Source organism: Cupressus sempervirens, chromosome 5 (genome assembly GCF_028749045.1).
Source record: "Cupressus sempervirens isolate cs-2001-9-10 chromosome 5, ASM2874904v1, whole genome shotgun sequence".
Lineage (NCBI taxonomy): Eukaryota > Viridiplantae > Streptophyta > Pinopsida > Cupressales > Cupressaceae > Cupressus > Cupressus sempervirens.
In genome coordinates, this window is record NC_143122.1 from 917,893,922 (window position 1) to 918,038,100 (window position 144,179).

At 31.4% G+C, this 144,179-nt stretch overlaps 7 protein-coding genes across 7 annotated transcripts; all 7 read left to right on the top strand.

The window, feature by feature from the left end:
- Window positions 1–36,247: 36,247 nt before the first annotated feature.
- Window positions 36,248–38,749, top strand: LOC149558897 (L-type lectin-domain containing receptor kinase IX.1-like). Its single transcript, XM_089831092.1, has 4 exons — window positions 36,248–36,338; window positions 37,210–37,576; window positions 37,681–38,076; window positions 38,164–38,749. Exons 1-4 carry the CDS (start codon window positions 36,248–36,250, stop codon window positions 38,747–38,749), a joined length of 1,440 nt encoding a protein of 479 aa, XP_089687218.1.
- A 3,997-nt stretch (window positions 38,750–42,746) lies between these two features.
- LOC149558898 (L-type lectin-domain containing receptor kinase IX.1-like) lies at window positions 42,747–53,711 on the top strand. Its single transcript, XM_089831093.1, has 3 exons — window positions 42,747–42,904; window positions 43,239–43,340; window positions 52,094–53,711. The coding sequence occupies exons 1-3, from the start codon at window positions 42,747–42,749 to the stop codon at window positions 53,709–53,711; spliced, it is 1,878 nt and encodes a 625-aa protein (XP_089687219.1).
- An 11,226-nt stretch (window positions 53,712–64,937) lies between these two features.
- On the top strand, window positions 64,938–70,268 carry LOC149558899 (L-type lectin-domain containing receptor kinase S.4-like). Its single transcript, XM_089831094.1, has 6 exons — window positions 64,938–65,044; window positions 65,154–65,540; window positions 65,628–66,121; window positions 66,197–66,393; window positions 66,511–66,582; window positions 70,173–70,268. Exons 1-6 carry the CDS (start codon window positions 64,938–64,940, stop codon window positions 70,266–70,268), a joined length of 1,353 nt encoding a protein of 450 aa, XP_089687220.1.
- Window positions 70,269–76,265: 5,997 nt separating this feature from the next.
- Window positions 76,266–77,795, top strand: LOC149558900 (L-type lectin-domain containing receptor kinase IX.1-like). Its single transcript, XM_089831095.1, has one exon. It carries the CDS (start codon window positions 76,266–76,268, stop codon window positions 77,793–77,795), a length of 1,530 nt encoding a protein of 509 aa, XP_089687221.1.
- A 3,606-nt stretch (window positions 77,796–81,401) lies between these two features.
- LOC149558901 (L-type lectin-domain containing receptor kinase IX.1-like) lies at window positions 81,402–90,069 on the top strand. The gene is made up of 4 exons (XM_089831096.1): window positions 81,402–81,529; window positions 86,337–86,459; window positions 88,741–89,688; window positions 89,760–90,069. Exons 1-4 carry the CDS (start codon window positions 81,402–81,404, stop codon window positions 90,067–90,069), a joined length of 1,509 nt encoding a protein of 502 aa, XP_089687222.1.
- Window positions 90,070–90,087: 18 nt separating this feature from the next.
- LOC149558902 (L-type lectin-domain containing receptor kinase IX.2-like) lies at window positions 90,088–99,150 on the top strand. Its single transcript, XM_089831097.1, has 5 exons — window positions 90,088–90,284; window positions 97,692–97,974; window positions 98,084–98,254; window positions 98,376–98,965; window positions 99,060–99,150. Exons 1-5 carry the CDS (start codon window positions 90,088–90,090, stop codon window positions 99,148–99,150), a joined length of 1,332 nt encoding a protein of 443 aa, XP_089687223.1.
- A 38,926-nt stretch (window positions 99,151–138,076) lies between these two features.
- On the top strand, window positions 138,077–139,946 carry LOC149558903 (L-type lectin-domain containing receptor kinase IX.1-like). Its single transcript, XM_089831098.1, has 2 exons — window positions 138,077–139,286; window positions 139,336–139,946. Exons 1-2 carry the CDS (start codon window positions 138,077–138,079, stop codon window positions 139,944–139,946), a joined length of 1,821 nt encoding a protein of 606 aa, XP_089687224.1.
- Window positions 139,947–144,179: the final 4,233 nt, after the last annotated feature.

Below are 144,179 nucleotides of genomic sequence, written 5' to 3' on the forward strand. Positions count from 1 at the left end.
CTTTGAGGTCATCATATAACAATGCAAAAAAATGTCTAAATTTTCTCAACAAATCTATTAGATATTTCCTCATTGTAGGAGATAAGGTCTTACTAATGTATACCTTCTTTTGAGATTTAGTAGTGCCAAGATTGATATCTTCAAGCTCCTATGGCTCCTTGTCTTTGGTATCTAAATGCACTCTATCATGATTATCAAAGACACTTTCAAGCACTACAAATCCTTTGGGTACCTTGTTTGTCTTTAACAATAGGATTTCTTGACCAAAGATGGTTTTCTTTCCATCTACTATTTCTACCAAAGCACTACAATCTCATTCCTAGCCATGATACTTATCCTTATTAAGCATAAAATTCAAGATATCTTTATTATCTTTGAATACTTGCCAATTTTCTACCTTGTTAGGGATAGAAGGCCTATATTTCATCTCATTTGTAGATACACCAACAAATGACACATCATTAGGCTTGAATACTAGATTAGCTAGAAATTTGGCCATCTTGTTGCTACTTCTGTCCATCCAAGAAATACCAAAGGTGTCAAATGCTTATATTTGCCTATACTGTTCAAGCCTTTTGTTCTTAGAAGCATATGTATCCCTAACTTGAGACACAAATAGCTCTAAATCACCAATAACATGAAATTTTTTTAATCCATGATTAGTTTCCACTTCTAATCCTAGTAAAAGTGCCTCATACTTTGCAATGCTATTAGTGCATGCAAAATCTTGAGTAATTGAATACCTAAATTTATTCCTATCTAGAGATATAAATAGTATGCCAACTCCTAATACTTCCTTAGAACATGCTCCATCAAAATAAATATTCCATAAATTCTATTAGTCCAAACAATTGGTTACCTCTTATGGAATTAGTGGGGGTGGTTTCTCAATTTCTTGAATGACAAGGTCAGCTCTAAATGCATTAATCTAGTAACTAGGAAACATGAAGCATCCTTATCAACACTATCTTCAAATATGTAAGTGACCCTTGGTTCTCTATCAATTTTAATATCTTTATCTTCTATATAAAAAGTAGCATAGGACAAGTCACACTACAAAATACCTGCCATTCCAACACTCCATTTTCTAGAGAGTAGCCTTCCATAATTGGGAGGAGTATCAACTACAAGGACTATCATGGTCATTTCAACATTAGGGTAAGTAGCTAGTCTAAAAGGTAAGGCATTGATTGTATCTCTAATAGACACTTCTCTAAAATTCATTTCTCTACACCTTCCATGTTTGGTATCTACTTCTAAACCAAGGGATTCCATAAATTTGAAAGGCATAATAGTGTTTAATGAGCTCCTGAGTCAATCATGCAATTTTTTAAAGTTCCATAATTTATGACCAAACTAAGAAAGAAAGGATCAATGTCTTATGGGTAGGCTATAGATGAATTCTCCAAATACATCTGGGGTATTTGAGACACAACCCCTTTATCCTCTTTATCCTTCATTACAAGTGGTATATGTTGTACTACTAATGATTCTTGTTGAACAACACTATTACTTCCTATCCCACCCAACCAAGATGAAGCCTTATTTTTATGTTCCTCTATTCTAAACATTTTAGATAAGTGAACTTTGACTATAATTTGAGACAACATAGAAGTCATATTAATAGGATCATACATAGAAGTTTTAGGAAAATGACCTTTGATTGTTTTCTCTTGAGAAACAGATTGCTTCACTTTCTTTGTGACATTAGGGATTGACTTATTTTCTTGTAAATGAGCCTTGACTATTTCAACTCCTTAAAACTACACCTTTTTCTTTGGCTCCCACTTCTTGATTTTACTATCTTTGATTTTTACAACCACTAGATCTTCTTTCTTATTTGACCATCATCTACTTTATGAGTAGTATCCTTAATGAAAACACTAGATGGCTTACCTAAAACATTGTTGAGAGTTCTATTTCTCAGATTATAAGTGCTATAAACCTGAGCTATCATCTCAATAGTAACCTTTTCAATCTCTTCTTTGGATGGTTTTCTCAATTTTATGGGATCCAAACTTGACAATGTATTGTATACCTTGTGATCATCCTAATATTCATAATCTACAAATACTTTCTAATGGTGTAATTGATAGGCATTTCTTTGATTTACAACATCATATTTAGATTCTTCTAAATTAAATTCCTCACCATCATCACATAGGTTTATCATATTACAACCTACATCCTCATGGTTTTCATCCTCCTCTCCCTCTTCATTTTGTTCTTGTTGATTTGTAGAGAAAGACCGAGCCAATGCACAATAAGAAAGGGAATGAGGGGACTAACATACAATACACTAAGGCACATCATCTATCATATTTATAGAATTTTTTTGCAGAGGATCTTGTGTACCTTTGTCCTTAGTGTCTTAAGTGGGATTGGAGATTGGTTTTCCATCCTTCCACTATGTGGTATAAGGTTAGTTTTGTATCCTAGGATGCCTATTGTAATCACTATTAAATTGAGGTTTATCACCAGTAGTTTTCTTATTGGTTTGATTTTATGATGGACTCAAATTCTTAAGAAGATTCAGAACTTGATCCATTGTATCCTTTTTAGGCTTCTCACCTATAGTAGGCCTCTCACCCTCTTTCTTATTCCTAGGATTAAACAATTTTGGGTCATCCCTTCTTCCCTATTTACTAGAGGCTTTTAAGTTATTTTCAATATTTACAACCATCTTATAATCCTCTCTCAGTGTTCTAGGATCCTTTTCCCTTAAAGTATATACCATCTTAATGTCAAAAGCATTAAACTAATTTTTTAGGCATACATCTTCACTAATTCTCATTACTTTGAATAACTTATACATCCCCTTCTAAAATCTCACATAAAAATCAAATGTGGAATCATTTGGGATCTTTTTAAAGTTGTCACCATATTTTTCTTTGAAACTATTTTCTAAGTCATTCCATGAGGCTACACTACCATCTGGAAACCTTTAGAACCAATCCCTAGCATCTTCATTCAAGGAGTGTACAAATAGCTTCATTGTTACATCCTCTTGCTCTACCTCATAGTCATTGAGCATATCTATAAATTTTCTTAGGTGCTCTTCACCAGTCAAAAAATTGTTACCTAAAAAATTAGTAACCTTGTTAGATTGTATACCTCAGATTGTAAGTGCTATGAACCTAAGTTATCATCTTAGTAGTGATCTTACCAATCTCTTCTTTGGATGGTGTTCTCAAGTTTATGGGATCCACACCTGAAAATGTATTGTATACCTTTTCATCATCCTGATCATCATCATCTGGGAACACTTTCTAATGGTGTAATTGATAGGTATATCTTTGATTTACAACATCATATTTAGATTCTTCTAAATCAGATTCCTCACCATCATCACATAGGTTTATCATATTACAAGCTACATCCTCGTGGTTTTCTTCCTCCTCTCCCTCCTCATTTTGTTCTTGTTAATTTGTAGAGAAATACTGAGCCAATGCACAATAAGTAGGGGAATGAGGGGACTGGCATACAATACACTAAGGCACATCATCTATCATATTTATAGAATTTATTTGTAGAGGATATTTTGACTAGTGAAGAGCACCTAAGAAAATTTATATATATGCTCAATGACTATGAGGTAGAGCATGAGGATGTAGCAATGAAGTTATTTCTAATTTTTTAGGTAACTTGAGCAAAATTGTTACCTGAAAAAATGATATTTTCTTATATTTCTCCATATAAATGGATCTTCTCTTGAATCTCATAACATTTGAAGTACTCAGTCATGCAACTTGGTTTTGGATAAGGATTTGAGGCTATTGTACCTATTGAGTAACAAGTATTTGACTACCTACAGTAGAGGTTGGATAGTTAATAAAGGTCCACAAGTAAGAATAGATGGTACAATTTGTGAGGATTGGTTTGACCAAGATGCTAAGGAAAAATTAGACTTGATAAACTATATTTTTCTTCTACTCTCACTAGCCTAGGCTTCATTCTCAACCTTCTCAAGCTCTTTAGTGAAATTCTCTCTCTCCCTTCTAGCATTTTCTAAATCCAAGTCAAGCTTAGACATGACAAGGTATGTAGATTTACTAGGAGGAACTTGGGGCTCACTTATTTGTACCCCTACCACCTTCTATTTTCCTTTATCAGGATCCTTTGTAGTTAAGTCTAAAATATTAGGTTCAATAGGCCTATAAGGCTGGACTTGTGAGATAATAGGACCCTCCTTATCTTTAAGAAGGCTCTCTTTCTCTTGGACTTTGGATTTTAAAACATCAACATCTCGAAAAACATTTGAGTACAATTTAGAAGATTTCTCTTCTAGTCTTTTATTTTTATCTTGCAAGGAGGCCATTCTCCTAAGAAGGTTGTCCCTCTCAATGAATTTATTCAAGGTAAGTTAACCTTTTTCTTTCTCTAAATGTATGTGTTTGGCCTCTTCTTCTACAACCCTTTTCCTAAGAGCTTCTAGTTCTGAAAATAAATCTTTTGGATCCATAGAAGTGGCTTCTAAATCTACTAGGTCATCTAGATCTATGAGATTTCTTTCCTCATATGGACCCTACCTAGGACTAAATCTAGTATTCATATCACTCTGATATCCCAACCTATGGTTGATTTCATTCACCATATCTGGTCTACAAGGAATATCCCCTAAAGAAGATATATTCTTATCATGACAAACTCTCTTTTCTTGAAATGGGGTGGTGAATGTTTCTACCAACAATATAGTATTTTAGATTCAACATGTAAAGAAGATGATCCTCTTTCTACCATAGGTTGGTATTGTGAATGAGTTGATACGCTAGCCCTAGGCTTCCAATTAGGATTAGAATCTATTTTATTTTTGTTTTGGTTCTTTCTACCCCCAGGAGGTTATTCTATGTATAATGGTATTTCAGGGTTAGCCTTTCTAAATTCTTAGGTATTTTTTCTTATCTACCACTGGTAAAGAATTTTTTTTAAAAATTTATAGCACTAGCTAAAAAAAAATTTGACTTGAGTCACCACCCTATAAAGGAAAATTATTTTAAAATGACCTTTTAGATTGAAAAATATTACGAGAAAACTTTGAAGAATGACTATGATAGAGAGTGTCAATCAAAAGATTTTGAACACTGCACACTAAGAAATATAAGTTTACTCTAAAGACAAGGTAATGGACTAATAATAGTAAAAACTATAGCTCAGATGACAACATTCTTTACACAAGTCCCTAGTGGAGTCTCCATTGTCTCAGTTTTTTTTGGACTACCAAGTTGCTCTAAACCCAATACCAGGATACATAAGATTAAAAAAAAACTAAGGATTAGCTAGATCTCATATTCAATAGGATTAGTCTTAGCTTTGGATCAACTTCGCTAAAGTATGCAAAACTCTCTACACTCTAGGATTTGTAGTGCGAAGGCCAGTGCACCTTAGGGATACAAATATGATTGGTTGTTTTGATATAATCTTCATATACTTGCTAACTAACAATTCTTCTTTTAGACCTATCCCATAGAGTAGATATTGGTCAATATTCTTCTTAGATTTGCAATAAAACTCCTTCATTACAATAGCTGGTTATAACAAAAAGAAAAGGCATCACAAATAAGTGTTGACTAGGAATTTGAGTTCTTCATTACATAAATGGAAAATTGGATTTTTATTGATATATAAATTGTGAAATCATATAAATCATCAACTTGCAACTAAATTAAATGAGCAATGCCTTATCCATTGTTATAAAGAGTCAAAACCAATAACTTTAGATCAATTTAACTGAATAGCAATTAAATTTGTCAACAATTAATTTTGAATTTCATACTTATGATATCCTTCACATATATCTAAAACCCTATCAATTATTGAAAGCAATTACTTAACCCTTTGAATTAAAAGTAATCAATAAAGAGATATGCAATTCATCCAAACTACATTAAACTGAAAGAACTTTATTCATTTCAATCCCAATATTATAGATCTCTAAGAATGGAGACAAAACTCAAAGATACAGATATGTAGAACTTACTTTCATATTAATTCTCCTTGAAAAATATATAGTATTTATATAAACTCAAAGCATAACTCAAGACTTGACAAGCTTAATCATTCAATATTTACTATATCTTCAAATTTATAAGATCGAATATATTCATATAATTGACAAAAATTGGACCAACTATGAATAACATGAAACACTAAAAAGTCTATAGACTTCAGACCTCTACTCCACATCTTGGAAATCCTTATATAAGAGGATTGCTACAAGCTTTATATGGGAGGAGGACACATGTCAAAACTATAATGGAAAGAAAAGGGTGGCATGACATGCCAAGAAAGTTACAATAAAAATATTCTTCAACATTTGAACCAAAAAAGGAAGGTAGTTGAAAAGTCAACAAGTAATCTTTGATGTATTACTTCTAGGTAGATTGTGTGATAATTTTTCCATCAACATTTTCGATCACACTCATCACATTGATCACGTGAGATCTTATCATCATCCCATCTCTCACAACACCCAACCCAACACATTTCACCACTCATGGGAGCCTTCACACATCCAAGACTGGGAGAGTAAATTAGTCATTATGTAATGCCCTGCCAAGGGATCCAAAGAATTAATCTAAATTTGCCAAAAAAAAAAAAAATTAAAACATGAAAGATAAACCATTCACAACTTATACATAGTAACAGAAGCAATAGAAACAATTCGAATAAAAGTAAACATAACATACATAACAAGTTACATTCTTTAAAGATCTCTTAATGTTGAATCACATCTAAATTAACCATTCATCTAACATCACATCCTCATGAAATAAAAATGATACATCCAATGTTCATAAACAATATACAAGTGTCCTTTTAGTAATTACATTTTAGATTGCTCAATCATCCACTGCACATGTTACAAGGTATGAAAAGCTTGAAAGAATAAAGCATCCATGTAAATAAAGTAGATCATCATCCAATATTAATCCATGATGTAATTAAAGTAAATGAAACCACATGTCATACATGATACATCATCATCATAAAGATATAAACATCCATCATAAAAGATAACCATATATCACAAACATAATTAACTAAGTGCATGGTTCCACCCAACCGTAAATAGCATCATTAGACCATCATGGATCCTAGCCATCCCTCCGTGCGTAACATTCCAGAGTACCGAAGAGATCATCGGTATTATCATAGTAGGAATGTCACTCCTAAAAACATCTTACTAACATGCAAAGTAAAGCATAATAAATCATCAACTAACATATGCAAATCATCAATGTAAGGAACATACCAACAAATACATCCATCACAAGGTATATCATCTATCATAATGATCTAAGAACAGAATAAAGATAAATACCAACCAAGAATGCTCCAGCCACGGTGTCTATGGATGGATCTCAAATGATAAGAGTGGAAAAATACACTACCACCCGACCACATGGAACCTAAGTGGTCCACTCCCACCGTGCTGAGGAGATAATCTCAAGTCCCAAACAGGATATCAATTCACAAAGCAAAAATCTCTATAAGTCCAAGAATCCTAAAAGTACACTACTCAAGGGTTCCATCACACAAAATCGACATCTAATTCCTAGAGGCACACAATGACATGTAGGAAACCTACTATGCAAGTGGGAAAGTGTCATCACATTTATCACGTACAAGTTACCTTGGCAGTTAGCTAAACTCCATGGGTCCATACTGATCTCATGCAGCCACTAGTATCCTCTCATACTGATGAGGCATACTACGGAATGCAAGGTCACAACCATGCATTCTCACTACTCCCATCCTAGCCTTTACAAGCGCTCAAGGCATGGGCAAGAACTAAAACAATTATCTTTTTAGGTTCATTTAATCCCTATTTAGTGTGTAAATGTTATCACTTATTAACCAAACTTACAATGAGTTACCCTGGCAGCCACTTAGGGCCCCGACCCCCATTGCAAGTCACTTCCTGACACTACAAGTATATTACCTACCCTAAGCTCATGGAATCATAAATCTCAAAATCACAAAAGATATTCCATAATAAAATCATCAAATAACCATGATAAAAGCATCAAATATGCATAATAATAATCATCAAATCACCAAGATAAGAATCATCAAATCTCCATGAGCATCTAAAAAAGCATCCATAGAAAATCATGACCACAACAGTTCTCTATTGGCAACTGAAGGCATCACTGATAATCATAAGTATCCATTGGTTCTCAATAACCAAAATATATCTCAAAATAAATCATCATATCCATTGGTTCTCAACAAGCAACCAAGGATATCTCAAAATCATACTGATCGAAGACTCCAAAATGGTTGAGTCAAAACATGTCACAACATGACATCATCAAGAAATAAATCCACATTTCAGTCTCATCATGGCAACTAGAAAGTAATCCAAGGATAACTGATCGATGACTCAAAAATGATTAGCTCAGGTGTCTCATACACATACATCTTAGCTTCACACATGAAGACTGATGAACAATAACAATCAGTAAATACAAACATTTCATAGAGCATAAGATCACATTACCATGGTTGAGCTTATAAAGATCGAGACCAAATAAGATCAACATGCCATCATATCTCATAACCCCCGAGCCTCTGGTAACAACCTAGGACTGGTCAACACTAGTCAACCCAAAACCTAAAACAAGAAGCATATAGAATACACGATGCAAACACATGTTTTGGTTTACTAAATTCACATAGTTGAATAATGTGTAGGGGTTTCCAGTTTTCTGTTTGCAAGTATACTTTCAAGTGTGTAAGTTTCATCATTTTTCCTACAAGTCAACCCATTTGTTCTTCGAAACCATTATCCTAAGAATAACTTTAGGATAATTATTTACTCATTACATCATTTGCTTTATTTTCTAAGATCCATAGTACTAATTGGATAACTCTTCCTTAATGTCACTTCTACATTTCAACATAATCAAAAGATCATTATTCATTCATAAAAGAACCAATTATCAATCTTCGAATAAGAAGATTATAACTTTATTAAAATGATCAATTAAATCAACCAATTAACATAGGTACACCATCCATGACCTATTAACATCTAATATTTTTCAATTAAATATTACTAAGTCTCACCATTAAAACATCTAAGGTTATTAATCAAGTCGTGAGAGTACGACTTATCAACTTTGATGTAAATACTTCACAACTTTGCTAGAGGAATCGATATTAGCATATCAATTAAAACTCTATTACATAACTTGATTATTAATTAAATCTAATTAACTCTAATTAATTTAATTAATAATTACATATCCAAGGTAACGTTCCAATTACTATAAGTTGACTAATAACTAACTATAATTTTGTAAGTAAAAAGTCAACTATAATTCAGTACACAAATAATCATATTCATAGTTCAATAATAACTTGTTAATATTTAATAACAAGCTATATTGAGAATCTTATTAATAAATCTATAATGACCACATTCGTCATTCTTTTAGTGAATACTAATATTCTATTGATAAATTCGTATTATCATTAATCTTTTCAAATAAGACTCTATCGCACAACTTAATTATTAATATCATAGTTATAATATCAACTCAATGAATATCAATTGATCAATTATACTTCAAATCCAAAATCAATATCTTTTACAAAACTTCATTCATAAAATAATCTTCACTAGATTAGCTCTAATTGAATTAATTGATAACTATTTAAACCATTATTTATTAATAGTTTGCTAGTCCTTACAAACATTAATAAATAATAAACTCCTCAAACTATAAATACTCGATCTATAGAACCTTTACATAAAACTTCATTGGCTAACTCTAATCACCATTAAGGTATATCAATAGGTTATTTAATTAACCATTAACATAATAATTCAACCTTAATCCAATATCATTTAGAGTCTCCAAATTTAAATCAACATGATATAAATTATCATCTCACAATTATTTAATCAATATTAAAATCAACCATTAGACTCCATTTTCTAATTGTTCTAATAATATTTTGTCTATATAAATGTTGTTTGAAAAAGATCCCTATCACAAACCAATAAGATTTATTGTAGATTTTAACATGAATAATCTCCAAATTCTAAACATTATCATCTTCATTAATCACAATTTCATTCATGATAACATGAATTCATTTCCATTGTATTTTTCCCCCCTTAATTTGATCTCAACCAAATTCTTATTACTATACTTCAATTATTAACTAATCTCAATTAGATTGAACTTAATTGAATCAATTAATAATTATATAAACTTATCTATACTATCTTTCATTAATAACTTAACAATTATTAATAAATAATAATTCACTAATAATTTTAATGTTCAATTATAATGATTGATATTCGAACCAATCAATGAATAACAACTAAATCATTAATATCTCTTTTCTTTTAATTTTCTCTCACTTAAAAATTCATTTACTTAAATTGACTAATAATTAATTACACTTCTTCTAACTAATCTTAATTAAATTTGATTTAATTAGATTAGATAATAAATCATATAAAACTAATGCATAAAAATAAAATTCTAATAAGGGAAGATTACAATAATATCTTTAATTCATTCCATGCTTTGATATATTATTTTTGTGAAGTTTAAGCATAAAGAACTCTTGGTTATGGGAAATGGAGAAATATCTGTCCTTGAATAAAATAGTCTCATTACGACGGCCATATCTTTCTAATGAACCATTGGATCGGGCTGAAATTCAAATATGTTGGAGAGGACCAAGTTGCACCAATTCTGACTAGAGCGTTCAAAAAAATATGATCACGATAAAAAGTTATGAATGACTGAGTTCGGGTCTATCCAAGGGGTAGCGATAGGGGAGTTTGTGATGAGTTAAGAATTTCCTCTTAAAATAATTGTTCTCTAAATTTATCTAATAATTTCTCTAATAGGTTTGACTATAGTTTTAGGAACCATTTTCAAATCTATTCAATTTGATTCTAAATCGAATCCAAACCCAAATTAGATCTAATCTCTTCCTTAATTGGATCTAGGGCTTTCTATTGTTTTCTTCTCAACCAAATAGCATATCTAGATTCCAATTTCAAAATTGTAAATCCAATCACAGAGAATATTCAAACACATATAGTAGACACGATGAAGACAAGAAGAGAAAGAGTGCAAATAAATTATGTAATTATCACGAGTGCACCTGGACATTGATGTTAATTTTCCATGCCTCAGAAGTCCATAGAAAGTTCCTTCCTTCTTCTCATACGCAATTCCTTCAAAATCCAAGCCAACCGAAATTCCCACTTGACTAGAAGAGCTAGAAGGAGCATAGAAGCAAGTAGAAAACCAATGAGCATGTAAAAGCATATGAGCTTCTCAAATTCATGTAAACTTGAAGCTTGAAGCTTCCATTTTAGCTTGTAGCTTGTAGCTTCCATTTAAGCTTTCCCAAACACACTAGGAGAGCCTCTATTTAAAGGCCTCTAAGATGCATCTAGAGTGTCTCTAGAAACAACTAGAAGATAAGCATGACAACCAAGCATGAGTCTTCTCCAACCTTCTAGATGAGTCTTAAGGTTGTAGACACCATGTGCTCAAAATAATATGCTAACTCCTAAGTGTAGACAACTAGTGCATTCTTAGAGTGCAAACTCCTGTGTTGTCTACATGACAACTCTCGAGACTACACAAACTCCCATGTGAGAAAATATTAAAATAATGCACGATAATTAATATAATATTTACTTTTACTCTTTTCAATTTAATCTATTTATTTATTAAATCTCATGCACTAACTTTAATATCTCCACTTTTCAATCTTAATATATTTATATTTTAATCACATGAGATTTAGAATCTTTTAATAATTTAAAATATATTTTCCACTTTTAAATTTCATTTTCCAAAACTTAATTGCTAAAATATTTATTAGCTTTAATAATAATATTATTTAGTCATTTATTTAAAAATGAGCTCCAAATATATTATTATTAAAATAAATATTGTCACATTCCAAACTTAAACTTTTAACTTTTTATTTTCAAATTTAATTATTTTATTTAATTAATTTCTCAACTAATTAAATAAAATAAATATTAAAATACCATATTAATTTTCCATTAAATTAAACTATTAATTAAATATTTTAATTAGGCTTAATTAATAGAAAATACATCAAAGACTCATAAGGTAAAAATATGAAAACCCATCATAGCCAAAATACATACAAAATCAAACCAAGGATTTAAATCACGAATTATGTCATCTGACGCATTCAAAGGGTACTCAACTCGGATACTTGTCCTAATTTTTCAATTAGAACAAATGGCTTAAAGGGTTGGGATTTGGACAATTCTCTATCCAAGCGTCATCATATTTCAATCTTGATCACCACATAATTAAAATAAGTATCTCCCCTCTCTTATCATTGAGATAATGTGATAGGGTACGCTCATCCTCGAAATTCAAGGAAGTCGATACCTGGTACCTGTAACCTGCATAAAAACCATGCATGTACAAACATAATATATACTAAACTAAACAGGCAATGGCAAAAAGTGGTGCATCATGTAGATCCCGACTAGCAGGTGACTACGACTCCCTTCCTTAACCACATCAGACACACCATACAAAAGCAAACACGCAAAGAAAACACACACACCATACACATGCAAGTATGGGGTAAGTATCCATAAGAAAACACATATGATAATAAATCATCTTACTAATCATCATTAATAACTGCAAATACTGAAAATAATCATCATGCATACATGAAATGTAAAGTACCAAGTAATCTCATCACATAATAAACTGAATCCATAGCACAATATCTGATAATCTCAAAACAATGCTGCTAACCATCAACATAAAACTAGCCCTAAAAGAGTTTAAAAATGATAACAAAATGCAAACCAAGGGTAGGCACTACACATTAATATCTCTAATGCCCCATTAAGAACCAAAGCTTTTAATTTTCTAAAACTTGGTCTCGATTTTGCTATTTCTCCAAAGAGCATTCCCCATATAGATTTTCTCATTGAAATTGAGAATCTATTTTGCTCTATTCCTCCAGATGTTGCAGAAGAAGTCCAACAAGACTATGTTGTGGCTTTGAGGTAGGCCAAACCTCCTTAGAAACAAAATTCCTAGTTTGAAACAAGCAACATTTATTGAATTTCTTAAGAAGAAAGATCTCGTGATTACACGGGCAGACAAAGGGAATGCCACAGTCATCATGAACCATCAAGACTACGTATCCAAAATGTTGCTCCTCTTCTTAGATAATTGCACTTGCAAAATCCTTTCATGTAACCCGTGCTCCAAAATTTTAAAGAAGGTCAAGACAACAATTTCATACATGTCTTTTGACAATGAGACCAAAAAGTGTCTCATCCCTTCAAAAGAAATAACCCCTTGCATTTATAGTGCACTGAAAATTCATAAAATTGGGGTTCCTCATAGACCCATTGTTGACACCATTGGATCCCCCACTTATTCTCTTGCCTCATTTCTTGCTAAACTTATTGTGCCATTAGTCGAACACACTCCTTCATACATTAAGGACTCATCCCATTTCATTGATTTCATCAAGGATAACACACTTGCTGATTCCAACCTCCTTGTGAGTTTTGATGTTGTCTCCCGCTTTATGAAAGTTTTGATCCAAGATTCCCTAGAGATTTTTAAACAAAAGACTAATGAATAAATCACAACATTAATCGAATTGTGCCTCAGATCCACTTTTTTCTCATTCCAAGACATCATCTATGAACAAGTCGATGGGGTTGCCATGGGATCACCTCTTTCTCCCATTATTGCAAATCTATACATGGAAAATTTTGAAGATATCACACTCTATTCTTTTCCCCTCAAACCTAGATGGTAGAAAAGATATGTAGACGAAAAAAACATCTATTGGCCCCATGGCCTAGAAAAAATCAAAGATTTCCTTACCCATCTCAACAGCATCGCTCTGTGCATTTCCTTCATACTTGAGATTGAGTTGGACAACCAACTCCCTTTTCTCAACATCATACTCATCAAAATATGTGATGGATCCATAGGTCATTAAGTCTTTCAAAAATCCACCCACATAGATATTTACCTCCATTCATCCTCACACCACCACCCTAGTAAAAAATTTGGTGTTCTAAAGATGCTAACCTTGAGAGCCTTTTGCATCTACTATGATGAGCACATAGACCTTGAGCTCACACATCTTCACAATATCTTCCAAATGTATGGGTACTCAAGTAGAAAAATCCTCAAGGCAATCAAAGACACAAAAATACTTATCCTCTCTCGATCCAAACTCCCCAAAATACCTTATGCTCATAGGGTCTCATTGCCCTTTAGCAATGGGATCTCCCACAAGATTTTTGAAATCCTATCCAACAAGGGCATTCATAGCACTTTCAAACCCTTCTCTTTGGTTAAATATCGTATCCACTCTCTAAAAGACCCTAAAGACCTCCTTATGGAATTGGGAGTCTATAAGATTGAATTTTCTTGTGATGTTCCTTATATAGGAGAAATAGGATGTGCCATCAAGACTCAATTAAAAGAACATGGGATTGACATAAAACACAATAGAGCTGCCAAGTCAGCCCTAGCGGAGCACACCTCAACCACAAAACACCACATTTTCTTAGAGAATGCTCAAGTCATATGTAAAGAAGATAATTTCTTTAGGCAAAAAATTAAAGAGGCCATTGCAATTGGCAACCACCTATGGAACCTTAATCAAGATGAAGGGTTCATTCTTAGCCATTGTTGGCAACCCTTATTATCCTCTATTAGGTCACCCCTGAGGCTCTCTCTCTCTCTCTCTCTCTCTCTCTCTCAGCATTGTCTCTCCACTGCTCTCTCTCCATCCTAACATTCCTACCCTCACCTCCGCCTCCCCCTCTCTTCGTTTCTAGTTTTATTTTTATTTTATTTTTATTATTTATATTTTTTCTCTTTCTTTCATATACATTTGCATATTGTATGTGTATCCTATTCTTTGTCTTCCTTTGTACATATATTTAGATGCATAGACATTTATTTACTATTTCATATATATATATATATATATATATATATATATATATAACCTATAGATTAAAATTAAATAAATATCGACACACACACACACACACATGTTGACATTTATTTACATTTGTAGATACTCATTCTCATATATACATACATTCAACAAATAGATATTAACTAAATGAATATAAAGATAAATATGTAAATAAAAACTATATATATAGTTGTAGTTACACTTTTTTCTTCACTTTCATTTTCATTTAATTTAATTTTGTATGTGTGTGTGTGTGTGTGTTTGCTTAATTTCTTTATCACATTTATTTAAAAACCTTTCATTATTTTTAGCATCACTGTATTTCTTTAGCACTTTTATCTAATACCCTTCATTATATATTTTTTGACATTAATATTATATATATATATATATATATATATATATATATATATATATATATATATATATATATATATATATATATATATATATATATATATTAGCACTTTATTTTTACTTTTATTTTATGTCATAGATATAAAATAATAATATTATTATTATCATTAATTAATTTATATTTTCAATTATTTTTATTTTATTATATATATATATGTATATATATATATATACACACACATATATATATGTATGTATGTATGTATGTATATATATATATATATATATATTTGTCTTTTTAATTATCCATCATCACATCATTTTAGATAATAACACACACACACCATTCATGCTATTTTTATATTTATTTTATTTTCATGAGTAAGTTTGTGTCCTTACTCTTGCTTAGTTATTCTGATGGTTTGATTTTTCTTTCCATTTTTCTCCCTGTACCTTTGATCCTTCCTTGATTCACCTTGCTACCAAACCTCAAAACTCTCCTTGATTGGTGCGCATTGTAACAACCCCAAATCACTTTTCCCCACCCTGCCTTTTTATCCACTCTTCTTGTATGGTTGATTATCTTGTTTAGCACTATTGCTATTCTCTTTCATTTATGTGGTAAAGTAATTAACAAAATTTAGTTGTGGGTAAAAGGATTGAAAATATTGTTCACCCCCCCCCCCCCCCCCCCATATCATCTATTACTAACAATTGGTATTAGAGGTTGGTTATTTAGAAGAGGCTTAACAACTTGAATAAGATCCCCATGGATATGGAACAATTAAAGAAGAAACTTGAAGGAGCACTTGGATAGATCAACCTCCTTACTGATGAAAGAGATGGCCTTAAAGATAGATACAGGGATGCAAAAGCCTACATTGGTGAATTAAAGGACAAAATAGATGACTTGAAGCAAAAAGAATCAAGTAAGAAAACCAACGATGATGATATTGAAGTTCTGAAGAAAGAAAATGAGATCCTAAAATATGAGTTAAAGATATTTGAACTTAAGTTGATTCTTAAGAAAAATGGAGGAAATAATGACTTTGAAATTAAAGCTAAAAATGTAGATCTGAGATCCCAGTTAAGCAAGGTAACATCTAAATTGGAATCTTTTAAGTTGGAGCATGCAAAATTAGAGAAATAAAACACTATTGTGAAAGATGAGTTGGTACAAACCAAACAACAACTTGATAAATTATATACTATCAGTGAAAAGATTGAAGAACAAATATGTGCACAAAGATCCAGTTATGAAGAGATTGGACTTGGATTCTTTCTTGGACAATCTATCAAGAAATCTATTGTGAGAAAAGAATCTGACACTCTTGAAGCCAATAAGGATATAAGCAAGATAGATCATACATCTAAGGACAAAGAGAATGTTACTCATTCTAAGAAAGCTAAAGAATCTAATTATGAAATGGACAACAAAAGAAAGGAATCTTATGCCTAGTGTGATGAACCTAAAGACACTAAAGTCAATTGCAAAGATAAGTCCTTCAAACCTATTTCAAAATTTTATTGCCATAATTGTCATGGATATGGTCATTATGTAGTAGATTGTAAGAAACCTAAATTTGATAGTAATAATGCAAATAGTAGGATATATAGGAACACTAACCATGTCGGAAATAGAAGATCTCATGACAATGAAAGTGGAGAAAGAAGAAAAATTGTTTTCTACAAATTCAACAATCTTGGACATATTTCAAGGAATTGTAGAGCACCTGACAACTAGAAAAATGAATAGAAAAATGTACTTGTATGTTAGTTATGCAATAACTTTTGACACACAGTGAAATTTTGTAGAATAGATAGAAGAGACCTAAATAGGAACTAGAATTATAGAAGGAACAATAGAAGAAATGATATGAATGAGCAGACAAATGAATTAAAGGAATCATTTATAAAGGCAAAGGAACTAGGAAGCTCTCATGCAGTCATAGAAGATGTACCTGACAAGACAATGAAGTCACTTATTGTTTGTGACTCCTCTTACTAAAATTAAGCATTCTCAATGAAACAAAGTATAAATTATTGATAACTGATGTTAGAGAAAGTATCAAAGGTTATGTAGTTGATAGCATGTAGTAGATATTGAGAGAAGTCTATAGTGAAGTGTGCATTGCCTAATTAGATAAGGATAAGGATATGAAAGAAGAATAACCTCTCTGTTGTACAAAGATAATATACTAAACTAGTGGTAGACATGTGTGAAGTATAGATTGTGAAAGATTTAAAGGACACAAATTGATTTGCATACATCATTTGTTTGTGCAAAGTTTGAGTGCAAGATCAAGTCAAAATTTGAAGAATTAAAGAGGCCTACAATTATGCAAAGTCACCAAAAACCCTAATGCATCAAGTTGAGGTATTTTCTAAATTATTGAACATAATCTTTTAGAAATGGCAAGACAATAAGTTTTTAATGTTTGAAATAGACCTAGATAAAATTTCAATAAACACACATTTGTTTCTTTACTTGATGACCCTGTTGGAGCATTCTTGCAAGTTCTGGAAAATATCCTTCACATTGAGGATATAAGAAGTTATATCCATTGCAAGGTTGAAAGCATAGGTGATATGGAAATATATAAGGAATTAGATAAGATGTACAAAAATGATTTGTCACTGAAACCTGAATATGGTTATCTAGAACAACTTAACCTAGTTAAGCATATGTTCTACATGGACTTCGATAATCATGAATGGACATAGATAATTCTAAGTAGAATATATGATTATTTTTTATGGTTGGGAGGATCTATCATATGTATTGATATTGATCTAGTTCACATGGTCATAGGTCTAAGTAATGAAGGAAGTAATCTAGTGAATATCAAGAATGTGGGCAAGATAGTCAAGAAAAATCTCAACACATGTTTTGATGGCAGAAACATGAAGGTCAATAGCATTGAAGATGAAGGAGTAAGTTTGATTTGTAAAATCTTGGGATACAAATTTAATCATGGATCTAGGATAGATTTAGTCCCTACAAGATTTCTTCATGCAACCTATCTTGGAGTAAGAGGTGAAGATGTTAATTTATGTGACATTATTTGAACATAATTATTGGATAATATATCAAGAATCAAGAAATATATGAGCATAGCCTTTAGGTTCGAATTCCTATTAACTCACATATTCTTCTATGCATCTAAGAAGTTTCCTAGAATCATGAATTGGGATAGAAGTGAGTGCACAATGTAGTTAATCACTCGTGCATATAGATCAAGATATGAAGCAATTAGAGACAATGATATTGAAAGAATAATGAAGTCTTTCCAAGAAAAAATGAAGAAAAGATATAGGATACCTCCTGCACTAGTAGAAAAATACAAGGATGAATTGTGTTTTATGGTTGAAATAGATTTCACTTGTATGGAAGTTGTAGTCCCTTGAGTAAAGTTCATTGAACTTTTTGGATATGAGATGAGTGAGGGATTAATTGAAGGGTATGCACAAATAGTCCTTCACTTAGAAGTTTATTTTGAATGTCCTAGATAGGAGACATATTTTGAGAAATTGAGAGAAGTCAAAACTAGTCAAATAATAAAGGACTCTAAGAAAAAGGTGGAAAAGGTGATTGATTCTATATTAAAAGAATCAAGAATGACAAGAAAATAATTTGATGAGGTGAAAGGGATAGCTATGGAAATGAAAGATAGTGGTCAAACTGAGCTATTGACCCCTACACCCATTGTAGTGGTAGGACCTACTAAAGAAGGCCCAAACAAGTATGCAAGCACCTATTCTGCCATATGTAGCAGTTGTGCAACAACAACCACAAAAGAATCCGGTAAAAATTGAGGAAGCACTTGCATCCAAAAAGTCTACAAGACTTGAAAGGACTAAAAGCCCTCCTAAGAAGAGAGTCAAGTAGACTACAGGTGGTCCAATCAAGAAGAGAAGAACCTTGCAAATTAGTTCTCCTGAATCTGAGGAAAAAACTAGTGATAGACAACTAGAGCTAGCTGATCAAGAAGCAAAGACATCAGTAGGATGCAAAGCATGGAAACCCAAGGTAGAGAATCTAAAATTGCAAATTATTAATGATAACAATTTTGTGAAACTAAATAAATACTATGATTTGTACAATAATATGGATAGAAGATAGTTAGAGAATGTTGTAGTTAGAAATATGATTCTTAAATGTAAGAGGTTTGACAGTATAATAGGTTAGATACCTAAAGATTTGTATAGTATATTAAGAAATAGAAAAACTAGAGCATTAGAGGAATGCAAGAAAATAAGAATTAATACATGGTGAGAAAGCTATACATTGTAAATAATGAGGAAGAAATAACATAAATTTGAAAGGTATAGCACTATTGTTGAGACACAAAAAGAGATCCATTCTCCTCATGGGAAAAAAATTATGAAGAAGTGAACATCGAAACTAAAAAAGCTATAGTCTCATACATGTACACTATGCCTAAGAAGAGTGCACAACTAGAAAAGAAAAGCCCAATGATAGAAAAGAGTGTGCAGCTAGAGAAGGAAAACACTATGATAGAGAAAAGTGCACAAACAAAAAAGGCAAGCCCTATGCCTAAAGGATATGGCAAATGTGCAAAGATATAAGAAGCTAGTCCTACATCATGTAGTCCTCCTCAAAGTTTTGAACAACTAGAAACAATTCCTAGTTCAAGTGATTCAACACATATAACCATTGGTAGTGAATCTATGCAAGTAGATAACACAAATGTGATAGTTGACTGAAATGAGAACCCATTCAAAGATTTTGGTACCAACATTATTTGCAATATTGTGGACTATAGTAGCTTCGATGAATAATCAGATTAGGAGCCTAAGAAAGAAGATGCATGTTCTAAGAAGAAAGTTGATCCCAACATTGAAGCAACTACCTCAAGTGTACGCTTGAAAACAACAATAGTAACACCCTTCACACCATCTACTCAAGAAATAGCAATAGTAGTTCAATTAGATGAAGAAGATAAAACAAACAATCTCATATCGTCTTTATGTAAACTTCTTGAGAAAAGGTAATCAGTCAAGTCCTTTGAGAAGACTTTGAATTCAATTTTGGATAGAATGGAGAACGTAGTAAGCCCTGTTGACACCCCTGTAGATATTCAATAGTGCATAAAAATTTTGTGCAAAGCTTTTGATAATGAATTTACAACACTTTCTAATGTGGTTTCAATTCAAGCACAAATAGAGCATGATGGTAAACTTCTTAATATCATATGTAATAATATGAGGAATGACATAGAAACTTTGAATATATGTATTAAGGCATTGAGACAATGCATAGAAGAAGGAAAATAGGCTTATGCTAAGTGCAACTTGGCATATATTCATCTTCAAGAATTTGATGATCAAATCAAAGAAAAGGTAACTAAACTTTAGATGCTCATTGAAAACTTTCTAAAGTAGATTTAGAAGATAGATACCATTGAGAAAAAAATGCAAACACTTCATGATAGCATAAGGAATATGCAAGTACAAAAAGAGAAAGCTCTCAAGAGATTCACTCTCCTAAGAGAACACTTGTTCCCACAAGTAACATTGTTGGAGAGCCAGTCAGAGGAATGCTTGTCAGTAAAATCTTCATATGATAAGTTTGTGGCTATAGACTTGAATGTAGCGAAGTTAGCTACATATGATTTATGTGTGTTAATCAGTGTATCTAATGCACTAAAAGAAACTTGGAAGAAACACTTTGCATAGTTGAAAACCAACTTCAATAACTACTTTTCCAAGTTTTGATGCAGCTACCAGATTTTGACAGACTTTTCTTTTTGTGATACCTTTGTCATTGATGTGAAAGGGGGAGATATATGGAAAATTATAATTTTGAAGGGGGAGAAATAAGTTGTAATAAAAGATATAAGGGATGTAATCCTCTTAAAACATGAATATAATATACTTACTATGTTATGGTTATTTGTTTTGTTTGGTATGAAAGGACTTAGCCAATTTTCCCAGAATATTGCCATCAATACCAAAGGGGGAGATTGTTGTAAATATGTTCAATAAATAAAATAAGGTAAGTAACATGGTTTTCATTTATGGAAACATATTTTTTTTGTAGATTAGTCATGTTCATTTGTGAAGGAAAATTGTCTAAATATCAAACAACATCACAACAGGATGATAGATTTGATGATAACAGAATATTCCCATAGAATATTCTCTTATGTAGTTAAATAGGGATGCATGAAATCATATTGATGATGTATACCTATGCACATGTTTGTATGATCAACCAAGTCCAAGTTATGAAGGAATTAGTAATGTAGTGATGATACAATGCAAAATAGAGCAATCAGCAGAATGTGTTAAACGACTTGATTTATTGTTTTGAATTACCATTTCTTAATGATCTCACTCTAAGGATGTTATGAGAGTCAACTAAGGAGTAATTTACCAATATTTTTGGTATAAGTAAATGACTCTTTGAGAAGTGAGAGAGAAGTGTGAAAAAAGTGGAATCAATGATTGCAAACTTAATATGATCTTATGAAATGAGAGTAAAAAGTGAATAGAATATTATGACATATGATGTGAAGCATTACTATGGAAGATATGATGTAGATTGATATGTGCATAGTCACTCTTGTATGAAGAATTGTTAGTTAGAAGATTTTTGAAGTACAATAAATATCTCAGTATTGTATGTATACTAATTTCTTGAAGATCTTATTATATAGTTGCATGTTAGGGAAGTGGGCTCTTCTTGCACACATTTGTATATGATCTACCAACTCCTAACACAGTTGAGGCTTTTAACAAGGCCTAGTCTCCTAATAGGGACTCAAGACACTATAATGCTTCATAGACTCCTAACAGGGTCAATATCCTTAATTGGATGCTTTATATAGTGAATCATCTTGTGGGTTTCATCCCAACTAGGGTTTTCCCTTGGCTAAGGTTTCCCTAATTAACAAAACATAGTGTTATGAATTCTCTTCTTGTATGGTTTATTATTATTTTTCACACCATTTTTATTCTCTTTCATGTATGTGGTAAAGTAATTAACAAAATTCTATTGTGGGTAAAAGGATTGGAAATGCTGATTCAACACCCCCCGCCCCCCCCAACCCCACCCTCAGTATCATCTATTTCTAACAAGTTCTTTATTTCAAACCTAATTAGCATCTTGTAAAGAAAAATATAAAGTATGGGCGTGTTGGGATATATCTTTAAGAGTTTCAACTCTATGGCCTATCATACTACTCAGGATAGTTGTCCTTACCTCATTACCCTGTAGTGTAGGTGGAGCATCAATGTTCATTCTTCTAGGATCTGTATCATCTGAATCCAAATCATTTATCTATGTAGTTGTATCTATTGTGACCATGGATGGTTGTTCCTAGATACTCTATTCTCTACTTTTTTTAGTAGTATCCAGTTGTTCTGCATTAGATAGTTGATCTTTGAGAGATGCAACTTTAGCTTCCATCCCTTGAACTTTAGCCTCAAGCACTTCAAATTTTTCCTTGTACATAAGGCTATTCTTGCTCCACTTTTTCTTCATTCATAAATGAGAAATGCTTCATGGCCTTGGAGATTTTTATACCAAAGTTACCCTATAAGGTCCATACAATCATGTTGCCTTGTTTTGTGCTTTGCACATCCACTAGTTTGGGCTTGTTCAATATAGGAGCCATGCTCTGTACTACTAGTGCTTTGATATCAATCTTGAAACTTGATCCTATTTGCAGTCCACTAGAACCATATTCCTCATATGATATGGCATTTTCTTGTCTCCTAATTTGGTCAAGCATAAATGCTTGTTCCAAATCCCAACCATGCATTATTAGCATTCCACTTCTTTGCATGAAATCTCTTACCTCCTCAAGAGTCATCACTTCACTCTCTAGATCATAGGCATGCAAATTTTCAACCAATTCTTGCTTCTTCTCATCAAACTCCCCAAGTTTCATCTTTTATACCAGTCTACTTTGTTTGATCTTTTATAGAAATATCTTAAACTCAGTTGAATTGATGAACTCATCATCTTCAATAAATTTTCAGGCTTGGATGATCCTATCATCCAACCTTACTAATACTAATTCCAAGTTAGTTAGTGTATTTTATATTGCATTAATTCTATCTTCTAAATAGCAATATCTTAGGTCAACAAAGTATTGACTCTTACAAAGCAAGATTTGTAGAGTTCTTTGTTTTACTTTCTCATGAATGTGTACAAACTTCTACCTTTTATTACCCTTTTGTGATGTATGATGCCTCAATACATAGGATCATCTTCTTTAATCTCCAGGGTTACATTAGGTTTAGGGTTGTCAAGTTTCACTCTTTCTTCTTCTCCAAGTGGCTCTACTACCTTTTGTGCTATAATCTTAGCATGGTTGGCAACCATCTTCCTTATCCTCTGTGGGTAAGGGACATCCATGTAAAAACCTTTGAATTTTGGGTTCATTCTCTTCAATTCCATTTCTAATCTTAGAACATCATCAAATTTTAACTGTTTATCAGTTGCCTCCCCCTTAGCAACAATGTTTGGAATGAGGTCCTCATGGGGCAATTCCTTGGTATTCAACAATAGATAGTTTCTTATTTCTTTGAGGGTGTTCCTCATCCAATTATTAGAGTCATACATTCTATAAGGGCCAATTCATAAATTATAATGGTGGAGGAAAGAATTTATTTGGTCTAAGGTTTCTTTTCCAATTGAAAAGTCTCCTACTTGAAAGCACCTACATAAAAATGTGTCCCTATGTACCTTAAGTCCTAGGTACTCCCTATTCACCATGAATAACTGCCACATGAATTCAATGATGGCTAGTATAGGAGGAATGAATTAGGGAAATATATGGGGTGGTTGATGACAACCATATACTCTCATAATGAAAAGAGTTAGAAATAGGAAAACATCCCCCCAATTGTGATCTACCCTTTTATTCACAGGGAGTAGGGCTAGTCTCAAAAAACTCTTCAATATCTCAGGTGCCCTTAAGTAAACTAGGTCTAACAGTTTTATTATAATAGTACCAAAATTATTGAAAAATGAGACAAAGTTAGAGTAGTGATAGTAACTATCCCATACCCATGTCCACAATTGAACTAGAAAATCTCCATTTGCATTAAATGCTTGATCAATGAAATCTGGGCTTATGTACTCCATGTTCTTGTATAGGATCAGGTGCACCTATAATGAGTAATGATGGAACATGAAATTTCCCATTTCTCCACTCTGTGCTCATCCAATATTATCTTCATTTTCTCTAAAATGTACTCTACATAGTCATATTCTCCACCATGGTAGAAGTCTTGTACATTTCTAGCAATATTGAATTGGGCTCCATATACCATGTCAGTTCCATGTATTCCAACTACCTTATGGACACCATACACTATTTTCACAAAATAGTTCTCGAATTTGTCCAAAGGCATCTTCTTCTCCACCTTCTTATAGTAATCACCCACTTTCTTGATGTCCATGGGGATATGTTCTAGCATAAAATTCCTTATGTAATCCTTGTTTCAAATTTCTCTTATAGGTCAACCAAGTCTATTGGCTTGCTCATAACATCTTCCAATCCAAATGTTTCGATGAAAGAGACATGATCCAATGTGCATAAAATGGTTCGATCCCACCTATGGAATGATCTAGTGGCCATATTGTATGATTTGATTATGTCCTTTACCAAATCAATATCCACAAATACTTCTGGAAAGATAAGATTTTCCAAACTCCTTTTCCATGGGTTACAGAGAAGGATCTTTTTTGTTCTATTATGATTAGAAATATATGAATAGTTCATAACCAATGACTCTAGGGCATGTAGCATCTCTAAAAAATGTTTAAGGGTCTCTAAAATCATGTTTATTTGTAAAAATAACATTGGAGGATTTTGGGAACAACTTAATCCATTTTTCAACAAACCATTTAGGTTTCTTCTACCTAGTTTTTCCTCATTTGGAAGTTGAAGTGTTAATGTTATAATTCTATTGGATAATTATATTATATATACGAGATATATAATATATGACAAATATTATATATGGAATAATTAACTTATATTAAGAGTGATATATATATATATATATATATAGTTTTATAACAATTATAATATATTGAGGGTATATTACTTGTGTTATAACTATAATTAATGTAAGTTAATATGTTAAAGAGACATGCCTATTTATTTCACATATATATTCATTCATATAGTAACTTGGAAAACACATAAAAATCCACAAGTGCTATTGCAAGTTACAAATCCTATTTCACTAACATGGTATCAGAGCAGGTGACTCCCAAGCTTGTTAGTAATAAAGGAATTTGGCATGAGAAATCTTTGAAGCTATGATCCCACCCTCCAACTAGTGTTGTGGTGTATAACCTCTAAAAATATAGTTACATGAATTGAGATTACTACATATTGTTTATATGAGATTCAAAGGAAAATTCAATTTCCCTCTCTTTGTGGATTCCCCTGAAGACATGCATTTGAAATGTACATCTAGTAAATATTTATGGAAGGACTACTCAAACCCAATAAAATATGAAAGAAACCAAAGAATCTAATTTGATTATTATAAGGAGAAGCGATAATTATTTGATAAGGAACATTACCTAAAAAGGAAAGAAAAGTGTCTATGAAAGAGTTACCCCAAAAGAGATGGAACATTCATTGTTGATACAATCTACGTAGGTGATAACTATTAGCCCTCTATTGTTCTGCACAAACCATTACCAATATATTATTTGACCTCAACTTTGGTGGAGGCTTGCAGGTGAGGATCTTGTGTGGTGTCCACTTCATTGTGTGGGAATCTTTTAAAGGAGTTAGACTATGACAATGAAGATGAAATCTATTCATAAAATGTTTGACACTAATAATGACTATGTCAAGTATACTAGTGCATGCTACAAAATGAGACTGTGTGATAAGGAACTGAGATATTATTGTTAATATCTTTATTTTATGTAAGAAACACCTCTCCCCATGAACACTTATATAGAGGAGAAATAGAGAAAGTTTTGGTTTGGATCGATGCCATTTGATTTGAAAGCAATATGAAATTCCTATTTGTAGGGTATGTGATAAATTTTGCAATCATAAAGAGTGCTTAGTCATCCATGGTAATTATAATGGATTCTTTACTGTGATTTAAGAATACACAAAAGGATTTAACATGGTTGCAACTTCAAGTCCACATGATGAGGCAATATGAGGAAATATATTGATAGAGGAGAAGTCAAATATGAATTGAGTGTTGGAAGTGAGATTCAATTTTCTTCATAGATCAGTGATCCTTAACAAAATATTCCATGCCAACCAAAACCTAAACCTAATATCAAAGAATTTGGAGAGCTTATGGGAGGTAAGTACAAAGACCTACAAAAACTCTCTATTTCACAAGGGAAGATATTTTTACCTTCCTATTACATGAAATGGAAAGTGAAGGTAAGTGTGATTATTTAATTGAAAGAGTATCAATTCAAATATTTTTTTTATAATTTTACTTGATGTTAATGATAATATTAATTGGAACAAAATTCTAATAATATTATTAGGTATATGAAATAATTCATTATGGTCAATATTGAATATAGATGTTATTTCATATAATAAGAATAAGTTAATTATATTGGTTGCGATAGTGGTGAAATTATTTGTTTCATATATTCAAGAGTGGAGTCTAATAACAAATGTTATTAACGTAAGAGGATAACTTGATGTGCAAAAATCTCTTAAGAATATAGGTGATTATAGATTTGGAAATTGATCACCTTAGAAACTAATGTGTTAAAATATAGAATAAAAATATATAATTAGAAGATTTAATGTTTATATGCATATATGTTCAAAGTATATATTTTGGATTTATTTCTATATTTTACTGGAACGGTCTTCTATTATTTGAGTATTTTATTAGCCTCTCTCTTATTATTTTATGTATTATAAGAGCTATGCATCTTGATCCTTTTCTTTATAAATGCTCATGTAGGAAAAAGAGGGAGTGACATTTAATTAGAGACAACCTTGAATGAGAGGGAGTAGATACGATTTAGTTAAACTTTGGTGATTTTGATCATATATATATATATATGTTCATGGTCGTAGCAACTTCATCAAGTACTAAAATGGTTTAATCTCCATTAGAATTCATTGGTTTATCAATGTGGTGTTTGCTTTGGAAATTCTATTGTGATCATGTTGTGATCTCTTCAAGGGTGTTTTTTTTCATACTCATTGTGACTAACTAGTTTTTCTTAAAACCTACATCGACCCCTTATTATCAAGAAATTTTATCATTAAATTGATAAGCTTCATTAGAATCACATGACTTAGAGGAGAACTTGGGGTTTTTACTCTTCATGGCTATTATAGATATAAATAAGAAGGAGTTGATGTATTTGGCAGAATGACTTTGATGTCTAGATGGTGTGCATATTAATAATGATTTTCTTTCTTTGAAATGGAGAAAGAAATGATGGTAAACAATAATTATTTGATACATGGGCATGGGACACATTGCGAAAGCCATACCAATGTGGCTTGTGTTACAAGGAGATAGGTTGTGTGTCTATATATATGCAATGTTGTTGCCATACTTATATGTTCAATAATATAAGAGTGGGAATCCAACATTGTAAGGAGGAATGATAACCAATGTTCTATTAATGATAACCAATGTTCTATTTCCATTTGAACCATCTTTATATGGGAATAGAAAAGACATACTCAAATTGTTACATGGAGGCATTTCCTGATTTGATGCATATGGACCTTAATTGGAGCAACTTATATTATTATTACAGATAAGTATTTATTATCCTCAGGTATTTCATGTATCTACTCATTGTAGTCTCTCTCTTATTTTGTATTTCTATAATTACTATAAAGAGCTATTTGCCTTGATCTTTTCCTTTGCCTCTGAGGATGTTTTGGCAAGGAAAGAAGATTGGTACATTAGGCATGCTACCAATTATTGTGTAGATGCAATCTTATGATAGTAGCTTCAAAGAAGCTATGATTTAGGATTCAAAAATCATTTGATGATTAGGATGGATAATGTGAGTTTCTTGAAGCATATATCCTTGATGATTGAAATTATGAGAGGGAGTCTGACAATTCATTAGAGGCAATCTTGGAGAAAGAGAAGGAGCAAAAAATAAAAATGCTTCAATAAAACTTTTCATGATATTGGTTCAAAAGGAGTAGACCTTGTTGATGGATTCAACACTAGTCAAAAACTATAATAGCTAAAGAACTATGATTCATGGGATAAAGTCTCATGTATGTAGGCTGGAAGGTTTTATGCTATAAGGATACCCATTGAACTAGGGAAGCATGACATGACTTGCTTCTAAGAGGTTAGAAGGATGATAATAGATTCAGAGGAAGTTTGACACTTCATCAAAGAGAACCTTGTGCTAAGAGGTCAAAAAATTTGATATCAAACTATGAGGGAGACACATTATTCTCTGATATGTTTTATGATGAATGTTATGACAACACCACATGATAGTATTTTTGGATACTTCATGTGAATTTTTGATGTCATACATGTATGAACCTATCCCTTGTGTACATAATGAAGAAGTGACGACTTCTAAATGATTATCACTTGTATTAGGAGAAGTTGTTGTAAAGTGACATCCTTACAATAACTTGTGGCATGATTCATTTTGTGAAATTGTTTCATGTAAAGGCTTTATCTTATAGATCAACTACTAGGTGGTTGATATCATTAATTTGATTATCTGCACGGTGCTTGTATAGATATATTTTTGGTGCTTGGTGTATATCTTGCCTTGATATTTTGATAGGCCATTACCACATTGAGTACTTGGTGGATATCATTTAGTTGATATTCTGATAGGCCATTACTTAGAGTATTTGGTGAATGTCATTTGATTGATATTCTGATAGGCCAATGCTCATGTTACCAACTATGATATCAAATAGTAATTGGTGAATATCATATGTTGATATTTTGATAGGCCAATACTTACATGATATCATATTCTAGAAATCTTCTGATCAAAGATTTCCTATATGTATTAGTTTTTGAAATATTAGCTATGGTGTAGTATCTATGTGTTTTATCCTTTTCATTAAGAGGGAGTGTTAATGTTATAATTCCATTAGATAAATTATATTATATATATGAGATATATAATATATGACAAATATTATATATGGAATAATTAACTTATATTAAGAGTGATATATATTGTTTTATAAAAATTATAATATATTGAGTGTATATTACTTTTTTTATAACTATAATTAATGTAAGTTAATATGTTAAAGAGACATGTCTCTTCAAGAGACATGCCTTTTTATTTCACACATATATATTCATTCATATAGTAACTTGGAGAACACATAAAAATCCACAAGTGCTATTACAAGTTACAAATCCTATTTCACTAACATGAAGTTTATGCAACTTCCATGTTTTAGGTTTGAATCTCTTCTAATTCTTTGTCAAACATCTATAAAGTAGACTATAAGACTAGAAAACCCTGCAACAAGCTCTAAAAACAATAATTTGTTCACATTGAAAACTCTACGATTGCTGGAAATCTCTTCTCTTTGCAAAAGGTAATGAATTACTAGCTTACAGAATGTTTCTATGCTGTGCATACTTTCATCAAAATTCTTTGTGCATTGATATTATGCATGCTCAAGCTTTAAATTTAGTGTTGTTTGTTACCTCAAATGGAGTGTCCACATAACTATCCATCCCAAGAACTTTGGTACCTTAATCAAACTTCATTTTTCATGGGCGTTCTATCATTCTCCAACTCAAAAAAGGAAAGTTCACTTTTTCAGGTCAAACTAGGGTTTGTGATCTTATGAAAAACTCTAACATTTAATCCCTTTGTATCATCTTAAGTGGGTAACTTTGGCTTTATGATCTCATGATCCTTTGACTTAAAATCCTTGTCACATTATCATAAGATTTGAAAATAGCCTTCATGATCCTATGATAAATCATTTACCATGTCATCAAAAGATATGAACTAGCATGTTTCTCAAAATGTGATGAAATGTACTTAGCCCCCCCTTGATTTATCATTTTGATCTATGCGATCTTACAATCACTTCATTATCATGCCATTAGACACATCATACTTTTCTCCTACAATCTTATCATCAAAATGTTTTGTATCTTTGGAGGTCTCTTTGAAAACCTTTAAGATGTCTCGATCTCCTATTTATCATAAGATCATAACTATTCATAACCTTTTCACTTCAGATCCATTACAATCTTACAACCCACACATTATCACATGGTTGAGAGTCTCCATTTTTTCTTTTACGATCGCCTGAATGCTAGCTTGTTGTAACATCTCACAACTTAACTCCAAACTCCTTTTGTGAGACACTTAAGATAATACAACACAAGGGTAATCATAAGATTGGAAGCTTCATTTTGAACACCTACAATACTACGACCATATATCACATTGTAAGATCTTAACCCTCAACATTTTCTTTCATGAACCTTTGGTAACTCTTATATCATAACATTGGCAGAGGGAAATCTTAAGATCATCACTAGATGCCTAAACCCCAATTGTAGGATCATATCACATGATTTAAAGATACCATACAATCTTTCACTTGAAACAAAACCTAGGGTAAAGGAGAAAAATGATTGTGGATTTTATAAATTCTTTCCATGAGAAGGGTAAAGACACAACCTTAGGATATTAAAATATTCCACTAGGGCAAGATTTTCAACACTAGGCTAGGGAAAACCCTAACTAGGTTATATTTTTTCTGGAAATTGATAACAAATAAAGTATAAACCCTATCAATGCAACATAATTCAAAGTTTTTTCACAATAAATTTCAAATTTTTGGCTTAGTGAAAATAGGGGCTATCATTGTGCAGACATCTATCTTTTGATTCCTCTATCTTTGCAGAATATGTTGAACTTATTAGAAATTAATTTTCCATGTCTATTAGATCTCAAATACTTTAGACTCTTCCTTGTCTCCTTTTCAACTCTGGCCAAATACCACTTAAACAACTAAAAGGTTTCAAATTTTTCTTTAAGAAACATCACATTCATCTTTCTAGAGCAGTCATCAACAAATAGAATAAAATATTCATCTCCATAGTAGCTTTGAACTCCAATAGGTCCACATAAGTCAGTATGAACTAATTCCAAAATTTCATTAGATGAATATGTTTTTCTCTTGAAACTAGACTTTGTCATTATTCCTAATTGACATTTTTTGCACATAGCATTGTTAGGTTTCTTCAGTTTTGGAAAACTTCTTATTCTTTTCATTTTACTAATGCTAACCAAATTGTCAAAATTCACATGACATAACCTCTTGTGCCATAACCAAATATCTTCATATTTTGCAAACAAACATGTATCATTAGATAAATCTAGGTAGAACAAGTTACTTCTTGTTTGATCACCACTTCCAATCAGTTTGCCACTAGGATCAAATATTTTGTCCTTTCTATGATGAAATTCAACTTTGTAACCTAATTTATACTAGTGTGAAACACTCAACAGATTATAGTTAAGTCCTTCAACCCAATAAACATTGTCACATTTGATTTTATCAATTAGTTGAATTTTCCCTTTATCTTTCACAAGACATGGAACATCATTACCAAATTTAAGACAACCACCCTTGTATGGTCCAATGTCCTCAAATTTACTTCTATAATCAATCATGTGATTAGAGAAATCACTATAAATTATCCACCTACCAATTTTATTCACATAAGAGATTAAAATAATTTTCTCATCTTCATCAAATTATTCTTTTATAGCAACATAGATTACCTCTTCATCATTACTTTTAGATTCACTATCAGTTTCTTCTTCAACAATATAACAATATTTCTTACCTTTTTCCTTGTAGTCCTTGTTCTTCTTGAAGTATTAGTAATCTCTTCTTCCTTTGTATTTTCTCGCCTTTCTTTCATTCATGTCCTCTCTGTTAAGACACCTTGCAGCACTAAGACCAACCTTGTTGCATTAAAAATATATTATGGGAAGTTTACCTTTGTATTTTCCTTTGCCTCTTCCAAATCTCCTAGCTATCAGTGCCTCAAGTTCATCAAGTTCATCATCAGAGGTATCATTGCCATTTTTCACATGCTTTCCCTTTCCTTTCTTGCTAAGAACCAGTTGTGATTTTAAAGAAGATTTAATAGTAGCAGAAGCGTAACTATCAAAATTTGAATCTCAAAAGAAGTAAACCTACCAATTACACATTCTTGGGTTAGGTCATTACCTAGTGTACATCTTAGTTCTTGTATTGTAGAAACCCTAATAGCATAAATAGGAAGTAGAGTTCTCAATACCTTGCTAATTATTGTTTTATCTTCAATCTTTCATTTAGCTCCTTTAATAGTATTGAAAAATTCTTTAATTTGTGTGCAATACTGCATTATGTTCTCACCTTTTGTCATTCTCATTTCATCAAACTTACCTCTTAGACATTCTGATTTGGCTCGCAAGACATTATCGTATCCTCCTTAGGTGGTCTTCAATTTTTCCCAAATTTCCTTTGAATTATTGCATTCCTTTAGGTCATCAAAATCAACATAGCTTAGGGATGAAACAATCTCCAACATTGACTGATTATGTTGTTTCTTTCCTTTCATTTGTTGAGCAATCAGAGGGACTGTTTCTATGTCCACATATGTACCGTCCAAAAAATCCAAAGCAACATCACCAATACTAGCTATATGTAGCCTCATCAACTTATTCCATGTAGGAAAATTTTCTTTGTTCAAATTTGGTATGTCTCTTTTGTATTCCATGATCTTTAGCTCTGGATATTGTTAAACTTCTCTCTACAAGTACTAAAGCTCTAACACCAATTGTTAGAATATTTAAAATAATTAAGAGTTTGGGTCGGGGGGGGGGGGGGGGGTTGCTATACTCTTAATATTGGTTATATAGGGTTATGAATTGTCAACTTGTGGTTATCTTAGTCCTTAATTAATTCATGTGTCATCATTATTATATTATTATTTAGGTAGGTAGGTAAGCCTAGGTGTTATATAGGGTTGTGTTTATTTAGCCTAAGTATAATTAGGTATATATAGGAGGTTGTGAGTCTTATTTCAAGAACATATTGTGAAGTGTGTTCTCAATGGAGATATTTGGAGCTTTCCCCCTCAAAAATGGCCTATTACTCTCAATTATTATCAAGTATTTGTATAATATTTCATATTATCTCTTCCATTGTACAAGTTATTTAATTACAAGTGGTATCAGAGCATGATCTTGGCACCATAGAGGCAAGATTTTTTGTCAACATTGGAGGCAATTTTGGGAAGAGCATAACTTTTAGATTTTAGAAAAAATTTAAAATATTTTTAAATGGTTTTTCAAGACCATATTAAATAATATATAGTACAATTTTAGAGGAATTGGAGAAAATTTTAGCAAATTATTGCAGAATTACTATTTCTATACAACTTATTGAGATCTACATATCTTTCACATCCTGTCAAATTGAAGTATAATTTGTATTGAGTTTTTTAATACATAGTAGAGGAGCCTATATTTCAAGTCTTGGAGAAATTGAAGCAAAAATAAGAAATTTATTACAAAATTAGGAAAATTCACTGTCAAGGCAAAAAATTCACAATTTTTTTGGATTTGTTCTGAGTAAGCGTATCTTGGCCTTAGTAAGTTACAGTTAAAAAGAAGTTTTGGAGAATTTACATTTCATTTGTGTGATTTATTTCAAAAATATTGGCTTCCATCATGATGGGGCCTCCAAAAAGAGGCAAAAAGAATGCTACCATATTGGGGAAATCCTCTAATAATGATTGGGAAACAATAGAGGATAGTAATCCCAATGATGAAAAATGTAAGCTCAAGTAAGAGCTTAAGAGAGATATTTGTGACCTATGAGGAGATGTATCAGATATATAAATCATGTTAAGCACCTATATGAATAAAACAAGGAAGGAGTTCTCAAGAAATCAAGATGAAACATTTGAGTCAACTAAAAATGATAGAAATTTTAATACTATTATGGGATCCAAGAATTTTTTTCCAAAGGTGGATATGTGCAAGTTTGATGGTAAGGATCCCCTAACATTGATAAACCAAATGGAGATTTGTTTTGAAGTACATCAAACCTTATATTGACAAAAGGTCACAATCACTTCCTTATATATAAAACAAAATCAAGTCATTCGGTATCCTTGGCTTTGTACTCATCAGTGGAAAATGAGTCTCACTATATCATTGTCAATTGCTATAGAAGAACTCCAAGCACAATATAGCAATAATGTGATAGACAACTTCTTTAGCCATCTTGCTAAGCTACAAAAAATAAGATCAATTAAGGATTATATTCAAAAATTCCAAAATATATCCTTAAGAGTGGAGACAATTATAGATGAGAACTTGAATGATTTATTAGTGGTAGTATAACAAATCACATTCAATATGAGGTACACATGTTTAGTCCTATCTGAAGAAACGAGTCTTTTATATTGGCATCTAGAGTAGAGGAGAAGTTCTTGATTCCTAGAAAGAAATGGGCTAATGTGACAAGAGAAAAGGGATTCTCAACAACTTCTCTTTCTCAACCTACTAGGTTGAATCCAAAAAAAATTGAGGAGAAAAGAGAAAAAGTGTTGTATTTAAATTGTGATAGCAAATACAGTCAATGACATAAATGTAGTGAAAATAAATTGTTGTATATTGAAGGTCCAAGTGAGGAAGAAGAGGATCAACCCATATTAGAGGAGGATAAGGAGTTAGGTGAGGAATCACATGATTCTCAAAAAATCATTTCTTATCATGCAATTTTAGGTTTTACTGCACTACAAACTCTCAAGGTAGTGGGTTTCTTAAAGAAGAAAAAAGTAACAGTGTTGATTGACTTAAGTAGTATGTGGTGATGAAAAATACTTGTCATGCCTGTGTTTACTTCCAAATTAGGTGTACGTGTCTATGAGGTCAATTTTAGCTAAAATATTTCTCTGTTGTTGTATGTGCATACCCATTTCCAAAGCCTCAAGTCAGCACATGTAGAGAACATACTTGTAAAGGTTTTTTAATTAGAGTTTAGTTTTTTAAAAACTATCAAAAGCTTTAGCCTTTTAAGAAACATTTGAAACCATGTATTAAAGTTTTACAATTAAAACAAGTTTAAGTTCCATCTAATTTGTTTCAACATCTATGTGATGAGCATGCAATCTTGAGTGCAAGATGTAAAGCTACCAGAGCCTATCACCATCTATCCACATGCAAGTCTCAAGTCATCATCAATGTTCCTACTCATTGAATCAGTCTGCCTTGCTCCCTTCTTGTATCTCTTATTTGTAAAACCTTAGACTATTATTTTTCCTTATTTTAGAAGGTACTAGCTCAATGGATGAGCCCCTGCATTACAAGCAAGGGATGGTTGTTCAAGTCCATCATGCCTTAACATGAATTAATTAATTACATTGCAATATATATATATATATATATATATATATATATATATATATAGAACTTATTATTTTCATACCATCTTTTCTCTAACTATTTTCAAGAAGAAAATAAGCGAGATTAAAGACATTTCTATAAAGAAAAAATTAAAATCATCTCTAAGACACAATAATAGTGTTGTTCCTTATTGTCTTTCTAAGACACTCACTTAAAAAAAATACTTAAGACAATACACAACTCTTTTTTTGTCTCCATTTACAACAATTTACTCAAAAATTATCTCCAATATTATCTTAAAACCACCCTTCATGTTGTAGTGATCACCCAATTTCCTAATCCTTAAAAAAAAAATCATCTTCCATTTTGATCAAAAGAGAGGGACCTCAGCTCCTTTAATTGCTTTTGTTTTCTAGGAAATTCCGGATCATAATATTAGAGAAAACAAACTCACGATGTTATACGGAAAATTGGACGTTTATGATATCCGGCATTTTGTGGGCCATGCCTATTCGCCTTGAAAAGACTAAACTTGCAGAACGTTGCAACAAGAACCGCCGAGAATTTCAACGTATTCGATGTGTTTCTTTAGTAATGCCCAAAGGCATTCCACAACAAATTCTGTAGCGGATGACATCAAAAATATTTCTCCTGCAAGTTCTTCATGATATGTCAACGTCAACGAAGACCTTGATGCGTTTCGTCGAAGTTTCATCGTGACTAGCAATTTCCTAGGGCTTATCCGTCACAAAACAATAATGAAATTTAACGCAACACGAAGAGGCCTATCTGTTCGTTGGTAGGCCAAAATGGAATCACCCGACCAACAGCAAGAAATGCTTAACTTCTATGTGTTTTCTAGGAAATGCCGAATCATAAAATCAGTTAGTTATCTAAAGAGAACAAACTAACGAGGCATTTAACATTTTGTATAAACAACTCCACTTATATGCTATCCACCGTCTTGTGCACCATGCCTGCCTGCCTTCATAAACACTGAAATGGAATATCAAACGAGAAGCCCATGTATTTCACAATTAGTTTGTACTTGGTTAGAATATCCTTAAGGATTTCCACCAAGAATTATACGTTGCTTGATATCAAAAAGAGTTTTCTTGGGCTCTGATCCCTACGTCCATGAAGAGCTCGATGAAACCTGTGGGCCATCGAAGGTCCATCCCGACTAACGAATTGGCAGGTCCTAATCCTGTAAGATAATAATGAAGAGAGAAGCCTATGTGTTCGTTCCTATCTCGAAATGGAATCGGCTGAACAATTGCAATAGCCTTCTTCCTATGAAAGGCACTACAAAATATAATTGCTAACAAATTACCCTCAGAGACCCTCTAAATCACATATTAGGATGGCTAAATTCACTCACCCTACACGGGCCTTCCTTTTCTTAACTTGTGTTGCTCTTTTCATATTATCATCGCATGCAGGAAACGTTACTTTTAGCTTCCCTCCTCTTATAGGTATAGAAAGGAAAAATGATGCCACATATCAAGAGAGTAATCAAGGAGCCCTGCAGCTTACACGAAATGAAGCATCAGGGAACCTTAAGAGCAGTTCTGGCTTGGCGTATTATACTGATCGTATCCCGTTATGGAATAGGTCTACTGCGGCTCTGGCCAATTTTTCAACTTACTTTCAATTCAATATTGATCTCAACAATGAAATATATGATAAACATGGAGATGGACTTGCGCTCTTGATGGCACCATTCGAGCTGGAACCACCAGAGGACGCTTATGGTGGATTTCTTGCCTTTTTAATGAGGAAAGCTTTAAACAATCATCTTATCAGATGGTTGCTATGGAGTTTGATACATACAACAACGATTACAATCCTAATGACAATCATGTTGAGATCGACGTCAATAGCATTTTCTCAAAGTTCATTTTTCCGCTCAGTACATCCAATCTATTTAATTGCTCTAGACACCAAAATCTCACAAACGCAACATGGGATGCCTGGGTGGTTTATGACGGTATAGAAAAGGTTCTGCACTTCTTTCTCTGGTATAATTCTTCTAAACCCAAAATCCCTCTATTTAACCACACAATAGATCTGAGCAACTGTCTACCAAAGTACATCAAGATTGGCTTCTCGGCTGCCATTGGAGAGTACACAGAGACACACACCGTAAAAGTTTGGAATTTTACTTCTAAATATTCGTGGGAAGTCAGACCTACTGGTGAGTTACTTAGAAATGGCAATGCAAACAGATTTTCTGTGAAAGTTTATTTGATATGTGTGTTCTTCGTTGTTGTGGTCCTATGTGGCTTCATAGTTGTTTGCTGGTGGCAGTATTTTAGAAAAAGGGGAAGAGAAGGTAAGGCTAGCGAAGAGAGAGATCCAAAGCTGGACGAATAATGTTCTCATGGCTCCCAAAGCTTTTCCTATGCCGAGCTCAGTGTCGCGATAGGAAATTTTTGCGAGAAAGAAAAGCTTGGACAAGGCGGCTTCGGCAGCGTTTACAAAGGAATCCTGCCCGGCACCGGGGAGGCGCTGGCTGTGAAAAGAATAGCTCAAAGATCGAGACAAGGAAGAAAGGAGTATGTCTCCGAAGTTCAAACAATCAGCAGGTTGAGACACCGTAATCTTGTGCGGCTTTTAGGATGGTGCTACGAAAAGGGAGAGTTACTTCTGTTCTATGAGTACTTGCCAAATGGGATTCTGGATAAACACATTTTTGGGGAAGAGGAGGATACGCTGGATTGGAGCCGAAGATATAGTATCGCCTGTGACATTGCCTTTGCTCTTGTTTATCTCCACGAAGAGTGGGACCAGCGTGTCGTTCATCGAGACGTGAAGGCAAGCAACGTAATGTTGGATTCTGATTTCAATGCCAAGTTGGGTGATTTTGGTTTGGCGAGACTGATGGAACGTGACCAGGAGGCTTCCCATATGACCATGGTGGTAGGCACGCGATGTTGCTCCAGAGTGCTACATAACAGGGAAAACCAGTCCAAAAGCTGACGTGTACAGCTTTCGGGCAGTTACACTAGAAATTGCCTACAGAAGGCAGCCGATTGATCACAGCCTTGAAGAACACAATTTTTTCCCTTTTCTTGTCAACATCTATTGCATACTGGACCTTCTGATGTACGGACCACTTTCATTCATAGATAGCATTCCTAAAAAATATAACACATCTGTGGCATTTTCAAGCTATCCAGTTGTTGTCGAAACTGCATTTGGGATCTATAGAAATTATCCTTAAGAAATACAGTTGGGTTTTGTATATTTTCTCTGGTGCCTTGTCCACCTAAATTTATCCTATTTTTTCTTGTCGGATGAGGTGTTTCAAGATCAGGAACACGCTCTCTTGTTCTTGAATTTTCATTCTGGTGACTCATTTCCACAAATACAGGTAATGCTTGATTGTACCTCTCACTTGATTCAAAATCAACTTCATGTCTCCCTTTTGTTTCAAAATGAGATACTTCATCAGATGTTCGTTCATGAGTAATTCTATCCCTATTTTGTAATTCCAATTCTTGTATTAGCAAATCCTGCCCTTCTTCTATCATATTTTAGTCGTTGGACTTCATTTTTCATTCTTCTTTCTTCTCCTCTTTCAGCTTGTGTCATGTGTTCTTGTCATCATCTACAATACTCTCTTTGGTATTCTCTCTGGTATGCTCTTTGTTGCTCCATTTGGTATTGTCTTCTTTCTTCATCCGATTGGAAATTCATACTTGATTTATTCATTTCTATGAAATAAATTTGTAACCAAACAATGAAAAAATAGTAGATTTAGTAAATTATTTTTTAAAAAATTGGTTTAAAATATCACATTAATTTAGTGGCATTGCACTTTAGATAAGATAGATATTTATTCATTTCTAATTAATAGTTTAACAATTCACAAATACATATAGGAGGAACTTTTTTGTGTAGATAAGATCTACAAATATACTAAATACCAAATAGTCTTGTATGTATAATACTAAATTTATTTAAGACAAAGGAAAAATAACATACGTTCATCAAAATTGGTAAGTCGAACAGACAAATTAATAAAAAAAATTGATAATGTCAAATAATATGACTCCTAGATTTCATTATAGTGATGCAAAAACATGTGGAATTCATCAATGACGAAAAGGTTATTTTCGCCATCCATGTGCTCTTCATCATAGCAAATGTCTTTCATAAATTCAAAGAACCCAAATGATTTCTTCCATGCATCATGAATTTCCTTTGTATATTGTCCCATCTGCAAGATTTGAGAATCTTGGACACCTCGAACATGAAAGCTCGCATTATGAATTTCATCTGTAATTTTTTCACAAGACTCAGAAATGATTGTTCCCAATCTAGCCAAATAAGTTTGAACAATTTGGCTTCATTGCACCAAGTCATTTGGAAGAAGTGGGCTTGTGATACTGTTCTCAGAATTATTTTGTTGAGCATCCATAGTTAATTTTTTTCTGATATCTATAATGTAAGGATAAAAAATGGTCAGTATCAAAATGACAAGAATCAACCTATGCATATATAGCAATAAATTGGTATTTGAAAGAGAAGAAGATTTGTTTGATTCTTTCTTATTCACATAATTCTACGCATTTAATTTCTTTTAACAAAAAACTTATATCTTCTTAATATTATTTATATAATGTTCTAATCTTTGACTTAAAAATTTAATAGTAAAACCTAACTTCAAATATTAAGGAGAAAATAGATAACATTTCATGAAATATTGTTTTTTATATTCTTCATATTTTGATAGACGTTAAAATTGAGATTTATAAGTAGAATAAAATTTATAAAAATTAAAAGACATTCTTAAATATAAAATTTAAATTTCCTGATGCATCATTTCATTTAAATGTGTATTAATCTTTCAGACTTAGTTGGTAGATCTAATTGAACTTTTCTAATCTATTTTAATATAAGGTTGAAATTTATAAATTTGAGAAAATTTGAACAAAATGTTAGAGATTATATGAAGGGCTAGGACCTACTTCTTACATACATGACAAGACAAGGTAGATACCATGTAGTTTCTATTCTAACAAAGTTTTTAACAATTATTTTTTCATAAATTTGGTTCTTTAAAAATACATAACTAAATGATACCTATAATTTTAAACTTTCTTTTATTATCACGCAATAAAAAATTATTTTCCCATAAGTCTATTCTCAAAAGATGCATAACAACAATACAATAATATTGATCAATCAATATAAAATGAAAAATAGTATAATCTAAAATTTTATATATTAAAAAGTATCTATCTATTAAAAATATTACTACTCATTAATAAAAACTAATGTATCATGCATTATAAATATATAAATTAATTATAATTGTACATGTGTATCTATGTTTATTTATCTAAATTTGGATGTTTGATAAACTATATAATGGATTGGCTTCAAATCAATTTTCTATTTCTTAAAAAAACAACTCCTATTTTATTAGAGAGTTTCCTTAAAGTATTAGATTTAAATTGTTTCATGATGTATAATGAGCTTATCTAAATTATTCGACTACTATTTAATATCATGATAGTAGTTGATAAAACCTATAATAGTATAATTAGCTAATCTCAAATCCATCTACTTTAATTTAATAGTACAATAATATTTCATAGGACCTATAGCATATAATTAGTTGCTTAAAAATTATTCTACTTTTGTTGAAAATCTTAATAACAGTTTGTAGGAGCTATAATTGATTAAATCTCATCTACTTTTATTTAACATCATGATAATAGTTCACATGACCCATACTATATAATTAGTTGATCTAAAATCTATCAACTACTCTTCAACACGATGATGATAGTTGATAGAATGCAACACTTATATAAAGATTTAAAATCTTACAAGATCAAATCTAAAAACAACGTTGAACCCACCTACTACTACATTTTTTATTCTTGTTAAAATATTTTGAATATTAATTTAACTAAATCATAATTTTATACTAATATATTTCTCAAGAAAAAATTTATTTAATTGTAAAACATATAATTATAAAAAATTGCAAACAATTATTATTATTAATTCACATAGTAAATAAATCAAAAGAAATTTAAAAGTTTTTCTAATATCAATAATTTGAGAGCATATCTGAATTTTAACAATATAACATGAAAAATAGTATAATCTAAAATTTTATATATTAAAATTGATCTATCTATTAAAAAGATTACTACTCATTAATAAAAATTAAAAATTAAAATATATAATTATAAAAATTGCAAACAATTACCATTATTAATGTTATTTTAAAATAGCTTTGTAATGTTATTTTAATAATAGATAGAGGAATATAATCATTGATTCAAATAATCTAATGAAGAAGTCAGATTAATTAATACTATAATATCTAAATTCTAAAAATCTAATGTTTTGAATGAAGAGAAAGAAATAGAAAGAAATCTGCAATTGAGTAGAATTTCTAGTATAACAAAGTTTCTAAGAAAATTTAAGGAAACTATGCAGATTTCAAAATAGGAAAAAACTACACAATAAAAGTTTCTAAAATGGAAGAAATACAAATCTACAATGTTTCTAATTGAGAAGAATTTCTATTCTATCAAGGTTTCTAAGAAAAATTAAGGAAATTATAGAGCTTTGAAAAAAAGAAAAAACAACAAAATAAAAGTTTCAAACATAAAAGAAATCAAAACACATAAAAATACATACTCAGAATAATGATCCTGTTGCTCAATCTAATGTTGAATAGAAATCATAATATTGATCTTGTTACTCAATCCAATGTTGAATAGAAATCAGAATATTGATCCTGTTGTTCAATACAATGTTGAATAAAAAAGAAAATAGGCTCTTGCCATATATAATGTTGATGTGTGATGGTTCAACTTCAAAGAATTGAAAACATGTAACGCGTAAAAATGGAGCATAAGGCAAGACATTTGGTTTTCTTTTCATAACAGATTATTGGCTTTCTTCTTGCTCGAGTGAATGATGACGAAATATATTTAGAAATGTCTAAATGTGTCTTCACACTGTTAGCAATAAACTGTTATTTGATGACGACCCGACTGGACCTGATGTTTGCAATTACGGACTCGCAGGATGCGTGTTTAGTGTTTGGAAATATCGAAGCGTTCAAACCAAAAATACAGTGTGGTTAATGAGGGAATGTGAAGTGTCAGTGTTAAGCATTGCTGGTCAAGTCCAAATGGAATTTCAATAAAGGACGCGGTATAACTGTTCAACTACCTGTCAATTTTTTTCAAAATGTTATATTGTTTACAACAAAATGTGCTCCCATTGTAGAAGCCTCTCGACTTAATTAACGCCACTTAGAGAAAACAAACTGACGAGGCATTAAAATACTATACAAAAAAATGGATGTCTATGATATCTGGCATTTGTGAACCATGCCTATTTGCCTCGAAAAAGATTGAACTTGTGGAACATCACAACAAGAACCCCCGAGAGTTTCAACCTGTTCGATGTTTTTCGTTTGTAATGGCCAAAGGAATTCCACGACAAATACCGTAGCGGATGACATCGAAAATATTTCTCTTGCAGGCTCTTCATATCTCAACCAAGGCCTTGATGGAACCTGCGTGTCGTCGAGGTTTCATCATCACCAACAATTTCCTAGGTCTTATCGGTAAAAAAATAATAATGAAACTTAATGCAACGCGGAGAGGCCTATGTGTTCGTTGGTATGTCAAAATGTAATCACCCAACCGACTGCATTAAGAAATGCTCAATTTCTATGTGTGTTTTTAGGGAATGCCAAATCATAAAATCAGTAAGTAAAATAGAGACAACAAACTAACAAGCAATTTAACGTTTTATAAAAATGACTCGACTTATATGCTAAACACCATCTTCTGCACCATGCTTGTCTGCCTTCAAAAAGACTAAAATGTAATATCAAACAAGAAGCCACTGAATTTCAATGTCAGTTTTGTACTTTGATAGAATATCCACGAGGATTTCCACTAAGAATGCCATATCGCTTGATATCGAAAACACTTTCCCATCTAGTGTCCCAAGATTACAGTTTGGCAAGATGAGTGGATTATTATTTGGGAGGGTTTAAAGATATTTAGTCAAATGTTGCGAAGTGAGCAATATCGGGTGAAATTTTATATTATATCATATAAGGACGAGGTGCTTAGTATTATATGTGTATCATATGTGTTTTAAATGTTAAAAGAGTAAACAATATTAGCATTAAAATATCAAGAGCACCATATTGGTCTAGAGTATTTTTTCTTCCATGTGAGATATCCAAATACAAATAACAAAGAGTGATTGTCATTGTATCACACCTTTTAAGCTGTATGACAAATTCTAGATGATGCACTCCACATTCGATGGTTAATGTTCAACTCCATGATGTTCCAACTAGGTAGTGAATCCTCCATCGGTCGTTTCATATAACTATGCACTTAATCAACTCTTCTAATACATTCATCCTTACTCTATTATTACAAATCTAAAATCTTTCTCTAGCTCACAAATATGATACAGTGCAATACATTTGAAAAGATAAGAAATTTTTAAATGGAGAAATCACAATATATATAAACTTGCTTGCCACCAAAAAAAAATACCCTATACATCACCAAACCTGTAGATACTGAGACAGACAATAATAGAAAAAAGAGTTTAAATAAATGGAAAACTACAACATCGTGTAATAGTTATCCTGATGGTTGAATAATTTTGGAGTGGCATGAAAGAAATAGCCACCACAAATAGAATAACAAAATCTTCATATTTGAAATTTAAATAACAGAAACCAATGACTTAAGAATTCTAATCATAGAAAAACTAATGCAATCACCTCTCCTTTATCATAAAATCTAAAGACTGGACTACGAAATGGGGGAAATCATACCAGATTTAAGCTCTACTACAGTAAATATCCTTAACAAACCTAATATTTGTACAACTTAACACACAATCTCAATGTGGAAGGGGGAGAAAACCTTGCACAAATTTATCTACAAAATTGTATTTCAATAATCTGTCAAAAACTCACAAATTTGATGACAACAAAAAATTACAGATAACTTTTGATAGTGACCCCAAAAGGAAAAACAAATATCAAATCAATCTTCACTTTTGTTTGCAAGGAACTTAAAAATCATCATAGACTCTAGAATAGATCCAAAAGGTCTACAACAATTCACGAGAAATTTAGGAACAATCTGGAACTATAAATGGAGAGGCATTCACCCACGACAGTTGTAACTATAGTATTAAATGTCATATTTAAAAAGTATTAAGTAATCTTACATTGTCCTTGCATTTCAGTTGTCTATTTTATCGTCCCCGTCCACTCTAGCCTGGGCAATAAAAAAAACATTACAATGTGTTAATAATTTTAAACTACCATTTCTTCATTGGTTGGAATGGATTTTGATTTGGAATTGCTTAAGATTTGTTTTTAAATTTTTTTTCCTAGTATATAACATCAAAATATTTACAAACATGGAAAATTTTGAGTCTATTATAATTCGATTTTGTGCATTTTGCCAATAAATATTTTCCAACATCAATCGTCTATCAAAATTTTTTGCATGCATGTTGACATTTTCACAACTCACTCAATGAGTACATTTTTGTTTCTAGATTCAGAATTTCTCACATTTTGGGGCCCTATTCTTACAATGGTAAGGGATAAAAGTAGCATTGGGGACCTTAAATTACAAATGGAACAACAAACAAACTAAAAAATAGGTTTCCTCTTGTCTTATATTGCCTCAAAATAAAATTAAAAATAGATTTTCATTTGTCATTAAATGATTAATTTTTTTAAAATTGTTTATTCGTAAATTATTTCTAATTATTGATAATTCTTGTAATTTGGATAAATAAATGTAGATAATTTTAATAATCCTTAGAGGACTTAGATTAGTCTAGTTTAAATTAAATATTTATGTCCTAAGCTAAATGAGTAAAGATATAATAATTGAGCTTGTATGTTTGACAAAGATATAACTCTGTTATTGGCATGGGCTTTTGAGTGTTGTAGCTGGTAGACATCAATGAAGTTGTTCTTTTCTCAACTGATACGTTTTATGAAATCATTGCATATAGAGCATGACACTGGAACTATTATACTGCTACATCCTAAGCTAAATGAGTAAAGATATAATAATTTAGTCTAAGACATTCAAAGTAAAGGTGTAGGTGGGAGCTTGTATGTTTGACAAAGATATAACTCTGCTATTGCCATGAGCTTCTGAGTGTTGTAGGTGGTAGACATCAATGGAGCTATCCTTTTATTAATTGATATGTTTTATGAAATCATTTCATATAGAGCATGACATTATTGGAACTATTATACTGTTGCCAGCCTATGAATATGTTTTTGCTACTATTCTTGATTTCCTCTTCATCCCCTCTTGACTCCACATGTCATATACAGGCTTGTTTCTCTTCACAAGAGTGCACATATACTTACAAGTCAAGCATGTTAAATACTCCTATTGTCTGAGACTGTAAAGCTTAACACATAGAAAATAATATTTATTTACAATATGTGTAATCCTAGTTTCTATGATATTACAATTTCCATCAGAGGTCCTAATAATTCCATTTGTCCTTCCTCATTACTACAACTAAATTGGTATACCCCTAAGCTTCCATTAACATTTGCAAGAACCATGCGATCTTGAACAGCACTATAGCCATGATTGTTGTCAAGTCTTCCCTCATTTTACATGTTATCACAAGTACCTACAAGTAAAATTTCATCCAATTTAAAGTTCAATGATGTATGCATTATCTTCAATTCCATTCCTAGACTTCTTAAGATGTCCTTATGATGCACCTGCATCATAACTTCATGAATCATTTCTACATTTGATGTTTTTTCCATGCTTAATGTCCAATTTTTTTAATAATTTGAGTCATTGTGCTAAGATGGGACCTCTAATTGTGTAAAAAAGTAGGCTCCATCAAGATCAAAAAAAGCTTTTAAAGTAATAGCATAGAAGAAACTAAAGAAAAGAAAAGAATTCTTGTAAAAAGGCTCCATCAAGATCAAAAAAAGCTTTTAAAGTAATAGCATAGAAGAAACTAAAGAAAAGAAAAGAATTCTTGTAAGTAAAATGATCCTAGCAACCTGTGCAAAGGAGAAGAAAATGCATGTCAATTGAATTACAAGAACTTAATCATTGATAATGAGTACAATTTTTCCATAGCATGTTTGCAGCATTTTTTGGAAGGTCAACTACTGAATTTTGAAAGCCTTAACTCTACATACTAGATAGACATCTGTATGCTAGACAATAGTCTGCCTTGGTTAGTTAAGCATGGTGAGCTTGTATTTTATTGTAGATTGTAGCATTTGATCAACAAAACATTTATGAATTTTACTTATATCCCATTCACATTTTTTGTCATAATCATTACTCAAAGCATGAATACCATATTGTTCAAGCCAATGGTAAGACAAACTCTTGACACAAAGTTTGGTCATTACTTGACTTGGCTTTAATATGTTGAAGGGAAGCACATGGTACAGGTGGTTGCAAGAAGAACCTCTTATAGAATTATCACATGAATAAAGGATGAGACAAATATCAAACCACATTGTATGGTTCTTTGACCTTTCCTCTTATTTTCATAACTAGTAGTTCATCAATAAAAAAAGGGGAAATTTGGTTTAATGTTTAAATACTAATAGTTGCCAACTAGACTTTACAAGGTCTAAGCAAACTTTGTGTAGATCACTTAGGGAGGACCTTGACTTGCCATCATTTCTTATGCAAATAAGTTTAAATTTTCTTTCCACTTAATTTTTTTTTAGAATATAGGAAAAACCAATGAGTCCTTAATCTTCCAATATTTCTTTCAGTGAGTCTATTCTTTTCTCATATATTTCTATTTAAATAGAATAATTTAATTTTCACCATGGAGCTTCTCATTACATGGGAGACCATCATTCCTTAAGGAGAGATGTGATAAATATTCCTAATGGCATTCCCAATCATTGAGAAATAGCACTGACCCAAGCTTATTCTAATCTATCTAGAAAAAATAGTGTCTAAGTATCACAATCCTTCCATCACACCCCATTAACCCCGTCAACCAACTTTCAAAGTTATGTCAAGCCTTAGTGCCCAAGAATGTCTCCTCTTCTAGCTCAATAATCTATGCCCAATTTTAACTTAAATAGCTCAATGATCTCTTGGAGCTATTTTCAATTTGGTAGATTCATGGTAGTGAGCTCTCCAATGAAAAGACTTCCATATGCTAGGGCCATAAAATATCTTCTCAAGACTACTGCTCACCTAAGCACTATATTTGTTTAGGTATAAAGGTTAAACTGTGTGAATGCTTTTAGTCATGAATCACTATCTCTATCTCAAGTGGGTATATACATTATTAAGACTTGCCTTAAATTATGCAAGCTGGTGATCCCTACAATGACCATAAATGTCTGTAGAGGCTAGGGAATATGGATTCTATTAGAACTACATATAAAATTGATAGGCAGGATCCTAGCTTAGATGTTGCTAGTGAAACAACTATAGTTTCATCCCTAGTGTTCTGCAGATATGAACCTTTCCTATTCCAGGAGGCTCATTTGTCCTTCCATCATGGTAAATTTTTAGTAGCTTCATGAATGCAAGCTATATTATATTCTATTATATTATATTACATTTGAAACCATGTATTAAAGTTTACAATTAAAACAAGTTTAAGTTCCATCTAATTTGTTTCAACATCTATGTGATGAGCATGCAATCTTGAGTGCAAGATGTAAAGCTACCAAAGCCTATCACCCTCTATCCACATGCAAGTCTCAAATCATCATCAATGTTCCTACTCATTCAATCAGTCTGCCTTCCTCCCTTCTTGTATCTCTTATTTGTAAAACCTTAGACTATTATTTTTCCTTTTTTTAAAAGGTGCTAGCTCAATGGATGAGCCCCTGCATTACAAGCAAGGGATGGTGGTTCAAATCCATCATGCCTTAACATGAATTAATTAATTACGTTGCAATATATATATATATATATATATATCTATATATATATATATATATATATATATATATATATATATATATATATAGATATATATAGAAATTATTATTTTCATACCATATTTTCTCTAACTATTTTCAAGAAGAAAATAAGCGAGATTAAAGAAGTTTCTATAAAGAAAAAGTAATAAAATCATCTCTAAGACACAATAATAGTGTTGTTCCTTACTATCTTTCTAAGACAATAGTCTAAGACACTCACTTAAAGACAATACTTAAGACAATACACAACTTTTTTTTTGTCTCCATTTACAACAATTTACTCAAAAATTATCTCCAATATTATCTTAAAACACCCCTTCATGTTGTAGTGATCACCCAATGTCCTAATCTTTAAAAAAAAGATTCATCTTCTATTTTGATCAAAAGAGAGGGACCTCAGCTCCTTTAAGTGCTCTTGTTTTCTAGGAAATTTTGGATCATAATATTAGAGAAAATAAACTCACGATGTTATACGAAAAATTGGACGTTTATGATATTCGGCATTATGTGGGCCATGCCTATTCACCTTGAAAAGACTAAACTTGCGGAACATTGCAACAAGAACCGCCGAGAATGTCAATGTATTCGATGTGTTTCTTTAGTAATGCCCAAAGGCATTTCACAAAAAATTCCATCGCGGATGACATCGAAAATATTTCTCTTGCATGCTCTTCATGATATGTCAACGTCAACGAAGACCTCGATGCATTTCGTCGAAGTTTCATCATGACTAGCAATTTCCCAGGGCTTATCCGTCACAAAACAATAATGAAATTTAACGCAACACGGAGAGGCCTGTTTGTTCGTTGGTAGGCCAAAATGGAATCATCCGACCAACTGCAAGAAATGCTTAACTTCTATGTGTTTTCTAGGAAATGCCGAATCATAAAATCAGTTAGTTATCTAGAGAGAACAAACTAACGAGGCATTTAACGTTTTGTAGAAACAACTCCACTTATATGTTATCCACCGTCTTGTGCACCATGCCCGCCTGCCTTCATAAAGACTAAAATGGAATATCAAACGAGAAGCCCATGTATTTCACAATTAGTTTTTACTTCATTACAATATCCACAAGAATTTCCACCAAGAATTATACGTTGCTTGATATCATTGCATAGAGAGCATGACATTATTGGAACTATTACACTGTTGCCAACCTATGAATATGTTTTTGCTACTATTCTTGATTTCCTCTTCATGCCCTCTTGACTCCACATGTCATATACAAGCTTTTTTCTCTTCACAAGACTGCACATATACTTACAAGTCAAGCATGTTAAATACTCTTATTGTCTGAGACTGTAAAGCTTAACACATAGAAAATAATATTTATTTACAATATGTGTAATTCTAGTTTCTATGATATTAAAATTTCCATCAGAAGTCCTACTGATTCCATTTGTCCTTCCTCATTAATACAACTAAATTGGTATGCCCATAAGCTTCCATTAACATTTGCAAGAACCATGCGATCTTGAACAACACTATAGCCATGATTTTTGTCAAGTCTTCCCTCATTTTACATGTTATCACAAGTACCTACAAGTAAAATTTCATCCAATTTAAAGTTCAATGTTGTATGCATTATCTTCAATTCCATTCCTAGACTTCTTAAGATGTCCTTATGATGCACCTGCATCATAACTTCATGAATCATTTCTACATTTGATGTTTTTTCCATGCTTAATGTTCAATTTTTTTAATAATTTGAATCATTGTGCTAAGATGGGAGCTCTAATTGTGTAAAAAAGTAGGCTCCATCAAGATCAAAAAAAGCTTTTAGAGTAATAGCATAGAAGAAACTAAAGAAAAGAAAAGAATTCTTGTAAGTAAAAGGATCCTAGCAACCTGTGCAAAGGAGAAGAAAATACATGTCAATTGAATTACAAGAACTTAATCATTGATAATGAGGACAATTTTTCCATGGAAAGTCAAATTATGATATTCCTAAGAGGGTTTTACAATATAATAATTTGTTAATAAAGAAGGCAAATTTTAAATTCTAGAAAAACTGAGAAAGATTTAAGTTAGAGGCCTCTCCTTATAGATGATCATATTATGATTTATGATGAATCCATAAAGGCTAGATTTCTTTTCTTGTCTTAATATATATCGATAGAGAAATCTAGAAACCCCTTGGATCCATGTATTTGGGGTCCCATTATAGGAAAAAATAGGAGATAGAATAGTAGCCCATATGGTTGCTCCATATGCTGGAAAGATCATGCTCTTTCGTAGGAAACTCGTGTCCAAAGGTTTCAAAAGAATGTGTAAAACATTTAATGTTCTTTTACATAAAAAAAAATGCATTTTGTGGTCCTAAAACAACTTAATAGGTCATTTCTGATATGTACTTATGTTCTTTTTGCTTATTTGTATGACAGTTAAACACAGTAGGCTGATTGTATGTTATCATTGGCTGGCCCATCTTGTCCATAGTTAGAAAAGCTTATTTTATTGTTGTGAATTCACTGCATGTTGTGTAGGGGGAATGATAATGTCAAAATCGTTGGTAGGCCAAAATGGAATCATCCGACCAACTGCAAGAAATGCTTAACTTCTATGTGTTTTCTAGGAAATGCCGAATCATAAAATTAGTTAGTTATCTAGAGAGAACAAACTAACGAGGCATTTAACATTTTGTAGAAACAACTCGACTTATATGCTATCCACCGTCTTGTGCACCATGCCCGCCTGCCTTCATAAAGACTGAAATGGAATATCAAACGAGAAGCCCATGTATTTTACAATTAGTTTGTACTTCGTTAGAATATCCACAAGGATTTCCACCAAGAATTATACGTTGCTTGATATCAAAAGAGTTTTCTTGGGCTCTGATCCCTACGTCCACGAAGAGCTCAATGAAATCTGCGGGCCATCAAAGGTCCATCCCGACTAACCAATCGGCAGGTCCTAATCCTGTAAGATAATAATGAAGAGAGAGGCCTATGTGTTCGTTCCTATCTCGAAATGGAATCGGCTGAACAATTGCAATTGCCTTCTTCCTATGAAAGGCACTACAAAATATAATTGCTAACAAATTACCCTCAGAGACCCTCTAAATCACATATTAGGATGGCTAAATTCACTCACCCTACATGGGCCTTCCTTTTCTTAACCTGTGTTGCTCTTTTCCTATTATCATCGCATGCAAGAAACGTTACTTTTAGCTTCCCTCCTCTAACAGGTATAGAAAGGGAAAATGATGCCACATATCAAGAGAGTAATCAAGGAGCCCTGCAGCTTACATGAAATGAAGCATCAGGAAACCTTAAGAACAGTTCTGGTTGGGCATATTATACTGACCGTATTCCGCTATGGAATAGGTCTACTGGGGCTCTGGCCAATTTTTCAACTTACTTTCAATTCAATATTGGTCTGAACAACGAAATATACGATAATCATGGAGATGGACTTGCGCTCTTCATGGCACCATTCGAACTGGAACCACCAGAGGACGCTTATGGTGGATTTCTTGGCTTGTTTAATGAGGAAAGCTTTAAACAATCATCTTATCAGATGGTTGCTGTGGAGTTTGATACATACAACAATGATTGGGATCCTGATGACAATCATGTTGGGATCGACGTCAATAGCATTTTTTCGAAGTTGATTTTTCCGCTCAATACATCTAGTCTATTCAATCGCTCTACACACCAAAATCTCACAAACGCGACATGGGATGCCTGGGTGGATTATGACGGTGTAGAAAAGGTTCTGCACTTCTTTATCTGGTATAATTCTTCTAAACCCAAAATCCCTCTATTTAACCACACAATAGATCTGAGCAACTGTCTACCAGAGTACATCAAGATTGGCTTCTCGGCTGCCATTGGAGAGTACACAGAGACGCACACCGTAAAAGTTTGGAATTTTATTTCTAAATATTCGTGGGAAGTCGGACCTCCTGGTGAATTACTTAGAAATGGCAATGCAAACAGATTTTCTGTGAAAGTGTATTTTATATGCGTGTTCTTCGTTGTTGTGGTCCTATGTGGCTTCATAGTTGTTCGCTGGTGGCAGTATTTCAGAAAAAGGGGAAGAGAAGGTAAGGCTAGGGAAGAGAGCGATCCAGAGCTAGACGAATGCTTTTGTCATGGCCCCCGAAGCTTTTCCTACGCCGAGCTCAGTGCCGCGACAAGAAATTTCTGCGAGAAAGAAAAGCTTGGACAAGGCGGCTTCGGCAGCGTTTACAAAGGAATCCTGCCCGGCACAGGGGACGCGCTAGCTGTGAAAAGAATAGCTCAAGGATCGAGACTAGGAAGAAAGGAGTATGTCTCCGAAGTTCAAACAATCAGCAGGTTGACAAACCGTAATCTTGTGCGGCTTTTAGGATGGTGCCACGAAAAGGGAGAGTTACTTCTGGTCTACGAGTACTCTCCAAATGGGAATCGGGATAAGCACATTTTTGGGGAACAGGAGGATACGCTTGATTGGAGCCGAAGATATAGTATCGCCTGTGACATTGCCTCTGCTCTTGTTTATCTCCACGAAGAGTGGGACCAGCGTGTCGTTCATCGAGACGTGAAGGCAAGCAACGTAATGTTGGATTCTGATTTCAATGCCAAGTTGGGTGATTTTGGTTTGGCGAGACTGATGGAACATGACCAGGAGTTTTCCCATACGACCATGGTGGCGGGCATGCAGGGGTATGTTGCTCCAGAGTGCTACATAATAGGTAAAACCAGTCCAGAAGCTGACGTGTACAGCTTTGGGGTGGTTACACTAGAAATTGACTGCGGAAGGCGGCCGATTGATCACAGCCTTGAAGAACACAATTGTTTCCCTTTTCTTGTCAACATCTATTGCATATTGGACCTTCTGATGTACGGACCACTTTCATTCGTAGATAGCATTCCTGACAAATATAACACATCTGTGGCATTTTCAAGCTATCCAGTTGTTGTCGAAACTGCATTTCGGATCTATAGAAATTATCCTTAAGAAATACAGTTGGGTTTTGTATATTTTCTCTGTTGCCTTGTCCACCTAAATTTATCCTATTTTGGCTTGTATGATGAGGTGTTTCAGGAACACACTCTGTTGTTCTTGAATTTTCATTCTCGTGACTCATTTCCACAAATACAGGTAATGCTTGATTGTACCTCTCACTTGATTCAAAATCAACTTCATGTCTCCCTTGTGTTTCAAAATGAGATACTTCATCGGATGTTCGTTGACGAGTAATTCTATCCCTATTTTGTAATTCCAATTCTTGTATTAGCAATCCTTCCCTTCTTCTAGCATAATTTAGTCGTCGGACTTCATTTTTCGTTCTTCTTTCTTCTTCTCTTTCAGCTTGTGTCATTTGTTCTTGTCATCGTCTACAATACTCTCTCTGGTATTGTCTCTGGTATGCTCTTTGTTGCTCCATTTGTTATTGTCTTCTTTCTTGATCCGATTGGAAATTCATACTTGATTTATTCATTTCTATGAAATAAATTTGTAACCAAACATTAAAAAAATAGTAGATTTAGTAAATTATTTTTTATAAAATTGGTTTAAAATATCACAATAATTTAGTGGCATTGCACTTTAGATAACATAGATATTTATTCATTTCTAATTAATAGTTTAACAATTCACAAATACATATAGGAGGAACTTTTTTGTGTAGATAAGATCTACAAATATACTAAATACCAAATAGTCTTGTATGTATAATACTAAATTTATTTAAGACAAAGGAAAAATAACATACGTTCATCAAAATTGATAAGTCGAATAGACAAATTTATAAAAAAAATTGATAATGTCAAATAATATGACTCCTAGATTTCATTATAGTGATGCAAAAACATGTGGAATTCATCAGTGAAGAAAAGGTTATTTTCGCCATCCATGTGCTCTTCATCATAGCAGATGTCTTTCCTAAATTCAAAGAACCCAAATGATTTCTTCCATGCCTCATGAATTTCCTTTGTATATTGTCCCACCTACAAGATTTGAGAATCTTGGACACTTCGAACATGAAAGCTCACTTTATGAATTTCAACTGTAATTTTTTTACAAGACTTGGAAATGATTGTTCCTAATCTATCCAAATAAGTTTGAACAATTTGGCTTGATTGCACCAACTCGTTTGGAAGAAGTGGGCTTGTGATAGTGTTCTCAGAATTATTTTGTTGAGCATCCATAGTTAATTTTTTTCTGATATCTATAATGTAAGGATAAAAAATGGTTAGTATCAAAATGACAAGAATTAAGCTATGCATATATAGCAATAAATTGGTATTTGAAAGAGAAGAAGATTTGATTGATTCTCTCCTATTGACATAATTCTATGCATTTAATTTCTTTTAACAAAAAATTTATATGTTCTTAATATTATTTATATAATGTTCTAATCTTTGATTTAAAAATTTAATAGTAAAACCTAACTTCAAACATTAAGGAGAAAATAGATAACATTTCATGAAATATTGTTTTTTATTTTCTTCATATTTTGATAGACGTTAAAATTGAGATTTATAAGTAGAATAAAATTTATAAAAATTAAAAGACATTCTTAAATATAAAATTTAAATTTCCTGATGCATCATTTCATTTAAATGTGTATTAATCTTTCAGAATTAGTTGATAGGTCTAATTGAACTTTTCTAATCTATTTTAATATAAGGTTGAAATTTATAAATTTGAGAAAATTTGAACAAAATGTTAGAGATTATATCAAGGCCTAGGACCTACTTCTTACATACATCACAAGACAAGATAAGTCTATTCTCAAAAGATGCATAACAACAATACAATAATATTGATCAATCAATATAACATGAAAAATAGTATAATCTAAAATTTTATATATTAAAAATGATCTATCTATTAAAAAGATTACTACTCATTAATAAAACTTAATGTGTCATGCATTATAAATATATAAATTAATTATAATTGTACATGCGTATCTATGTTTATTTATCTAAACTTGGATGTTTGATAAACTATATAATGGATTGGTTTCAAATCAATTTTCTATTTCTTAAAAAAACAACTCCTATTTTTATTAAAGAGTTTCCTTAAAGTATTAGATTTAAATCGCTTCATGATGTATAATGAGCTTATCTAAATTATTCTACTACTATTTAATATCATGATAGTAGTTGATAAAACCTATAATAGTATAATTAGCTAATCTCAAATCCATCTACTTTTATATAATAGTACAATAATAGTTCATAGGACCTATAGCATATAATTAGTTGATTAAAAATTCTTCTACTTTTGTTGAAAATCTTAATAATAGTTTGTAGGAGCTATAATTGATATAAATCTCATCTACTTTTATTTAACATCATGATAATAGTTCACATGACCCATACTATATAATTAGTTGATCTAAAATCTATCTACTACTCTTCAACATGATGATGATAGTTCATAGAATGCAACACTTATATAAAGATTTAAAATCTTACAACATCAAATCTAAAAACAACGTTGAACCCATCTACTACTACATTTTTTATTCTTGTTAAAATATTTTGAATATTAATTTAACTAAATCATAATTTTATACTAATATATTTCTCGAGAACAAATTATTTATTTAAATAAATTTTAAAAATTGTAAAACATATAATTATAAAAAATTGCAAACAATTATTATTATTAATCCACATAGTAAATAAATCTAAACAAATTTAAAAGGTTTTCTAATATCAATAATTTGAGAGCATATCTAAATTTTAACAATATAAAATGAAAAATGGTATAATCTAAAATTTTATATATTAAAATTGATCTATCTATTAAAAAGATCACTACTCATTAATAAAAATAAAATATTAAAACATATAATTATAAAAATTGCAAACAATTACCATTATTAATGTTATTTTAAAATAGCTTTGTAATCTTATTTTAATAATAGATAGAGGAATATAATCATTGATTCAAATAATCTAATGAAAAAGTCAGATTAATTAATACTATAATATCTAAATTCTAAAAATCTAATGTTTTGAATGAAGAGAAAGAAATAGAAAGAAATCTGCAATTGAGTAGAATTTCTAATATAACAAAGTTTCTAAGAAAATTTAAGGAAACTATGCAGATTTCAAAATAGGAAAAACTACACAATAAAAGTTTCTAAAATGGAAGAAATACAAATCTACAATGTTTCTAATTGAGAAGAATTTCTATTCCGTCAAAGTTTCTAAGAAAAATTAAGGAAATTATAGAGCTTTGAAAATAAGACAAAACAACACAATAAAAATTTCAAAAATAGAAGAAATCAAAACAAATAAACATACATACTCAAAATAATGATCCTGTTGCTCAATCCAATGTTGAATAGAAATCATAATATTGATCCTGTTACTCAATCCAATGTTGAATAGAAATCAGAATATTGATCAAGTTGTTTAATACAATGTTGAATAAAAAATAAAATAGGCTCTTTCCATATATAATGTTGATGTGTGATGGTTCAACTTCAAAGAATTGAAAATATGTAACACGTAAAAATGGAGCATAAGGCAAGACATTTTTTTTTGTTGTCATAACAGATTATTGGCTTTCTTCTTGCTCAAGTGAATGACGAAGAAATATATTTAGAAACATCTAAATGTGTCTTCACACTGTCAGCAATAAACTTTTATTTTATGACAACCTGACTGGACTTGAATTTTGCAATTATGGACTCGTAGGATGCATGTTTAGTGTTTGGAAATATCAAAGTGTTCAAACCAAAAATACAGTGTGGTTAATGAGGGAATGGGAAGCGTTAGTGTTAAGCATTGTTGGTCAAGTACGAATGGAATTTCAATAAAAGACGTCGTATAACTGTTCAACTTCCTATCAAATTTTTCCAAAATGTTAGATTGTTTATAATGAAATGTGCTCCCATTGTGGAAGCCTCTTGACTTAATTAATGCCTCTTAGAGAAAACAAACTGACGAGGCATTAAAATAATATACGAAAAAATGGATGTCTATGATATCCGGCATTTGTGGACCATGCCTATTTGCCTCGAAAAAGATTGAACTTGTGGAACGTCACAACAAGAACCCCCAAGAGTCCATAATTTCCTAGGTGTCGTCGAGGTTTCATCATCACTAACAATTTCCTAGGTCTTATCGATAACAAAACAATAATGAAATTTAACGCAACACAGAGAGGCCTATGTGTTCGTTGGTATGTCAAAATGTAATCACCCGACTGACTGCATTAAGAAATGCTCAACTTCTATGTGTTTTCTAGGGAATGCCGAATCATAAAATCAGTAAGTAAAATAAACACAACAAACTAACAAGGAATTAAACGTTTTATAAAATAGACTAGACTTATATGCTAAGCACTATATTATGCACCATGCCTGTCTTCCTTCAAAAAGACTGAAATGCAATATCAAACAAGAAGCCCATGAATTTCAACGTCAGTTTTGTACTTTTTTAGAATATCCATGAGGAGTTCCACTAAGAATGCCATATCGCTTGATATCGAAAACACTTTCCCATCTGGTGTCCCAAGATTACAGTTTAGCAAGATGAGTGGAATATTAGTTGGAAGGGTTTAAAGATATGTAGTCAAATGTTGTGAAGTGAGCAATATCGGGTGAAATTTTATATTATATCATATAAGGACGAGGTGCTCAGTATTATATGTGTTTTAAATGTTAAAAGAGTAAACAATATTAGCATTAAAATATCAAGAGCACCATATTGGTCTAGAGTATTTTCTCTTCAATGTGAGATATCCAAATACAAATAACAAAGAGTGATTGTCACTGTATCACACCTTTTAAGCTGTATGGAGAATTCTAGATGATGCACTCCACGTTGGATGGTTAATTTTAAACTCCATGATGTTCCAACTAGGTAGTGAATCCTCCATTGGTCGTTGCATATACCTATGCACTTAATCGACTCTTCTAATACATTCATCCTTACTCTATTATTACAAATCTAAAATCTTTCTCTAGCTCACAAATATGATACAGTGCAATACATTTTAAAAGATGAGAAATTTTTTAATGAAGAAATCACAATATATATAAACTGGCGTGCCACCAAAAAAATAATACCCTATACATCACCGAACCTGTAGATACTGAGACAGACAATAACATAAAAAAGAGTTTAAACAAATGGAAAACTACAACATCGTGTAACAGTTATCCTGATGGTTGTATAACTTTGGAGTGGCATGGAAGAAATAGCCACCACAAATAGAATAACAAAATCTTCATTTTTCAAATTTAAATAACAAAAACCAACGACTTAAGAATTCTAATCATAGAAAAACCAATGCAATCACCTTTCCTTTATAATAAAATCTAAAGACTGCACTACAAAATGGGGGAAATCATACCAGAGTTAAGCTCTGCTACAGTAGATATCCCTAACAAACCTAATATTTGTAGAAGTTAACACACAATCTCAATGTGGAAGTGGGAGAAAACCTTGCACAAATTTATCTACAAAATTGTATTTCAATAATTTTTCAAAAAATCACAAATTTGATGACAACAAAAAATTACAAATAACTTTTGATAGTGACCCCAAACGGAAAAAAAAATATCAAATCAATTTTCACTTTTGTTTGCAGGGAACTTAAAAATCATCATAGACTCTAGAATAAATCCAAAAGTTCTACAATAATTCACAAGAAATTTAGGAACAATCTAGAACTATAAATGGAAAGGCATTCACCCACGACAGTTGTAACTATAGTATTAAATGTCATATTTAAAAAGTATTAAGTAATCTTACATTGTCCTTGCATTTTTGTTGTCTATTTTATCTTTCCAGTCCACTCTAGCCTGGGCAATAAATAAAATATTACAATGTGTTAATAATTTTAAACTGCCATTTGTTCATTGGTTGGAATAGTTTTCTTTTAAAATTCTTAATAGATAAAATATAAAACCCCTAGCGAACTGTATACGGACTAATTAGAAAATAAGAATAATTAATAAAAATGAAATTGAATATATGTGTGCACTACATACTATAGGATAAATTTTATCGATGTGTGATATTGCTATCAAGAATTAACTGTGTAGTTTTTGAGTCAAACTTATTGACCCATGTTTCATGAGTAGTGATTCAACATGAATCCATCCCTCATTAGAATAAATAGAATTCTCGGTTTCTGAAATTAATAACTCTGCATATTGTAGGAAAAAATGTTCTACTATCTTTTTGATTGAGGTTTTTGGTGTTTCACTTTTAATTTTTCTTAGTATCCTATTTGGTAACCATGCCACTTTCTTATAGTTTTTCAAACACATTGAGCTAAATAAAAAATAAATTAAATCAATGTAAATTCTCTCAACTCATTAGATTTTTTGTATTTTTGAATGGCTCTAATAATGATTTACTCTACAAAGAAATCCCTATATATCTTACGCCAAAACTTGCAATCCATCAAGTAGTCTCTTGAAGTGTAAATAAATGCTCATATGATGATAATATTTTTGGAAACAATGCAATATATTTTGTCACTCATTTTAGCATTTAACAAAATATATACATGCTTAGGACTTTGGATGGATTAAGATTTGGAATTGCTTAAGATTTGTTTATTAATTATTATTTTCCTAGTATACAACATCAAAATATTTACAAACATGACAAATTTTGAGTCTATTATAATTCGATTTTCTGCATTTTGCCAATAAATATTTTCCACCATCAACTGTCTATCAAAAAATTTTGCATGCATGTTGACATTTTCTCATCTCACTCAATGAGTACATTTTTGTTTGCAAATTCAGAATTTCTCACATTTTGGGGCCCTATTCTTACAATGGTAAGTGATAAAAGTAGCATTGGGGACCTTAAATTACAAATGGAACAACAAACAAACTAAACAATAGGTTTCCTCTTGTCTTATATTGCCTCAAAATAAAATAAAAAATAGATTTTCATTTGTCATTAAATGTTTAATTTTTTTTAAATTGTTTATTCGTAAATTATTTCTAATTATTGATAATTTTTGTAATTTGGATAAATAAATGTAGATAATTTTAATAATCCTTAGAGGACTTAGATTAGTCTGGTTTAAATTAAATATTTATGTCCTAAGCTAAATGAGTAAAGATATAATAATTGAGCTTGTATGTTTGACAAAGATATAACTCTGTTATTGGCATGGGCTTTTGAGTGTTGTAGCTAGTAGACATCAATGGAGTTTTCCTTTTGTCAACTGATATGTTTTATGAAATGATTGCATATAGAGCATGACACTGGAACTATTATACTGCTACGTCCTAAGCTAAATGAGTAAAGATATAATAATTTAGTCTAAGACATTCAAAGTAAAGGTGTAGGTGGGAGCTTGTATGTTTGACAAAGATATAACTCTACTATTGGCATGGGCTTCTGAGTGTTGTAGGTGGTAGACATCAATGGAGCTATCCTTTTATTAATTGATATGTTTTATGAAATCATTGCATATAGAGCATAACATTATTGGAACTATTATACTATTGCCAGCCTATGAATATGTTTTTGCTACTATTCTTGATTTCCTCTTCATGCCCTCTTGACTCCACATGTCATATACAGGCTTGTTTCTCTTCACAAGAGTGCACATAGACTTACAGGTCAAGCATGTTAAATATTCCTATTGTCTGAGACTGTAAAGCTTAACACATAGAAAATAATATTTATTTACAATATGTGTAATTCTAGTTTCTATGATATTACAATTTCCATCAGAGGTCCTACTGATTCCATTTGTCCTTCCTCATTAATACAACTAAATTGGTATGCCCCTAAGCTTCCATTAACATTTGCAAGAACCATGTGATCTTGAACAATACTATAGCCATGATTGTTGTCAAATCTTCCCTCATTTTACATGTTATCACAAGTACCTACAAGTAAAATTTCATCCAATTTAAAGTTCAATGCTGTATGCATTATCTTCAATTCTTCCTAGACTTCTTAAGATGTCCCTATGATGCACCTGCATCATGAACTTCATTAATCATTTCTACATTTGATGTTTTTTCCATGCTTAATGTCCAGTTTTTGTTATAATTTGAATCATTGTGCTAATATGGGAACTCTAATTTTGTAAAAATGTAGGCTTCATCAAGATCAACAAAAGCTTTTAAAGTAATAGCATAGAAGAAACTAAAGAAAAGAAATGAATTCTTGTAAGTAAAAGGATCCTAGCAACCTGTGCAAAGGAGAAGAAAATACATGTCAATTGAATTACAAGAACGTAATCATTGATAATGAGGACAATTTTTCAATTGAAAGTGAAATTATGATATTGCTAAGAGGGTTTTACAATATAATCATTTTTTAATAAAGAAGGCAAATTTTAAATTCTAGAAAAACTGAGAAAGATGTAAGTTAGAGGCCTTTCCTTGTAGATGATCATATTATGATTTATGATGAATCCATAAAGGCTAGATTTCTATTCTTCTCTTAATATATATTGATAGAGAAATCTAGAAACCGCTTGGATCCATGTATTTGGGGTCCCATTATAGGAAAAAATAGGAGATAGAATAGTAGCCCATATGGTTGCTCCATATGCTAGAAAAACCATGCTCTTTCGTAGGAAACTCGTGTGCAACGGTTTCAAAAGAATGTGCAAAACATTAAATGTTCTTTTACATTAAGAAAATGCATTTTATTGTCCTAAAACAACTTAATAGGTCATTGCTGATATGTACTTATGTTCTTCTTGCTTATTTGTATGACAGTTAAACATAGTAGGCTGATTGTATGTTATCATTGGCTGGCCCATCTTGTCCATAGTTAGAGAAGCTTATTTTATTGTTGTGAATCCACTACGTGTTGTGTAGGGGGAATGATAGCAAAACCAAGTAGAAAGAAAGATCTAATTTATATTATGATATTAGTCTAATATCTATTTTAAAAATTGGCATATATATGCTATTTTATAAGTTCGGACATCTTAAAGTGACACAAAAATTTTTGAAGATGAGGTAGAAAAGACATCAATTGCTAAGAAAGATTTGGAGAATGAGCATAGAATGATTGGATCAATGTATTGTCCAAAAAAGCATGACACAAGAGATTTCAACAGAGAATACCTAGACCAACACATTATCCACAAAGTTATGACACAAGAAAGTTCAATGGAAGACTTTCTAAAAGAAAATGGAATCAAACACTCATTTCACAAATAGCAAGCTTGGATTAGGAATTAAATTATGATCCAACAATTCATATTTTCTAAACTTGGAGTACAAATACATTGAAAAAAATATAGCATGATAGCCTTGGTATGCTTAGCATAACCTATACAGTCAACTAAGAGATACTGAAAAAGTTGACTTTAGCACTCAAACCATCTAAAATCAATCCTTATTGTTTTGTAACTATATATAATTATTGATGACTATTTCTTTTGTAAATTTTTGGTTGTATTAAATCAAGCTATGGCAATTACTTCCTTGAGTTTCATGCTTGTTTAAGTTTTAGTTACTATGATGGCTTTGTTTATTTGGATATCCATGTTTAAAGCTTGGTTGCAGACAAATTCTGTAGTAGCATGTTTGCACCATTTGTTGGAAGGTCAACTACTAAATTTTAAAAGCCTTGCCTCTACATACTAGATAGGCATCTATATGCTAGACAATAGTCTGCCTTGGTTAGTTAAGCATGGTGAGCTTTTATTTTACTGTAGATTGTAGCATTTGATCAACAAAACATTTATGCATTTTACTTATATACCATTCACATTTTGTGTCATAATCATTATTGAAAGCAAGAATATCATATTGTTCAAGCCAATGGTAAGACAAACTCTTGACACAAAGTTTGGTCATTACTTGAGTTGGCTTTAATATGTTGAGGGGAAGCACATGGTACAGGTGGTTGCAAGAAGAACCTCTTATAGAATTATCGCATGAATAAAGTATGAGACAAATCGCAAACCACATTGTGTGGTTCTTTGACCTTTCCTCTTATTTTCATAACTAGTGGTTGGTCTAAGTAAACTTTGTGTAGATCATTTACAAGGTCTAAGTAAGCTTATTCTGATCTATCTAGAAAAAATAGTGTCTACGTATCACAATCCTTCCAAGACCCCATTAACCCCATCAACCAACTTTCAAAGTTATGTCAAGCCTTAGTGCCCAAGAATGTCTCCTCTTCTAGCTCAATAATCTATGCCCAATTTTAAGTTAAATAGCTCAATGCTCTCTTGGAGCTATTTGGAATTTGGTAGATTCATGGTAGTGAGCTCTCCAATTAAAAGACTTCCATATGCTAGGGCCATAAAATATCTTCTCAAGACTACTGCTCACCCAAGCACTATATTTGTTTAGGTATAACGTTTAAACTGTGTGAGTGCTTTTAGTCATGAATCACTATCTCTATCTCAAGTCAGTATATACATTATTGAGACTTGCCTTAAATTATGCAAGCCGGTGATCCCTACAATGACCATAAATGTCTGTAGAGGCTAGGGAATATGGATGCTATTAGAACTACATATAAAATTGATAGGCAAGATCCTAGCTTAGATGTTGCTAGTGAAACAATTGTAGTTTCATCCCTAGTGTTCTCCAGCATGAACCTTTCCTACTCCAAGAGGCTCATTTGTGCTTCCATCATGGTAAATTTATAATAGCTTCATGAATGCAAGCTATATTATATTGTATTTTTTTGTTGAGGAGCTCATCAACCTTCCTATTCTAGATTTTTTATTTCACTGAAAAAGCATAGATGATCTTATAGTAACTCGCTTAAGTCTACAATCTCTCCGTTCTATTGCTCTTCTTATGAGTTAGAGGTAAAAGTTAATAAATGTGGTATGTTTTTAGATTATACTACAACAAAAGATTAGTTGAATTGATCTTCTTGGGTGATCTCTTAGGATGAACTATTGTGGAGCTGGGTGGATATATAAAGTATTAAAAAGTGTAAACTATTTGATTTACATTCAAGAAAATGGCTAGAGTTTCCGAGCTCATGAATTAGACAATATACATGGGTGGTTCAATAAACATGTTGGAATCAAAATGATTTTATTAAGGTACACAAACTTGAAGTTGTGGGTGTTAATAAATTTCAAGTTTTCATTATGGATTTTTTTAGTTCTATATTATTTAAACTAAAGCTATCTAAGTAGATGCTTTACTTTCAACTTTTTCAACTTTAAGCTCTGGCCAATTTTTCAACTTACTTTCAATTCAATATTGATCTGAACAACGAAATATACGATAATCATGGAGATATGGCACCATTCGAACTAGAACCACCAGAGGACGCTTATGGTGGATTTCTTGGCTTGTTTAATGAGGAAAGCTTTAAACAATCATCTTATCAGATGGTTGCTGTGCAGTGCAGAGTTTGATACATAAAACAACGATTGGGATCTTGATGACAATCATGTTGGGATCGACGTCAATAGCATTTTCTCGAAGTTCATTTTTCCACTCAATACATCAAGTCTATTCAATCGCTCTACACACCAAAATCTCACAAACGCGACATGGGATGCCTGGGTGGATTATGAAGGTCTAGAAAAGCTTCTGCACTTCTTTCTCTGGTATAATTCTTCTAAACCCAAAATCCCTCTATTTAACCACACAATAGATCTGAGCAACTGTCTACCAGAGTACATCAAGATTGGCTTCTCGGCTACCACTGGAGAGTACAGAGAGAAGCACATCGTAAAAGTTTGGAATTTTAGTTCTGAATATTCGTGGGAAGTTGGACCTCCTGCTGAATTACTTAGAAATGGCAATGCAAATAGATTTTCTATGAAAGTTTATTTGATATGCGTGTTCTTCGTTGTTGTGGTCCTATGTGGCTTCATAGTTGTTCGCTGGTGGCAGTATTTTAGAAAAAGGGGAAGATAAGGTAAGGCTAGGGAAGAGAGTCATCAAGAGCTGGATGAATACTGTTCTCATGGCCCTCGAAGCTTTTCCTACGTCGAGCTCAATGCCGCGACACAAAATTTCTGTGAGAAAGAAAAGCTTGGACAAGGCGGCTTTGGCAGCGTTTACAAAGGAATCCTACCTGGCACCGGGGAGGCACTAGCTGTGAAAAGAATAGCTCTAGGATCGAGACAAGGAAGAAAGGAGTATGTCTCTGAAGTTCAAACAATCAACAGGTTGAGACACCGTAATCTTGTGCGGCTTTTAGGATGGTGCCATGAAAAGAGAGAGTTACTTCTTTTCTACGAGTACTTGCCAAATGGGAGTCTGGATAAACACATTTTTGGGGAAGAGGAGGATACGCTGGATTGGAGCCGAAGATATAGTATCGCCTGTGACATTGTCTCTACTCTTGTTTATCTCCACGAAGAGTGGGACCAGCCTGTCGTTCATCGAGATGTGAAGGCAAGCAACGTAATGCTGGATTCTGATTTCAATGCCAAGTTGGGTGATTTTGGTTTGGCGAGACTGATGGAACGTGACTAGGAGGCTTCCCATATGACCATGGTGGTAGGCACGTAGGGGTATGTTGCTCCAGAGTGCTACATAATAGGGAAAACCAGTCCAAAAGCTGACGTGTACAGCTTTGGGGCGGTTACACTAGAAATTTCCTGCGAAAGGCGACCGGTTGATCACAGCCTTCTGGTCAACATCTATTGCATACTGGACTTTTTGATGTACGGACCACTTTCATTCGTAGATAGCATTCCTGACAAATATAACACATCTGTGGCATTTTCAAGCTATCCAGTTGTTGTCAAAACTGCATTTGGGATCTATAGAAATTATTCATAAGAAATACAGTTGGGTTTTGTATATTTTCTCTGTTGCCTTGTCCACCTAAATTTATCCTATTTTGGCTTGTAGGATGAGGTGTTTCAGGAACACGGTCTATTGTTCTTGAATTTTCATTCTGGTGACTCATTTCCACAAATACAGGTAATACTTGATTGTATCTATCACTTATTCAAAATCAACTTCATGTCTCCCTTGTGTTTCAAAATGAGATACTTCATCAGATGTTCATTGACAGGGAATTCTATCCCTATTTTGTAATTCCAATTCTTGTATTAGCAATCCTGCCCTTCTTCTAGAATAATTTAGTCACCGGACTTCATTTTTCCTTCTTCTTTCTTCTTCTCTTTCAGCTTGTGTCATTTTTTCTTCTCGTTGTCTATGATACTCTCTTTGGTATTCTCTCTGGTATGCTCTTTGTTGCTCCATTTGGTATTGTCTTCTTTCTTGATCCGATTGGAAATTCGTACTTGATTTATTCATTTCTATGAAATAAATTTGTAACCAAACATTAAAAAAATAGTAGATTTAGTAAATTATTTTTTATAAAGTTGGTTTAAAATATCACATTAATTTAGTGGCATTGTACTTTAGATAAGATAGATATTTATTCATTTCTAATTAATAGTTTAACAATTCACAAATACATATAGGAGGAACTTTTTTGTGTAGATAAGATCTACAAATATACTAAATACCAAATAGTCTTGTATGTATAATACTAAATTTATTTAAGACAAAGGAAAAATAACATACGTTCATCAAAATTGATAAGTCGAACAGAGAAATTAATAAAAAAAATTGATAATGTCAAATAATATGACTCCTAGATTTCATTATAGTGATGCAAAAATATGTGGAATCCATCAGTGAGGAAAAGGTTATTTTTGCCATCAATGTGCTCTTCATCATAACAGATGTCTTTCATAAATTCAAAGAACCGAAATGATTTCTTCCACGCGTCATGAATTTCCTTTGTATATTGTCCCATCTAAAAGATTTGAGAATCTTGGACACCTCGAACATGAAAGCTCGCATTATGAATTTCATCTGTATTTTTTTTACAAGACTTAGAAATGATTGTTCCCAAACTATCCAAATAATTTTGACAATTTGGCTTGATTGCACCAAGTCATTTGGAAGAAGTGGGCTTGTGATAGTGTTCTCAGAATTATTTTGTTGAGCATCCATAGTAAAAATTTTTCTAATATCTATAATGTAAGGATAAATAATGGTCAGTATCAAAATGACAAGAATTAAGCTATGCATATATAGCAATAAATTGGTATTTGAAAGAGAAGAAAATTTGTTTGATTCTTTCTTATTGACATAATTCTACGCATTTAATTTCTTTTAACAAAAACCTTATATCTTCTTAATATTATTTATATAATGTTCTAATCTTTGATTTAAAAAATGAATAGTAAAACCTAACTTCAAATATTAAGGAGAAAATAGATAACATTTCATGAAATATTGTTTTTTATTTACTTCATAGTTTGATAGACGTTAAAATTGAGATTTATAAGTAGAATAAAATTTATAAAAATTAAAAGACATTCTTAAATATAAAATTTAAATTTCCAAATCCATCATTTCATTTAAATGTGTATTAATCTTTCAGAGTTAGTTGATAGATCTAATTGAACTTTTCTAATCTATTTTAATATAAGGTTGAAATTTATAAATTTGAGATAATTTGAAAAGAATATTAGAGATTATATCAAGGCCTAGGACCTACTTCTTACATATATCACAAGACAAGGTAGAGACCATGTAGTTTCTATTGTAACAAAGCTTTTAAGAATTATTTTTTCATAAATTTTGTTCTTTAAAAATACATAACTAAACGATACCTATAATTTTAAACTTTCTTTTATTATCAAGCAATAAAAACTTATTTTCCCATAAGTCTATTCTCAAAGGATGCATAACAACAATACAATAATATTGATCAATCAATATAACATGAAAAATAGTATAATCTAAAATTTTATATATTAAAAATGATCTATCTATTAAAAAGATTACTACTCATTAATAAAAATTAATGTATCATACATTATAAATATATAAATTAATTATAATTGTACATGTGTATCTATGTTTATTTATCTAAACTTGGATGTTTGATAAACTATATAATGGATTGGTTTCAAATTAATTTTCTATTTCTTAAAAAAACCACTCCTATTTTTATTAAAGAGTTTCCTTAAAGTATTATATTTAAATTGCTTCATGATGTATAATGAGCTTATCTAAATTATTCTACTACTATTTAATATCATGATAGTAGTTGATAAAACCTATAATAGTATAATTAGCTAATCTCAAATCCATCTACTTTTATTTAATAGTACAATAATAGTTCATAGGACCTATAGCATATAATTAATTGATTAAAAATTATTCTACTTTTGTTGAAAATCTTATTAATAGTTTGTAGGAGCTATAATTGATATAAATCTCATCTACTTTTATTTAACATCATGATAATAGTTCACATGACCCATACTATATAATTAGTTGATCTAAAATCTATCTACTACTCTTCAACATGATGATGATAGTTTATAGAATGCAACACATATAAAGATTTAAAATCTTACAAGATCAAATCTAAAAACAACATCGAACCCATCTACTACTACATTTTTTATTCTTGTTAAAATATTTTGAATATTAATTTAACTAAATCATAATTTTATACTAATATATTTCTCAAGACCAAATTATTTAACTAAATAAATTTTAAAAATTTTAAAACATATAATTATAAAAAATTGCAAACAATTATTATTATTAATCCACATAGTAAATAAATCTAAAAAAATTTATAAGGTTTTCTAATATCAATAATTTGAGAGCATATCTAAATTTTAACAATATAACATGAAAAATAGTATAATCTAAAATTTTATATATTAAAATGATTACTACTCATTAATAAAAATAAAAAATTAAAACATATAATTATAAAAATTGCAAACAATTACCATTATTAATATTATTTTAAAATAGCTTTGTAATATTATTTTAATAATAGATAGAGGAATATAATCATTGATTCAAATAATCTAATGAAGAAGTCAGATTAATTAATGCTATAATATCTAAATTCTAAAAATCTAATGTTTTGAATGAAGAGAAAGAAATAGAAAGAAATCTGCAATTGAGTAGAATTTCTAATATAACAAAGTTTCTAAGAAAATTTAAGGAAACTATGCAGATTTCAAAATAGGAAAAAACTACACAATAAAAGTTTCTAAAATGGAAGAAATAGAAATCTACAATGTTTCTAATTGATAAGAATTTCTATTCTATCAAAGTTTCTAAGAAAAATTAAGGAAATTATAGAGCTTTGAAAATAAGAAAAAACAGCACAATAAAAGTTTCAAAAATAGAAGAAATCAAAACACATAAACATACGTACTCAGAATAATGATCCTATTGCTCAATCCAATGTTGAATAGAAATCATAATATTGATCCTGTTACTCAATCCAATGTTGAATAGAAATTAGAATATCGATCTTGTTGTTCAATACAATGCTGCATAAAAAAGAAAATGGAGCATAAGGCAAGACATTTGGTTTTCTTGTCATAACAGATTATTGGCTTTCTTCTTGCTCGAGTGAATGACGAAGAAATATATTTAGAAAAATCTAAATGTGTCTTCACACTGTCAGCAATAAACTGTTATTTGATGACGACCTGACTGGACGTGACGTTTAGAATTATGGACTTGCAGGACGCGTGTTTAATGTTTGGAAATATCGAAGTGTTCAAACCAAAAATACAGTGTGGTTAATGAGGGAATGGGAAGCGTAAATGTTAAGCATTGCTGGTCAAGTCCACATGGAATTTCAATAAAGGACGTGGTATAACTGTTCAACTACTTGTCATATTTTTTCAAAATGTTAGATTGTTTACAACAAAATGTACTCCCATTGTAGAAGCCTCTCGGCTTAATTAACACCTCTTAGAGAAAACAAACTGATGAGGCATTAAAATACTATACAAAAAACTGGATGTCTATGATATTCGACATTTGTGGACCATGCCTATTTGCCTCAAAAAAGACTGAACTCATGGAACATCACAACAAGAACCCCCGATAGTTTCAACCTGTTCGATGTTTTTCGTTTGTAATGGCCAAAGGTATTCCATGAAAAATTCCATATCGGATGACATCGAAAATATTTCTCTTGCACGCTCTTCATATCTCAACCAAGACCTTGATGGAACCTGTGGGTCGTCGAGGTTTCATCATCACTAACAATTTCCTAGGTCTTATCGATAACAAAACAATAATGAAATTTAACGCAACACAAAGAGGCCTATGTGTTCGTTGGTATGTCAAAATGTAATCACCCGACCGACTGCATTAAGAAATGCTCAACTTCTATGTGTTTTCTAGGGAATGCCGAATCATAAAATCAGTAAGTAAAATAAACACAACAAACTAACAAGGAATTAAACGTTTTATAAAATAGACTTGACTTATATGCTAAGCACCATATTATGCACCATGCTTGTCTGCCTTCAAAAAGACTGAAATGCAATATCAAACAAGAAGCCCATGAATTTCAACGTCAGTTTTGTACTTTTTTAGAATATCCACGAGGAGTTCCACTAAGAATTCCATATCGCTTGATATCGAAAACACTTTCCCATCTGGTGTCCCAAGATTACAGTTTGGCAAGATGAGTGGAATATTAGTTGGGAGGGTTTAAAGATATTTAGTCAAATGTTGCGAAGTGAGAAATATTAGTTGAAATTTTATATTATATCATATAAGGATGAGGTGATCAGTATTATATGTGTATCATATTTGTTTTAAATGTTAAAAGAGTAAACAAGATTAGCATTAAAATATCAAGAGCACCATATTGGTCTAGAGTATTTTCTCTTCCATGCAAGATATCCAAATACAAATAACAAAGAGTGATTGTCACTGTATCACACCTTTTAAGTTGTATGACGAATTCTAGATGATGCACACCACATTGGATGGTTAATGTTAAACTCCATGAGGTTCCAACTAGGTAGTGAATCCTCCATCGGTTGTTGCATATACCTATGCACTTAATCAACTCTTCTAATACATTCATCCTTAATCTATTATTACAAATCTAAAATCTTTCTCTAGCTCACAAATATGATATAGTGCAATACATTTGAAAAGATGAGAAATCTTTTAATGGAGAAATCACAATATATATAAACTTGCCTGCCACCAAAAAAAAATACCCTATACATCACCGAACCTGTAGACACAGAGACAGACAATAACTGGAAAAAGAGTTTAAATAAATGGAAAACTACAACATCATGTAACAGTTATCCTGATGGTTGAATAATTTTGGAGTGGCATAAAAGACCAATGCAATCACCTCTCCTTTATCATAAAATCTAAAGACTGCACTATGAAATGGGGGAAATCATACCAGAGTTAAGCTCTACTACAGTAGATATCCTTAACAAACCTCATATTTGTACAACTTAACACACAATCTCAATGTGGAAGTGGGAGAAAACCTTGCACAAATTTATCTACAAAATTGTATTTCAATAATCTGTCAAAAACTCACAAATTTGATGACAAGAAAAATTTACAGATAACTTTTGATAGTGACCCCAAAAGGAAAAACAAATATCAAATCAATTTTCACTTTTATTTGCAGGGAACTTAAAAACCATCGTAGACTCTAGAATAGATCCAAAAGGTCTACAACAATTCACGAGAAATTTAGGAACAATTTGGAACCATAAATGGAAAGGAATTCACCCACGAAAGTTGTAACTATAGTATTAAATGTCATATTTAAAAAGTATTAATTAATCTTACAGTGTCCTTGCATTTCAGCTGTCTATTTTATCGTTCCTGTCCACTCTAGCCTGGGCAATTAAAAATAATTACAATGTGTTAATAATTTTAAACGGCCATTTGTTCATTGGTTGGAATTGTTTTCTTTTAAAATTCTTAATAGATAAAATATAAAACCCCTAGCAAAATGCATACGGACTAATGAGAAAATAAGAATAATTAATAAAAATGAAATTAAAAATATGTATGCACTACATACTATAGGATAAATTTTATTGATGTGTGATATTTCTATCAAGATTTAACTGTGTAGTTTTTCAGTCAAACTTATTGACCCATGTTTCATGAGTAGTGATTCAACATGAATCCATCCCTCATTAGAATAAATAAAATTCTTGGTTTCTGAAATTAATAACTCTGCATATTGTAGGAAAAACTCTTCTACTATCTTTTTGATTGAGGTTTTTGGTGTTTCACTTTTAATTTTTCTTAGTATCCTATTTGGTAACCATGCCACTTTCTTATAGTTTTTCAAACTCATTGAGCTAAATAAATAATAAATAAAAATCGATGTAAATTCTCTCAAGTCATTAGATTTTTTGTATTTTTGCATGGCTCTAGTAATGATTTACTCTACAAAGAAATCCCTATATATCTTACGCCGAAACTTGCAATCCATCAAGTAGTCTCTTGAAGTGTAAATAAATGTTCATATGATGATAATATTTTTGAAAACAATGCAATATATTTTGTCACTCATTTTAGCATTTGACGAAATATATACATTCTTAGGTCTTTGCATGGATTTCGATTTGGAATTTCTTAAGATTTGTTTTATACTTTTTCTTTTCCTAGTATACAACATCAAAATATTTACAAACATGGAAAATTTTGAGTCTATTATAATTCTATTTTGTGCATTTTTTCAATAAATATTTTCCAACATCAACCGTCTATCAAAAAAAATTTCATGCATGTTGACATTTTCTCAACTCACTCAATGAGTACATTTTTGTTTGTAGATTCATAATTTCTCACATTTTGGGGTGCTATTCTTACAATGGTAAGGGATAAAAGTAGCATTGGGGACCTTAAATTACAAATGGAACAACAAACAAAATAAAAAATAGGTTTCCTCTTGTCTTATATTGCCTCAAAATAAAATAAAAAATATATTTTCATTTGTCATTAAATGTTTAATTTTTTAAAAATTGTTTATTCGTAAATTATTTCTAATTATTGATAATTTTTGTAATTTGGATAAATAAATGTAGATAATTTTAATAATCCTTATAGGACTTAGATTAGTCTGGTTTAAAATAAATATTTATGTCCTAGGCTAAATTAGTAAAGATATAATAATTGAGCTTGTATGTTTGACAAAGATATAACTATTTTATTGGCATGGGCTTTTGAGTGTTGTATCTGGTAGACATCAATGGAGTTTTCCTTTTCTCAACTGATACGTTTTATGAAATCATTGCATATAGAGCATGACACTGGAACTATTATACTGCTACATCCTAAGCTAAATGAGTAAAGATATAAAAATTTAGTCTAAGACATTCAAAGTAAAGGTGTAGGTAGGAGCTTGTATGTTTGACAAAGATATAACTCTGCTATTCGCATGGGCTTCAGAGTGTTGTAGGTGGTAGACATCAATGGAGCTATCCTTTTACTAATTGATATGTTTTATGAAATCATTGCATATAGAGCATGACATTATTGGAACTATTATACTATTGCCAGCCTATGAATATGTTTTTGCTACTATTCTTGATTTCCTCTTCATGCCCTCTTGACTCCACATGTCATATACAGGCTTGTTTCTATTCACAAGAGTGCACATATACTTACAAGTCAAGCATGTTAAATACAACTATTGTCTGAGACTGTAAAGCTTAACACATAGAAAATAATATTTATTTACAATATGTGTAATTCTAGTTTCTATGATATTACAATTTCCATCAGAGGTCCTACTGATTCCATTTGTCCTTCCTCATTAATACAACTAAATTGGTATGCCCCTAAGCTTCAATTAACATTTGCAAGAACCATGCGATGTTGTTGTATGTGCATACCCATTTCCAAAGCCTCAAGTCAGTACATGTAGAGAACATACTTGTAAAGGTTTTTTAATTAGAGTTTAGTTTTTTAAAAACTATCGAAAGCTTTAGCCTTTTAAGAAACATTTGAAACCATGTATTAAAGTTTACAATTAAAACAAGTTTAAGTTCCATCTAATTTGTTTCAACATCTATGTGATGAGCATGCAATCTTGAGTGCAAGATGTAAAGCTACCAAAGCCTATCACCATCTATCCACATGCAAGTCTCAAGTCATCATCAATGTTCCTACTCATTGAATCAGTCTGCCTTGCTCCCTTCTTGTATCTCTTATTTGTAAAACCTTAGACTATTATTTTTCCTTATATTAGAAGGTGCTAGCTCAATGGATGAGCCGCTGCATTACAAGCAAGGGATGGTGGTTCAAATCCATCATGCCTTAACATGAATTAATTAATTACATTGCAATATATATATATATATATATATAGAACTTATTATTTTCATACCATCTTTTCTCTAACTATTTTCAAGAAAAAAATAAGCGAGATTAAAGACGTTTCTATAAAGAAAAAATTAAAATCATCTCTAAGACACAATAATGGTTTTGTTCCTTATTGTCTTTCTAAGACAATAGTCTAAGACACTCACTTAAAAACAATACTTAAGACAATACACAACTTTTTTTTGTCTCCATTTACAACAATTTACTCAAAAATTATCTCCAATATTATCTTAAAACCACCCTTCATGTTGTAGTGATCACCCAATGTCCTAATCCTTAAAAAAAAGATTCATCTTCCATTTTGATCAAAAGAGAGGGACCTCAGCTCCTTTAAGTGCTTTTGTTTTCTAGGAAATTCTGGATCATAATATTAGAGAAAACAAACTCACGATGTTATACGAAAAATTGGACGTTTATGATATCCGACATTTTGTGGGCCATGCCTATTCACCTTGAAAAGACTAAACTTGCAGAACGTTGCAACAAGAACCGCCGAGAATTTCAACGTATTCGTTGTGTTTCTTTAGTAATGCCCAAAGGCATTCCACAACAAATTCCGTAGCGGATGACATCGAAAATATTTCTCCTGCAAGCTCTTCATGATATGTCAACGTCAACGAAGACCTCGATGCGTTTCGTCGAAGTTTCATGGTGACTAGCAATTTCCCAGGGCTTACCCGTCACAAAACAATAATGAAATTTAACGCAACACGGAGAGGCCTATCTGTTCTTTGGTAGACCAAAATGGAATCACCCGACCAACTGCAAGAAATGCTTAACTTCTATGTGTTTTCTAGGACATGCCGAATCATAAAATCAGTTAGTTATCTAAAGAGAACAAACTAACGAGGAATTTAACATTTTGTAGAAACAACTCCACTTATATGCTATCCACCGTCTTGTGCACCATGCCCGCCTGCCTTCATAAAGACTGAAATGGAATATCAAACGAGAAGCCCATGTATTTCACAATTAGTTTGTACTTCGTTAGAATATCCACAAGGATTTCCACCAAGAATTATACGTTGCTTGATATCAAAAAGAGTTTTCTTGGGCTCTGATCCTGACGTCCATGAAGAGCTCGATGAAACCTGCAGGCCATCGAAGGTCCATCAGACTAACGAATTGGTAGGTCCTAATCCTGTAAGATAATAATGAAGAGAGAAGCCTATGTGTTCGTTCCTATCTCGAAATGGAATCGGCTGAACAATTGCAATAGCCTTCTTCCTATGAAAGGCACTACAAAATATAATTGCTAACAAATTACCCTCAGAGACCCTCTAAATCACATATTAGGATGGCTAAATTCACTCACCCTACACGAGCCTTCCTTTTCTTAACTTGTGTTGCTCTTTTCGTATTATCATCGCATGCAGGAAACGTTACTTTTAGCTTCCCTCCTCTAACAGGTATAGAAAGGAAAAATGATGCCACATATCAAGATAGTAATCAAGGAGCCCTGCAGCTTACACAAAATGAAGCATCAGGGAACCTTAAGAACAGTTCTGGCTTGGCGTATTATACTGACTGTATCCCGCTATGGTGGATTTCTTGGCTTGTTTAATGAGGAAAGCTTTAAACAATCATCTTATCAGATGGTTGCTATGGAGTTTGATACATACAACAACGATTGCGATCCTGATGACAATTATGTTGAGATGGACGTCAATAGCATTTTCTCGAAGTTCATTTTTCCGCTCAATACATCCAATCTATTTAATCGCTCTACACACCAAAATCTCACAAATGCGACATGGGATGCTTGGGTGGATTATGACGGTATAGAAAAGGTTCTGCACTTCTTTCTCTGGTATAATTCTTCTACACCCAAAATCCCTCTATTTAACCACACAATAGATCTGAGCAACTGTCTACCAGAGTACATCAAGATTGGCTTCTCGGCTGCCATTGGAGAGTACACAGAGACACACACCGTAAAAGTTTGGAATTTTACTTGGGAAGTCGGACCTCTTGGTGAATTACTTAGAAATGGCAATGCAAACAGATTTTCTATGAAAGTTTATTTGATATGCGTGTTCTTCGTTGTTGTGGTCCTATGTGGCTTCATAGTTGTTCGCTGGTGGCAGTATTTCAGAAAAAGGGGAAGAGAAGGTACGGCTACCGAAGAGAGAGATCCAGAGCTGGACGAATGCTATTCTCATGGCTCCCGAAGCTTTTCCTATGCCGAGCACAGTGTCGTGACAGGAAATTTCTACGAGAAAGAAAAGCTTGGACAAGGCGGCTTCGGCAGCGTTTACAAAGGAATCCTGCCCGGCACCGAGGAGGCACTAGCTGTAAAAAGAATAGCTCAAGGATCGAGACAAGGAAGAAAGGAGTATGTCTCCGAAGTTCAAACAATCAGCAGGTTGAGACACTGTAATCTTGTTCGTCTTTTAGGATGGTGCCACGAAAAGGGAGAGTTACTTCTGGTCTACGAGTACTTGCCAAATGGGAGTCTGGATAAACACATTTTTGGGGAAGAGGATGATACGCTGGATTGGAGGCGAAGATATAGTATCGCCTGTGACATTGCCTCTGCTCTTGTTTATCTCCACGAAGAGTGGGACCAACGTGTCGTTCATCGAGATGTGAAGGCAAGCAACGTAATGTTGGATTCTGATTTCAATGCCAAGTTGGGTGATTTTGGTTTGGCGAGACTGATGGAACGTGACCAGGAGGCTTCCCATACGACCATGGTGGTGGGCACACAGGGGTATGTTGCTCCAGAGTGCTACATAACAGGGAAAACCAGTCCAGAAGCTGACGTGTACAGCTTTTGGGCGGTTACACTAGAAATTGCCTGCGGAAGGTGGCCGATTGATCACAGCCTTGAAGAACACAATTGTTTCCCTTTTCTTGTCAACATCTATTGCATACTGGACCTTCTGATGTACGGACCACTTTCATTCGTATTTAGCATTCCTGACAAATATAACACATCTGTGGCATTTTAAAGCTATCCAGTTGTTGTCGAAACTGCATTTGGGATCTATAGAAATTATCCTTAAGAAATACAGTTGGGTTTTGTATATTTTCTCTGGTGCCTTGTCCACCTAAATTTATCCTATTTTTGCTTGTAGGATGAGGTGTTTCAGGATCAGGAACACGCTCTGTTGTTCTTGAATTTTCATTCTGGTGACTCATTTCCACAAATACAAGTAATGCTTGATTGTACCTCTCACTTGATTCAAAATCAACTTCATGTCTCCCTTGTGTTTCAAAATGAGATACTTCATCGGATGTTCATTCACGAGTAATTCTATCCCTATTTTGTAATTCCAATTCTTGTATTAACAATCCTGCCCTTCTTCTAGCATAATTTAGTTGTCGGACTTTATTTTTCCTTCTTCTTTCTTCTTCTCTTTCAGCTTGTGTCATTTGTTCTTGTCATCGTCTACGATACTCTCTCTGGTATTCTCTCTGGTATGCTCTTTGTTGCTCCATTTGGTATTGTCTTCTTTCTTCATCCGATTGGAAATTCATACTTGATTTATTCATTTCTATGAAATAAATTTGTAACCAAACATTGAAAAAATAGTAGATTTAGTAAAAAAAATTTTTGTAAAATTGGTTTAAAATATCACATTAATTTAGTGGCATTGCACTTTAGATAAGATAGATATTTATTCATTTCTAATTAATAGTTTAACAATTCACAAATACATATAGGAGGAACTTTTTTGTGCAGATAAGATCTACAAATATACTAAATACCAAATAGTCTTGTATGTATAATACTAAATTTATTTAAGACAAAGGAAAAATAACATAATTCTACGTATTTAATTTCTTTTAACAAAAAACTTATATCTTCTTAATATTATTTATATAATGTTCTAATCTTTGACTTAAAAATTTAATAGTAAAACCTAACTTCAAATATTAAGGAGAAAATAGATAACATTTCATGAAATATTGTTTTTTATTTTCTTCATATTTTGATAGACGTTAAAATTGAGATTTATAAGTAGAATAAAATTTATAAAAATTAAAAGACATTCTTAAATATAAAATTTAAATTTCCTGATGCATCATTTCATTTAAATGTGTATTAATCTTTCAGACTTAGTTGATAAATCTAATTGAACTTTTCTAATCTATTTTAATATAAGGTTGAAATTTATAAATTTGAGAAAATTTGAACAAAATGTTAGAGATTATATCAAGGGCTAGGACCTACTTCTTACATACATGACAAGAGAAGGTAGATACCATGTAGTTTCTATTCTAACAAAGTTTTTAAGAATTATTTTTTCATAAATTTTGTTCTTTAAAAATACATAACTAAATGATACCTATAATTTTAAACTTTCTTTTATTATCACGCAATAAAAAATTATTTTCCCATAAGTCTATTCTCAAAAGATGAATAACAACAATACAATAATATTGATCAATCAATATAACATGAAAAATAGTATAATCTAAAATTTTATATATTAAAAAGTATCTATCTATTGAAAAGATTACTACTCATTAATAAAAATTAATGTGTCATGCATTATAAATATATAAATTAATTATAATTGTACATGTGTATCTATGTTTATTTATCTAAACTTGGATGTTTGATAAACTATATAATGGATTGGTTTCAAATCAATTTTCTATTTCTTAAAAAAACAACTCCTATTTTTATTAAAGAGTTTCCTTACAGTATTAGATTTAAATTGTTTCATGATGTATAATGAGCTTATCTAAATTATTCGACTACTATTTAATATCATGATAGTAGTTGATAAAACCTATAATAGTATAATTATCTAATCTCAAATCCATCTACTTTAATTTAATAGTACAATAATAGTTCATAGGACCTATAGCATATAATTAGTTGCTTAAAGATTATTCTACTTTTGTTGAAAATCTTAATAACAGTTTGTAGGAGCTATAATTGATATAAATCTCATCTACTTTTATTTAACATCACGATAATAGTTCACATGACCCATACTATATAATTAGTTGATCTAAAATCTATCAACTACTCTTCAACATGATGATGATAGTTGATAGAATGCAACACTTAGATAAAGATTTAAAATCTTACAAGATCAAATCTAAAAACAACGTTGAACCCACCTACTACTACATTTTTTATTCTTGTTAAAATATTTTGAATATTAATTTAACTAAATCATAATTTTATACTAATATATTTCTCGAGAACAAATTATTTATTTAAATAAATTTTAAAAATTGTAAAACATATAATTATAAAAAATTGCAAACAATTATTATTATTACTTCACATAGTAAATAAATCTAAACAAATTTAAAAGTTTTTCTAATATCAATAATTTGAGAGCATATCTTAATTTTAACAATATAACATGAAAAATAGTATAATCTAAAATTTTATATATTAAAATTGATTTATCTATTAAAAAGATTACTACTCATTAATAAAAATTAAAAATTAAAACATATAATTATAAAAATTGCAAACAATTACCATTATTAATGTTATTTTAAAATAGTTGTGTAATGTTATTTTAATAATAGATAGAGGAATATAATCATTGCTTCAAAAAATCTAATGAAGAAGTCAGATTAATTAATACTGTAATATCTAAATTCTAAAAATCTAATGTTTTGAATGAAGAGAAAGAAATAGAAAGAAATCTGCAATTGAGTAGAATTTCTAATATAACAAAGTTTCGAAGAAAATTTAAGGAAACTGTGCAGATTTCAAAATAGGAAAAAACTACACAATAAAAGTTTCTAAAATGGAAGAAATACAAATCTACAATGTTTCTAATTGAGAAGAATTTCTATTCTATCAAGGTTTCTAAAAAAAATTAAGGAAATTATAGAGCTTTGAAAATAAGAAAAAACAACCCAATAAAAGTTTCAAAAATAGAAGAAATCAAAACACATAAACATACATGCTCAAAATAATGATCCTGTTGCTCAATCTAATGTTGAATAGAAATCATAATATTGATCCTTTTACTCAATCCAATGTTGAATAGAAATCATAATATCGATCTTGTTGTTCAATACAATGTTGAATAAAAAAGAAAATAGGCTCTTGCCATATATAATGTTTATGTGTGATGGTTGAACTTCAAATATATTTAGAAATGTCTAAATGTGTCTTCACACTATTAGCAATAAATTGTTATTTGATGATGACCCAACTGGACTTGATGTTTGCAATTACGGACTCGCAGGACGCATGTTTAGTGTTTGGAAATATTGAAGCATTCAAACCAAAAATATAGTGTGGTTAATGAGGGAATGGGAAGCGTCAGTGTTAAGCATTGCTGGTCAAGTTCGAATGGAATTTCAATAAAGGACGTGGTATAACTGTTCAACTACCTGTCAATTTTTTTCAAAATGTTAGATTGTTTACAACAAAATGTGCTCCCATTGTAGAAGCCTCTCGACTTAATTAATGCCACTTAGAGAAAACAAACTGACGAGGCATTAAAATACTATACAAAAAAATGGATGTCTATGATATCCGGCATTTGTGGACCATGCCTATTTGGCTCAAAAAAGATTGAACTCGTGGAACATCACAACAAGAACCCCCGAGAGTTTCAACCTGTTCGATGTTTTTCGTTTGTAATGGCCAAAGGAATTCCACAACAAATTCCGTAGCGGATGACATCGAAAATATTTCTCTTGCATGCTCTTCATATCTCAACGAAGGCCTTGATGGAACCTGCGTGTCATCGAGGTTTCATCATCACCAACAATTTCCTAGGTCTTATCGGTAAAAAACAATAATGAAACTTAATGCAACGCGGAGAGGCCTATGTGTTCGTTGGTATGTCAAAATGTAATCACCCGACCGACTGCATTAAGAAATGCTCAACTTCTATGTGTGTTTTTAGGGAATGCCAAATCATAAAATCAGTAAGTAAAATAGAGACAACAAACTAACAAGCAATTTAACGTTTTATAAAAATGACTCGACTTATTTGCTAACCATCATCTTTTGTACCATGCCTGTCTGCCTTCAAAAAGACTAAAATGTAATATCAAACAAGAAGCCCATGAATTTCAATGTCAGTTTTGTACTTTGTTAGAATATCCACGAGGATTTCCACTAAGAATGCCATATCGCTTGATATCGAAAACACTTTCCCATCTGGTGTCCCAAGATTACAGTTTGGCAAGATGAGTGGAATATTATTTGGGAGGGTTTAAAGATATTTAGTCAAATGTTGCGAAGTGAGCAATATCAGGTGAAATTTTATATTATATCATATAAGGATGAGGTGCTTAGTATTATATGTGTATTATATGTGTTTTAAATGTTAAAAGAGTAAACAAGACTAGCATTAAAATATCAAGAGCACCATATTGGTCTAGAGTATTCTCTCTTCCATGCGAGATATCCAAATACAAATAACAAAGAGTGATTGTCATTGTATCACACCTTTTAATCTGTATGACGAATTCTAGATGATGCACTCCACATTGGATGGTTAATGTTCAACTCCATGATGTTCCAACTAGGTAGTGAATCCTCCATCAATCGTTGCATATGATACAGTGCAATACATTTGAAAAGATGAGAAATTTTTAAATGGAGAAATCACAATATATAAACTTGCTTGCCACCAAAAAAAAATACCCTATACATCACCGAACCTGTAGACACTAAGACAGACAATAATAGAAAAAAGAGTTTAAATAAATGAAAAACTACAACATCGTGTAATAGTTATCCTGATGGTTGAATAATTTTGGAGTGGCATGAAAGAAATAGCCACCACAAATAGAATAACAAAATCTTCATTTTTGAAATTTAAATAACAGAAACCAATGACTTAAGAATTCTAATCATAGAAAAACTAATGCAATCACCTCTCCTTTATCATAAAATCTAAAGACTGCACTATGAAATGGGGGAAATATTACCAGATTTAAGCTCTACTACTGTAGATATCCTTAACAAACCTAATATTTGTACAACTTAACACACAATCTCAATGTGGAAGGGGGAGAAAACCTTGCACAAGTTTATCTACAAAATTGTATTTCAATAATCTGTTAAAAACTCACAAATTTGATGACAACAAAAAATTACAGATAACTTTTGATAGTGACCCCAAAAGGAAAAACAAATATCAAATCAATTTTCACTTTTGTTTGCAAGGAACTTAAAAATCATCGTAGACTCTAGAATAGATCCAAAAGGTCCACAACAATTCACGAGAAATTTAGGAACAATCCAAAACTATAAATGGAAAGGCATTCACCCACGACAGTTGTAACTATAGTATTAAATGTCATATTTAAAAAGTATTAAGTAATCTTACGTTGTCCTTGCATTTCAGTTGTCTATTTTATCGTTCCCGTCCACTCTAGCCTGGGCAATAAAAAAACATTACAATGTGTTAATAATTTTAAACTGCCATTTCTTCATTGGTTGGAATAGTTTTCTTTTAAAATTCTTAATAGATAAAATATAAAACCCCTAGCAAAATGCATACAGACTAATGAGAAAATAAGAATAATTAATAAAAATGAAATTAAAAATATGTATGCACTACATACTATAGGATAAATTTTATTGATGTTTGATATTGCTATCAAGATTTAACTGTGTAGTTTTTGAGTCAAACTTATTGACCCATGTTTCATGATTAGTGATTCAACATGAATTCATCCATCATTAGAATAAATATAATTCTTGGTTTCTGAAATTAATAACTCTACATATTGTAGGAAAAACTATTCTACTATCTTTTTGATTGAGGTTTTTGGTGTTTCACTTTTAATTTTTCTTAGTATACTATTTGGTAACCATGCCACTTTCTTATAGTTTTTCAAATCCATTGAGCTAAATAAAAAATAAATTAAATCAATGTAAATTCTCTCAACTCATTAGATTTTTTGTAATTTTGCATGGCTCTCGTAATGATTTACTCTACAAAGAAATCCCTATATATCTTACGCCAAAACTTGCAATCCATCAAGTAGTCTCTTGAAGTGTAAATAAATGCTCATATGATGATAATATTTTTGAAATCAATGTAATATATTTTGTCGCTCATTTTAGCATTTGACAAAATATATACATGCTTAGGTCTTTGCATGGATTTTGATTTGGAATTGCTTAAGATTTGTTTTTTAATTTTTTTTTCCTAGTATACAAAATCAAAATATTTACAAACATGGCAAATTTTGAGTCTATTATAATTTGATTTTGTGCATTTTCCCAATAAATATTTTCCAACATCAATCGTCTATCAAAATTTTTTGCATGCATGTTGACATCTCAACTCACTCAATGAGTACATTTTTGTTTGCAGATTCAGAATTTCTCACATTTTGGGGCCCTATTCTTACAATGGTAAGGGATAAAAGTAGCATTGGGGACCTTAAATTACAAATGGAACAACAAACAAACTAAAAAATAGGTTTCCTCTTTTCTTATATTGCCTTAAAATAAAATTAAAAATAGATTTTCATTTGTCATTAAATGATTAATTTTTTTAAAATTCTTTATTCGTAAATTATTTCTAATTATTGATAATTTGGGTAATTTGGGTAAATAAATGTAGATAATTTTAATAATCCTTAGAGGACTTAGATTAGTCTGGTTTAAATTAAATATTTATGTCCTAAGCTGAATGAGTAAAGATATAATAATTGAGCTTGTATGTTTGACAAAGATATAACTCTGTTATTGGCATGGGCTTTTGAGTGTTGTAGCTGGTAGACATCAATGGAGTTGTTCTTTTCTCAACTGATACATTTTATGAAATCATTGCATATAGAGCATGACACTAGAAGTATTATACTGCTACATCCTAAGCTAAATGAGTAAAGATATAATAATTTAGTCTAAGACATTCAAAGTAAAGGTGTAGGTGGGAGCTTGTATGTTTGACAAAGATATAACTCTGCTATTGCCATGGGCTTCTGAGTGTTGTAGGTGGTAGAGATCAATGGTGCTATCCTTTTATTAATTGATATGTTTTATGAAATCATTACATATAGAGCATGACATTATTGGAACTATTACACTGTTGCCAGCCTATGAATATGTTTTTGCTACTATTCTTGATTTCCTCTTCATGCCCTCTTGACTCCACATGTCATATACAGGCTTGTTTCTCTTCACAAGAGTGCACATATACTTACAAGTCAAGCATGTTAAATACTCCTATTGTCTGAGACTGTAAAGCTTAACACATAGAAAATAATATTTATTTACAATATGTGTAATTCTAGTTTCTATGATATTACAATTTCCATCAGAGGTCCTATTGATTCCATTTCTCCTTCCTCATTAATACAACTAAATTGGTATGCCCCTAAGCTTCCATTAACATTTGCAAGAACCATGCGATCTTGAACAACACTATAGCCATGATTGTTGAACAACACTGTAGTTTCATCCCTAGTGTTCTGCAGCATGAACCTTTCCTATTCCAAGAGGCTCATTTGTCCTTCCATCATGGTAAATTTTTAGTAGCTTCATGAATGCAAGCTATATTATATTCTATTATATTATATTACATTTGAAACCATGTATTAAAGTTTACAATTAAAAGAAGTTTAAGTTCCATCTAATTTGTTTCAACATCTATGTGATGAGCATGCAATCTTGAGTGCAAGATGTAAAGCTACCAAAGCCTATCACCATCTATCCACATGCAAGTCTCAAGTCATCATCAATGTTCCTACTCATTCAATCAGTCTGCCTTCCTCCCTTCTTGTATCTCTTATTTGTAAAACCTTAGACTATTATTTTTCCTTATTTTAAAAGGTGCTAGCTCAATGGATGAGCCCCTGCATTACAAGCAAGGGATGGTGGTTCAAATACATCATGCCTTAACATGAATTAATTAATTACATTACAATATATATATATATATATATATATATATATATATATAGAACTTATTATTTTCATACCATCTTTTCTCTAACTATTTTCAAGAAGAAAATAAATGAGATTAAAGATGTTTCTATAAAGAAAATACTAAAATCATCTCTAAGACACAATAATAGTGTTTTTCCTTACTATCTTTCTAAGACAATAGTCTAAGACACTCACTTAAAGAAAATACTTAAGACAATACACAACTTTTTTTTTGTCTCCATTTACAACAATTTACTCAAAAATTATCTCCAATATTATCTTAAAACCCGCCTTCATGTTGTAGTGATCACCCAATGTCCTAATCTTTAAAAAAAAGATTCATCTTCTATTTTGATCAAAAGAGAGGGACCTCAACTCCTTTAAGTGCTCTTGTTTTCTAGGAAATTCCGGATCATAATATTAGAGAAAACAAACTCATGATGTTATACAGAAAATTGGACATTTATGATATCCGGCATTATGTGGGCCATGCCTATTCGCCTTGAAAAGACTAAACTTGCAGAAAATTGAAACAAGAACCGCCAAGAATTTCAATGTATTCAATGTGTTTCTTTAGTAATGCCTAAAGGCATTCCACAAAAAATTCCATCGTGGATGACATCGAAAATATTTCTCTTGCATGCTCTTCATGATATGTCAGCGTCAACGAAGACCTCGATGCATTTCGTCGAAGTTTCATCGTGACTAGCAATTTCCCAGGGCTTATCCGTCACAAAACAATAATGAAATTTAACGCAACACGGAGAGGCCTATCTGTTCGTTGGTAGGCCAAAATGGAATCATCGGACCAACTGCAAGAAATGCTTAACTTCTATGTGTTTTCTAGGAAATGCCGAATCATAAAATCAGTTAGTTATCTAGAGAGAACAAACTAACGAGGCATTTAACGTTTTGTAGAAACAACTCCACTTATATGCTATCCACCGTCTTGTGCACCATGCCCGCTTGCCTTCATAAAGACTAAAATGGAATATCAAACAAGAAGCCCATGTATTTCACAATAAGTTTCTACTTTGTTACAATATCCACAAGAATTTCCACCAAGAATTATACGTTGCTTGATATCATTGCATATAGAGCATGACATTATTGGAACTATTATACTGTTGCCAGCCTATGAATATGTTTTTGCTACTATTCTTGATTTCCTCTTCATGCCCTCTCGACTCCACATGTCATATACAGGCTTGTTTCTCTTCACAAAAGTGCACATATACTTACAAGTCAAGCATGTTAAATACTCCTATTGTCTGGGATTGTAAAGCTTAACACATAGAAAATAATATTTATTTACAATATGTGTAATTCTAGTTTCTATGATATTACAATTTCCATCAGAGGTCCTACTGATTCCATTTGTCCTTCCTCATTAATACAACTAAATTGTTATGCCCCTAAGCTTCCATTAACATTTGCAAGAACCATGCGATCTTGAACAACACTATAGCCATGATTGTTGTCAAGTCTTCCCTCATTTTACATGTTATCACAAGTACCTACAAGAAAAAATTCATCCAATTTAAAGTTCAATGCTGTATGCATTATCTTCAATTCCATTCCTAGACTTCTTAAGATGTCCTTATGATGCACCTGCATCATAACTTCATGAATCATTTCTACATTTGATGTTTTTTCCATGCTTAATGTCCAATTTTTTTAATAATTTGAATCATTGTGCTAAGATGGGAGCTCTAATTTTGTAAAAAAGTAGGCTCCATCAAGATCAAAAAAAGCTTTTAAAGTAATAGCATAGAAAATTTTAAATTCTAGAAAAACTGAGAAAGATTTAAGTTAGAGGCCTTTCCTTATAGATGATCATATTATGATTTATGATGAATCCATAAAGGCTAGATTTCTTTTCTTCTCTTAATATATATCGATAGAGAAATCTAGAAACCCCTTGGATCCATGTATTTGGGGTCCCATTATAGGAAAAAATAGGAGATAGAATAGTAGCCCATATGGTTGCTCCATATGCTGGAAAGATCATGCTCTTTCGTAGGAAACTCGTGTCCAAAGGTTTCAAAAGAATGTGTAAAACATTTAATGTTCTTTTACATAAAAAAATGCATTTTATGGTCCTAAAACAACTTAATAGGTCATTTTTTATATGTACTTATGTTCTTTTTGCTTATTTATATGAGAGTTAAACACAGTAGGCTGATTGTATGTTATCATTGGCTGGCCCATCTTGTCCATAGTTAGAGAAGCTTATCTTATTGTTGTGAATCCACTGCATGTTGTGTAGGGGGGATGATAATGTCAAAATCTTTGGTAGGCCAAAATGGAATCATCCGACCAACTCCAAGAAATGCTTAACTTCTATGTGTTTTCTAGGAAATGCCGAATCATAAAATTAGTTAGTTATCTAGAGAGAACAAACTAACGAGGCATTTAACAATTTGTAGAAACAACTCGACTTATATGCTATCCACCGTCTTGTGCACCATGCCCACCTGCCTTCATAAAGACTGAAATGGAATATCAAACGAGAAGCCCATGTATTTTACAATTAGTTTGTACTTCGTTAGAATATCCACAAGGATTTCCACCAAGAATTATACGTTGCTTGATATCAAAAAGAGTTTTCTTGGGCTCTGATCCCTACGTCCATGAAGAGCTCGATGAAATCTGCGGGCCATCCAAGGTCCATCCCGACTAACCAATCGGTAGGTCCTAATCCTGTAAGATAATAATGAAGAGAGAGGCCTATGTGTTCGTTCCTATCTCGAAATGGAATCGGCTGACCAATTGCAATAGCCTTCTTCCTATGAAAGGCACTACAAAATATAATTGCTAACAAATTACCCTCAGAGACCCTCTAAATCACATATTAGGATGGCTAAATTCACTCACCCTACACGGGCCTTCCTTTTCTTAACCTGTGTTGCTCTTTTCCTATTATCATCGCATGCAGGAAACGTTGCTTTTAGCTTCCCTCCTCTAACAGGTATAGATAGGAAAAATGATGCCACATATCAAGAGAGTAATCAAGGAGCCCTGCAGCTTACATGAAATGAAGCATCAAGGAACCTTAAGAACAGTTCCGGCTGGGCATATTATACTGACCGTATTCCGCTATGGAATAGGTCTACTGGGGCTCTGGCCAATTTTTCAACGTACTTTCAATTCAATATTGATCTCAACAACGAAATATACGATAATCATAGAGATGGACTTGCGCTCTTCATGGCACCATTCGAACTGGAACCACCAGAGGACACTTATGGTGGATTTCTTGGCTTGTTTAATGAGGAAAGCTTTAAACAATCATCTTATCAGATGGTTGCTGTGGAGTTTGATACATACAACAACGATTGGGATCTTGATGACAATCATGTTGGGATCAACGTCAATAGCATTTTTTCGAAGTTGATTTTTCCGCTCAATACATCTAGTCTATTCAATCGCTCTACAGACCAAAATCTCACAAACGCGACATGGGATGCCTGGGTGGATTATGACGGTGTAGAAAAGGTTCTGCACTTCTTTCTCTGGTATAATTCTTCTAAACCCAAAATCCCTCTATTTAACCACACAATAGATCTGAGCAACTGTCTACCAGAGTACATCAAGATTGGCTTCTCGGCTGCCATTGGAGAGTACACAGAGACGCACACCGTAAAAGTTTGGAATTTTACTTCTAAATATTCGTGGGAAGTCGGACCTCCTGGTGAATTACTTAGAAATGGCAATGCAAACAGATTTTCTGTGAAAGTTTATTTGATATGCGTGTTCTTCGTTGTTGTGATCCTACGTGGCTTCATAGTTGTTCGCTGGTGGCAGTATTTCAGAAAAAGGGGAAGAGAAGTTAAGGCTAGGGAAGAGAGCGATCCAGAGCTCGACGAATGCTGTTCTCATGTCCCCCGAAGCTTTTCCTATGCCGAGCTCAGTGCCGCGACAAGAAATTTCTGCGAGAAAGAAAAGCTTGGACAAGGCGCTTCGGCAGCGTTTACAAAGGAATCCTGCCCGGCACAGGGGACGCGCTGGCTGTGAAAAGAATAGCTCAAGGATCGAGACAAGGAAGAAAGGAGTATGTCTCCGAAGTTCAAACAATCAGCAGGTTGACAAAACGTAATCTTGTGCGGCTTTTAGGATGGTGCCACGAAAAGGGAGAGTTACTTCTGGTCTACGAGTACTCTCCAAATGGGAATCGGGATAAACACATTTTTGGGGAACAGGAGGATACGCTTGATTGGAACCGAAGATATAGTATCGCCTGTGACATTGCCTCTGCTCTTGTTTATCTCCACGAAGAGTGGGACCAGCGTGTCGTTCATCGATACGTGAAGGCAAGCAACGTAATGTTGGATTCTGATTTCAATGCCAAGTTGGGTGATTTTGGTTTGGCGAGACTGATGGAACGTGACTAGGAGGATTCCCATACGACCATGGTGGCGGGCACGCGGGGGTATGTTTCTCTAGAGTGCTACATAATAGGGAAAACCAGTCTAGAAGCTGACGTGTACAGCTTTTGGGCGGTTACACTAGAAATTGCCTGCGGAAGGCGGCCGATTGATCACAGCCTTGAAGAACACAATTGTTTCCCTTTTCTTGTCAACATCTATTGCATACTGGACCTTCTCATGTACGGACCACTTTCATTCGTAGATAGCATTCCTAACAAATATAACACATCTGTGGCATTTTCAAGCTATCCAGTTGTTGTCGAAACTTCATTTGAGATCTATAGAAATTATCCTTAAGAAATACAGTTGGGTTTTGTATATTTTCTATGTTGCCTTATCCGCCTAATTTTATCCTATTTTGGCTTGTAGGATGAGGTGTTTCAGGAACACGCTCTGTTGTTCTTGAATTTTCATTCTGGTGACTCATTTCCACAAATACAGGTAATGCTTGATTGTACCTCTCACTTGATTCAAAATCAACTTCATGTCTCCCTTGTGTTTCAAAATGAGATACTTCATCGGATGTTCGTTGACGAGTAATTCTATCCCTATTTTGTAATTCCAATTCTTGTATTAGCAATCCTACCCTTCTTCTAGCATAATTTAGTTGTCGGACTTCATTTTTCCTTCTTCTTTCTTCTTCTCTTTCAGCTTGTGTCATTTGTTCTTGTCGTCGTCTACGATAATCTCTCTGGTATTCTCTCTAGTATGCTCTTTGTTGCTCCATTTGGTATTGTCTTCTTTCTTGATCCGATTGGAAATTCATACTTGATTTATAAATTTGTAACCAAACACTAAAAAAATAGTAGATTTAGTAAATTATTTTTTATAAAATTGGTTTAAAATATCACATTAATTTAGTGGCATTGTACTTTAGATAAGATAGATATTTATTCATTTCTAATTAATAGTTTAACAATTCACAAATACATATAGGAGGAACTTTTTTGTGTAGATAAGATCTACAAATATACTAAATACCAAATAGCCTTGTATGTATAATACTAAATTTACTTAAGACAAAGGAAAAATAACATACGTTCATCAAAATTGATAAGTCGGACAAACAAATTAATAAAAAAAAATGATAATGTCAAATACTAGGACTCCTAGATTTCATTATAGTGATGCAAAAACATGTGGAATTCATCAGTGAGGAAAAGGTTATTTTCGCCATCCATGTGCTCTTCATCATAGCAGATGTCTTTCATAAATTCAAAGAACCCAAATGATTTCTTCCATGCGTCATGAATTTCCTTTGTATATTGTCCCATCTAAAAGATTTGAGAATCTTGGACACCTCGAACATGAAAGCTCGCATTATGAATTTCATCTGTAATTTTTTTACAAGACTTAGAAATGATTGTTCCCAATCTATCCAAATAATTTTGAACAATTTGGCTTGATTGCACCAAGTCCTTTGGAAGAAGTGAGCTTGTGATAGTGTTCTTAGAATTATTTTGTTGAGCATCCATAGTTAATTTTTTTCTGATATCTATAATGTAAGGATAAAAAATGGTCAGTATCAAAATGACAAGAATTAAGCTATGCATATATAGCAATAAATTGGTATTTGAAAGAGAAGAAGATTTGTTTGATTCTTTCTTATTGACATAATTCTACGCATTTAATTTCTTTTAACAAAAAACTTATATCTTCTTAATATTACTTATATAATTTTCTAATCTTTGATTTAAAAATTTAATAGTAAAACCTAACTTCAAATATTAAGGAGAAAATAGATAACATTTCATGAAATTTTGTTTTTTACTTTCTTCATATTTTGATAAACGTTAAAATTGAGATTTATAAGTAGAATAAAATTTATAAAAATTAAAAGACATTCTTAAATATAAAATTTAAATTTCTTGATGCATCATTTCATTTAAATGTGTATTAATCTTTCAGACTTAGTTGATAGATCTAATTGAACTTTTCTAATGTAATTTAATATAAGATTGAAATTTATAAATTTGAGAAAATTTGAACAAAATGTTAGAGATTATATCAAGGCCTAAGACCTACTTCTTACATACATCACAAGACAAGGTAGAGACCATGTAGTTTCTTACCTGCATCATGAACTTCATTAATCATTTCTATATTTGATGTTTTCTCCATGCTTAATGTCCAATTTTTGTTATAATTTGAATCATTTTGCTAAGATGGGAGCTCTAATTTTGTAAAAGTGTAGGCTCCATCAAGATCATCAAAAGCTTTTAAAGTAATAGCATAGAAGAAACTAAAGAAAAGAAATGAATTCTTGTAAATAAAAGGATCCTAGCAACCTGTGTAAAGGAGAAGAAAATACATGTCAATTGAATTACAAGAACGTAATCATTGATAATGAGGACAATTTTTCCATAGAAAGTCAAATTATGATATTGCTAAGAGGGTTTTACAATATAATAATTTGTTAATAAAGAAGGGAAATTTTAAATTCTAGAAAAACTAAGAAAGATTTAAGTTAGAGGCCTTTCCTTATAGATGATCATATTATGATTTATGATGAATCCATAAAGGCTAGATTTCTTTTCTTCTCTTAATATATATCGATAGAGAAATCTAGAAACCCCTTGGATCCATGTATTTGGGGTCCCATTAGAGGAAAAAATAGGAGATAGAATAGTAGCCCATATGGTTGCTCCATATGCTAGAAAAACCATGCTCTTTCGTAGGAAACTCGTGTCCAAAGGTTTCAAAAGAATGTGTAACACATTTAATGTTCTTTTACATTAAAAAATGCATTTTATGGTCCTAAAACAACTTAATAGGTCATTTCTGATATGTACTTATGTTCTTCTTGCTTATTTGTATGACAATTATACACAGTAGGCTGATTGTATGTTATCATTGGCTGGCCCATCTTGTCCATTGTTAGAGAAGCTTATTTTATTGTTGTGAATCCACTGCGTTTTGAGTAGGGGGAATGATAACAAAACCAAGTAGAAAGAAAGATCTACTTTATATTATGCTATTAGTCAAATATCAATTTTAAAAATTGGCATAGGTATGCTATTTTAGAAGTTTGGACATCTTAAAGTGACACAAAAAATTTTGAAGATGAGGTAGAAAAGACATCAATTGCTAAGAAAGATTTGGAGAATCAGCATAGAATGCTTTGATCAATGTATTGCCCAAAAAAGCATGACACAAGAGATTATATCAGCGCCTAGGACCTACTTCTTACATACATCACAAGACAAGGTAGAGACCATGTAGTTTCTATTCTAACAAAGTTTTTAAGAATTGTTTTTCATAAATTTTGTTCTTTAAAAATACATAGCTAAATGATACCTATAATTTTAAACTTTCTTTTATTATCAAGCAATAAAAAATTATTTTCCCATATGTCTATTCTCAAAAGATGCATAACAACAATACAATAATATTGATCAATCAATATAACATGAAAAATAGTATAATCTAAAATTTTATATATTAAAAATGATCTATCTATTAAAAAGATTACTACTCATTAATAAAAATTAATGTATCATGCATTATAAATATATAAATTAATTATAATTGTACATGTGTATCTTTGTTTATTTATCTAAACTTGGATGTTTGATAAACTATATAATGGATTGGTTTCAAATCAATTTTCTATTTCTTAAAAAAACAACTCCTATTTTTATTAAAGAGTTTCCTTAAAGTATAAGATTTAAATTGCTTCATGATGTATAATGAGCTTATCTAAATTATTCTACTACTATTTAATATCATGATATTAGTTGATAAAACCTATAATAGTACAATTAGCTAATCTCAAATCCATCTACTTTTATTTAGTTGTACAATAATAGTTCATAGGACCTATAGCATATAATTAGTTGATTCAAAATCCTTCTACTTTTGTTGAAAATCTTAATAATAGTTTGTAGGAGCTATAATTGATATAAATCTCATCTACTTTTATTTAACATCATGATAATAGTTCACATGACCCATACTATATAATTAGTTGATCTAAAATCTATCTACTACTCTTCAACATGATGATGATAGTTCATAGATTGCAACACTTATATAAAGATTTAAAATCTTACAAGATCAAATCTAAAAACAATGTTGAACCCATCTACTACTACATTTTTTATTCTTGCTAAAATATTTTGAATATTAATTTTACTAAATCATAATTTTATACTAATATATTTCTCAAGAACAAATTATTTATTTAAATAAATTTTAAAAATTGTAAAACATATAATTTGACATAGATCCTCGATTCTTGATTTTGCCTTCCAATGGCTTCCATTAATCATTTTGATTAAGATAGTCTTCCATTTGCATCTTCCATAACTGAAAGTTCTACCCTTAAACCTATCAACCCTTAGCTTACCCTTGTCTTCCATCACTCCCACTCAACCGTGAGACTTTCCTACATAGGATAAGTGAAAACCAACCTAACTTTGATACCACTTGTTAGGATTAAACCTTAGATAGAAATAACAATTACATGCAAATATAACCAATAATAGAAAATAATAGATCACATTGAAAAGAACACAAGACAACAAGATTTAAAGTGGTGCACTCAATCCCTGGGCTATGTCCACCAAATAGAAAGTTTGATATTATTACAATCTAGTGATTACAACTTGATTATAATCTGTTATCCCTTACAACTCAATACTGCCACAAGAACCAATTTTGTATCACCACAATGAAATAATCCCTAACCCTAGGCCCTTTTATACAAGTATTTTTATGCCACTTTAAGGTTACAATATGTCCACCATATGTTAGCCATACATCAACCACAACGTCTGCCACAACCCAATTTGTTTTTTCTAGGTGCTACCCCAAACACCAAAGAATTTATTAAGTATGTCTAGTACTTCCTTGATCATTCACCACAAACTAACAAGATCAACCCTTACAAAGATTACAAAATTTTCCTTTATAGTTCAGGCATAACTAAGATATTTCTAATCAAGTTACTCGACAACTACTATCTTAAATGCTCAGAGAATAATCATAGAGTTCTAGAAAAAAATTGATCTTGACATAGATTCAAATATAATGAAATCTAATATTTTTCCAAAACAAAGCCTTGAGAAGATAGAACAACGCCATTAATTCACTCTAACCAAGTAGATGGATAAAACTAGAGGTGGTGGAGTGTTTTCCTTCATTCACTAGGCATGACATTCATTGGAGAGTGGTTGGAATCTATTATGAAGATTGGATCATGCAAGAAAACATTTCTTCCTCATAGTTGGCTCGATAAACTAGAACAGTCAATAGGTCAACTGAATCTTGCAACCAAGATGGGCCACGTGGATCAATAGTCTTATTTCTTTTTGCCACCCCACAAATTCTCCACTCATTTGAGCATATCACTTTTAACTAACCGCACCACCCTCAAACTTAACCATGGTAGTCAATGAAAAGTTTCAACCCAATTGCCAATGTTAACTGCAATGGTACCTCCTCCAACCCACAAAGACATGTAACCTTCAGGCACTTCCTTGCAATGTCTAAAGTTTTAGCAATTCCATGATGCAAGAAAGCACTAATCATTGATCTATGAAAGATCGATGATCGATGAAATTTTTTGTCATTACTACGCCTACACCATTAATACTTTTAGGCCCACAAACTACTCAACATCCACCTTAGAAAAACCTGGCATCCAATTGGCCCCACTTTTAGTGCTAGCAGCCAAAAAAGAAGGACAGACCCACCAATCCATATGTCACAATATCACTTGCTTGCATTGTCAAAAAGTCTAACAAAAGATAGAATGTGGGAAAGTGATTGCCAATAGAAACTTAGCCGTATTCCAACTCATATTACCATATAATCATGGTAAAAAAGGTGACCTACAAAAAATGAGACCTATATAGCACATGGTAGCGAGGTACATTCTTGCTTTATGTAAAGATCATTCACATTCAAGAAGCAGGAAAGTGCCCACTGTAGATTTGTGCAAGATTTGATGGTGTGCAAAATTGTAGGAGCCTCGAAAGAAAACTAAACAAGATATGAAAGTATTAAAAGCCCCCAATTTAATTATTTCATATTTCCATGGTATTCAAATATTTAAAAAGAATGGAAAGTGATCGTTTATCATTTAAATTCAAATAGGGTGATTTTGGTAGAAAGGCAAATTTGGCCAATAGTTAATTCAGAATTTGGATTCATACTGATAAAAAAGACAAACTAATAATATAGAATTAAAAATTGGAAAGTGTGTGATATCAAGAGCATTGGGGAACACATTTGGCTTGCATAAAAGATTGTTTTAGATAAAGGTAAAAATAGGTTTTGAAGGGGACCTAAAACCCTTAACAAGAAAACAAAAGATAAACCATTAAGTTCCACCAAGTTTTACAAGGACTTGAAACCTACCTTTTTAAAAGATTCAAATTCAATTTTTACAAGGACCTAAAATCACAAGATAAAATCAAAAAACAAGACCAAGTTTTAAAAGGACCTAGAACCTAGTTTTAAAATAACAAAACTAGATTAAAAACCTAAAAAATTGACTAGAAACTAGAACAACCACCAAGATAGAGACCAAAAACCAGAAACATAGAAAAATTGCTATTATAGTTCTTTGATCATTTGGACCACCTCTTTCTTAGCCTCCATAGTACTTTGGATGGTATTAACTATAGATCCCACGATGCCCTCAGCTACTTTTTGCCTAGAGCTCTATCTGGTTCATTTACATGGACCACCCAGAGATATGATTTCTTCATTAGTTCTCTTCCCTAAGCTAGCAGCAGCTACACAAATGCCAGAATTAACCTACTCCATATTATTACAACTTTCTTTGATCGATAACTAGAGCTTGTTTTCATACTCCTTTAGTTTGTCTGGTATATTACCAACCTGAATTGCCAACTGGATGGTCTTTATGCAATTAGTTTCTTGGTTCTACTCCATTGTTGTGACTTTTCTTTTCGAGTTCATTAATTTGTTATACACCTAGGAGTTAGTTTGAAGGGAAGAGTCTACCTTTAAGTTTGTAGTATGTAGGAAAGAAAGCCTTGTATCTCTACCAGCATAATCATCCTTATCATCCCCCATATCTTCCTTACCCATAGACTCATTCTTCTCATTCCTTATGTCTTACTTCACATTTTCAGCATTATTATTAAAGAGTTCCTCCTTTCCCTTCTCCATTACTTCTTCTTCATCCCTCACTCCTAGGGATTTTTCACTCTGATTGGTATCCTCTTCACTAGCATTACTCGATACAGTATTTTTATCATTGCTTTCATCTATCTCCTCCTTACCAGATTCACCCTTGCCACCAGGGCAACCTTCCAAATTCGAGCTAAAATCTCTCACATCTTTGTTCTCCTCCTCATCCACTAACCCCTTCCTCTCCTTTACTATTCCTAGAGTAGGTTTCACTCACATAGCCCTTCTTTTTCTCAGAAGGAGGGGAAGACACAATAGCCTTGTTCTTACAATAATTCTCAATCAGTAAAATTAATCCTTCATGAAAAATCAAGTGGGTTTCTTCTTTTCTATGATCTTGGAGACTATGGAGCAAATAAAATCTCAAATAAAAAGGAAATGAGATTCTATCTTTGTGCCTAATATTTATGACAATCACGGAGACGAGCTTGCATTTTCTTGGCACCTCTCGAGTTGGAACAACCAGAGAACGCTTCAGACGGAGGTTTCGGCTTATTCAATGTGGAAACCTATAATGGATCTCCCCATCCCGTGGTTGCCCTGGAGTTTGACACTTACAACAACGAAATGGATCCCAATGATAATCATGTTGGGATTGATATCAATAGTATATTCTCAAAGTTGACTGTTTCTCTCAACAACCCCAGACTATTCAATACCTCTTGCTACCTGTATCTATTAAACGGTAAACCATGGGATGCCTGGGTGGATTATGATGGTGTAGAAAAGAGTTTGTGTGTCTTTCTCTCTTGTAATCCAAACAACACCAATGTTTCTTATAAATCCAAAAGCCCTCTGTTTAATTGTATAATAGGTCTGCGCGACTATCTACCAGAAAACATCAAGGTTGGCTTGTCGGCTTCCACATGACACTTCACTGAGACACGTGGTGAGAGTTTGGAATTTTTCTTCTAACCATTCGTGGGAAGTCCGAGCTGCTGTGGATGGAACTACAAATCACGATAAAAGAAGGTTTATTGTCCAAGTTTTTTCGATATGTCTGTTGTTCATTGTCGTTGTCTTATGTGGCTATATAATAGTTAGGTGGTCGCAGTATTTCTGAAAAAGCAAAAGAGGAGGCGAGGTGAGGGAAGAGAGTGATCCAGAGCTTGACGAATGCTGTCCTCGTGGCCCCCGAAGCTTTTCCTATGTCGATCTTAGTACCGCAACATGAAATTTTTTGCGAGAAAGAAAAGCTTGGGCATGGAGGCTTCGGCAGCATTTACAAAGGCATCCTGCCCTGCACCGGAGAGGTGGTGGCTGTCAAACGAATAGCGCAAGGTTTGAGACAAAGAAGAAAGGAGTATGTTTCTGAAATTCAAACGATCAGCAGGCTGAGACACCGTAACCTTGTGTGGCTTTTAGGATGGTGCCATCAAAAGGGAGAATTACTTCTTGTCTATGAATATTTGCCAAATGGGAGTCTGGATAGACACATTTTTCGGAAGGAGAAGGATACTCTGCAGTGGGACCAAAGATACAGTGTCGCCTGTGATATAGCGTCTGCTCTCGTTTATCTACATGAAGAATGGGACCAGCGTGTCGTCCATCGAGACATAAAGGCAAGCAACGTAATGTTCGATTCCGATTTTAATGCCAAGGTGGGAGATTTTGGTTTGGCAAGATTAATTGAGCGTGATCAGGCAGCTTCCCATACGACCGTGGTGGCTGGCACGCGGGGTTATGTAGCTCCAGAGTGCTGACGTGTACAGCTTTGGGGCGGTTACTCAGGAAATCGCGTGCGGAAGGTGGCAGATTGATCACAGCCTTGAAGAATAGTACAATTGCAGATTGGTAGAGTGTGTTTGGGATTTAAATGGAAAGGCAAAGGCACTGGATGCAGCAGATGAGAAACTTGGTGGACATTTCAATGCGGGGTAGATGTGGAGTGGCTGATTGTTGTGGGGCTGTTGTGCACCCAAAATGAGAGAGGTGATAATGGTAATTAGAAGTGAAGTTGGACTGCCATACGTTCCTTCGGATTTGCCGCTAGCTGTGTGCAGCCAGTGTACTCCGGTTATAATGAGTTCAGGCTTGTCGAGCTCTGTGGTGCTTCTTTCCGGGGTGTCGTCAAGTTCACCAGTCGTCAGGTCGACGGTTTTTTTTACTCGCGACTACAACTGGTTGTGAAAATCTGTCGTCGAGCCCTCTACATTTCACGACTAGCCTTGTCAATTTAGACTATATCAAATTGAAGTGGGAATCTAGAATGGAAATTTCATGTTATAAATCGGTGTTTGGAAAAAATAAAAAACATAATTAATTTTGTTTTATAATCTATATTGGCTTTCTTTCCTGTCATTTCTTCAGTATATATGCAAAAGTTTTACCTAGTTCAATTATGCAAGAGGCTCCTAAGCAGATTTCGAATATGAGTGCATGTACACCTTTTTTTGACAACACTTGATCTTACAAAATTGCCACACGATCAAATGCTAAAAATTCAGCTATAACAACATATAGTTGTCACAACGATGCTTTCCCAAAAACTATTGTTGATTTATTAGCATTACAAATAATTAAAAAATTCACATGCTAATATGCTATTATAAAGATTGAAATAAAACTTTTACATTAGAAGATAATCAAGATTAATTTTTAAAAGAAAGGAGAAGAGAGGGAAGTTGAAGAGAGATAGAGAAATATATATGTATATGTCAATGAAAAAGAGGGAGAGTGAAGAAAATAGATAGATAAAAACAAGATAATGAGGCAGAGGGAAAAATAAATTAAGAAGTAATATGTAGAAATAGATAAGTAAAATATATTCATGAAAACTATCAAATATGTAATAAATAGAACTATAATAATATTGTATAGTAAAATAAATAAAAGATAAATTCTAACATTTAAAATTAAAAAAAAAAACAAATTACAAAAAATAATATTTTGATATTAAAATATTCTAGTTATTTGTAATAAGATTTTTTTATTTTAAATAATTATTGATTACTCAATGTATATTTTTGTTATTACTTTATTTTTTAAAATGTGTTACTAAGTTCAATTATAACTAATTTATTTTTTATTAATTAAATTTTACAATTCGTAGTAGTTTGTAAAGTATTAAGTTTATTAAATTTTACAAAATTGTGTTACCAATCTCTACAATTCTTGTGACATATTTGTATAATAGAGATTGTGTTTGTGGAGACTTTTGTAGATTATAATCTCATTTTCCTCTAGTGTAAATAATAGAGAAATAGATATGGAAATGGAACAAAAGAAGTTGAGGAATGGAAAATCATGGATCTAATAAGAGTATGCACCATGTGATATCACTTCTTATAATCTGAACTAAATCAAACAATATAATTTTTTATTTCATCTCATTTTTTTTTGGTAAGGAATATATTTCTTAAACTTTTTAAATTTAAAATAATTAGTTTAAAATAATATATTCATATAAATGTAAAGAACAATTATTTATTTTGCTATTAATTTGCTTCATTTAAAATTTTAAAAAAAAATCTAATACACAATATGCAAAAAAAAAAAAAACTAGTCTCGAGTTAAGAACAACAACTAACAAGTGTCATATAGTGGCTTGTATTTGTCACATTGTTTAATTAACTAGAATAGTAAAAGAATTTTTTTTAGAGTAATACAAAAATTTGAATGATACTAACGAAAATAATTGCATTTGATTGGTTGATATAGAAAATATTAATTAAAATCATTTAGGTCCATAGATAGTTTTTTCACTATTTTGGTTATAATTTTTTGAAATTTAATTTATAAATTTTAGTTTTAGAATGTGTTGGAAGTATCAAGTAGAAAGTCTAAATTGAGTTATTCTCAAATTTTGAATACGGTAAAATCTTTGTGCAAAAATGAATTCAATTAAAATAATGAGATTTCAAGGTGTAGGTTTGAAAACCTCAAACAGAAGTTAATTGTGTAGAGAGAAGTACTCAAGGATTAGAGTTTTCTTGATATCTGCTACAATTGTACAAAACTTCTAGTTTTGATATACAAAGGTATAGTAGTTTACTTGGCACAACATGTGCTCTTTTGGTCAAATGGCTATTGTCATTTTAATATTCTTGTTGAAAATAATTAAATATTAAAAGAAAGTAATGAATTTTTAGTTTTCATCCTTACATAGTTTTTTCACTATTTTTATTATAATTTTTTAAATTTTAATTTATAAATTTTAATTGTAGAATGTGTTAGAAGTATCAAGTACAAAGTCTAAATTAAGTTAGTCTGAAATTTTGACTATGCTAAAATCTTTTTGCAAAAATGAATTGGATTAAAATAATGAGATTTCAAGGTATAGGTTTCAAAACTCACATGGAATTAAATTGTGTAGAGAGAAGTTCTCAAGGATTATAGCTTTCTTGATATCTACTATATGTGTACAAAACTTGTACTTTTGATATACAAAGATATAGTAGTTTACTTGCCATAACATGTCCTTTTTTCATCAAATTGTCATTGTCAATTTAATAGTCTTGTTGAAAAAAATTAAATATTAAAAGAAAGTAACAATTTTTTTTTATAGAATCAACTTTCTTACTTAAAGATTTAACCCACATAAAGATAAATGAACTAAAAATGAAAAGAAGTTATAAATAATATTAATAAAAATAAAATTATTTATCAATTTTTACATTAAAAAATACTTTTAAATATTGAATTGAAACAAACCAATCAAAAAAATTGGAAGATTTGCATTTGTCACTATTACTATCATATGAAATCATAACATTGAAATTTTAACACCTTACAACCTTAAATTCAAAATCTCTATTAAAAACCTTGAATTACTAATAATAATAGCCAACTTGTTATATAGCTCCACTATTCAATCATTATGCTTTAAAAGATTAGAATAAAAGTCTATAGTTGGTAAGTCTTTTATAAACTGCTAAGGTGGATAAACTTAGTAGGTAACCCTCAAAATGAGGAGGAACTAGATTTGAAGTTTCTATTCTTGAAAACTAAGCATGTAGTTATAATAAGTTGAATTCATACAAATTATACATCTCAAGTCCTTTTCAAACCATTAGTTTCTATTACACTTAATTGTATTTTAGTGTATAAATCTTTTAATTAAATTGAGAATTTATTAAACATGTTTTATATGGTTGATATATATATAGACTACAAGAATCGGTGCAACACGACCCCCCTATAAATTGTAGTGTGCCTAGTAAACTTTTTAACGTGACCGGTAGCGCTGGCGTGACACGCCCACCAGTACCACGAGGACAGGGGAGACTAGAACCCGTGACCAACCCCCTGCAATAGGGAAGATTTAGCCAACCAAGCTAGGGCCCCTGCCCTTATATGGTTGATATTTTAATATATATGTGCATCCTAAAATATTTGTGTACAATATGAGTAGTGCTTCCTTCAAATTGGCTCCTATAAGATCCAATATAAATGAACCAAATAAATTAACATAAAATACTTTTAATAATTTTAAAACTTAAAATTTCACATTTAAACATTAGTCAAATGAAAAATCAAAATAAAACAAAAATAATTACATTTGATTTGCTGAAACTAGGACTAACTGATTGAATAGTGTATTGCCTAGATCAAATACAATAATAAAGACCAAACTAAATTAATCTTGTTTTTTTATCTTTATATAAATATATATCATGTGATTTAATAATTAATAAACCATGTGTAAATTCATGGGTACGAAATGAAACATTAAAGAACATAAATTTGTGATTGAAGAAACACTTACCTTACAATTATTATTTCCTGTCAAAGCTGGGATACTAGTGTTTTTGCTTAATCTAAACTCTTGATACTAGTGTTTTTTCTTAATCCAAACTCTTTTTCAACCGGCCAATGAAATTTAACAATTTTATTGCTTGTTGATAATAAGCTAAAGTTACATTATTAAAATTTATTTAAATAATTCAAATATTAGTATTTATCTGCAGTCCAATTGGAAGCCAAGGGAAAAGGCAATGAGAAAATTAGTTCATTTAAAATGTTTAAATAAAGAAAAATTAAAATAACACTTGTGAGACAATGGCATATATTTGAGAAGTTTACTATATATTTATGCTATAGTGTATCTATAATGGCTTCATTGACTGCATTAAATGAAAATTAATACTAAAAAGATTTAGCTGGATTTCTCTAGCTCATACATTTAGTGATTATTAAATAAATTTGTTCCAACATCATCCTTTATCCATTTTGTATCAGAATTATGAGGCGTTCTAACACCAAAATTTCTGTCATATTCTCCACATTTATGTGTTTCTAGATTGAGGCTGATGCAATCAGTGCATCAATATTGTTTTAGATTTTCACTCTTATTTTGTAGGTTGAAAAATGTTTTCATGGATAGATTTTATTGGTAATTGAGCTAATTTTGTTTCTGGTCTAACTTGAGATTCATTTCTTGCAAGCCATTTTTCCACTAAAGTTGACATTCATCACTGGATGACTTATATCAGTCAAAGTTTTCTCTGCAACAGATCAACAGGAATCAATTCACTTATATAGTTTATTCTTGTGTATAAATTTATGCTCTATCATGAATAATATACCTGGTTTATTTTTGGTTCTTTGGATTTCCAAATGATTTTTTTCCAGGGAATATTTCCTTCTTTCTTTGTTTTTTATTCTTTGATGATAACCGCTTTGAAACGAATAGGAGATCAATAATCAGGCACAATCATTGCATATGGTTTGAACAATCAGTTGCTAAAAATCACAATGTTGATGATATCTGAAAATAAAATAAACATTTTCAATCTCTAATACAGAATGAAAGCGATCAACGTAGGTGACTCGAAGGTCCTATTTGGCCACATGAAGAGGGGCTTCGATGCGCTTTTAATGTGTTCATATCAAGTTAGAAACTATAAAAGGTATTAGGTTAATGATGGGTTTAATGTAAAGATTTATGACTTATCATAAAAAGAAAAAACTAATAATATGTTTCAAATGTTTTTACTTTTATTTTTGTTAGGACTTGAAAACCTAGTACTGTATAAATTGCTCCCTCATAGCTCTATATAAAAAGATAATTTCTTAGATTCATAGAGATAGAAGCAATAAAAAATTTAGGAAATTGTAGGAAAGCACATGAAAAGTTACCTTACATGCCTAATTTTGACACAAAAATTGTTCCAATTTTTTTTCCTGTATTGCTTGGAATATTTCTACAGCTCAGATGAAAAATAACAAGATGTTCCATTCACCACTCAAATGGTACAAAAGACCATTGGCATGAATCCATTTTAGCAATGTAATATTTAAAGATAATGGTTGTAGATTGCATTTTACAATGGTATATCCAGTGAAATTAAAATAGATATTTCAATAATCTCACATATTCCATTGTAATACCATTTTCTGAACCCAACAAAGAGATGCTGTGCAGACCATCCAGATTCTCAGTGCAAATTTCACAATTCCTTGATGAGTTGAAGACGTTGGCAGCGAAGACAAAATTCTACTGGATTTCTTTGCAACACTTGATAAGTTTCATTTGATTTCCAAATCCTGGTGCACTTGCCTGGATTTCGAGATTCATCCCCCAGAATTGCTTGCCCAATATCTGAATTTGGATGATCATGATCCATTCAGATAATACCCTTAGGTTTGTAATGTATTTTGAGTAGTGACGTTGGATAGGTTAATATGAGAATTGAGATTTAAATCTTCCTCGAAGCTAATCCCAGTCTCTTTATCAAGGAAGAATTCTCTTTCCTGGAAGATCATTAAAAAAGAGAGAAGTAAATGCCTGAAAAGAATAAAGTAACAAGCCTAAAATATGTATGTGCACCCATAACTTGTGCATGTGAATCCATGAATACTAATAGCATACTATGTTTAATTATCATCTTTTTAGACTATCATTTTGTGAATTGTCAGAACAACGGTTGATTTTATTTCATTCAACTTGAGAAATTCTAAACATGTTACCTCCATGAACCATGTCTATATATTAACATCTAACTTTCACTTGATTTCTGTTGAGGGACTCTGTTCACTTACTAAATCCATTTGCTCCAGCTGCGATATCAAATTGCCAAGTGGCTTCCTGCCTTTGCCTAAATGACACTTAGCCATCTTTGCAAAAAAGCACGCAGTTGCATTGAAGATCTCCACATGTTAGTGTGGACTCCACGTAGGGGCTATGTGGCTTCTTGTAGAGTCTAAAAAAATCAGCAACTCATTTAAGGTATAGAATTAAAAAATATAATTAATCTTGTTTATCATATCAGGGGATTGCTTTTGGATGGTTTGGTTTCTTGTGTTTTCTTGAAGGCTCGTCTAGAAATAAATTATGAATTCAAATAATTTTATTGAATGTCATCAATACAAATTTTGTCTAAAGAACTTCACATTGACTGAAAACCAAGCTTTGGTAAACTAGGCATTATCAATTTCAATTGTCGAAAAAATAAAATATAATATCACTATTTTCAACTAAAATCTTAGCATTTATTTAGTTTTAATCATAAATAAATTAATATACATCCTCAAATTAATGTAAAGTTGTTTAATTTTATAATTTTATTTGATTAATTGATTTTATTTCAATGATATGTATTCATATGGCATACTTTGGTTATGTCATATTACTTTTTATAAAATTGATTACTAATATATATATATATATATATATATATATATATATATATATATATATATATATATATATATATGTATATATGTATGTATGTATGTATGTATGTATGTATGTATGTATGTATGTATACATATATATATATATATATATATATATATATATATATATATACATATACATACATACATACATACATACATACATACATACATACATATATACATATATATATAACATCAACAACAACATTTTAAAATAATTGAATATCAAATTTTACTTTAAATTGATTTTAATATATGTTAATATTAACTATGTTTTAAACTTTTCTATACATATCAATTTTAATAACATCAACAACTATTTTTATTTTCATTTAATTATTTACTAATTTAATAAGCTTACATTTTTATTACAAAATTTATAAATTAATATTTAAATATTTAATTAACTTTTTTATATTAATATTTGAACTTTTAATTTTTCATGTAATTTAATTTTAATTTAAAATATTTTGATTGAAGAAAAAAATAATTTATAATCATTTTTAATTTATAATCATAATATTACTAGCTTATATATATATATATATATATATATATATATATATATATATATATATATATATAAGCTGAGAGTTATCCTTCTCGAGGCGCCTATTGCACTTAGTTAGATTATGAAAATAGGTGCCTCGAGAAGGATAACTCTCAGCTTTTATATATATATATATATAAATATATATAAGCTAGTAGTAGATGCGACGCACAATTAATAGTGTTATTTGTTTAAATATATTATATTTATTTTTCTATTATTATTTTTATTTTTAAAAATATTATTTTAATATATTAAAGTTATTTAATTATTATAATTAATAACTTTAATTATTAATAAATATTAAAATAAAATTTGGCATAATGCATTTGAATAATTAATTTTGAACGACTTGATAAAATGTTAATTTTTTAAAGGGTCAGTATCAATTTTATATTTTTATACAGTTTATTATTAGTTTTAATGATTGTGCATAGATAATATGGCATCTAACATATGAATAAGAGCATAAATTTTATACATAATATACATATCAATGTCAGCAATTCCATAAATATTATTATTAGTGTTGATGATTATGCATAGAAAATGTAACATCAAATATCGTAACTGTACCTTTAAACATCATTTGAAGAGTAGAATTTATTTATTTATTTTGTTGTTCACAAAATTCACATAGATGAAATAGTGAAAATAACTTATTCATGTTGTTGTTCATAAAAATTACATAGATGAAATAGGAAATATAAGCCCAAGTAGAAGTATTCAGATGAAGTATAGGAAATATGAGAAGAAACTAAAAAAAGAACATTTCTCCATAATGATGTAGCTGCATCACATATTGCTTAGTGATAAGGATGGTGTTGCGACCTTTATTAGAGCAATGATCATGGTAGACTTCTTTCATCATTTTTGGAAATGCATTTTTTTTTGCAGATGTGTCACGCATAACTTTGGCAACATCTACCATTTCCATTATTTCTAGTTCATCAACAGTATCAATTGACAATGCAGCATTCTCCAAAGCTTTGATTATATGTGAGCACGATTCCTGGATTATTCGTTTACATTTATCTAAATCAATCTCAAAGAAATTATTTGAGGTTATGGAAGTAGCAGGACTCGTAACAATGATATTTGACTCTCCAATAGAAGAATCCATAGCTCAAATGATATGCTACAAAATTTTAAACAAATATCAATAAAAAAATATATAAAACCATTATAAGATATAATCAAATACAGAACACACAAATTAAATGTAGTAGTTATACTTAAATATAGACCAAATAAAGTCAATACAAATAAAGTTTAGTTCACTAATTTTAAAATTATGAAACAAAACCAAATTAATATGAATGATAATTAGAATAAGTAAATTATATTCATTAATTTTTTTCCTTCAAATTATATAATGAATCTTTTTTTAATAGTTTAAATAAAGAAAAGTTATCCATAATATTGTCATCAAATATTAAGAGATATTGAAGCAAAAGTAAATATAATTTGTAAACATAAAGTGATATCAATGAATGAATCAGTACAATAATTACTTAAAACATAAGTAGAATTAGTTAAGATATAATTATTACTTAATACATCATTACAATTAATTAAGATCTATAAAAATAAAATATCATGAAAAAAAGATAGGATTTCTCAAAATAGAACAAATTAAAATGAAGAAAGTTATTTTTATCATTTATCATTGTATAATAGAGACATTTTTAAAACATGGAATATAGTAGGAAGTGTTACAAACAAAATACTAATGTGTTCAAAAAGATTTTTACAGACACAACATTTAAGAATAATATATCACATCAACTATCTTCAAGGCACTTAAGGTCTATTTTCTTCATCCTTGTGCTTGGAAATTTGTCTACCCTTTTTCATTTTCTCATAACGATCATATGTGAAAGGAGGCATTATTCTCAAACATTGGAGAGATTTTACACGTGAAGCTGCCACAAATGTCAATCCTGCTCTTTCTCTTGGTCCTATATCAATTGTTGTTTTAGGAAGAGTCAATCCCTGAGATTTGTGAATAGTCAATGCCCATGCTAACCTCAATGGTAGTTGAAGTGTTCTACCCTTCTGTATTGGTGGTATTGGAATTATCTCTGGATTATGATCTTTGAATGGTAACCCTGAATAACCATCAAACTCAACCATCACATATGTTGGAGGCTCAGGTGGAGCACTACCTTGCTTGTAGACAATTTTTTGAATGTATCCAAGAGCCCCATTTACAAGACTAGCCTCTATACATAAATTTGAAGTTAGCATGACCCTTGAATCCTTACATATTAACAACTCTAGATCAAGCTCATCATTTGAACAGTCATCTATTGTATTAATAGTACCTACTTTTGGTGCAACGCAACATGCAATGAGATGCTTCAATGAATGTAGCATTTTTTTATTATGAGCATGAACATTTTCATTTGTTGAGAACAAATGAACATCATTATCAAATTAAAAATTTGTTGCAACATCTATGTTGATAGGGGTCCTTGACATTAGCAACCTCCAATCATCAATTTGTGGGTTTGCATCTCTTAGATTCGTCAAAAGTTGTCGAAATCTTTGTTGGTCAATATCTTCCCCATCTTGTCTAAATATCTTATCTAATGTGACAACAATCTTGAATTCTTGCCATACCAACTTTGTGCCCCCATTTTTGTCATATGGTGCTCTATCATTGACAGGAGGCAACTAGCCCAAATCTCCCACCAATATTATAGATACACCAAAAATATAATTGACAAAAATAATTATTTTAAAAACTATGTATTAATTCATAAATTTAAGTCAAATATAGTATATTTCACACATGAGTTAGCTATTCATGATGCAAAAATAGAATCTTTACCTCCAAAGCTTTTATGTGCAAATTGTGGGAATACTTGGTGCAATCGTGAATCTATATTTTCCAACATGTTTTGACCAATGAAGCTCATTTCATCAATCAAAATATATTTTATATGTGACGTTTCTTCTTGAAAACTTTTGAGTCTTGCTCCTTCCAGTTGAGAAAAATGTCTTATTGGTATCTTCAATTTTGAATGAGTTGTAGAAGCTCCTACATTGAATGATGCAACTCCTATTGGTGCAAGTAATAGAATTGTAGAATGGGATGGCATTGATGCATTTTGAAGAGATTAACTAATGGCACCAATTAGATATGATTTTCCTATTCATGTTATTCCTTGAATTATCAAAAACAATGGTTTTGCATTTTGATTTCTTTGGTAGTGCATCATGATTATGTTGACTACCTTTTTTTGTTTCTCACCAAGGGTCATGTAGTTTATGCATTGAGGAATTTCATCATAGATAAGGCACCCATGATTCTTCATGTTACTTATGAAATTGATTGCTCTGGAAGTGTACTCTTCTCCTTGATAATCAATAGACCAATTTGTTTGTCTGTCAACATCTCTTCTGCCCAACATGTCTATTTCTAAGCAATGTATATTTTAACCCTGGTGCAACCTAGATATAATCTCCCATTCATGTTTTTTAGTATTTCTATGGAAATCTTCATTGTCTTCAATTTCATAATCATTTGGGTTTTCAACATTTTCTATAGACATTATACGTTGAACATGCCAAGGGTTGTAAGTGAATGTCTCCCAACTTTGTATGATAGAGGCATCATCATGACCAATATCCCGTTCAATATCACAGAATGACTTGTAGAGAAGTAACTCTGATAAACAAAACTCAATCCATTTACTTGATTCACTTGAAGGGATAGATACAAACCTAGGAAATACTCTAACAATTGCAGCTTTTCCCGTAGGCTCCCATTTGTTGTCTCTTTTTCTCTTAGGATTATATATCCATGATCTAGCTACATTAATTAATGTAACACCTTCCATACATAATGGCCTTTTTTTATAACCATAAATGAAAGATTTTGTTTGTTCTTTATTATTCTCTTCATCATTTTCATTTTCATTATTTAGAGTTGCAGGTTTGAACATCTCAAGTGAGACATTTAGATTGAAAAAGATTCTACTACACTCCACTAATGGAAGCTCTAATAACATATGGCAAGTTTCTTGAGTACCAATGTCTCTTTCTACAATTGTCTTAGTTAGAAGCCTCCTATATGCCTGTGCTACTAAATCATATAGATTTTTCATATTGGATAGACGCATCAACATTTGCTGGTATGTTTCTGAGCTTTTCTCTACTTTTGTTGCATACTTGGTGATATATTTTATGACAGCATGTTTGGAAAGAACAGGTTGCCAATTTATACTTGCTCTCCATAATTGTAGTATGTGGTGATTATGTGAATTGACTCTATCATAATTTCTCATTGTTTCAAATTTCTTTTCCCCTGTTTCCATGTCTTCATATAATTTTGATCCCCCCTATTTTAATGGCCAAGGAGCATTATACCTACACTCCATGTAAGAAATATTATATTAAGCTCTATCATTTTGTAGTAATTATTTATATATATTTAGTAAATATTCATTGGGATGAAATAATTATCTGCAAACCATCTTTCCCTTTTTTTTGTAGGCATGCACCCTCCTTACAAATCGTGTGTCGCTCCACACAATTTAATATTTCCTCATAGTCACGGTCCAAATCCACCTCTGTAAGTTGTCTTGTGTTTCTGAGACATGGATGTTGTTGAAAATTGACCAATGCCTACAATTGAAGGTAAGAAAAGATAAGTACACTAATTAATATGACATTACATGAATATATATAAATTTATTAACATGCCTGTATATTTCATTGATGAGGATCATTTCTAGGGTTCCATGCATGAACAATGGAGTGAAAATATCTTTCAGCACTTCTTCTTTCCTCCTCATTTGACCAGTAAATTTTATCCACATCAGGTGCTCCTTCAATCCATATGAATCCATGTATGTGCGGGGACCCCGTATGTTGCTATTCATATCTACACCAAAAGTCCTTGACATTCATTCCCTTTTCTAGAATCTATTTTCTAAACATTGAGTTTATTAATTGCATATAGTGTGCAACTATGTGAGGATAGTCAATAATATTTTGTCTTCTTCAATTCTAACGTTCTTGTGGATTAGTTGGCATTGTTCCTAGCATAAGTGAATGCAAATTAGGCCAATACATATCTGTTGCACTTAATGTGAAAAATATTGTAGGAGTACCAATTTGATGAAGCAAATCTATCAATTCTACACAAGATTTAGTCCAATATGACCATGTTCCCCTTAATGATGTCCCAAACCACATCAATTTATTTTCTAGATTGGAGTGGGGTGTGTTTTCCATATGTTGTCGCAACTCATGGATGGTAATGGGCATGTCTTTAAAGTTTCTTTTCACAAACACTGTCGATGAGTTTTGTGCACGATGTCTCATTATCATGTTGAATACCAAATATCTAAATATGGGATGTTTTCCAAAATGATGATCCTATAATGCATCAGATGTTTCACAAATTCATGAAGATAAACCTACCACAATCATGGCTCTAACCAATCTCAACTTCCATCAGGAAACAATGTTGGAAAAACCATATCAAGTAATTCTAATGTCACATATTCATTAATGGGAGATACACCTATACTTGGCCAATCTATCAATGATGTTGGATTCACATCAGGGTTATTGACCCATGCACGAATAAGTTCCATTTCTTTTTGGGAATTAGGTGGTCTTGAAGCCATTGATGTTGTATGAGCTATTATATTTCCTTCATCTGACTCCATGACTGGACCAACAAAAATAATCTCATTTGCATTTGAATCAAATTCCATATAGACTGTCTTTAATTTGGCAAAGATATTTTCATCTGCATTTCTAGGTAGATCATTGAGAGAATTTTCATTAATTTGGACATCTGAATAAAATTTATCATGATCTACTTTGTATTTGAGTGCTTTGTAGACACAATCCCTATTCACAGTAAAGTTATAGTTTGTTCTACATTGATCTCTTCGTCTAACAATAATAATTGGAAAATTATCTATTTTGTGTGGCAATATATTGGAAACATGTTCTATATTTTGTGGAAAACTTATTTTATGCCCTTTATATTTATATTGACCGCCTGTTGCATGTGTAACTTGAAGTATGGGGCTGACACATGCAATTAGCATTTCCTCAACTTGGGTCAAGTTCGCAAGCTCCTCAGGTTGTGGCCCTAGATCCATATTATTTAAAGATGAAAATCTATTGTTTCCCTTTTCTTGTCAACATCTATTGCATACTGGACCTTCTAATGTATGGACCACTTTCATTCGTAGATAGCATTCCTGACAAATATAAAAAATCTGTGGCATTTTCAAACTATCCAGTTGTTGTCGAAAATACATTTGGGATCTATAGAAATTATCCTTAAGAAATATAGTTGGGTTTTATATATTTTCTCTGTTGCCTTGTCCACCTAAATTTATCCTATTTTGGCTTGTAGAATGAGGTGTTTCAGGAACACGCTCTGCTATTCTTGAATTTTCATTCTGGTGACTCATTTCCACAAATACAGGTAATGCTTGATTGTACCTCTCACTTGATTCAAAATCAACTTCATGTCTCCCTTGTGTTTCAAAATGAGATACTTCATTGGATGTTCGTTGATGAGTAATTCTATCCCTATTTTGTAATTCCAATTCTTGTATTAGCAATCATGCCCTTCTTATAGCATAATTTAGTCGTCGGACTTCATTTTTCCTTCTTCTTTCTTCTTCTCTTTCAGCTTGTGTCATTTGTTCTTGTCGTCGTCTACGATACTCTCTTTGGTATTCTCTCTGGTATGCTCTTTGTTGCTCCATTTGAAATTGTCTTCTTTCTTGATCCGATTGGAAATTCATACTTGATTTATTCATTTCTATGAAATAAATTTGTAACAAAACATTAAAAAAATAGTAGATTTAGTAAATTATTTTTTATAAAATTGGTTTAAAATATCACATTAATTTAGTAGCATTGCACTTTAGATAAGATAGATATTTATTCATTTCTAATTAATAGTTTAACAATTCACAAATACATATAGGAGGAACTTTTTTGTGTAGATAAGATCTACAAATATACTAAATACCAAATAGTCTTGTATGTATAATACTAAATTTATTTAAGACAAAGGAAAAATAACATACGTTCATCAAAATTGATAAGTTGAACAAAAAAATTAATAAAAAAATTTGATAATGTCAAATAATATGACTCCTAGATTTCATTATAGTGATGCAAAAACATGTGGAATTCATCAGTGAGGAAAAGGTTATTTTCGCCATCCATGTGCTCTTCATCATAGCAGATGTCTTTCATAAATTCAAAGAACCCAAATGATTTCTTCCATGCATCATGAATTTCCTTTGTATATTGTCCCATCTACAAGATTTGAGAATCTTGGACACCTCGAACATGAAAGCTCGCATTATGAATTTCATCTGGAATTTTTTTACAAGACTCAGAAATGATTGTTCCCAATCTATCCAAATAAGTTTGAACAATTTGGCTTGATTGCACCAAGTCGTTTGGAAGAAGTGGGCTTGTGATAGTGTTCTCAGAATTATTTTGTTGAGCATCGATAGTTAATTTTTTTCTGATATCTATAATGTAAGGATAAAAAATGGTCAGTATCAAAATGACAAGAATTAAGCTATACATATATAGCAATAAATTGGTATTTGAAAGAGAAGAAGATTTTTTTGATTCTTTCTTATTGACATAATTCTACACATTTAATTTCTTTTAACAAAAAACTTATATCTTCTTAAAATTATTTATATAATGTTCTGATCTTTGATTTAAAAATTTAATAGTAAAACCTAACTTCAAATATTAAGGAGAAAATTGATAACATTTCATGAATTTTTTTTTTTTTTTTCTTCATATTTTGATAGGACCTACTTATTACATACATCACAAGACAAGGTAGAGACCATGTAGTTTCTATTCTAACAAAGTTTTTAAGAATTTTTTTTCATAAATTTTGTTCTTTAAAAATACATAACTAAATGACACCTATAATTTTAAACTTTCTTTTATTATCAAGCAATAAGAAATTATTTGCCCATAAGTCTATTCTCAAAAGATGCATAACAACAATACAATAATATTGATCAATCAATATAACATGAAAAACAGTATAATCTAAAATTTTATATATTAAAAATGATCTATCTATTAAAAAGATTACTAATCATTAATAAAAATTAATGTATCATGCATTATAAATATATAAATTAATTATAATTGTACATGTTTATCTATGTTTATTTATCTAAACTTGGATGTTTGATAAACTATATAATGGATTGGTTTCAAATAAATTTTCTATTTCTTAAAAAAACAACTCCTATTTTTATTTAAGAGTTTCCTTAAAGTATTAGATTTAAATTGCTAATCTCAAATCCATCTACTTTTATTTAATAGTACAATAATAGTTCATAGGACCTATAGCATATAATTAGTTGATTAAAAATTATTCTACTTTTGTTGAAAATCTTAATAATAGTTTGTAGGAGCTATAATTGATATAAATCTCATCTACTTTTATTTAACATCATGATAATAGTTCACATGACCCATACTATATAATTAGTTGATCTAAAGTCTATCTACTACTCTTCAACATGATGATGATAGTTCATAGAATGCAACACTTATATAAAGATTTAAAATCTTACAAGATCAAATCTAAAAGAAACGTTGAACCCATCTACTACTACATTTTTTATTCTTGCTAAAATATTTTGAATATTAATTTAACTAAATCATAATTTTATACTAATATATTTCTCGAGAAAAAATTATTTATTTAAATAAATTTTAAAAATTGTAAAACATATAATGATAAAAAATTGCAAACAATTATTATTATTAATCCACATAGTAAATAGATCTAAACAAATTTAAAAGGTTTTCTAATATCAATAATTTGAGAGCATATTTCAATTTTAACAATATAACATGAAAAATAGCATAATCTAAAATTTTATATATTAAAATTGATCTATCTATTAAAAAGATTACTACTCATTAATAAAAATTAAAAATTGAAACATATAATTATAAAAATTGCAAACAATTACCATTATTAATGTTATTTTAAAATAGCTTTGTAATGTTATTTTAATAATAGATAGAGGAATATAATCATTGATTCAAATAATCTAATGAAGAAGTCAGATTAATTAATACTATAATATCTAAATTCTAAAAATCTAATGTTTTGAATTAAGAGAAAGAAATAGAAAGAAATCTGCAATTGAGTAGAATTTCTAACATAACAAAGTTTCTAAGAAAATTTAAGGAAACTATGCAGATTTCAAAATAGGAAAAAACTACACAATAAAAGTTTCTAAAATGGAAGAAATACAAATCTACAATGTTTCTAATTGAGAAGAATTTGTATTCTATCAAAGTTTCTAAGAAAAATTAAGGAAATTATAGAGCTTTGAAAATAAGAAAAAATAACACAATAAAAGTTTCAAAAATAGAAGAAATCAAAACACATAAACATACATACTCAGAATAATGATCCTGTTGCTCAATCCAATGTTGAATAGAAATCATAATATTGATCCTGTTACTCAATCCAATGTTGAATAGAAATTATAATATCGATCCTATTGTTCAATACAATGTTGAATAAAAAAGAAAATAGGCTCTTGCTATATATAATGGTGATGTGTGATGGTTCAACTTCGAAGAATTGAAAGCATGTAATGCGTAAAAATGGAGCATAAGGCAAGACATTTGGTTTTCTTGTCATAACAGATTATTGGCTTTCTTCTTGCTCGAGTGAATGATGAAGAAATATATTTAGAAACGTCTAAATGTGTCTTCACACTATCAGCAATAAATTTTTATTTGATGACGACCCGACTGGACCTGACGTTTGCAATTATGGACTCGCAGGATGCGTGTTTAGTGTCTGGAAATATCAAAGCGTTCAAACAAAAAATACAGTGTGGTTAATGAGGGAATGGGAAGCGTCAGTGTTAAGCATTGCTGGTCAAGTCTGAATGGAATTTCAATAAAGGACGTGGTATAACTATTCAACTACCTATCAAATTTTTCCAAAATGTTAGATTCTTTACAACAAAATGTGCTCCCATTGTAGAAGCCTCTTGGCTTAATTAATGCCTCTAATAGAAAAAAAATTGACGAGGCATTAAAATACTATATGAAAAAATAGATGTCTATGATATCCGGAATTTGTGGACCATGCCTATTTGCCTCGAAAAATACTGAACTCGTTGAATGTCACAACAAGAACCCCTGTGAGTTTCAACCTGTTCGATGTTTTTCGTTCGTAATGGCCAAAGGCATTCCATGACAAATTTTGTAGTGGATGACATCGAAAATATTTCTCTTGCACACTCTTCATATCTCAACCAAGACCTTGATGGAACCTGCATGTCGTCGAGGTTTCATCATCACTAACAATTTCCAAGGTCTTATCGGTAAAAAAATAATAATGAAAGTTAACGCAACATGGAGAGGCCTATGTGTTCATTGGTATGTCAAAATGTAATCACCCGACCGACTGCATTAAGAAATGCTCAACTTCTATGTGTTTTCTAGGGAATGCCGAATCATAAAATCAGTAAGTAAAATAGAGACAATAAACTAACGAGGAATTTGAAATTTTATAAAAATGACTCGACTTATATGCTAACCACCATCTTCTGCACCATGCCTGTTTGCCTTCAAAAAGACTAAAATTTAATATCAAACAAGAAGCCCATGAATTTTAACGTCAGTTTTGTACTTTGTTAGAATATCCACGAGGATTTCCACTAAGAATGTCATATCGCTTGATATCGAAAACACTTTCCCATCTGGTGTCCCAAGATTAGAGTTTGGCAAGATGAGTGGAATATTAGTTGGGAGGATTTAAAGATATTTAGTCAAATGTTGCAAAGTGAGCAATATCGGGTGAAATTTTATATTATATCATATAAGGACGAGGTGCTCAATATTATATGTGTATCATATGTGTTTTAAATGTTAAAAGAGTAAACAAGATTAGCATTAAAATATCAAGAGCACCATATTGGTCTAGAGTATTTTCTCTTCCATGCGAGATATCCAAATACAAATAACAAAGAGTGATTGTCACTGTATCACACCTTTTAAGCTGTATGATGAATTCTAGATGATGCACTCCACATTGGATGGTTAATGTTAAACTCCATGATGTTCCAACTAGGTAGTGAATCCTCCATCGGTCGTTGCATATACCTATGCACTTAATCAACTCTTCTAATACATTCATCCTTACTCTATTATTACAAATCTAAAATCTTTCTCTAGCTCAAAAATATGATATAGTGCAATACATTTGAAAAGATGAGAAAATTTTTAATGGAGAAATCACAATTTATATAAACTTGCCTGCCACCAAACAAAAATACCCTATACATCACCGAACCTGTAGACACTGAGACAGACAATAACAAAAAAAAGGAGTTTAAATAAATGGAAAACTACAACATCATGTAATAGTTATCCTAATGGTTGAATAATTTTGGAGTGGCATGAAAGAAATAGCCACCACAAATAGAATAACAAAATCTTCATTTTTCAAATTTAAATAATAGAAACCAATGACTTAAGAATTCTAATCATAGAAAAACCAATGCAATCACCTTTCCTTTATCATAAAATCTAAAGACTGCACTACAAAATGGGGGAAATCATACCAGAGTTAAGCTCTACTACCATAGATATCCTTAACAAACCTAATATGTGTACAACTTAACACACAATCTCAATGTGGAAGTGGGAGAAACCCTTGCACAAATTTATCTACAAAATTGTATTTCAATAATCTGTCAAAAACTCACAAATTTGGTGACAAAAAAAATTATAGATAAATTTTGATAGTGACCCCAAAAGGAAAAAAAAATATCAAATCAATTTTCACTTTTGTTTGCAGGGAACTTAAAAATCATCATAGACTCTAGAATAGATCCAAAAGGTTTACAACAATTCACGAAATATTTAGGAACAATCTGGAACTATAAATGGAAAGGAATTCACCCACGACAGTTGTAACTATAGTATTAAATGTTATATTTAAAAAGTATTAATTAATCTTACATTATTCTTGCATTTCAGTTGTCTATTTTATCATTCCAGTCCACTCTAGCCTGGGCAATAAAAAAAACATTGCAATGTGTTAATAATTTTAAACTACCATTTGTTCATTGGTTGGAATAGTTTTCTTTTAAAATTCTTAATAGATAAAATATAAAACCCCTAGCAAAATGCATACGGTCTAATGAGAAAATAAGAATAATTAATAAAAATGAAATTAAAAATATGTATGCACTACATAATATAGGATAAATTTTATTGATGTGTGATATTGCTATCAAGATTTAACTGTGTAGTTTTTGAGTCAAACTTATTGACCCATGTTTTATGAGTAGTGATTCAACATGAATCCATCCCTCATTAGAATAAATAGAATTCTTGGTTTCTGAAATTAATAACTCTGCATATTGTAGGAAAAACTGTTCTACTATCTTTTTGATTGAGGTTTTTGGTGTTTCACTTTTAATTTTTCTTATTATCCTATTTGGTAATCATGCCACTTTCTTATAGCTTTTCAAACCCATAGAGCTAAATAAAAAATAAATTAAATCAATGTAAATTCTCTCAACTCATTAGATTTTTGTATTTTCGCATGGCTCTAGTAATGATTTACTCTACAAAGAAATCCCTATATATCTTACGCCAAAACTTGCAATCTATCAAGTAGTCTCTTGAAGTGTAAATAAATGCTCATATGATGATAATATTTTTGAAAACAATGCAATATATTTTGTCACTCATTTTAGCATTTGACAAAATATATACGTGCTTAGGTCTTTGCATGGATTTCGATTTGGAATTGCTTAAGATTTGTTTTTTAATTATTTTTTTCCTAGTATACAACATCAAAATATTTACAAACATGGAAAATTTTGAATCTATTATAATTCGACTTTGTGCATTTTGCCAATAAATATTTTCTAACATCAACCGTCTATCAATTTTTTTTGCATGTATGTTGACATTTTCTCAACTGACTCAATGAGTACATTTTTGTTTGCAGATTCGTAATTTCTCACATTTTGGGGCCCTACTCTTACAATGGTAAGGGATAAAAGTAGCATTGGGGACCTTAAATTACAAATGGAACAACAAAAAAACTTAAAAATAGGTTTCCTCTTGACTTATATTGCCTCAAAATAAAATAAAAATTAGATTTTCATTTGTCATTAAATGTTTAATTTTTTAAAAATTGTTTATTCATAAATTATTTCTAATTATTGATAATTTTTGTAATTTGGATAAATAAATGTAGATAATTTTAATAATCCTTATAGGACTTAGATTAGTCTAGCTTAAATTAAATATTTATGTCCTAAGCTAAATGAGTAAAGATATAATAATTGAGCTTGTATGTTTGACAAAGATATAACTATGTTATTGGCATGGGCTTTTGAGTATTTTAGCTGGTAGACATCAATGGAGTTGTCATTTTCTCAACTGATACATTTTATGAAATCATTGCATATAGAGCATGACACCAGAACTATTATATTGCTACATCCTAAGCTAAATGACTAAAGATATAAAAATTTAGTCTAAGACATTCAAAGTAAAGGTGTAGGTGGGAGCTTGTATGTTTGACAAAGATATAACTCTGCTATTGGCATGGGCTTCTGAGTCTTGTAGGTGGTAGACATCAATGGAGCTATCCTTTTATTAATTGATATGTTTTATGAAATCATTGCATATAGAACATGACATTATTGGAACTATTATACTGTAGCCAGCCTATGAATATGTTTTTTCTACTATTTTTGATTTCCTCTTCATGCCCTCTTGACTCCACATGTCATATACAAGCTTGTTTCTCTTCACAAGAGTGCACATATACTTACAAGTCAAGCATGTTAAATACTCATATTGTCTGAGACTGTAAAGCTTAACACATAGAAAATAATATTTATTTACAATATGTGTATATCTAGTTTCTATGATGTTACAATTTCCATAAGAGGTCCTACTGATTCCATTTGTCCTTCCTCAATAATACAACTAAATTGGTATGATGCTAAGCTTCCATTAACATTTGCAAGAACCATGCGATCTTGAACAACACTATAGCCATGATTGTTGTCAAGTCTTCCCTCATTTTACATGTTATCACAAGTACCTACAAGTAAAATTTCATCCAATTTAAAGTTCAATGCTATATGCATTATCTTCAATTCCATTCCTAGACTTCTTAAGATGTCCCTATGATGCACCTGCATCATGAACTTCATGAATCATTTCTACATTTGATGTTTTTTCCATGCTTAATATCCAATTTTTGTTATAATTTGAATCATTGTGCCAAGATGGGAGCTCTAATTTTGTTAAAAAGTAGGCTCCATCAAGATCAACAAAAGCTTTTAAAGTAATAGCATAGAAGAAACTAAAGAAAAGAATTGAAGTCTTGTAAGTAAAAGGATCCTAGCAACCTGTGCAAAGGAGAAGAAAATACATGTCAATTGAATTACAAGAACTTAATCATTGATAATGAGGACAATTTTTCCATATAAAGTCAAATTATGATATTGCTAAGAGGGTTTTACAATATAATCATTTGTTAATAAAGAAGGCAAATTTTAAATTCTAGAAAAACTAAGAAAGATTTAAGTTAGAGGCCTTTCCTTATAGATGATCATATTATGATTTATAATGAATCCATAAAGGCTAGATTTCTTTTCTTCTCTTAATATATATCGATAGAGAAATCTAGAAACCCCTTGGATCCATGTATTTGGGGTCCCATTATAGGAAAAAATAGGAGATAGAATAGTAACCCATATGGTTGCTAGATATGCTAGAAAAACCATGCTCTTTCGTATGAAATTCGTGTCCAAAGGTTTCAAAAGAATGTGTAAAACATTTAATGTTCTTTTACAAAAAAAAATGCATTTTATGGTCCTAAAACAACTTAATAGGTCATTTCTGATATGTACTTATGTTCTTCTTGCTTACTTGTATGACAATTAAACACAGTAGGCTGATTGTATGTTATCATTCACTGGCCCATCTTGTCCATAGTTAGAGAAGCTTATTTTAATGTTGTGAATTCACTGCGTGTTGTGTAGGGGGAATGATAGCAAAACCAAGTAGAAAGAAAGATCTACTTTATATTATGCTATTAGTCAAATATCTATTTTAAAAATTGGCATAGATATGCTATTTTATAAGTTTGGACATCTTAAAGTGACACAAAAAAATTTGAAGATGAGGTAGAAAAGACATCAATTGCTAAGAAAGATTTGGAGAATGAGCATAGAATGCTTGGATCAATGTATTGCCCAAAAAAGCATGACACAAGAGATTTCAACAGAGAATACCTAGACCAACACATTGTCCACAAAGTTATGACACAAGAAAGTTCAATGGAAGACTTTCTAAAAGAAAATGGAATCAAACACTCATTTCAAAAATAGCAAGCTTGGATTAGGAATTAAATTAAGATGCAATAATTCATATTTTCTAAACTTGGAGTACAAATACATTGAAAAAAATTATAGCATGATAGCCTTGGTATGCTTAGCATAACCTATACAGTCAACTAAGAGAAACTGAAAAAATTGACTTTAACACTCAAACCATCTAAAATCAATTCTTATTGTTTTGTAACTATATATAATTATTGATGACTACTTCTTTTGCAAATTTTTGGTTGTATTGAATCATGTTATGGCAATTACTTCCTTGAATGTCATGCTTTTTTAAGTTTTATCTACTATGATGGCTTTGTTTATTTTGATATCCAAGTTTAAAGCTTGGTTGCAGACAAATTCTACAGTAGCATGTTTGCACCATTTGTTGGAAGGTCAACTACTGAATTTTAAAAGCCTTACCTCTACATACTAGATAGACATCTGTATGCTAGACAATAGTCTTCTTTGGTTAGTTAAGCATGGTGAGCTTGTATTTTACTGTAGATTGTAGCATTTGATCAACAAAACATTTATGCATTTTACTTATATCCCATTCACATTTTGTGTCATAATCTTTATTGAAAGCATGAATACCATATTGTTCAAGCCAATGGTAAGACAAACTCTTGACACAAAGTTTGGTCATTACTTGACTTGGCTTTAATATGTTGAGGGGAAGCACATGGTACAGGTGGTTGCAAGAAGAACCTCTTATAGAATTATCACATGAATGAAGTATGAGACAAATCTCAAACCACATTGTATGGTTCTTTGACCTTTCCTCTTATTTTAATGTTTAAATACTAATAGTTGCCAACTAGACTTTACAAGGTCTAAGTAAACTTTGTGTAGATCATTTAGGGAGGACCTTGACTTGCCATCATTTCTTATGCAAATAAGTTTAAATTTTCTTTCCACTTAATTTGTTTTTAGAATATAGGAAAAACCAATGAGTCCTTAATCTTCCAACATTTCTTTCAGTGAGTCTATTCTTTTCTCATATATTTCTATTTAAATAAAATAATTCAATTTTCACCATGGAGCTTCTCATTACATGGGAGACCATCATTCCTTAAGGAGAGATGGGAAACCTACAGGCCGTTGAAGGTCCATCCCGACTAACGAATCGGCAAGTCCTAATCATGTAAGATAATAATGAAGAGAGAGGCCTATGTGTTCATTCCTATCTCGAAATGGAATCGGCCGAACAATTGCAATAGCCTTCTTCCTATGAAAGGCACTACAAAATATTATTGCTAACAAATTACCCTCAGAGACGCTCTAAATCACATATTAAGATGGCTAAATTCACTTACCCTACATGGGCCTTCCTTTTCTTAACCTGTGTTTCTCTTTTCCTATTATCATCGCATGCAAGAAATGTTACTTTTAGCTTCCCTCCTCTAACAGGAATAGAAAGGAAAAATGATGTCACATATCAAGAGAGTAATTAAGGAGCCCTGCAGCTTACACAAAATGAAGCATCAGGGAACCTTAAGAACAGTTCCGGCTGGGCGTATTATACTGACCGTATTCCGCTATAGAATAGGTCTACTGGGGCTCTGGCCAATTTTTCAACTTACTTTCAATTCAATATTGATCTGAACAACAAAATATACGATAATCATGGAGATGGATTTGCGCTCTTCATGGCACCATTCGAACAGAACCACCAGAGGACGCTTATGGTGGATTTCTTGGCTTGTTTAATGAGGAAAGCTTTAAACAATCATCTTATCAGATCCTGATGACAATCATGTTGGGATCGACGTCAATAGCATTTTCTCGAAGTTCATTTTTCCCCTCAATACATCCAGTCTATTCAATCGCTCTACACACCAAAATATCACAAACACAACATGGGAGGCCTGGGTGGATTATGACGGTGTCAAAAAGGTTCTGCACTTCTTTCTCTGGTATAATTCTTCTAAACCCAAAATCCCTCTATTTAACCACACAATAGATTTGAGCAACTGTCTACCAGAGTACATCAAGATTGGCTTCTCGGATGCCACTGGAGAGTACACAAAGACGCACACCATAAAAGTTTGGAATTTTACTTCTAAATATTCGTGGGAAGTCAGACCTCCTGTTGAATTACTTAGAAATGGTAATGCAAACAGATTTTCTATCAAAGTTTATTTGATATGCGTGTTCTTGCTTGTTGTGGTCCTATGTGGCTTCATAGTTGTTCGCTGATGGCAGTATTTCAGAAAAAGGGGAAGAGAAGGTAAGGCTACGCAAGAGAGCGATTCAGAGCTGGACGAATGCTATTCTCATGGCCCTCGAAGCTTTTCGTACGCCGAGCTCAGTGCCACGACAGGAAATTTCTGCGAGAAAGAAAAGCTTGGACAAGGCGGCTTCGACAGCGTTTACAAAGGAATCCTGCCCGGCACCGAGGACGCGTTGGCTGTGAAAAGAATAGCTCAAGGATTGAGACAAGGAAGAAAGGAGTATGTCTCCGAAGTTCAAACAATTAGCAGGTTGTGACACCGTAATCTTGTGCGGCTTTTAGGATAGTGCCACGAAAAGGGAGAGTTACTTCTGGTCTACGAGTACTTGCCAAATGGGAGTCTGGATAAACACATTTTTTGCGAAGAGGAGGATACGCTGGATTGGAGCCGAAGATATAGTATCGCCTGTGATATTGCCTCTGCTCTTTTTTATCTCCATGAAGAGTGGGACCAGCGTGTCCTTCATCGAGACGTGAACGCAAGCAACGTAATGTTGGATTCTAATTTCAATGCCAAGTTGGTTGATTTTGGTTTGGCGAGACTGATGGAACATGACCAGGAGTCTTCCCATACGACCATGGTGGAGGGAAAGTGGGGGTATGTTGCTCCAGAGTGCTACATAACAGGTAAAACCAGTCTAGAAGCTGACATGTACAGCTTTGGGGTGGTTACACTAGAAATTGCCTGCAGAAGGCAGCCGATTGATCACAGCCTTGAAGAACACAATTGTTTCCCTTTTCTTGTCAACATCTATTGCATACTGGACCTTCTGATCTATGAACCACTTTCATTCGTAGATAGCATTCCTGACAAATATAACACATCTGTGGCATTTTCAAGGTTTCTAGTTGTTGTCGAAACTGCATTTGGGATCTATAGAAATTATCCTTAAGAAATACAGTTGGGTTTTGTATATTTTCTCTGTTGCTTTGTCCACCTAAATTTATCCTATTTTGGCTTGTAGGATGAGGTGTTTCAGGAACACACTCTGTTGTTCTTGAATTTTCATTCTAGTGACTCATTTCCACAAATACAGGTAATGCTTGATTGTACCTCTCACTTGATTCAAAATCAACTTCATGTCTCCCTTGTGTTTCAAAATGAGATACTTCATCGGATGTTCGTTGATGAGTAATTCTATCCTTATTTTGTAATTCAAATTCTTGTATTAGCAATCCTGCCCTTCTTCTAGCATAATTTAGTTGTCGGACTTCATTTTTCCTTCTTCTTTCTTCTTCTCTTTCAGCTTGTGTCATGTGTTCTTGTGATCGTCTACAATACTCTCTCTGGTATTCTCTCCGGTATGCTCTTTGTTGCTCCATTTTGTATTGTCTTCTTTCTTGATCCGATTGGAAATTCATACTTGATTTATAAATTTGTAACCAAACATTAAAAAAATAGTAGATTTAGTAAATTATTTTTTATAAAATTGGTTTAAAATATCACATTAATTTAGTGGCATTGCACTTTAGATAAGATAGATATTTATTCATTTCTAATTAATAGTTTAACAATTCACAAATACATATAGGAGGAACTTTTTTGTGTAGATAAGATCTACAAATATACTAAATACCAAATAGTCTTGTATGTATAATACTAAATTTATTTAAGAAAAAGGAAAAATAACATACGTTCATCAAAATTGATAAGTCGAACAGACAAATTAATTAAAAAAAATGATAATGTCAAATAATATCACTCCTAGATTTCATTATAGTGATGCAAAAACATGTGGAATTCATCAATGAGGAAAAGGTTATTTTCTCCATGCATGTGCTCTTCATCATAGCAGATGTCTTTCATAAATTCAAAGAACCCAAATGATTTCTTCCATGTGTCATGAATTTCCTTTGTATATTGTCCCATCTACAAGATTTGAGAATCTTGGACACCTCGAACATGAAAGCTTGCATTATGAATTTCATTTGTAATTTTTTTACAAGACTCAAAAATGATTGTTCCCAATCTATCCAAATAAGTTTGAGCAATTTGGCTGGATTGCACCAAGTTGTTTGGAAGAAGTGAGCTTGTGATAGTGTTCTCAGAATTATTTTGTTGAGCATCGATAGTTAATTTTTTTCTGATATCTATAATGTAAGGATAAAAAATGGTCAATATCAAAATGACAAGAATTAAGCTATCCATATATAGCAATAAATTGGTATTTGAAAGAGAAGAAGATTTGTTTGATTCTTTCTTATTGACATAATTCTACGCATTTAATTTCTTTTAACAAAAAACTTATATCTTCTTAATATTATTTATATAATGTTCTAATCTTTGATTTAAAAATTTAATAGTAAAACCTAACTTCAAATATTAAGGAGAAAATAGATAACATTTCATGAATTTTTTTTTTATTTTCTTCATATTTTGATAGACGTTAAAATTGAGATTTATAAGTAGAATAAAATTTATAAAAATTAAAAGACATTCTTAAATATAAAATTTAAATTTCCTGATGCATCATTTCATTGAAATGTGTATTAATCTTTCAGACTTAGTTGGTAGATCTAATTGAACTTTTCTAATCTATTTTAATATAAGGTTGAAATTTATAAATTTGAGAAAATTTGAACAAAATGTTAGAGATTATATCAAGGCCTAGGACCTACTTCTTACATACATCACAAGACAAGGTAGAGACCATGCAGTTTCTATTCTAACAAAGTTTTTAAGAATTATTTTTTCATAAATTTTGTTCTTTCAAAATACATAACTAAATGATACCTATAACTTTAAACTTTCTTTTATTATCAAGAAATAAAAAATTATTTTCCCATAAGTCTATTCTCAAAAGATGCATAACAACAATACAATACTATTGATCAATCAATATAACATGAAAAATAGAATTATCTAAAATTTTATGTATTAAAAATGATCTATCTACTAAAAAGATTACTACTCATTAATAATCTATTCTAATAAAAAGATTACTCATTAATGATCTATCTATTAAAAAGATTACTCTATTAAAAATGATCTATTCTACCATATTTTTTATTGAGGTTTTTGGTGTTTCACTTTTAATTTTTCTTAGTATCCTATTTGGTAACCATGCCACTTTCTTATAGTTTTTCAAACCCATTGAACTAAATAAAAAATAAATTAAATCGATGTAAATTCTCTCAACTCATTAGATTTTTTGTATTTTTGCATGGCTCTAGTAATGAGTTACTCTACAAAGAAATCCCTATATATCTTACGCCAAAACTTGCAATCCATCAAGTAGTCTCTTGAAGTGTAAATAAATGCTCATATGATGATAATATTTTTGAAAACAATGCAATATATTTTGTCGTTCATTTTAGCATTTGACAAAATATATACATGCTTAGGTCTTTGCATGGATTTCAATTTGGAATTGCTTAAGATTTGTTTTTTAATTATTTTTTTCCTAGTATAAAACATTAAAATATTTACAAACATGGCAAATTTTGAGTCTATTATAATTCGATTTTGTGCATTTTGCCAATAAATATTTTCCAGCATCAACCCTCTATCAAAATTTTTTGCATGCTTGTTGACATTTTCTTAACTCACTCAATGAGTACATTTTTGTTTGCAGATTCATAATTTCTCACATTTTGGGGCCCTATTCTTACAATGGTAAGGGATAAAAGCAGCATTGGGGACCTTAAATTACAAATTGAACAACAAACAAACTAAAAAATAGGTTTCCTCTTGTCTTATATTGCCTCAAAACAAAATAAAAAATAGATTTTCATTTGTCATTAAATGTTTAATTTTTTTACAATTGTTTATTCATAAATTATTTCTAATTATTGATAATTTTTGTAATTTGGATAAATAAATGTAGATAATTTTAATAATCCTTATAGGACTTAGATTAGTCTAGTTTAAATTAAATATTTATGTCCTAAGCTAAATAAGTAAGGACATAATAATTGAGCTTGTATATTTGACAAAGATATAACTCTCTTATTGGCATGGGCTTTTGAGTGTTGTAGCTGGTAGAAATCAATGGAGTTGTCCTTTTCTCAACTGATACATTTTATGAAATCATTGCATATAGAGCATGACAATAGAACTATTATACTGCTACATCCTAAGCTAAATGAGTAAAGATATAATGATTTAGTCTAAGACATTCAAAGTAAAGGTGTAAGTGGGAGCTTGTATGTTTGACAAAGATATAACTCTGCTATTGGCATGGGCTTCTGAGTGTTGTAGGTGGTAGACATCAATGGAGATATCCTTTTATTAATTGATATGTTTTATGAAATCATTGCATATAGAGCATGACATTATTGGAACTATTATACTGTTTCCAGCCTATGAATATGTTTTTTCTACTATTCTTGATTTCCTCTTCATGCCCTCTTGACTCCACATGTCATATACAGGCTTGTTTCTCTTCACAAGAGTGCACATATACTTACAAGTCAAGCATGTTAAATACTCCTATTGTCTGAGACTGTAAAGCTTAACACATAGAAAATAATATTTATTTACAATATGTGTAATTCTAGTTTTTATGATATTACAATTTCCATCAGAGGTCCTACTGATTCGATTTGTCCTTCTTGATTAATACAACTAAATTGGTATGCCCCTAAGCTTCCATTAACATTTGCAAGAACCATGCGATCTTGAACAACACTATAGCCATGATTTTTGTCAAGTCTTAACTCATTTTACATGTTATCACAAGTACCTACAAGTAAAATTTCATCCAATTTAAAGTTCAATGCTTTATGCATTATCTTCAATTCCATTCCTAGACTTCTTAAGATGTCCCTATGATGCACCTGCATCATGAACTTCATGAATCATTTCTACATTTGATGTTTTTTCCATGCCTAATGTCCAATTTTTGTTATAATTTGAATCATTGTGCTAAGATGGGAGCTCTAATTTGGTAAAAAAGTACGCTCCATCAAGATGAATAGAAGCTTTTAAAGTAATAGCATAGAAGAAACTAAAGAAAAGAAATGAATTCTTGTAAGTAAAAGGATCCTAGCAACCTGTGCAAAGGAGAAGAAAATACATTTTAATTGAATTACAAGATCGTAATCATTGATAATGAGGACAATTTTTCCATAGAAAGTTAAATTATGATATTGCTAAGAGGGTTTTACAATATAATCAATTGTTAATAAAGAAGGCAAATTTTAAATTCTAGGAAAACTAAGAAAGATTTAAGTTAGAGGCCTTTCCTTATAGATGATCATATTATGATTTATGATGAATCCATAAAGGCTAGATTTCTTTTCTTCTCTTAATATATATATTGATAGAGAAATCTAGAAACCTCTTGGATCCATGTATTTGGGGTCCCATTATAGGAAAAAATAGGAGATAGAATAGTAGCCCATATGGTTGCTCCATATGCTAGAAAAACCATGCTCTTTCATAGGAAACTCGTGTCCAAAGGTTTCAAAAGAATGTGTAAAAAATTTAATGTTCTTTTACATAAAAAAATGCATTTTATGGTCCTAAAACAACTTAATAGGTCATTTATGATATGTACTTATGTTCTTCTTGCTTATTTGTATGACAATTAAACATAGTAGGCTGATTGTATGTTATCATTGGCTGGCCCATCTTGTCCATAGTTAGAGAAGCTTATTTTATTGTTGTGAATCCACTGCATCTTGTGTAGGGGGAATGATATCAAAACCAAGTAGAAAGAAAGATCTACTTTATATTATGCTATTAGTCAAATATCTATTTTAAAAATTGGCATAGCTATGCTATTTTATAAGTTTGGACATCTTAAAGTGACACAAAATTTTTTGAAGATGAGGTAGAAAAGACATCAATTGCTAAGAAAGATTTGGAGAATGAGCATAGAATGCTTGGATCAATGTATTGCCTGAAAAAGCATGACACAAGAGATTATATCAAGTCCTAGGACCTACTTCTTACATACATCACAAGACGAGGTAGAGACCATGTAGTTTCTATTCTAACAAAATTTTTAAGAATTATTTTTTCATAAATTTTGTTCTTTAAAAATACATAACTAAATGATACCTATAATTTTAAACTTTCTTTTATTATCAAGCAATAAATTTTTTTTTTCCCATAAGTCTATTCTTAAAATATGCATAACAACAATACAATAATATTGATCAATCAATATAACATGAAAAATAGTATAATCTAAAATTTTATATATTAAAAATGATCTATCTATTAAAAATATTACTACTCATTAATAAAAATTAATGTATCATGCATTATAAATATATAAATTAATTATAATTGTACATCTGTATCTATGTTTATTTATCTAAACTTGGATGTTTGATAAACTATATAATGGATTGGTTTCAAATCAATTTTCTATTTCTTAAAGAAACAACTCCTATTTCTATTAAAGAGTTTCCTTAAAGTATTAGATTTAAATTGCTTCATGATGTATAATGAGCTTATCTAAATTATTCTACTACTATTTAATATCATGGTATTAGTTGATAAAGCCTATAATAGTATACTTAGCTAATCTTAAATCCATCTACTTTTATTTAATAGTACAATAATTGTTCATAGGACCTATAGCATATAATTAGTTGATTAAAAATTCTTCAAGTTTTGTTGAAAATCTTAATAATAGTTTGTAGGACCTATAATTGATATAAATCTCATCTACTTTTATTTAACATCATGATAATAGTTCACATGACCCATACTATATAATTAGTTGATCTAAAATCTATCTACTACTCTTACACATGATGATGATAGTTCATAGAATGCAACACTTATATAAAGATTTAAAATCTTACAAGATCAAATCTAAAAACAATGTTGAACCCAGCTACTACTACATTTTTTATTCTTGTTAAAATATTTTGAATATTAATTTAACTAAATCATAATTTTATACTAATATATTTCTTGAGAACAAATTATTTATTTAAATAAATTTTAAAAATAGTAAAACATATAATTATAGAAAATTGCAAACAATTATTATTATTAATCCACATAGTAAATTAATCTAAACAAATTTAAAAGGTTTTCTAATATCAATAATTTGAAAGCATATATGAATTTTAACAATATAACTTGAAAAACAGTATAATCTAAAATTTTATATATTAAAATTGATCTATCTATTAAAAAGATTACTACTCATTAATAAAAATTAAAAATTAAAACATATAATTATAAAAATTGCAAACAATTACCATTATTAATGTTATTTTAAAATAGCTTTGTAATGTTATTTTAATAATAGATAGAGTAATATAATCATTGATTCAAATAATCTAATGAAGAAGTCAGATTAATTAATACTATAATATCTAAATTCTAAAAATTTAATGTTTTCAATGAAGAGAAAGAAATAGACTGAAATCTGCAATTGAGTAGAATTTCTAATATAACAAACTTTGTAAGAAAATTTAAGGAAAGTATGCAAATTTCAAAATACGAAAAAACTACAAAATAAAAGTTTCTAAAATGGAAGAAATACAAATCTACAATGTTTCTAATTGAGAAGAATTTCTATTCTATCAAAGTTTCTAAGAAAAATTAAGGAAATTATAGAGCTTTGAAAATAAGAAAAAGCAACACTATAAAAGTTTCAAAAATAGAAGAAATCAAAACACATAAACATACATACTCAGAATAATGATCTTGTTGCTCAATCCAATGTATATAAAAAAGAAAATAGGCTCTTGCTATATATAATGTTGATGTGTGATGGTTCAACTTCAAAGAATTGAAAACATGTAATACATAAAAATGGAGCATAAGGAAAGACATTTGGTTTTCTTGTCATAACAGATTATTGGCTTTCTTCTTGCTCAAGTGAATGACAAAGAAATATATTTAGAAACGTCTAAATGTGTCTTCACACTGTCAGCAATAAACTGTTATTTGATGATGACCCGACTAGACCTGACGTTTGCAATTACGGACTCGCAAGACGCGTGTTTAGTGTTTGGAAATATCGAAGTGTTCAAACAAAAAATACAGTATGGTTAATGAGGGAATGGGAAGCGTCAGTGTTAAGCATTGCTGGTCAAGTCCGAATGGAATTTCAATAAAGGACGTGGTATAACTATTCAACTACCTATCAAATTTTTTCAAAATGTTAGATTCTTTACAACAAAATGTGCTCCCATATTAGAAGCCTGTCGGCTTAATTAATGCCTCTTAGAGAAAAAAAATTGACGAGGCATTAAAATTCTATATGAAAAAATGGATGCCTATGATATCCGACATTTGTTGATAATGACTATTTGCCTCAAAAAAGACTGAACTCGTGGAATGTCATAGCAAGAACCCCCGAGAGTTTCAACATGTTTCATGTTTTTCGTTCGTAATGGCCAAAGGCATTCCATGATAAATTTTGTAGCAGATGACATCAAAAATATTTCTCTTGCACACTCTTCATATCTCAACCAAGACCTTGATGGAACCTGTGCGTCATCGAGGTTTCATCATCACTAACAATTTTCTAGGTCTTATCGATAACAAAACAATAATGAAATTTAACACAACACAAAGAGGCCTATGTGTTCGTTGGTATGTCAAAATGTAATCACCCGACTGAATGCATTAAGAAATGTTCAACTTCTATGTGTTTTCTAGGGAATGCCGAATCATAAAATTAGTAAGTAAAATAGAGAAAGAAAACTAACGAGGAATTTAACATTTTATAAAAATGACTTGACTTATATACTAACCACCATCTTCGGTACCATGCCTGTCTGCCTTCAAAAAGACTGGAATGTAATATCAAACAAGAAGCCCATGAATTTAAACGTCAGTTTTGTACTTTGTTAGAATATCCACGAGGATTTCCACTAAGAATGCCATATCGCTTGATATCAAAAATACTTTCCCATCTGGTGTCCCAAGATTACAGTTTGGCAAGATGAGTGGAATATTAGTTGGGAGGGTTTGGAGATATTTAGTCAAATGTTGCGAAGTGAGCAATATCGGGTGAAATTTTATATTTTATCATATAAGGACGAGGTGCTCAGTATTATATGTGTATCATATGTGTTTTAAATGTTAAAAGAGTAAACAAGATTAGCATTAAAATATCAAGAGCACCATATTGGTCTAGAGTATTTTCTCTTCCATGCGAGATATCCAATTACAAATAACAATGAATGATTGTTACTGTATCACACCTTTTAAGTTGTATGACGAATTCTAGATGATGCACTCCACATTGGATGGTTAATGTTAAACTCCATGATGTTCCAACGAGGTAGTGAATCCTCCATCGGTCGTTGCATATACCTATGCACTTAATCAACTCTTCTAGTACATTCATCCTTACTCTATTATTACAAATCTAAAATCTTTCTCTAGCTCACAAATATGATATAGTGCAATATATTTGAAAAGATGAGAAATTTTTTAATGGAGAAATCACAATATATATAAACTTGCCTGCCACCAAAAAAAAATACCCTATACATCACCGAACCTGTAGACACTGAGACAAACAATAACAGAAAAAAGAGCTTAAATAAATGGAAAACTACAACATTGTGTAACAGTTATCCTGATGGTTGAATAATTTTGGAGTGGCATGAAAGAAATAGCCACCACAAATAGAATAACAAAATCTTAATTTTTCAAATTTAAATAACAGAAACCAATGACTTAAGAATTCTAATCATAGAAAAACCAATGCAATCACCTCTCCTTTATCATAAAATCTAAAGACTGCACTACGAAATGGGGGAAATCATACCAAAGTTAAGCTCTACTACAGTAGATATCCTTAACAAACCTAATATTTGTACAACTTAACACACAATCTCAATGTGGAAGTGGGAGAAAACTTTGCACAAATTTACCTACAAAATTTTATTTTAATAATATGTCAAAAACTCACAAATTTGATGACAACAAAAAATTATAGATAACTTTTGATAGTGACCCCAAAAGGAAAAACAAATATCAAATCAATTTTCACTTTTGTTTGCAGGGAACTTAAAAATCATCGTAGACTCTAGAATACATCCAAGAGGTCTACAACAATTCACGAGAAATTTAGGAACAATCTGGAAATATAAATGGAACGACATTCACCCACGACAGTTGTAACTATAGTATTAAATGTCATATTTAAAAAGTATTAAGTAATCTTACATTGTCCTTGCATTTTAGTTGTCTATTTTATCGTTCCAGTCCACTCTAGCACAGGCAATAAAAAAACATTACAATGTCTTAATAATTTTAAACTGTCATTTGTTCATTGGTTGGAATAGTTTTCTTTTAACATTCTTAATAGATAAAATATAAAACCCCTAGAAAAATGCATATGGACTAATGAGAAAATAAGAATAATTAATAAAAATGAAATTAAAAATATGTATGCACTACATACTATAGGATAAATTTTATTGATGTGTGATATTGCTATCAAGATTTAACTGTCTAGTTTTTGATTCTAACTTATTGACCCATGTTTCATGAGTAGTGATTCAACATGAATCCATCCCTCATTAGAATAAATAGAATTCTTGGTTTTTGAAATTAATAACTCTGCATATTGTAGGAAAAACTATTCTACTATCTTTTTGATTGAGGTTTTTGGTGTTTCACTTTTAATTTTTCTTATTATCCTATTTGGTAAACATGCCACTTTCTTATAGTTTTTCAAACCCATTGAGCTACATAAAAAATAAATTAAATCGATGCAAATTCTCTCAACTCATTAGATTTTTTGTATTTTTGCATGGCTCTAGTAATGATTTACTCTACAAAGATATCCCTATATATCTTATGCCAAAACTTGCAATCCATCAAGTAGTCTCTTGAAGTGTAAATAAATGCTCATATGATGATAATATTTTTGAAAACAATGCAATATATTTTGTCGCTCATTTTAGCATTTGACAAAATATATACGTGCTTAGGTCTTTGCATGGATTTCGATTTGGAATTGTTTAAGATTTGTTTTTTAATTATTTTTTTCCTAGTATACAACATCAAAATATTTACAAACATGGCAAATTTTGAGTCTATTATAATTCAATTTTGTGCATTTTGCCAATAAATATTTTCCAACGTCAACCGTGTATCAAAATTTTTTGCATGCATGTTGACATTTTCTCAACTCACTCAATGAGTACATTTTTGTTTGCAGATTCATAATTTCTCACATTTTGGGGCCCTATTCTTACAATGGTAAGGGATAAAAGTAGCATTGGGGACCTTAACTTACAAATGGAACAACAAACAAACTAAAAAATAGGTTTCCTCTTGTCTTATATTGCCCCAAAATAAAATAAAAAATAGATTTTCATTTTTCATTAAATGTTTAATTTTTTTTAAATAGTTTATTAGTAAATTATTTCTAATTATTGATAATTTTTCTAATTTGGATAAATAAATGTAGATAATTTTAATAATCCTTATAGGACATAGATTAGTCTGGTTTAAATTAAATATTTATGTCCTAAGCTGAGTAAAGATATAATAATTGAGCTTGTATGTTTGACAAAGATATAACTTTGTTATTGGCATGGGCTTTTGAGTGTTGTAGCTGGTAGACATCAATGGAGTTGTCCTTTTCTCAATTGATACGTTTTCTGAAATCATTTCATATAGAGCATGACACTGGAACTATTATACTGCTACATCCTAAGCTAAATGAGTAAATATATAATAATTTAGTCTAAGACATTCAAAGTAAAGGGGTAGATGGGAGCTTGTATGCTTGACAAAGATATAACTCTGCTATTGGCATGGGCTTCTAAGTTTTGTAGGTGGTAGACATCAATGGAGCTATCCTTTTATTAATTAATATGTTTTATGAAATCATTGCATATAGAGCATGACATTATTGGAAGTATTATGCTATTGCCAGCCTATGAATATGTTTTTGCTACTATTCTTGATTTCCTCTTCATGCCCTCTTGACTCAACATGTCATATAAAGGCTTGTTTCTCTTCACAAGAGTGCACATATACTTACAAGTCAAGCATGTTAAATACTCCTATTGTTTGAGACTGTAAAGCTTAACACATAGAAAATAATATTTAGTTACAATATGTGTAATTCAAGTTTCTATGATACTACAATTTCCATCGGAAGTCCTACTGATTCCGTTTGTCCTTCCTCATTAATACAACTAAATTGGTATGCCCCTAAGCTTCCATTAACATTTTCAAGAACCATGCGATCTTGAACAACACTATAGCCATGATTGTTGTCAAGTCTTCCCTCATTTTACATGTTATCACAAGTACGTACAAGTAAAATTTCATCCAATTTAAAGTTAAATGGTGTATTCATTATCTTCAATTCCATTCCTAGACTTCTTAAGATGTCCCTATGATGCACCTTCATCATGAACTTCATTAATCATTTCTACATTTGAGTTTTTTTCCATGCTTAATGTCCAATTTTTGATATAATTTGAATCATTGTGCTAAGACGGGAGCTCTAATTTTTTTAAATAGTAGGGTCCAACAAGATAAAAAAAAGCTTTTAAAGTAATAGCATAAAAGAAACTAAAGAAAAGAAATGAATTCTGGTAAGTAAAACGATCCTAGCAACCTATGCAAAGGAGAAGAAAATACATGTCAATTGAATTACAAGAATTTAATCATTGATAATGAGGACAATTTTTCCATAGAAAGTCAAATTATGATATTGCTAAGAGGGGTTTACAATATAATCATTTGTTAATAAAGAAGGAAAATTTTAAATTCTAGAAAAACTGAGAAAGATTTAAGTTAGAGGCCTTTCCTTATAGATGATCATATTATGATTTATGATGAATCCATAAAGGCTAGATTTCTTTTTTTCTCTTAATATATATCGATAGAGAAATCTAGAAACCCCTTGGATCCATGTATTTGGGGTCCCATTATAGGAAAAAATAGGAGATAGAATAGTAGCCCATATGGTTGCTCCATATGCTAGAAAAACCATGCTCTTTCGTAGGAAACTCGTGTCCAAAGGTTTCAAAAGAATGTGTAAAACATTTAATGTTCTTTTACATAAAAAAATACATTTTATGGTCCTAAAACAACTTAATAGGTCATTTATGATATGTACTTATGTTCTTCTTGCTTATTTGTATGACAATTAAACACAGTAGGCTGATTGTATGTTATCATTGGCTGGCCCATCTTGTCCATAGTTAGAGAAGCTTATTTTATTGTTGTGAATCCACTGCGTGTTGTGTAGGGGGAATGATAGAAAAATCAATTAGAAAGAAAGATCTAATTTATATTACACTATTAGTCAAATATCTATTAAAAAAATTGGCATAGATATGCTATTTTATAAGTTTGGACATCTTAAAGTGACACAAAAAATTCTGAAGATGAGGTAGAAAAGACATCAATTGCTAAGAAAGATTTGGAGAATGAGCATAGAATGCTTGGAGTACAAATTCATTGAAAACATAGAGTACAAATACATTGAAAAAAAATATAGCATGATAGCCTTGTTATGCTTAGCATAACCTATACAGTCAACTAAGAGAAACTGAAAAAATTTACTTTTAACACTGAAACCATCTAAAATCAATTCTTATTTTTTTGTAACTATATATAATTATTGATGACTACTTCTTTTGCAAATTTTTGGTTGTATTGAATCAAGCTATGGCAATTACTTCCTTGAATTTCATGCGTTTTTAAGTTTTAGCTACTATGATGGCTTTGTTTATTTGGATATCCAAATTTAAACCTTGGTTGCAGACAAATTCTGCAGTAGCATGTTTGCACCATTTGTTGGAAGGTCAACTACTGAATTTTAAAAGCCTTACCTCTACATACTAGATAGACTACCTATCAAATTAACGATCAAATCCCGACTAACGAATCGGCAGGTCCTAATCCTGTAAGATAATAATGAAGAGAGAGGCCTATGCGTTCGTTCCTATCTCGAAATGGAATCGGCCGAACAATTGCAATAGCCTTCTTCCTATGAAAGGCACTACAAAATATAATTGCTAACAAATTACCCTCAGAGACCCTCTAAATCACATATTAGGATGGCTAAATTCACTCACCCTACACGGGCCTTCCTTTTCTTAACCTGTGTTGCTCTTCTCCTATTATCATCGCATGCAGGAAATGTTACTTTTAGCTTCCCTCCTCTAACAGGTATAGAAAGTAAAAATGATGCCACATATCAAGAGAGTAATCAAGGAGCCCTGCAGCTTACACAAAATGAAGCATCAGGGAACCTTAAGAACAGTTACGGCTGGGCATATTATACTGACCGTATTCCGCTATGGAATAGGTCTACTGGGGCTCTGGCCAATTTTTCAACTTACTTTCAATTCAATATTGATCTGAACAACGAAATATACGATAATCATGGAAATGGAATTGCGCTCTTCATGGCACCATTCGAACTGGAACCACCAGAGGACGCTTATGGTGGATTTCTTGGCTTGTTTAATGAGGAAAGCTTTAAACAATCATCTTATCAAATGGTTGCTGTGCAGATTGATACATACAACAACGATTGGGATCCTGATGACAATCATGTTGGGATCGACGTCAATAGCATTTTCTTGAAGTTCATTTTTCCGCTCAATACATCCAGTCTATTTAATCGCTCTACACACCAAAATCTCACAAACGCGACATGGGATGCGTGGGTGGATTATGACGGTGTAGAAAATGTTCTGCACTTCTTTTTCTCGTATAAATCTTCTAAACCCAAAATTCCTCTATTTAACCACACAATAGATCTGAGCAACTGTCTACCAGAGTACATCAAGATTGGCTTCTCGGCTGCCACTGGAGAGTACACAGAGACGCACACCGTAAAAGTTTGGAATTTTACTTCTGAATATTCGTGGGAAGTCGGACCTCTTGGTGAATTACTTAGAAATGGCAATGCAAACAGATTTTCTGTGAAAGTTTATTTGATATGCGTGTTCTTCGTTGTTGTGGTCCTATGTGGCTTCATAATTGTTCGCTGGTGGCAGTATTTCAGAAAAAGGGGAACAGAAGGTAAGGCTAGGGAAGAGAGCGATCCAGAGCTGGACGAATGCTGTTCTCATGGCCCCCGAAGCTTTTTCTACGCCGAGCTCAGTGCCGCGACAAGAAATTTCTGCGAGAAAGAAAAGCTTAGACAAGGCAGCTTCGGCAGCATTTACAAAGGAATCCTGCCCGGCACCGTGGACGCGCTGGCTGTGAAAAGAATAGCTCAAAGGATCGAGACAAGGAAGAAAGGAGTATGTCTCCGAAGTTCAAACAATCAGCAGGTTGAGACACCGTAATCTTGTGGGGCTTTTAGGATGGTGCCACGAAAAGGGAGAGTTACTTCTGGTCTACGAGTACTTGCCAAATGGGAGTCTGGATAAACACATTTTTTGGGAAGAGAAGGATACGCTGGATTGGAGCGGAAGATATAGTATCGCCTGTGACATTGCCTCTACTCTTGTTTATCTCCACGAAGAGTGGGACCAGCATGTCGTTCATCGAGACTTGAAGGCAAGCAACGTAATGCTGGATTCTGATTTCAATGCCAAGTTGGGTAATTTTGGTTTGGTGAGACTGAAGGAACGTGACCAAGAGGCTTCCCATACGACCATGGTGGCAGGCACGTGGGGGTATGTTGCTCCAGAGTGTTACATAACGGGGAAAACCAGTCCAGAAGCTGACGTGTACAGCTTTGGGGCGGTTACACTAGAAATTGCCTGCGGAAGGCGGCCGGTTGATCACAGCCTTGAAGAACACAATTGTTTCCCTTTTCTTGTCAACATCTATTGCATACTAGACCTTCTGATGTATGGACCACTTTCATTCATAGATAGCATTCCTGACAAATATAACACATCTATGGCATTTTCAAGCTATCCAGTTGTTGTCGAAACTGCATTTGGGATCTACAAAAATTATTCTTAAGAAATACAGTTGGGTTTTGTATATTTTCTCTGTTGCCTTGTCCACCTAAATTTATCCTATTTTGGATTGTAGGATGAGGTGTTTAGGGAACACGCTCTGTTGTTCTTGAATTTTCATTCTGGTGGCTCATTTCCACAAATACAAGTAATGCTTGATTGTACCTCTCACTTGATTCAAAATCAACTTCATGTCTCCCTTGTGTTTCAAAATTAGATACTTCATCGGATGTTCGTTGACGAGTAATTCTATCCCTATTTTGTAATTCCAATTCTTGTATTAGCAACCCTGCCCTTCCTCTAGCATAATTTAGTCGTTGGACTTCATTTTTCCTTCTTCTTTCTTCTTCTCTTTCAGCTTGTGTCATTTGTTCTTGTCGTCGTCTACAATACTCTCTCTGGTATTGTCTCTGGTATGCTCTTTGTTGCTCCATTTGTTATTGTCTTCTTTCTTGATCCGATTGGAAATTCATACTTGATTTATTCATTTCTATGAAATAAATTTGTAACCAAACATTAAAAAAATAGTAGATTTAGTAAATTATTTTTTATAAAATTGGTTTAAAATATCACATTAATTTAGTGGCATTGCAATTTAGATAAGATAGATATTTATTCATTTCTAATTAATAGTTTAACAATTCATAAATACATATAGGAGGAACTTTTTTGTGTAGATAAGATCTACAAATATACAAAATACCAAATAGTCTTGTATGTATAATACTAAATTTATTTAAAACAAAGGAAAAATAACATACATTCATCAAAATTGATAAGTCGAACAGAAAAATTTATAAAAAAAATTGATAATGTCAAATAATATGACTCCTAGATTTCATTATAGTGATGCAAAAACATGTGGAATTCATCAGTGAAGAAAAGGTTATTTTCGCCATCCATGTGCTCTTCATCATAGCAGATGTCTTTCCTAAATTCAAAGAACCCAAATGATTTCTTCCATGCCTCATGAATTTCCTTTGTATATTGTCCCATCTACAAGATTTGAGAATCTTGGACACCTTGAACATGATAGCTCACATTATGAATTTCATCTGTAATTTTTTTACAAGACTTGGAAATGATTGTTCCCAATCTATCCAAATAAGTTTGAACAATTTGGCTTGATTGCACCAACTCTTTTGGAAGAAGTGGGCTTGTGATAGTGTTCTGAGAACTATTTTGTTGAGCATCCATAGTTAATTTTTTTCTGATATCTATAATGTAAGGATAAAAAATGGTCAGTATCAAAATGACAAGAATTAAGCTATGCATATATAGCAATAAATTGGTATTTTAAAGAGAAGAAGATTTGATTGATTCTTTCCTATTGACATAATTCTATGCATTTAATTTCTTTTAACAAAAAACTTATATGTTCTTAATATTATTTATATAATGTTCTAATCTTTGATTTAAAAATTTAATAGTAAAACCTAACTTCAAACATTAAGGAGAAAATAGATAACATTTCATGAAATATTGTTTTTTATTTTCTTCATATTTTGATAGATGTTAAAATTAAGATTTATAAGTAGAATAAAATTTATAAAAATTAAAAGACATTCTTAAATATAAAATTTAAATTTCCTGATGCATCATTTCATTTAAATGTGTATTAATCTTTCAGACTTAGTTGATAGATCTAATTGAACTTTTCTAATCTATTTTAATATAAGGTTGAAATTTATAAATTTGAGAAAATTTGAACAAAATGTTAGAGATTATATCAAGGCCTAGGACCTACTTCTTACATACATCACAAGACAAGGTAGAGACCGTGTAGTTTCTATTCTAACAAAGTTTTTAAGAATTATTTTTTCATAAATTTTGTTCTTTAAAAATACATAACTAAATGATACCTATGATTTTAAACTTTCTTTTATTATCAAGCAATAAAAAAATATTTTCCCATAAGTCTATTCTCAAAAGATGCATAACAACAATACAATAATGTTGGTCAATCAATATAACATGAAAAATAGTATAATCTAAAATTTTATATATTAAAAATGATCTATCTATTAAAAAGATTGCTACTCATTAATAAAATAAAAAATTAAAACATATAATTATAGAAATTGCAAACAATTACCATTATTAATGTTATTTTAAAATAGCTTTGTAATCTTATTTTAATAATAGATAGAGGAATATAATCATTGATTCAAATAATCTAATGAAAAAGTCAGATTAATTAATACTATAATAACTAAATTCTAAAAATCTAATGTTTTGAATGAAGAGAAAGAAATAGAAAGAAATTTGCAATTGAGTAGAATTTCTAATATAACAAAGTTTCTAAGAAAATTTAAGGAAACTATGCAGATTTCAAAATAGGAAAAAGCTACACAATAAAAGTTTCTAAAATGGAAGAAATACAAATCTACAATATTTCTAATTGAGAAGAATTTCTATTCTATCAAAGTTTCTAAGAAAAATTAAGGAAATTATAGAGCTTTGAAAATAAGACAAAACAACACAATAAAAATTTCAAAAATAGAAGAAATCAAAACAAATAAACATACATACTCAGAATAATGATCCTGTTGCTCAATCCAATGTTGAATAGAAAACATAATATTGATCTTGTTACTCAATCCAATGTTGAATAGAAATCAGAATATCGATCCTATTGTTTATTACAATGTTGAATAAAAAATAAAATAGGCTCTTGCCATATATAATGTTGATGTGTGATGGTTCAACTTCAAAGAATTGAAAACATGTAATGCGTAAAAATGGAGCATAAGGCAAGACATTTGGTTTTTTTTTCATAACAAATTATTGGCTTTCTTCTCGCTCAAGTGAATGATGAAGAAATATATTTAGAAACATCTAAATGTGTCTTCACACTGTCAGCAATAAACTGTTATTTTATGACAACCCGACTGGACATGAATTTTGCAATTACGGACTTGCAGGACGCGTGTTTAGTGTTTGGAAATATCAAAGCGTTCAAACCAAAAATACAGTGTGGTTAATGAGGAAATGGGAAGCGTCAGTGTTAAGCATTGCTGGTCAAGTCTGAATGGAATTTCAATAAAGGATGTGGTATAACTGTTCAACTTCCTATCAAATTTTTCCAAGATGTTAGATTGTTTACAACGAAATGTGCTCCCATTGTAGAAGGCTCTCAACTTAATTAATGCCTCTTAGAGAAAACAAATTGACAAGGCATTAAAATAATATACGAAAAAATGGATGTCTATGATATCCGGCATTTGTGGACCATGCCTATTTGCCTCAAAAAAGATTGAACTCGTGGAACGTCATAACAAAGAACCCCCGAGAGTTTCAACCTGTTCGAAGTTTTTCGTTCGTAATGGCCAAAGGCATTCCACAAAAAATTCTGTAGCAAATGACATCAAAAGTATTTCTCTTGCATGCTCTTCATATCTCAACCAAGACCTTGATGGAACCTGCGTAACGTCGAGGTTTCATCATCACTAACAATTTCCTAGGTCTTATCGATAACAAAACAATAATGATATTTAACGCAACACAGAGAGGCCTATGTGTTCGTTGGTATGTCAAAATATAATCACCCAACCGACTGCATTAAGAAATGCTCAACTTCTATGTGTTTTCTAGGGAATGCCGAATCATAAAATCAGTAAGTAAAATAAAGACAATAAACTAACAAGGAATTAAACGTTTTATAAAATAGAATCGACTTATATGCTAACCACCATCTTATGCACCATGCTTGTCTGCCTTCAAAAAGACTGAAATGTAATATCAAACAAGAAGCCCATGAATTTCAATGTCAGTTTTGTACTTTGTTCGAATATCCATGAGGAGTTCCACTAAGAATGCCATATTGCTTGATATCGAAAACACTTTCCCATCTCATGTCCCTAGATTACAGTTTGGCAAGATGAGTGGAATATTTGTTGGGAGGGTTTAAATATATGTAGTCAAATATTGCGAAGTGAGCAATATCAGGTGAAATTTTATATTATATCATATAAGGACGAGGTGCTCAGTATTATATGTGTATCATATGTGTTTTAAATGTTAAAAGAGTAAACAAGATTAGCATTAAAATATCAAGAGCACCATATTGGTCTAGAGTATTTTCTCTTTCATGCGAGATATCCAAGTACAAATAACAAAGAGTGATTGTCACTGTATCACACCTTTTAAACTGTATGACGAATTCTAGATGATGCACTCCACATTGGATGGTTAATTTTAAACTCCATGATGTTCCAACTTGGTAGTGAATCCTCCA

Coding starts and splice junctions, on each gene's coding strand:
- LOC149558903 (XM_089831098.1), top strand. CDS start 138,077: ATGGCTAAATTCACTCACCCTACACGGGCCTTCCTTTTCTTAACCTGT. Junction 139,287..139,335: donor GAAAGGAGTATGTCTCCGAA/GTTCAAACAATC, acceptor TGGGGCTTTTAG/GATGGTGCCACGAAAAGGGA.
- LOC149558898 (XM_089831093.1), top strand. CDS start 42,747: ATGTGTCTTCACACTGTTAGCAATAAACTGTTATTTGATGACGACCCG. Junction 42,905..43,238: donor TTAATGAGGGAATGTGAAGT/GTCAGTGTTAAG, acceptor TAATGGCCAAAG/GAATTCCACGACAAATACCG. Junction 43,341..52,093: donor GGAACCTGCGTGTCGTCGAG/GTTTCATCATCA, acceptor GCTATGGAATAG/GTCTACTGGGGCTCTGGCCA.
- LOC149558899 (XM_089831094.1), top strand. CDS start 64,938: ATGGCACCATTCGAACTAGAACCACCAGAGGACGCTTATGGTGGATTT. Junction 65,541..65,627: donor ATAGTTGTTCGCTGGTGGCA/GTATTTTAGAAA, acceptor TGGCCCTCGAAG/CTTTTCCTACGTCGAGCTCA. Junction 66,394..66,510: donor TGGCATTTTCAAGCTATCCA/GTTGTTGTCAAA, acceptor TTTGGCTTGTAG/GATGAGGTGTTTCAGGAACA.
- LOC149558900 (XM_089831095.1), top strand. CDS start 76,266: ATGATGCCACATATCAAGATAGTAATCAAGGAGCCCTGCAGCTTACAC.
- LOC149558901 (XM_089831096.1), top strand. CDS start 81,402: ATGTTTTTCGTTTGTAATGGCCAAAGGAATTCCACAACAAATTCCGTA. Junction 86,460..88,740: donor AGAGGCCTATCTGTTCGTTG/GTAGGCCAAAAT, acceptor CCTTAAGAACAG/TTCCGGCTGGGCATATTATA. Junction 89,689..89,759: donor GCACAGGGGACGCGCTGGCT/GTGAAAAGAATA, acceptor AACAATCAGCAG/GTTGACAAAACGTAATCTTG.
- LOC149558902 (XM_089831097.1), top strand. CDS start 90,088: ATGGTGGCGGGCACGCGGGGGTATGTTTCTCTAGAGTGCTACATAATA. Junction 90,285..97,691: donor TGCATACTGGACCTTCTCAT/GTACGGACCACT, acceptor ACAATCACGGAG/ACGAGCTTGCATTTTCTTGG. Junction 98,255..98,375: donor AAAGAAGGTTTATTGTCCAA/GTTTTTTCGATA, acceptor AGAGTGATCCAG/AGCTTGACGAATGCTGTCCT.
- LOC149558897 (XM_089831092.1), top strand. CDS start 36,248: ATGATATCCGGCATTTTGTGGGCCATGCCTATTCGCCTTGAAAAGACT. Junction 36,339..37,209: donor GAACCGCCGAGAATTTCAAC/GTATTCGATGTG, acceptor CATCGCATGCAG/GAAACGTTACTTTTAGCTTC. Junction 38,077..38,163: donor ATAGTTGTTTGCTGGTGGCA/GTATTTTAGAAA, acceptor TGGCTCCCAAAG/CTTTTCCTATGCCGAGCTCA.